Source organism: Gigantopelta aegis, chromosome 7, assembly GCF_016097555.1.
Source record: "Gigantopelta aegis isolate Gae_Host chromosome 7, Gae_host_genome, whole genome shotgun sequence".
Lineage (NCBI taxonomy): Eukaryota > Metazoa > Mollusca > Gastropoda > Neomphalida > Peltospiridae > Gigantopelta > Gigantopelta aegis.
In genome coordinates this window covers 42,467,218-42,611,396 of record NC_054705.1, presented here as the reverse complement: position 1 = coordinate 42,611,396, position 144,179 = coordinate 42,467,218, and the positions used below count along the sequence as shown (strand labels likewise).

At 37.7% G+C, this 144,179-nt stretch overlaps 4 protein-coding genes and 7 non-coding genes across 15 annotated transcripts in view; 10 read left to right on the top strand and 1 right to left on the bottom strand.

Annotated features, from left to right (window-relative positions):
- Nucleotides 1–21,806, top strand: part of LOC121376873 (NAD(P) transhydrogenase, mitochondrial-like) — a 29,632-nt gene extending 7,826 nt beyond the window's left edge. The window contains exons 6-17 of the mRNA XM_041504659.1: nt 116–183; nt 1,050–1,203; nt 1,724–1,795; nt 2,717–2,947; nt 5,062–5,241; nt 6,765–6,872; nt 7,284–7,529; nt 8,575–8,763; nt 9,836–9,987; nt 17,628–17,892; nt 19,465–19,676; nt 20,353–21,806. Of these exons, the coding sequence (XP_041360593.1) occupies nt 116–183; nt 1,050–1,203; nt 1,724–1,795; nt 2,717–2,947; nt 5,062–5,241; nt 6,765–6,872; nt 7,284–7,529; nt 8,575–8,763; nt 9,836–9,987; nt 17,628–17,892; nt 19,465–19,676; nt 20,353–20,502 (2,027 nt within the window). The 3' untranslated portion in view covers nt 20,503–21,806. The remainder of the gene's footprint in view (nt 1–115; nt 184–1,049; nt 1,204–1,723; nt 1,796–2,716; nt 2,948–5,061; nt 5,242–6,764; nt 6,873–7,283; nt 7,530–8,574; nt 8,764–9,835; nt 9,988–17,627; nt 17,893–19,464; nt 19,677–20,352) is intronic.
- Nucleotides 21,807–31,061: 9,255 nt separating this feature from the next.
- LOC121377524 (dolichyl-diphosphooligosaccharide--protein glycosyltransferase subunit 2-like) lies at nt 31,062–60,049 on the top strand. Its single transcript, XM_041505550.1, has 20 exons — nt 31,062–31,150; nt 33,327–33,520; nt 34,039–34,134; nt 34,440–34,548; nt 35,292–35,355; nt 36,599–36,710; nt 39,279–39,368; nt 42,281–42,388; nt 42,607–42,675; nt 43,332–43,459; nt 43,847–43,964; nt 47,225–47,316; nt 47,808–47,922; nt 49,417–49,506; nt 49,930–50,034; nt 55,089–55,172; nt 55,712–55,807; nt 57,222–57,297; nt 58,640–58,769; nt 59,789–60,049. The coding sequence occupies exons 1-20, from the start codon at nt 31,126–31,128 to the stop codon at nt 59,799–59,801; spliced, it is 1,914 nt and encodes a 637-aa protein (XP_041361484.1). The 5' UTR covers nt 31,062–31,125; the 3' UTR covers nt 59,802–60,049.
- LOC121378159 lies at nt 37,388–37,620 on the top strand. The gene has a single exon (XR_005958675.1). It is a non-coding gene; the product is annotated as a small nucleolar RNA SNORA73 family (small nucleolar RNA).
- Nucleotides 38,899–39,131, top strand: LOC121378157. The gene has a single exon (XR_005958673.1). It is a non-coding gene; the product is annotated as a small nucleolar RNA SNORA73 family (small nucleolar RNA).
- On the top strand, nt 45,950–46,183 carry LOC121378155. Its single transcript, XR_005958671.1, has one exon. It is a non-coding gene; the product is annotated as a small nucleolar RNA SNORA73 family (small nucleolar RNA).
- On the top strand, nt 49,029–49,262 carry LOC121378160. Its single transcript, XR_005958676.1, has one exon. It is a non-coding gene; the product is annotated as a small nucleolar RNA SNORA73 family (small nucleolar RNA).
- Nucleotides 50,757–50,989, top strand: LOC121378156. The gene has a single exon (XR_005958672.1). It is a non-coding gene; the product is annotated as a small nucleolar RNA SNORA73 family (small nucleolar RNA).
- On the top strand, nt 52,806–53,038 carry LOC121378158. Its single transcript, XR_005958674.1, has one exon. It is a non-coding gene; the product is annotated as a small nucleolar RNA SNORA73 family (small nucleolar RNA).
- On the top strand, nt 54,493–54,725 carry LOC121378161. The gene has a single exon (XR_005958677.1). It is a non-coding gene; the product is annotated as a small nucleolar RNA SNORA73 family (small nucleolar RNA).
- An 8,214-nt stretch (nt 60,050–68,263) lies between the features above and the next one.
- LOC121377515 (tumor protein D54-like) lies at nt 68,264–121,885 on the bottom strand. 5 transcript variants are annotated; one of them, XM_041505532.1, is made up of 9 exons: nt 112,185–113,005; nt 110,232–110,579; nt 103,004–103,119; nt 99,913–100,061; nt 98,322–98,342; nt 89,174–89,275; nt 86,254–86,314; nt 84,712–84,738; nt 68,264–68,904 (listed from the first exon to the last, which is right to left on the bottom strand). In XM_041505532.1, the coding sequence occupies exons 2-9, from the start codon at nt 110,467–110,469 to the stop codon at nt 68,770–68,772; spliced, it is 849 nt and encodes a 282-aa protein (XP_041361466.1). In that variant the 5' UTR covers nt 110,470–110,579; nt 112,185–113,005; the 3' UTR covers nt 68,264–68,769. The 5 variants fall into 5 exon arrangements, with proteins under 5 accessions (XP_041361466.1, XP_041361464.1, XP_041361468.1 ...); XM_041505530.1 differs by lacking the exon at nt 98,322–98,342 and adding an exon at nt 94,805–94,864 and having other exon boundaries at nt 112,185–113,004; XM_041505534.1 differs by lacking the exons at nt 98,322–98,342; nt 110,232–110,579; nt 112,185–113,005 and adding exons at nt 94,805–94,864; nt 121,731–121,885.
- A 40-nt stretch (nt 121,886–121,925) lies between these two features.
- Nucleotides 121,926–136,034, top strand: LOC121376894 (splicing factor 3B subunit 6-like). The gene is made up of 4 exons (XM_041504677.1): nt 121,926–122,011; nt 132,336–132,454; nt 133,217–133,355; nt 134,494–136,034. The coding sequence occupies exons 1-4, from the start codon at nt 121,988–121,990 to the stop codon at nt 134,581–134,583; spliced, it is 372 nt and encodes a 123-aa protein (XP_041360611.1). The 5' UTR covers nt 121,926–121,987; the 3' UTR covers nt 134,584–136,034.
- The last annotated feature ends 8,145 nt before the right edge of the window (nt 136,035–144,179 follow it).

The following is a 144,179-nucleotide window of genomic DNA, read 5'->3' as shown; positions in this document are numbered from 1 at the left end:
AAAACATTTCCTTCCTTCCTTCCAATAGCCACTTTGCACTAATAGTGTCTTTAAACAAAGCACACATGAATTTTCTTTCGATGCCTGATATTACATTTTTATTTTCCCTCTGCAGGTGAGAAGGAACACTACAATGTGAACCTGGAAGATGAAGTGGTGCGCGGTTCCATTATTTTGGATCAGGTACAGTATATTATAGTACCTCTGCCCAGGACAATTTGTTTCAGGTGTAGTAAATAGAGATTATTTTACTAGTATCAGGATTTTTGTAATAAAAAGGACTGTCTCAAAATGTTTGAGCCACAACTAGAAGGAGAGGACGAAATGACGTCATATTTCACATGCACAGTCTGAGCTAGGACGGGAAGCAATGTTATGTTATTAACTCAGTTTTGTTAACCATGTGGATAATTTAAAAAAAAAAAATTAAACAATATTTATTCAAATAAAGGAGTAGATCGGCAAACAGGCAATAAGCTTACATAAATATCTCTCAATGAGATGATGTATCGTACTGTATAAATTTCAGTGAATGAATGTGGATAATGAAGTGTCCAAATCAGCTGGAAATTGCATTTTACTGCCAATACAATAATTTATTCATGAATTAGACACCGATATGTTCGGCAGTTTTGTTTTAATCAAGCAGATGTTTTGCTGCATAATATGCCATTAGTATTGACAAAATAAAACCTGGATGAATTAAAACAAACATTAGCCAAGGGTACAAAGCAGTTATTACTGACCTGTAATTTTAATACCGATCAGTTTGGTCAAACAGGGATGGCAGGCAAGTGGAACAGTCTTATACTTATACTCATGTCCAAGGTTTAAGTACCAAATTTTAATTACAGTTAGGAATCTGCATATTTAATGAGTATTTTAAAATGATACTTAGCAAGCTTCACATTTTTAAAAGGAAATTCTGTAAATTGATCCCACATACTTTTTTCTTCATGTTAATATGAATAACTTCGTGGAAAAAGTTTCTGCTACTTTTTTACATCTCACTATTGTTAGTTTATTGATAATAATTGTTATTTATTTAGGGGAAGTTAATGTGGCCCCCTCCACCACCAAAACAAACTGCCCCCGTGGCTGCCCCTGCGGCTGTTGCAAAGGTAGCCCCGCCCCCTCCGAACTACTTCCGACTGCATCTGAATGATTCTCTGATGTACACGGCCGGTCTCAGCACCATGTTAGGTGAGTAAATACGGATCATTTTGCTCATCATATATGGCTATTTAGTACTGACATTCTAATGATAGATAACAACAGAAAATTGATGGTTTGGTTTCTACAGATGTGATGATAGATTATAAAACATTCATGATTAATCGTCACGGAAAATGTTAACTGCAACTGTTTATGTAGTCTAAATGATGGATTTGATGTAAATATGTTGGGGGTGTAAATAAAGAAGACAAATATTGAATAGATATTAAAGGTAAAATTAGTGATTTGTTGAGTCTTGATCCTCATAATTCCTTTTTAATTGTATAATCAAAAGTTCAATGGTTAGTAAATATTATTTAAGTTTGTTGGTGTTTATGGTCGATTGGTAAATATATTGCTGGTAAGTATTTGAAAATGTATTTATATGGTTCTTTAGGAAATATATATTCTATTGGTTAGTAAATATGTAACAATTTGTTCATGTATATTGGTTAGTGAAGACTAAATGATTTGATAGTAAATAAATTATTTGTAAAAATAATTTCAGGTCTTGGAATGGCGTCGCCAAATCCAGCGTTTACCACCATGGTAACCACATTCAGTTTGGCTGGTATTGTCGGTATGTTCGTTAATTCTCACTTGTAGAAATTTGGAGTAGGAGATCTCGGTGAAATTTGACTTAATAATGTCCGTTAAATATTGTGTGACATTCATGCATTGCAGTGTTATGTTGAGGGATCTCACCTAGTGGGTAGAGCACTCGCCTGAGGTATTTCGGTCATTGGACTCCAACCTCCATGGCGAGTCCATTTTGGGACTGGGGTGGGGGGTTTTCCCAACAGGGGCGGGACGTAGCCCAGTAGTAAAGCGTTCGCTTGATGCGCAGTCGGTCTGGGATCGATCCCCGTTGGTGGGCCTATTGCACTATTTCTCACTCCAGCCAATGCACCACAACTGGTACATCAGATTCAAAGGCTGTGGTGTGTGCTATACTGTCTATGGGATGGTGCATATAAAAGATCTCTTGCTGCTAATTGAAAAAGAGTAGCCCATGAAGTGGCAACAGTAGGTTTCCTCCCTCGATATCTGTGTGGTCCTAACCACATGTTCGACGCCATATAACCGTAAATAAAATGTGTTGAGTGCGTCGTTAAGTAAAACATTTCCTTTTATCCAGAAATCTGTTAACTAACCTGCTAATAAGACATAGATGCTTCAATACTGAGAATATTCTAAAACAAATGTTTTTCTACTTGTTATCATGCACAGAATTGTAGGATTTTTAAATACTTTTTTTTAGGATTCCACAGACTGATTATATACTATATGGAAGTAGTTTAAAATGAGATGTCATTAAGGCATCTAATGTATCCACCTTTTCTGTGCAATCTGTGCTTTAAAAAAAAAAAGTCATCGCCACATTAATTCTGGAACTTTGGTCTGACCAGAGACCAACTTTTTTTCTTCTTTTTTTTTTCTTTTGCCTAAGCAAATATTCTCATTCTTAATTACTATGTTCACTGGGTTTCCTCGTTTCCAGGATATCACACAGTGTGGGGCGTCAGTCCTGCCCTTCATTCTCCTCTGATGTCCGTCACCAACGCCATCTCCGGAATCACAGCCGTTGGAGGCCTGCTCCTGATGGGGGGTGGCCTGTACCCTAGCAACACCATCCAGACACTGGGAGCCGTGGCGGCGTTCATCTCGTCTATCAACATAGGCGGCGGTTTTCTCGTCACACAGAGAATGCTGGACATGTTCAAGAGACCAAGTAAGGCATTGTACGATGACCTAGAGGTCAAATGAGCGATTTCGTAGTTTAGCTATGCATGTGACATCAAAAGTCATTGCTGTAATTGGTCATCTGGCGAGGGCTGGATGTAGCCCAGTGGTACAGCGTTCGCTCGATGTGCGGTCGGTGTGGGATCGATCACCGTCGGTGGGGCCATTGGGCTATTTCTTGTTCCAGCCAGTGCACTACGACTGGTATATCAAACTGGTATGTACTACCCTGTCTGTGGAATGGTGCATATAAAAGATCCCTTGCTGCTAACCAAAAAGTGTAGCCCGTGAAGTGGCAACAGCAGGTTTCCTTTCTCAATACCTGTGTGGTCCTTAACCATATGTCTGACGCCATATGACCGTAAATAAAATGTATTGAGTGCGTCATTAAATAAAACATTTCTTTCTTTCTCTCTCACTAACAACTAACCCTCTTTCCTGAACAGACAGTCCAGATAGCTGACGTGTGTGCCCAGGACGGCATGCTTGAACGTTAATTGGATATAAGCACAAAAATAACTTGAAATGAAAGTATTGGTAAAATACAGTAAAGAACTCTTATAACGAACAGGAACGGACCATGGTAGTTAGTTCGATATAGCAGTAGTTCGTTGTACACATTTGCACAAGTTGGTTATTAATGTATAGAGCAGGGGTGGGGAAAAGCCCTTTTCTCCCGGCCTGGGACCGATTCTCGATCTCTGAGACCGAAATTATTTTTTAAAAACATGTGTTTGCCGGTCCCACTTTGTCATTCTTGTCGGTCCGAAGCACCTGTCCATTTCTGTTATTGGAACAAATTCTTATCCGTCTTGTGGACCAGCCTGCCCAGACATCGGTATCTCATGCATAATTTAAAATAATAAATAAATAGTGGTCAGTATAGCTTGTGCTTCAGATGTCTGTGATTTTAAAGTCTGCCTAAGTATATATCGTCAGTCACGGAAGTCTGACCTACAGTAGTGTCAATCCACAGCCACTAGGCTAGACATTAATTTTGTCAAAATTGCTGAGCCAGTCAAGAAATAAAACAGATGTTAACAATAACACCATTCTTGGTGACAGAGACATCAAGGTATTACACTCCAATTAAAACAAAGGACCCAGAGTTTGCAACTGGTTACAATCAACACCTGTCAGCACCTATGTACGGAGCTTGTCGGGTCGAGTGTCCCAGTCCGAAGCAAGAGACTTTTGTGCAATACAAACTGCTTGAAATAGCATAAAATATACCGGTACTGAAATAATCAATAAATGTATTTATTGTTGACTGTTCAATGTAGTCTATCCAATAATTATAAAGGATTTTAAAATTAACAAAAGGTTTCCACTTTTTTGTTAACAAGTGGGAGTGAGCAGAACAGCTACATGTACTGTTATCTCTAGAGCCAGTAGAGGTCAAATTTCATCCAATCAGTGATGACGTTATTACTCTCTTTGTCTAAACATGTGCTAGCTCAGGCTGTCAAACGCTTCAACGGTGCAATCTTTAATTAATTTTCAGGACACAGTACTACTGAATACTCGTACTTTTTATACATATATGGGATTTAAATTAATAACTTTTATTCCTTTTTTATATTATTTATTCCATTATGTAAAATATATACAATTTGTGGGGTTTTTTTTTTCACTGATGTGATAAAAAAAAGTTATTTTTTTATTCCTTTCTTTTTCCCCCCTGTAAACCCCCTATAAATGATGACGTCAAGCAGGACCGATTGACAATTTAATTTTCCCCCACCCCTGGTATAGAGAGAGAAAACAGGACTTTATGATCAGTTCGTTATAAGTGTACTTTACTGTACAAATGAATGAATGTCAATAGCAGTAACTCACTCTCACTCTCACTCATACTCTCATACTCTCATACTTTCTCTCTCTTTCTCTTTCTTTCTCTTTCTCTCTCCATCTCCCTCTCTCCCTCTCTCTCTCTCTCTCTCTCTCTCTCTCTCTCTCTCTCTCTCCCTCTCCCTCTCCCTCTCCCTCTCCCTCTCCCTCTCCCTCTCCCTCTCCCTCTCTCTCCCTCCTTCAACCAGTTGTCTAAACAAATCACAAAATGATCTGATGTATATCATTACACAAATATTTCTCTCTTTGTAGCTGACCCTCCGGAGTACAGCTATCTCTATGCTATTCCCGCTGCAACGCTGCTGGGTGGCTACGGGTACACCGCCTACACCGGCGCATACCCCGACATCCATCAGATGACCTACCTGGCTGCGGGTCTGTGCTGTGTCGGGGCTCTCACCGGATTGTCATCGCAGACCACCTCAAGAGTTGGTAATAATCATCATTAATAATTATGATAGTTTAAAATAATAAAAAAATCTCTTAGCACATAATCTGATTTTATGCTGCATTTGGGTGTATTCGAAAGGTGATATTTCAGTTATAAACCTGTAATTATTTACGATATTGTTATATTATCGTTTCAGATATTTATGAATTACATCATTTTCCCAATTGAAATGGTGCAGAAAAGTATTAAAATAGTCTCCCACCACTTTTGAACCGATCAATCATCTTTGATTGAACAATTAAAGGACTAGCTCTGGGTGATCAGAAAATTTCGCCAAATCAGCATTTTAAACTTTAACAATTGCAAAAAAACGGTTATTTTCTAATAAAATAACATTTATTATATGAAATTTATTCCCCAAATCAAAATAAAATTTGCCAATTGTTTTTAAAATTGACATTTGGCAAGTGCCACAGCTAGCCCTGTCTGAATTAAGGTGCATGTTTTATTTTTTATCATCAAAACGGTGTTCAGTCATTTTTTTTCTAAATTCAAAAAGTGAAAATCTCTCGGTTATTTTTTTTTCTTCCGAGTTTACAAATCGAAAATAAGATTACACCAGAACGCAGCATTACTGCCTTAATGCATTTACTTCCTGTTGCTCAAAGGATAGTAATTTACTCACAGGATAGTAGTCGCAGACCACTTCATTTTAATGTTTTTCATGAAATGATACATTGGTTGGATTATGTGTTTTATTCATGAGATGACACATTGGTTAGATAATATTATTCATGAAATGATACATTGTTTGGATTAGTTGAGTGTTTTCATGAAATGACACATTGTGTGAATTAGTTTTATTCATGAATTAATACATTGGTTGGAATATTACAAGGTTTTTCATTGTTTGGATTAGGTGGGTTGTTTATGAAATGATACTTTGTTGGAATATTACAGGTGTTTTTATTGTTTGGATTAGGTGGGGTTTTGATGAAATGATACATTGGGTGGAATATTACAGGTGTTTTGTTTGGATTAGGTGAGGTTTTTATGAAATGATACATTGGGTGGAATATTACAGGTGTTTTGTTTGGATTAGGTGAGGTTTTTATGAAATGATACATTGGGTGGAATATTACAGGTGTTTTGTTTGGATTAGGTGAGGGTTTTATGAAATGATACATTGGGTGGAATATTACAGGTGTTTTGTTTGGATTAGATGGGGGTTTTTATGAAATGATACATTGGGTGGAATATTACAGGTGTTTTGTTTGGATTAGATGGGGTTTTTATGAAATGATACATTGGGTGGAATATTACAGGTGTTGTGTTTGGATTAGGTGAGGTTTTTATGAAATGATACATTGGGTGGAATATTACAGGTGTTTTGTTTGGATTAGATGGGGGTTTTATGAAATGATACATTGGGTGGAATATTACAAGTGTTTTGTTTGGATTAGGTGAGGTTTTTTATGAAATGATACATTGGGTGGAATGTTACAGGTGTTTGGATTACGTGGGTTTTTTATGAAATGCTACATTGTTTGATTATTTGTTTCAGGTAACAAACTGGGTATGATTGGAGTCGCGTCTGGAATAGCCGCAACTCTGGGCATCTTGAAACCATCACAGGAAGTCTTCTTTCAAATGGCTGCTTGCATGGGGCTTGGTAAGGAGAAGAGTGTTCTTTAAAATCATCGTCCTAATTTTAGTAGCAAGTTGGTCAGTGTTTGTTTTACCTTTTTTGGCTCATATGCAACACCTAATGTGAGTCCATACATTAATGATTTCTGTACATCTGTCTGACAAAGTTAAAGTTGTTTTACAGACATCATTTATAGAAACAGACTGGTGTGTTTTTGTCTGTCTGTCTCTCTCTCTCTTTCTCTCTCTTTTTCTCTTTCACTCACTCACTCACTCACTCTCTCTCTCTCTCTCTCTCTCTCTCTCTCTCTCTCTCTCTCTCTCTCTCTCTCTCTCTCTCTCTCTCTCTCTCTCTCTCTCTCTCTCTCTCTCTTCTCTTTTCCCTCTCATGTTGAAATAATTAGATATTAAATAATAATCCCATCCTCTGTTACAGGTGGTGCTATCGGTACCGTTATGGCGAAACGGCTCGAGGTAACCGACCTCCCACAGATGGTCGCCTTGTTTCACAGCCTGGTGGGTGCGGCAGCAGTGATCACGTGTTTCGGAACATACCTGCTCGAACAGCCGCACTTCGACCTTGACCCCGCGGCCAATGTCATCAAGACCTTCCTCTTCCTCGGAACATTCATCGGTGGAGTCACGTTCACAGGCTCGCTTATAGCATTCGGAAAATTGCAAGGTAACATTTACTTCTTTTTTATTTTTCCCCCGGGTTGTTTTTTGGGGGTTTTCCCCCTGTTAGCAAAGTGTTTTAAAACTCACTTTTCCAAGTATCAAGGAACGTATTCTTGGGGGGGGGGTGGGCAGCGGGACATAGTCTAGTGGTAAAGCACTCGCCTGATGCGCTCGAAATTTTAATATTACCTATCTGTGATTTTTGTATTTTTTTACACAGTTCTTTACACTGTTTTTATTTAACTGTTGAATTTTATATTGATGTGGTTCACCATTGAATGTTTACATTTACCATAGTATGACACTCAATAGCTGATGTATTTTTCATGCTAGGATGTTGTTAAACATTCATTTATTCGTTCATTCATTCATTCACCTGATGCGCAGTCAGTCTTGGATCGTTTTTCTCATGGGCTATTTCTTATTCCAGCCAGTGCACCACGACTGGTATATCAAAGGCTGTTGTATGTGCTATCCTGTCTGTATAAAAGTTCCCTTGCTCCTAATGAAAAAATGTAGCGGGTTTCTGCTCTAAGACTGTCAAAATTATCAAATGTTTGAAATCCTGCAGGCAGTGTGTTCTAGTTAAACACAACAAACTGACTTTATAATTGAGAATTTTAAGGAATGATTGTATAATTGAGAATTTTAAGGAATAAATGTATAATTGACCATTTTAAGGAATGATTCTATAATTGACAATTTTAAGGCATTGTACGGTTGAGAATGTCAAGGAATAAATGTATAATAGACAATTTTAAGGAATGATTGTGTAATTGACAATTTTAAGGAATGATTCTGTAATTGAGAATTTTAAGGAATGATTCTGTAATAGACAATTTTAAGGAATGATTCTGTAATTGACCTTTTTACGGAACGATTCTGTAATTGACAATTTTAAGGCATTGTATGGTTGAGAATGTCAAGGAATAAATGTATAATTGGCAATTTTAAGGAATGATTCTGTAATTGACAACTATACGGCATGATTGTATGATTGAGAATTTTAAGGAATGATTGTACTAATTGTTTTTGTTTCCACTTTCCAGGACTTTTGAAATCGGAACCTCTTCTGCTTCCTGGCCGACACGCACTCAACTTAAGTATGTTTCTGGCAAACGTGGGCGCCATGGGATACTACATGTATTCACCCAACCCGACTGTCGGCCTGAGCATGCTGGGAATGACCACAGCCCTGTCAAGCATCATGGGTCTCACACTGACTTCAGCCATTGGAGGTACGGTACAGGACCCGGCAGTAACATAAACCACCCACCCATAGGTGGTTACTTAAAATAAACCATCCATCCATCCATATGTGGCACCATACCCAAATAAAAAATTGTTTTTTTGTTTTCTTTTTCCCCAGACTATTAGACAGTGCCAGGGTTTGGGAGCCCTGATACACCACCTTACAATTTATCTTAAAATTAATATACATACATGTGTAAACATACATGCATACAAAAATGCATACATATGCATGCACGCACTTATGTACGCACTCGCATTACATTTTATTCTGATGTATGCTGGTACAAATCAAAATGAAATGGTACTTCCTTTTATGCATGTCTTATGGTCCAAAACTTTTCCCAAATAATATATTGGTTTCATAAAATAACCCATCCTTCCCTCCATGTGGCACCATACCCATATAATATTTTCGGTATTTTACCCATTTTACCCTCTAGCAAAAACCCTAGTATTTAAGCCATTTAATTTCAGGAGCGGACATGCCAATGGGGTTCACGGTATTAAACGCATTTAATTTCACAGACTTTTGTTTTTTTAATTTCAGGAGCTGATATGCCAGTGGTAATCACGGTATTAAACCATTTAATTTCACGAACTGTTTATTAATTTCAGGAGCTGATATGCCAGTGGTAATCACAGTATTAAAACATTTAATTTCACTGACTTTTTTTATTTCATGAGCGGACATGGTATTAAACACATTTAATTTCACTGACTTTTTTTATTTCAGGAGCGGACATGGTATTAAACACATTTAATTTCAGGACTGTTTTTTAATTTCAGGAGCGGACATGGTATTAAACACATTTAATTTCACGGACTGTTTTTTAATTTCAGGAGCGGACATGGTATTAAACACATTTAATTTCAGGACTGTTTTTTAATTTCAGGAGCGGACATGGTATTAAACACATTTAATTTCACGGACTGTTTTTTAATTTCAGGAGCGGACATGGTATTAAACACATTTAATTTCACGGACTGTTTTTTTTATTTCAGGAGCGGACATGGTATTAAACACATTTAATATCACGGACTGTTTTTTAATTTCAGGAGCGGACATGCCAGTGGTAATCACGGTACTCAACAGCTACTCGGGCTGGGCCCTGTGCGCCGAGGGTTTTATGATGAACAACAGCTTAATGACCATCGTCGGAGCCATGATCGGATCGTCCGGGGCGATCCTCTCCTACATCATGTGCAAGGTATAGCATAACTTATTTTATTACCAGCTAGGGACATAGCCCAGTGGTACAGCACTTGCTTGACGAGCGGTCAGTTTGGGGTTGAACTCCGTCTGTGGGCCATTGGGCTATTTCTCGTTCCAGCCAGTGCACCACGACTGGAAATATCAAAGGCCGTGGTATGTGCAATCCTGTGTGTATAAAAGATCCCTTGCTACTAATGGAAAAATGTAGTGGGTTTCCTCTCTAAGACTATATGTCAGTGGTGTCATTAAACAAAACATACTTTAAAGGAAACATGTCATAATGACAATTAATTATAAATTGAATCACCTATTTTTATAAAAAATAAATTACTTAAAATATCTCCATAAAAGAACCCCAGATACATTTGACATCCAATAGCCGATGATTAATAGATCAATGTGCTCTAACCTGGCTTGTAAAACAACATAAATGACTTGAGAGTATAATCAACTTTTAAACTAAATATATTTCTATTTGCATCAATAGAACGAAATGGGGTTATAGTATTTTTCTCTCATAAAAAAAGTAGCATATTATTAGGCCTATTGGTAGGGTGCGTTAGAGTAAAAACGACCACTCACGATACCCAAGTGATAATTTTCTTTTCTTTGGTACTACGTAATTGGTCAGTTTTGTAATTTTAGATGGGGAAAGTCTACTTAATCAAGGGTTTTACAGCATTATTTACAGTAATGAAGCAGGGCGGCTGATAATGTCCATTAACATTGTACTATAGTCGCGACAGGTTACGCCACAATACCCTGTGATCTTAAAAAAAAACTGGCACGTATTTTGTACGTATGTCTAGACCGTGATAATCACTTACCTGGTCGATACCCTGCAATATACACCTGCCAATCAGGAATCACATGTGCAGGCCACGGAAAGAAAGGACCAATTAACTAAAACAAAACTCCGATTCTCAAGTCAGCCCGTGGATGAAACATAATAGTTATTTCGACACCGACAGTAGTGGTTTATTTTGTATGAACTTCGTGTTGCTTTGGGGCTTCGGGCGATGAGGAACGTTTTTGTGACGTATTCCGCCCGAAGATTAAAAAATTATTTAAAATTATTATTGTTTTCTACACGTTTTTTAAAAACATATTTAAATACATCGTACTGAGATGTATCCTCATGCCAAATCCCATGTTGGTATATGCCATATTTAATTACTTATTGACGTTTCCTTCTTCGGACGGTGAATACAGATTTTGTTATGTAGGCCTACAGTCCTAACATGAAAAATCTGTTTTTTTCCAAAAAAATAAATAAATAAAAAATTCTACATTTTTGTTTTAACATATATAAATACATCATGCTGAGGTGTATCTTTGTGCCAAATATGTACAATGTACACATCGGCATTCGCAACCGAGTACTGTTTTTGTCTCCGGGTAACGTTTATAGACATTACCTGTCCTCAAACAAGTGCACCTCCCCCCCACGCAAGTGGTCTGGTCCGAACATCCCAACAGCCAATGGGATGGCCTAAATTCTTCTACTGCATACTGCTCTCTAGTTCCGGTCACATGACTAACTTCCTTCTTTTTCTCTTCGCTAAAGGGTCTGGACGTCCTTTTGCTTGGCTCTGTTTGGAGTCAACTTTTATAAGACCTTTGGTTTTGTATTAGTGTTTGGGTGAAATGTTTTTCACCTTTGTTTTCATTAGCTTTCGTATGTTCTTTTCGCGTATTTCACTTGACTTCCAAGCGTTTAATTACATGAAATGTTGTTTATATTGCCGGTTGTCGTGTCGGACGCCATTTGCAAAATGGCGTCTGTGTTGACTGGCTTTGTGTTTGGGTGAAATGTTTTTCACCTTAATTTTCGTTAGCTTTCGTTAGCTTTCATATGTCTTTCGCGTATTTCGCTTGACTTGCCAAGTGTTAATTACATGAAATGTTGTTATATCGCCGGTTGTCGTGTCGGACGCCATTTGCAAAATGGCGTCTTTATTTACCGGCTTTGTATTTGTGTTATGGTTGGTTTTTCTTTCTTTTCACAGATTGAAAAATTACTATTATCATATCTGATAATGTTCAGGCGACTAGTTCGAGCGTGTTACGCTGGAAGAAGTTAGCCGGCGGCGACCCAGGTTGTCGTGTTCGTGTGGCCTCACTTCTAGATGCGACCTTTGTGCGGGCTTGTCTGATGTCGAGTTCGCGGCTTACCTGAAGGTGGTGTCAGCGAGGACCAAGAAGGTGGAATCTTCGAGGACCAAGAAGGTGGAATCTTCGCCTTCGATTGCTGACTCCGTGGCGGAAGAGTTACGTTCAATTCTACCGACCATGCTGGAAGAAACAATGGCGTCAATGGCGACCTTACCTAAATCGGCGAGTTCGGGGTCAGGTCCGGTTCCAGTCCCCTCTTCAGGGGGTGCGGCTTCTTCAGCTCCACCGTTACTTAAGACTTCGGATGACAGGCCTGCGGTCTCTACGCAGCCCTCTAAGAAGCCGGCTCATTCAGATAGACGCTCCACGGATTCCAAGGCTCACCGATCTTCGGCGGGGAAGTCCCCTTCGGCGCATCGGAGCCGGGACCGTAGCCGTTCCACATGACCTGTATGGCTCCCTACGGGTTCCATAGATCGTCAGCGCCAACCTTCAGTTGATGTGGCTTCCAAGGCCTCCGAGGGCTAGACGGGACCATCCACGGTCCGGTTTAACCAGCGGCTTCCATTACGGTACATCGATTGGCCTGTGCTCGAGTTCTACGAGACTTTGGTGATGAAGCGCCTGCGGCATCTGTCATTGAAGAGCCCGACTCTACGGACCATATGACTATGAGGGATTGCTTGGCGGCTGTCTACGACATGTTGCCGTCCTTGCCACATCCAACGACGATGTGGTCATCCGTTCCTTGGTATCCACACGGGACCGCCCACGGTCCCGGTTCTCCGGTATCTCCATCGGGCCATGACCAGAGCGACTGGCCTGTTCACGGGTGCTACGTGACTTTCTGATGATGTATCGGTTCATGCGGTGCTGGAAGATCTGGATGCGGCGGACCACTTGTCACTGAGGGATTGTCTGGCTGTCATATCTGATATGCTACCGCCGCTGGCCCATCCACCGGTTTCAGCCAAGAAGGGTCCGGGTTCGATGATCGCCACGGAGGTTCCACCGGCAGATATCGGCATTCGATCGTTGGCTGCCACAGGCCCCCGTCGGTTTACACGGCTACCAGTAACTGGCCCGTGCGTATCGTTGTTCCAGCAAGCAGACGGAGCCCTGTAACGAATTGGAAAATTGCGTCATCGGCTCACCGTTCGGTACCGTCGTCCCGTGATCGATCGAAGTGGTGCAGTGTCCAGGGTTCCACCGGCTCCTGCCGGTCCGTGTACATCGTACCGTCCACACCAGTCGGCAGCTGATTCGGCGTTCAGGGTTACACCGGCTCCTGACGGGACCGTCCACGGTCCGTGTTTCCGATGCAGCCAGTACATTGGATCGAAGTGCCTGTGCCAGGTTACTGACCGATTTTCCAGATGATGCGTCGGCACCTTCCGTTATAGAAGATCCGGACGCAGTGACCCACATGGCTGTGACTGTTTGTCTCGCTGCGGTGTATATGCTTTCGTCACTTCACAGTCCACTCGCACCATTCTAGAAGGTTTCCGTTTGAGGACTGATCCGATGTCGGTTTACTTGAGTAGACTTCGTTTGTGCCGTTCCCCATTCGTCACAACGAACGTATCCCGTCTTCAACCTATCCTTCAACGGTGTGACGCCGGCCTTGGATGACGCTGTTTCCGGCGGGACCAGACGTCTTCCTAGAACTTACAGATTGGCACGTCCTGTCGATGGCTTCAGTTCAGCGTACATGTTGTACATGGCGACCATAACTCCTCATGTGCAGGATGCCAGAGGATATGCCTTGTTCTAGCCGTCGACTTTGATGTTGGTCTACCTTATATCTTCCGTGACGTCGATGTGCACTACGATTGCACACTATCGTCAACCGACTTGCCTGAAGCGATCCATTCTTGACTTTCAGCACAAGCCGGTAATCTTGGCAGACCTGTGGTCTACATACGGCTCTTTGCCGTGAAGGGGTCGACGTTACAAGCGTTCCGGGTTGGTGACGAAGAAAGTCTACTGGTCCGGTCACTTGTGTTGAGATCCGTGCACCGATATTCTCTTGTTCGAGGAAGGTTCAGCGACATTCGGCAGATCGTTCTCTATATCCGGTGGCGATGCAAGACAGTCGCTACTTCCGCTGGTTCCGGAAGTTATCCAGTTGCCATCACGTGGTACGGGGTTTTACCGTCACCGTTTTCCTATGGTTCATTGCGGCTTATCAACTCACTGACGTTTACTGTTGTTACCGCCAGAGTTCGTGACCGATGCTGTCTAGATGGTCTCTGCTGCTGTTTCGCACCGGGTGGTGTGACGGCCGTGGATTTTAGCCGGTTGCTGTTTTGCGTTGCTTCACTTCCAGGTATATCGGGCATGTAGCGTAGCGAGTTGCTACGCTGTCTTGGCTCTTGCCTGTATCACGGGGTCGCTGTTTCCGATGTCTTGATTCCTGAATCACTCTATTACTGTTTCATGAAGTATCATTGCAAGAGTAATTTTGACGTCGGCGCAACATTTTATGCTTAGAGGTCGCGGTATCCAGTTTGTTTCTGAATCCATGCATTCAGTACAATAACGCAGATTTGCTGATCCGGTTACCAGTCGCCTTGCAGTCCAGTCCCTGTTGGTGGCTGTGGTTTCCAGATGAAGCCGATCTACACATCAACCTGTTGGAGATGTTGTCAGTTACGTCATCTTTCATTGGCGAGAGATGCTGTCAGGCGCCTCTCTCATGGTAGCCACAGACAGTACTACCGCGGTGGCTTATATCAACCGTCAGGGCGGAACCCACTCCAGCAGTCTGCTGCAGTTGACTTATCGTCTCTACAAGCTGGTTGACGAGATTCCGTTGCAACTTCGGGCTCGCCATATTCCAGGGGTTTCCAATGTACTAGTCGACACACTGTCTCGGCCGTCGTCTCCACAGCCGACGGAATGGATGCTCCATCCCGAAGCGTTTCGATGGGTGTGCGACAGACTTTGGACACCAAACATCGATCTCTCTTCGCCACACGATTCAACCATCAGCTGAGGGTTTACGTGTCTCCGGTGCTGGATCCCGAAGCTCTGGATCTCGACGCCTTGGCCATCAGCTGGGAACAGATGGACGCGTACGCTTTTCCTCCACGAATCCTCCTTCCAAGGGTGCTTCAGAGGTTTCAGCTGTACCATTGTCGCCTGTTACTCATTGCTCCAATGTGGCCATCCAGGATGTGGTATCCAGATCTAATACGTCTTGCCGATCCACATCCTTTACCGCTGCCAGACTGGGATCATCTGTTGCTGCATCCCACGTCAAGACTATACCATCCACGTCCGCAGTTGTTCCAACTGCACGCGTGGACTTTATCGCCAAGAGTTTGAGAAAGAAAGGTTTTTCTTCACAGTCTACGGCGGCCATTTTGAAAGCGCACAGATCATCTACTACTAACGTCAGATGGCTTTGCTTTCACCGAGGGTGTTTCCGGCAAAACCTCAAACCTCAGACGATCCAGATACTTCGTCTTGCTGGGTTTTTTGGCTGTATCTGCGGACCACTTTACGATTAAGGGGTCTACCATCGCTGGGTACGTTTCGGTCATCGCTACTGTTCGTGATGTCGCTACTGGAACGAAGTTATCGGGTATTCCTGAGATCCATAAGATGATCAAAGGGTTTCGCCTTGATGATCAAGTACACCGGTTTCGGCCACCAAGATGGGACCTGAATCTGGTGTTACGAGCGTTATCGACCGCACCTTATGAGCCGATCGAATCCTCTTCCCTGCAAGACTTGATGCGGAAGACGGTGTTTTTACTCGGTTTTGCCACGGCTGCCCGTGTCTCAGAACTCCATGCTCTTGATGTAGACTTGGTACGTTTTCACCAAGATCGGCGTGCAGTCAACTTGGGGTTACTCATGAACTTTGTTGCAAAGAATCAGTTACCAGACCAAGCGCCTCGTTCGTATGTTGTGCAGGCCCTCTCCTCTATCGTTGGTCCGGCGGACGTTGAGGACTTGGCGTTGTGCCCTGTCAGAGCCCTGCACCAGTACATCGAGAGGACCAGATCTTTTCGACAACATCGCAAAAGACTTTTCCTTTCCTGTAACCAGAGTCGGTTGAGGGACCTTACCAAGAACACGGTGGCCACCTGGATCCGGTCTTCTATCCTGACCGCCTATCAGAAGGAGGGTTTACCTGCTCCGTCTGCTTCTAATCCGCATGAACTCCGTGCCTTGGCTGCCACGATGTCCCTGCACTGCAACACACCCATTCAGCACATTATCACTGGTTGGTTCTGGGCTACGGACTCCATCTTCGCCAACTATTATCTGAGGGATGTCACCACAGAAGACGTTGAGGGGTTCCATCATCTGGGTCCGGTTGTTGCTGCACAGACTCTGTTGAATACAAGCCGTCCTCGTCGCCGTTGATGTCTGTCTGATTCTGGGCTGCATACCGAGATGTCCATCGAATAGACAGATGAGGATTGCTTAGACTTTTGTTCTTTTGCACAGTTCACGTACTGGTGCCGGAACTTTTGTCTCGATAACCTTTACCCTGCACTGCATGTGGTTATTGGTTGTCGTTATTGAACTAACAGATCTTTGGTGTACTAGACAGAAAACACTCGGGGGTCTTGTTTTGTTCAATGTTCTGACGGATGCACCTCATTAGGTTGTCGCTTGTTATTGAAAAACTATAACACTTCAATACGTGAGGGTTACCTAACACCTGCATCCCTGGTGGCTACGTCTTCCCACCCTGTCAGAACCAGCATGAGATGTGGCTTCCGCCTCCTGGTCCATGTGTTCTAGGAGCCGTACCTGCCACTGCTGACGGATGCCACCATTCTGGTTGTTGTTACTAACATCACCTGCATTGGTCTGTGACGGGCATCCCTAGGATGAGGGCTTACCAAGGTTGGCCTTATTCTTCCACTAGTCAGCCTCTTTCCGGTTGGGGAGTTATCACAAGCATCTACGGATCTCGGCACCCACCACCATCTGTTGAATGCTGCACTTGTTTGAGGACAGGTAATGTCTATAGAAATGGAGAAAACTTGAGTGTTTTCTCTTTTATAGATACATTACCTGTCCTCAAGATTCATCCCGCCCGGGCCTCCCCGCTTCCTGTTCTCCGTGCGATGCGCTCAGGGAAAAAGAAGGAAGTTAGTCATGTGACCGGAACTAGAGAGCAGTATGCAGTAGAAGAATTTAGGCCATCCCATTGGCTGTTGGGATGTTCGGACCAGACCACTTGCGTGGGGGGGAGGTGCACTTGTTTGAGGACAGGTAATGTATATATCATTTCATTTTAACTTGTGTTTTGTGCTTATATCCAGTTACAGTTCAAGCACATTTTCCTGGGTACACACCTCAGCTATTTGGGCCGTCTGTCCAGGACAGTGGGATAGTTGTTAGTGAGAGAGAAGTGTATGTAGTGGTCTGTCTACCCATTGAGTCGTTAAAACTCACTTTGGCTGCAGAGCTAGATTATGGTAGCCCACTCTCATGGCTAGTGATATTCAATGCCGGGCTAGTAAATAACTAATAATGCCCTCTCTCTTTCAGGCCATGAACCGATCTTTGCCCAACGTGATTCTCGGCGGTTATGGCACGACCTCAACTGGAACAGGTAAACCTATGGAGATCACCGGCACGCACACGGAGGTGACTGCTGATCAGACCGCGGAGATGATCAAAGACTCTAAGAACATCATCATCGTCCCAGGTTATGGCCTGTGTGTCGCCAAGGCTCAGTATCCTATTGCCGAGATGGTAGAGCTGCTGAAGAAAAACGGCCACAACGTCCGCTTTGGAATTCATCCCGTTGCAGGTAACTTGGTGCCCGTCTCTTGTGGAGAGACCCTCGCTGGTTTCATTGATTACAACAAGTTTCCTTTCTCTCCATCTTGATCACATTGGTTTTGTAATCTGTGGGGCTAGACGTAGCTTAATGTACCGTCGCTTTGAGATCGATCCCCGTCTGTGGGCCCATTTGGCTATTTCTCGTACTAGCCAGTGCACCACGACTGGTATATCAAAGGCTCTGGTATATGCTATTCTGTCTGTGGTATGGTGCCTATAAAAGATCCCCTGCTACTAATGGAAAAATGTAGCAGGTTTCATCTCTAAGACTATATGTCAAAATTACCAATATGTTTGGACATCCAATAGTCTATGATTAATAGATCAATGTGCTCTAGTGGTGTCGTTAAACAAAACATACAAACTTTTTTAACTTTCGTCTTTTGTGGCTGGTAATCTTGTTTGTCCCGTACAGGTCCAACCAGAGGGAACTATAGGTTTTGTCTCCATCCTTCTGTCTGTCCATCTGTCCCATCTATGTTTTTCCTGACATTTTTCTCACAATTTTATATATAGCTTTATCATATAATATCTTACATTTTCAGTGCAATCAAAGTATGTGATATTTTTAAGATCACATACTTCAAGAATTTGATAACGGCACTAGGTTTATTGACATTTAAGCAAACGTACTTGTTGACACTCCATAATTGACGTATGCATTCATCGAATAAAAATATTTCAATGGCAATTTGACACTGAAAGCTGTCCAGCGTTCAGAAAACTAAATGTTTTTAAGCCCTAGTTTGTTTTGATGTAAGGACATCCAAAATGAGTTTGACGTCATTCCCATTCAAAAATACACCATGCCACATATTCTTAAGTCATTTGAATATCTAGTAATGTCGGACTGGAATTAAAAGTTGCGAGTACAGTTTACAAAAAACATGTATTAAGCTTGAGATTATATGATAAAGAGATTATTACCCTTGTGTATTTCGGTATCGTCAATATCATATATTAGGAATAAAAATAATGTATTATGCTCGCCAGAGGCTCGCATAATACAATTTTTATTCCTAATATATGATATTGACAATACCGAAAAACACTCTGGTAATAACCTTTTTATCATCTACTGTTACAGATCAAGTTTGATTTTCATGGTGATTTTCCCATTTTTCACAGAGTTATGGCCCTTGAATTTAGAACATACGAAAATCTGTTTTCCCGATTATTTTTTCTTCAGAATGTGTAATTGTATTTATAGCTTTATCATGAGCAGTTACAGATCAAGTTTGACTTTATGACGATTTTCCCATTTTTCACAGAGTTATAGCCCTTGAACTTGAGATACGGAAAAGATTTGGGCCAAGTAAGGGACATGTATTGCTTTAGCAGTATTCTCAGAATGGTTGTTTTTGGTTAGGTCTACTTTTGAAAATAATATATATTCCAATGATGGATTTGCCAAAAGATATTTATTAATTTAGTCAGGTCATTTTCCTAAGCAAGATATTTATGTGGTTATCTCAGCTTCCCCTAATTTTGGACAAAATGTTCTGAATAATTGTGAAGAGAGTGTCGCATATAATTTCAGGTCGTATGCCGGGTCAGCTGAATGTGTTGCTGGCGGAGGCGGGCGTCCCATACGATATCGTCTTGGAGATGGATGAAATCAACGACGACTTCCCGTCGACGGAAATCGTGCTCGTGATTGGTGCCAATGACACAGTGAACTCGGCCGCGGAAGAAGACCCCAACTCCATCATCGCCGGCATGCCCGTCCTCAAAGTGTGGCAGTCACAACAGGTAAATCTTTGTGTTTACAATCCTCTCTCTCAAACTGATCATGACATGACCTTCCCCCACTAACTGACCCTCCCTCCTTGTCAGCTGGCATGCCCGTTTTTAGAGTGTTGCAGTCACAGCAGGTGGGTATGGTGACGACCCCCCCCCCCCCCCTCTCTCTCTCTCTCTCTCTCTCTCTTTTGACATTTTAATATAATTACAAATTTCCCACCATTATACAACTTACTCTATTCTGATTGGACGACGGCACTAAAAACCAAATGTTATCCTTCGATAAACCTCACACAAAAATTACAAATGAGACATCATTACATAAAACAGGTCATGGAAAGGAGATTAAAAACTGATTTATGTGTATTTATAACTAATAAGTTGTGTTGTTTGTAATTATAAAAATGTTAACAGGCACAAATTTAGTATAAAATAGCTTCACTATGCTATGCCATTTTATACAATTTGTGACTTGTACATCAATAAATTTAAAAAAAAATAACAAACAATTCTTATGTAATTTTTTTAATTGAATTTTATTTAAAGTTTAATATATATATATATATAATCAAGCAACGATCAGTGATACCAGATCAGTTTTTGGTAGGCGACACATTTAATTCTTCAGAATTCCCATTTTATGTATTTTTATCATCGTTGTTTGATCATTTCCTTTTCTTTTCAGGTCATTGTGATGAAGAGAACTCTCGGTGTTGGTTACGCTGCTGTCGACAATCCCATCTTCTTCAAACCCAACACCGCCATGTTGCTAGGCGATGCCAAGAAGACCTCCGACGCCCTGTTAAACAAACTTAAAGAAGTCTATGATCAATAACCATGGCAACCATTAGAACTTTTTTTCCAAATTGTAAAGAGACGAGATTGTGACTGAGGTGTACATTACTAGTAAATAATCTATTACTTCTGGTTGAATTGGACAGTAAATAATTTATTACTTCTGATTGGATAATATTTTTGGTAATTGCACTCATAGATTCCTTTGCTTCCAAGCAGTTTCTGATTGCATTATTTTTTAGAACTAACGTTTGACTAGATCAGGTTTTGACTGTAGAATCTCATTGGTTTATATTACTGTAAAAATACATGACATTTGTTTGGATAGTAGTTTTAGTAATTGCACCAATAGATTCTCTTGCTTCAAAGGCTCTGTCTGATTGGATAGTCTTTTGAGAAGAAATATTTGACTGGATCACGGCTTGACTGTAGAAACTCATTGGTTTATATTACTATTAAAACAAATGTATGACATTTGTTTGGAAAATAGTTTTAGCAATTGCTCCAATAGATTCTGTTGTTTCAAAAGCTCTTTCTGATTGGATGATCCTGTGAAAAGTAATGTTTGATTGGTCAGATTAGCTGAAGTACCTCCTTGAGCACATCTGTACAACAGATCTGCCCAGGATCCAATGACTGACAGCATCAGATGTTGGACCCATGGGCGCTGTGTGTGAATCTTAAATTAATATTCACACGTTGACCAGAGGGTTACCCCTTACTCCTGTATAACAGTATTTGGTTCAATCGAGCTTTAACTTTGGCAGTTGTATTTGATCAATTTATGACATACTTAAATTGCAGGGCTCGAAATTGCATACTGCTATTTCCATTCTGGTCCGAAGTTTCAGGCGAAATCAGTCTGTGTTCATGACATGTGCCTGTAAATAGATCTATGATGGATGCATACCAAAAATCACCCACTGTCCAACTACTGGATTCAATGACATATTCATTAAGCCAGGGCTCAGAATAAACGAAGGAACTGAAACCACTTTTGTGCTGCTGAATAAAAATTACTGCCATTGGTAAAGCTCCTAAACGATTGCAAAATATATACATCTGGTGTTCATTATCTGTCAGTATTTAACATTTGTACATTTGAAATATGTCTACATACAAAAAAAAATTAAAATTGCTGAACTAAAATTCAAGTGATAATGCCAGGCTTCTGAAAATTGCGAGATTGTAATTTCACACAGTAACCCTTATTTTGTTTTATTGTGCATTAAATTTAGGACATTATATTCAGAGCCATATTAGTGCATAGGCCAACTAGGCCCAGGCCCAGGGTGCACATTTTAGGGAGCTGCAAAATATAGGAAACAAATATTTAAAAAACTACTTTTTTCTTTCTTTTCTTTTTTGCATGTTGCTCTCAATTTCACTTTTACATTAAGTAGTAAAATTTACTCAATCTAATTAAAATTAGCTCCACTATTACATGTGGATCTAACACCAGCCAGTTGGAACTCATGTCCACCAATCAAATCCTTACTTGCAGAATCATGCCAGTGATTTAAAAATAATTTGAAAACATTCCGAATTATCCTGAGGGTATACGATATGTTTCATGTGAATTACGAATGCCTTATTTAGACCAGTAGAACTAATTTTAATTGGATTGCTAACACTGCGTAGTCCCCAATGTCCAGGTAACATTTCATCTGTAAATAATAATTTAAATATTGACCAATCACACTTCGCCTTTTATAACGTTATTTGGGAGCATACAAATTCTAAAAATATCGGGCGAGTCTTATTTTAGTGGCAGCAGTACAGCGAACCATACCAATACGTATAGGGTGGGTTATCAGTCTTCAGTTTTACATTACAAATTATTTATTTTATAAAATAAAACATGTTTTAAGGCATTCGTAATTCACATGAAACATATCGTATACCCTCAGGATAATTCGGAATGTTTTAAAATTATTTTTAAATCACTGGCAGGATTGTGCAAGTAAGGTTTTGATTGGTGGACATGAGCTCCAACTGGCTGGTGTTAGATCCACATGTAATAGTGGAGCTAATTTTAATTAGATTGAAAATCTACTCATTATGCAATAAAAAGTATTAGAATTGTTAAATTTCCATGCCCTGTTTGATTATATATTTTTGTGTGAGTGCAGAGTTGTTATGGTGTATATCTTGTTCATACATGTACGTGTACAACAACAACAAAAATAATAATGGTGCTTATAAACTGAACCTATAGTGGTAGCAGTGTACAATCAAACATTTTTGGTCATACAGTGGAATACATTGATTAGCAGGTAGATGTTTTAGGATCAATTTAAATGAGTCTGCTTAGGTCACATTTAAATTTGTATGTTGGTGGAGATTTTTAAAAGGAAACTACACACATTTTTCGACTGCTTTATTTGGAAAAGTAACTTTTTACGCCAACGTTTTCATGATTGATTTTTTTTTTATTATTAATAGCTCTAGTCATATTTAAGATATAGCAGTTTATCACAAACCTTTTGTTTACAATATAGTCAAATATATTTTATACGGTAAACATCCTTGGAAACATTTTACACACAAATATGGTTGTCTTTTTACTTGTAAACATGATTTTCATGAAGATAAGTCGCTAAACACCGCCACCTCAGCCTGCTAATGAACACCTGTTTGATACACTGTTCCAGTGTTTATTCCAATATAGATTAAACTTCCGTATATGGCTGATATAAACTATTTTAATGAAGGATTGTCTGTTATTTATTTTATGTTCGTCGAGAAATTAACAAACTCGCATTGCTTACGGCTGGACGAATGGGATGGAAATTTAATTAACACAATAACCACAAGCTTATTTATGGATAATTTTATGTCAGCAGTTTCGTTCAGCCAGAAACTGCATTAAGTGGACGCAACTTCCTAAATGTTATAAAAGAACTATTTTGACAGTTGATGATGAAATGTGTGTGACAGGGCAGGAACCAGTGAAATAGTGGGTGTTCTTGACGAAAACCTAGATACTGAACGCAACTGTGGAAAGGGTGGGGAGAGAGAAAAGCTACAGGGACGTTTTGTGCTGGTAACATAAACTTAAATAATGAACACGGCCCTGGTATAATCATGTTTCAAGTGATTAGCTCATAGAAAGTTTGTTTTGTTAGTTCGTAGAGTTTTGGACAGATAATAGCTGTGGGTTTGAATTATCTTACTTTAGTAACAAGTGATAGTTTTATCACATTGTGTTATTGCATTTTAAACAGTAGAAACCATAATGTCTGTTTATTTTTAAGGCATATTTAGTATGACATCTGAAACTTTCTATGGAGATTGTTGGAAGTTGTCAAGTTGTCAAGGGCCGAATTTACAAAGACTGTTTTTGGTTTTACATACGTGTATATTTACATTGTATAAACAACTAATTCGGATATTCAGTACTTATTGTGTCAAATTGGCTTAAAAGGCATACCCATGTTATTATTTAAGTCCAAAACTAACCCAAACACAAATGCCAGTATTTTGGCTGCAATTAAATGACTTTGCAGCCAGAATATTTATATGCCTAGAACATATCGCCAAATAAATTAACAAAGGGAATGTGCACTCCATGTATCCTTCAGGATAATTCATATTTTCACGAGAATCTATTTGTATTTTTATGTTGCCCCCCAAAAAAAACAAGTTATGTAAGTGATGTGTGTTATATATACCAGGGTTTCTGCCACAGGGTAAAACAGGTACAGCGCCATACCCAAATGTTTTGTAGATTTAATTTTTTTAAGTTAACCTTTTGACACGATTAAAAAAAAATTTTTTTTTAACTCTAACCATAAATGTACCGTACGCCATTTTCTTTCTGAGGAAAGCCCCCATACCCCCCCTATTGACTGGTTGCATTCAGCATACACATTGCAAATATTCATTTCCATAGGCTATGATATGCCATATACCAAAAAATTTATACTGACATTGAATCTGATAATTTAATATTTTTATATGACCAAAACAACACCAATAGCTACATGTATGTGGTGTTACACAGATAGGCTACTAACGTTGACCATTATAATATAACAAAATTTTATCTTGCTTAAAAAAATAAAAATAAAAAGTTATGGAAGTGATATGTTGTATAGGTACTGACGTTTCATTTGAGGTGTATCTGAAAGGGAGAAAATATAAAAGTGAAAACATCCCAATTTTGTTTGGGTTTTTTGTTGGTATTGAAATTTTAACAATATCGGGTAATTAGTTTTAGATTGCACAGTACAATTGCAGGGGTGGCACAGTGTAAAAAATAGTGGTACGGCTCATGGTTGCCAGACTCGCCTTTCAAATTACTTGTAAGACATTTTCACAGATACAACAAATATAACCCACATTCACACACACACACACACACACACACACAAAAGTGGTACGTCCATGGCTGTACCGGGCGTACCGTCTGTGCCGCCCCTGGCATGTACTGTACATTGTCTGATTTAGTCCCATACCGATCCAACCGGACAAGACTATAGGTTTCACAGTGTTCTAGCTAGGATTTTGATGGGGCAGGGCGCTAATTTAATTGTAGGGCATTTTTAACGCGAAAATCTTATTTTGGAGGCAAGTGCTGGATATGATCGAATTTTTTACATTCATAAATATCATGTAGGAATATCTATGCTGGTTTTAATTTACAAAAAAAATTTGGACGGAGGGGGACAATCAATTTCTAAACCCAAATTTATTATTCTTAAATTTGGATGTTTGATGAAACAGTACATTCATTGCCGTATGAAATATTATTGTACTAATGTACTAAATATAGACACTATTAAAAAAATATCGTTCTAGCCAGTGCAACATGACTGGAATGTGCCGTGGTATGTGCTATCCTGTCTGTGGGATGGTGTATATAAACGAATCACCTAAAAAATCATATTCTTTTTTTTTATTATATATAGTATTTATACCATTTAATATCATGCCCAAATGTAATTTAAAATAAATAAATGAAATAATTAAAAGAAATCAAGAAATGAAAAAAAGAGAATTATTAGAAATAAATAAAAAGAAATAAAAGAACAAACAAGTTAAAAAATTGACATAAGGATATATTTGTAACAAGTTGCTCACTGCATTTAAAAACGGCTATTATTGCATGTCAAGGTCTAGATAGATTTTATTAAATAGCTTTTGTAGACCTGCTTTTAACGAAACACAGTTATGCCTTCGTAGACCAAATAACCAGTGTTGCTAGTTTACTCTGTGCCATATTATAAAGATGCAATCAATGTGCCATGACTACTGACAACAGTTAAAACTATATGTATCTTGGTCTGGGTATTTGCAAAGGCAACAATTACTTTCAAAAATTTACTTATCAAAATAAATTTCACATTTGACGTTCTGTCGAAGTTTATCATGATGGTCTACTTTCAACTAGGTGTTTGCTAGGTGGTGTGTGGTTACGTGCGTGACGGTGTGAGGATTACTTCACATTCAAGCTTTGTAAGACTGCCTGTCCGCTCGTCTGCAGTCATATCGATTAACAATAGAAACGAACAAAACATCACGTTACTGCTGTCGGCTTTCACAACAGTGGCCAAATAATGTATTGTCAAACGTTTTTTAGTTGGGAATTCAGACTCGTAACAACAATATTTTGTATTTTTGTTTGACAATGAATCAGGGTCGGAGCAGAAACAAACACGGCAGGATAGCACAAAACGGGGGCAGGGCGCAGCACCCCTCTATTTATTGCTAGCTAGAACACTGGTTTCATCTCCGTCCTACATGATACATTTTTTTCACTGACATTTTGACCATTTACATTTAAACCACTGGCATTTTGACCATGTGTGGCGAGGCGTAGCCCAGTGGTTAAGCGCTCACTTGATACTCAGTCTGTTTTGGATCGATCTGCATTGGTGGGCCAATTGGGCTATTTCTCGTTCCAACCAGTGCCCCACGACTGGTAAGGTTGTGGTATGTGCTATCCTGTCTGGGGGATGGTGCATATAAAAGATTCCTTGCTACGGATGGAAAAATGTAGCAGATTTTTTTCTCTGACTGTCAAAATTACGATATAGGAAGGGTGTATGTAGGGAGTGACAGTCATGTAGACGGATCAGGAAGCATGTATGTGGGGAGTGACAGTCCTGTAGACCGATCAGGAAGGGTGTATGTGGGGAGTGACAGTCTCCTGTAGACAGACCAGGAAGGGTGTATGTAGGGAGTGACAGTCATGTAGACGGATCAGGAAGCATGTATGTGGGGAGTGACAGTCCTGTAGACGGACCAGGAAGGGTGTATGTAGGGAGTGACAGTCATGTAGACGGATCAGGAAGCGTGTATGTGGGGAGTGACAGTCCTGTAGACGGATCAGAAAGGGTGTATGTAGGGTGTGACAGTCATGTAGACGGATCAGGAAGTGTGTATGTGGGGAGTGACAGTCCTGTAGACGGATCAGAAAGGGTGTATGTAGGGAGTGACAGTCATGTAGACTGATCAAGAAGGGTGTATGTGGGGAGTGACAGTCATGTAGATGGATCAGGAAGGGTGTATGTGGGGAGTGACAGTCCTGTAGACAGATCAGGAAGCGTGTATGTGGGGAGTGACAGTCCTGTAGACAGACCAGAAAGGGTGTATGTAGGGAGTGACAGTCCTGTAGACAGATCAGGAAGCGTGTATGTGGGGAGTGACAGTCATGTAGACGAATCAGGAAGCGTGTATGTGGGGAGTGACAGTCATGTAGACAGACCAGAAAGCGTGTATGCGGGGTGTGACAGTCCTGTAGACTGATCAGGAAGGGTGTATGTGGGGAGTGACAGTCCTGTAGACAGACCAGGAAGCGTGTATGTGGGGAGTGACAGTCCTGTAGACAGACCAGGAAGGGTGTGTGTAGGGAGTGACAGTCATGTAGACAGACCAGAAAGCGTGTATGCGGGGTGTGACAGTCCTGTAGACTGATCAGGAAGGGTGTATGTGGGGAGTGACAGTCCTGTAGACAGACCAGGAAGCGTGTATGTGGGGAGTGACAGTCCTGTAGACAGACCAGGAAGCGTGTATGTGGGGAGTGACAGTCATGTAGACGGATCAGGAAGCGTGTATGTGGGGAGTGACAGTCATGTAGACGGATCAGGAAGCGTGTATGTGGGGAGTGACAGTCCTGTAGACAGATCAGGAGGGTGTATGGGAGAAATGGCAGTCCTGTAGACAGATCAGGAAGGCTGTATGTGGAGAGTGACAGTCCTTAAGGCAGATCAGGAAGGCTGTATGTGGGGAGTGACAGTCCTGTAGACAGACCAGGAAGGGTGTATGTGGGGAGTGACAGTCCTGTAGACAGACCAGGAAGGGTGTATGTGGTGAGTGACAGTCCTGTAGACAGATCAGGAAGGGTGTATGTGGGGAGTGACAGTCCTTAAGGCAGATCAGGAAGGGTGTATGTGGGGAGTGACAGTCCTTAAGGCAGATCAGGAAGGGTGTATGTGGGGAGTGACAGTCCTGTAGACAGACCAGGAAAGGTGTATGTGGTGAGTGACAGTCCTGTAGACAGATCAGGAAGGGTGTATGTGGCGGTGGTAGCAGTCCTGTAGACAGATCAGGAGGGTGTATGGGAGAAATGGCAGTCCTGTAGACAGATCAGGAAGGCTGTATGTGGGGAGTGACAGTCCTTAAGGCAGATCAGGAGGGGTGTATGTGGGGAGTGACAGTCCTTAAGGCAGATCAGGAAGGGTGTATGTGGGGAGTGACAGTCCTGTAGACAGACCAGGAAGGGTGTATGTGGTGAGTGACAGTCCTGTAGACAGATCAGGAAGGGTGTATGTGGGGAGTGACAGTCCTTAAGGCAGATCAGGAAGGGTGTATGTGGGGAGTGACAGTCCTTAAGGCAGATCAGGAAGGGTGTATGTGGGGAGTGACAGTCCTGTAGACAGACCAGGAAAGGTGTATGTGGTGAGTGACAGTCCTGTAGACAGATCAGGAAGGGTGTATGTGGCGGTGGTAGCAGTCCTGTAGACAGATCAGGAGGGTGTATGGGAGAAATGGCAGTCCTGTAGACAGATCAGGAAGGCTGTATGTGGGGAGTGACAGTCCTTAAGGCAGATCAGGAGGGGTGTATGTGGGGAGTGACAGTCCTTAAGGCAGATCAGGAAGGGTGTATGTGGGAAGTGACAGTCCTTAAGGTAGATCAGGAAGGCTGTATGTGGGGAGTGACAGTCCTGTAGACAGATCAGGAAGGGTGTATGTGGGGAGTGACAGTCCTGTAGACAGACCAGGAAGGGGGTGTGTGGTGAGTGACAGTCCTGTAGACAGATCAGGAAGGGTGTATGTGAGGAGTGACAGTCCTTAAGGCAGACCAGGAAGAGTGTATGTGGGGAGTGACAGTCCTTAAGGCAGATCAGGAAGGCTGTATGTGGGGAGTGACAGTCCTGTAGACAGATCAGGAAGGGTGTATGTGGGGAGTGACAGTCCTGTAGACAGATCAGGAAGGGTGTATGTGGGGAGTGACAGTCCTGTAGGCAGATCAGAAAGGCTGTATGTAGGGATATGTGGGGAGTGACAGTCATGTAGATGGACCAGGAAGGGTGTATGTGGGGAGTGACAGTCATGTAGACGGATCAGGAAGGGTGTATGTGGGGAGTGACAGTCGTGTAGACGGATCAGGAAGGGTGTGTGTAGGGAGTGACAGTCCTGTAGACAGACCAGGAAGGGTGTGTGTAGGGAGTGACAGTCATATAGACGGACCAGGAAGTGTGTATGCGGGGTGTGACAGTCCTGTAGACGGATCAGGAAGGGTGTATGTGGGGAGTGACAGTCCTGTAGATGGACCAGAAAGGGTGTATGTAGGGAGTGACAGTCATGTAGATGGATCAGGAAGGGTGTATGTGGGAGTTACAGTCCTGTATACTGATCATGAAGCGTGTATGTGGGGAGAGACAGTCATGTAGACGGAGCCGGAAGGGTGTATGTGGTGTGGGTGGGGGCAGTTATATAGACAGATCAGCAAAGTTGTATGTGGGGTGGCAGTCAGCACTGTAGACAGACAGTTGTACATTGATTACAACCAATATTGTGAGTAGAAATACATTTTGAAAAGGTTTCAGGGCAATTCATTTGCCCGAATATCTCCATTGTTTTTGTTTAAATTTGAGAATTTAACACCTTTCCCGACCCCCACCTTGGACGTTTATATGCTCACACCCTTTGAGAGCTAGGCTTTTTTGCCTTGTTGGAATTTTGTGAACCCCCTTTACAAAATTTGGAATCACCCCTGTACATCGTGCTTGAACTTTTTTTTGTTATTATTTAGAACAAAAATAGGTTCCCCTCATACAAGCCTGCCAAAAATAAGTTAAATTGATATTTGTAAAGACTATTCAGGGCTCGCGCTGTCGGTAGCCAAATTAGCCATTGGCTAATTTTTACAAAAAAATGCTAATAAAATTTGCAAGTGGCTAAAATTTTGGCTAAGCCATTTTCTGTCTTCTGATGTGAACAAACGGTTACATAATCTATCCGACATCTTAAACATAATAATACTACCAAATATTCAATTAGCGTAATAGCGATTTCGCGACCGGTAACGAGAAACGGTGTCATGCAGAATACAGCGTAGGCCTTATGTTTGCGTATTTTAATAATCACGGTTATTAATTTTAACGGCATGCATTCAGCATGTATGACAGCAATGTCTGGAAGATATGTAGCTTGTTATTTTTATTTTGTAAAATCTTTGAACCAAAGTAATAAAAGCAGACCGACAATGCGTGTCAATTTGAATACACATGCCAGTTCAGGGCCGAGAGACATGTAGGCCATCTCAAGGGCCGAGTTCAGCCAGACCGAGCGAAAACAAAACGTTCGCTAGACTGGTTTGTGCGCTTCACATTAAACCAAATGGACACGACGAACACCAATCAAATAGTTCGCGAACGTTATGAAGAACGTTCGTTGGCTGAACTGAGGACAGCTCTTGGTGGAATATACGTCACGCTTCAGAGTCAGCCGACACCCGCGTGTCAAGAGACATCCGGACATTAAACAATACGATTACGCAAAAGTAAATCTTGATGTAAATTTATTCCAGTTTGTACACAATTAGCTGAAAAAAGATACATTTTCATATTCATATATAAATACCCAATACAGTACTGCGTATAACAAATTTGGCTAAAGCATTTTCAATATGGCTAATAAAAATTCCATTTGGCTAATATTTTGGCTACAGGTATTTTTGATCCAGGGTGAACCCTGCTATTTTTTATTATTGTTTTGGGTTTCTTTTTAAAAGTGTAAGTTACCTCCACTATTTCGTATTTGTACGCTCGCGAACATATCTTTCATTTCATTTCAACTTCTTATATCCATTTACGGGTTCAAGCACGCCATCCTGGGATACACACCTCAGCTATCTGGGATGTCTGTTATGGACAGTGGGTTAGTTATTAGTGGTTAATGAGAGAGAAGAGGGTGTAGTGGCCTTACGTCTACCTACTGAGTCGTTAAAACTCGATCTGGGTGAGAGCCGGCACCGGGCTGCGAACCCTGTATCTACCATCCTTATGTTCGATGGCTTAACCACGACACCACCGAGGGCGGTCGCGAAAATATTGATGTGTCTCAAAACATTCGGGACATCTCGGCTAACTTCGGCTCACGATATGATTCGGTTTATGGATTTTAGCCCGGATGTAACTCGTTTGACGCGAAGATGGCTGCTGCGTGTAGTGGTAGAGGTTTGTATGTCATTGGCTCGTTTTCATTAACCACAAGTGGTCTGGAGATTTTAGTCGCACAAAACGTTTGTTGTAGTGGCTCAACCTCAAACTCAAGTTATTGGTTTAACTCGCCAGGTCACTTTTCTTTAATTTGTAAACTCTGCCTGGAAAACCGGCTCGATAGACTGGTTATATGCTGCAGAATGCAAATAGATAATGTGAAGCGTATGATCGACTGGATTCTGGTTCAGGGGTTGCTGGAGCGGCGTATGCTTGCCACGTGTTGGAGCATGATGTAGGTCGACCCATTTCGATATCTGTTGTCTGGTTTAATAGTTTCCTCATCCATTTTATTTGTGTTTAGACATCGTGCAATATTCATAATTTTGTTCTGTGCATGCTAAAATTTTCCCACTGTTAGGGCATACAGAATTTAAAAAAAAGAAAAAGAAAAACAGCAAAGTTTGAAACCCTTGCCACGTTTTCATTTTAATTTTAACTTGATACGGATTGCATAGGATTTTAATATTCATAATTGTGCAACACTCTTTTTGAGTCATTAAAAGTTTATAACTTTGGTGAACTTATTGCAATTTTTTTTTTAAACATTCAAATAATATAAGTGTTAAACTTTAAAAGTCAAAGAAGTGGGACAAAGGCATAAAGTTATTGCCTGATGACGGAGTGATGTGCAATCCCCCTCAGTGTACCCTTTGTCTTTGGGCTGTTTTTCATTCCAACCGGGATGCAGTGAACTCCTATGGAAAACGAACTCGTATGGGAAAAATAATGGTGAACTCGTATGGGGATGTATGGATATGCAGATATACTAACTTTGATATTTCTCTTAAAGCGACATGCCCTAGTTTTTAAAAATGCACGTTCGTCTAAGAAGTAATGATTAATCAGACAAACTCTAGTTATTTTAGACAGTATTTCCCTGTTTAAAACATCACTGACTTTAGCTTCTCTCTGTACTAACCATATCCAAATGTAGGGGTGCAACGATACGGTCGAAACCGTATTGCGATATATTGCAATATAAGAAACCGTATTGCGATATAGTTGATATTATTTATATTTAATATTTATGGGGGTTTTTTTTTAATAAAATAAGGAGGCGTGCATTTTTTAATGATCTTTATTAGTTTCAGGTGTCAGGTTAAATGTTTTAGGCCATATTTTTCTTCAAGAATATGAGCATGTCCACAACTTCAGGATTGAGTGCGGCCCTCTGTGCTGTGACAATGTCCCCAGCTGTACTGAACACGCGTTCTGATGGTACTGATGTGGCTGGAATACACAACCGTTTCCTGGCTAACTGAGAGAAGAGGAAACTGCCAGTGGTGTGACCCGACTACGCTTGACGTGATTGTTACATTTCCTGTTATCGCCAATTAATCAAATGATGGGTTTTTTGTTTTGTTTATTTGTTTGTGTGCCTATTTCAAGTCAAGTCAGATATAAAAAAAAAAGCGTGTAAAAATCGCGATACCCAAAACTGTACCACGGTTCGTATCGAGCTGATCAATTATCGTGATATACCAGTATACCGGTTTATCGTTGCAGCACTATCCAAATGTGTGTTGCAGGTTTGTAGAACAACTAAACTTAGTGTCCATTTTTAAGGGCTAAAACTAGGGTATGCACCTTCAAATGTGTATTTTGACACTTGTTTTGTATACATGCTTCTTATTTATGTCCCCATCAGTCAACTATTTGCGTGTCAACCGCAGTTTGTGCGTCAACGGCAGTCACCTATAATTAAAACACGCATGTCAGTAGACTTATTTTCTGCAACAGAAACTGTAAACAATGCATGTTTTGCATTTCTCACCAGCCCAAACTTAAAAAACACTAGCCATGGACGTTGGGCTAGCGGATTTGTCGAACTCTGCATAAAAACTACAAACAAGTTGCTATACAGTTATGGATATATCAGTTTCTTCACTGCATTTTCCCACATACGAGTTTGTCTTCCATACGAGTTCACTTGTGGATTTCCATACAACTTCACTGCATTTTCCCCCATACGAGTAAGGTTTCCATACGAGTTCACCGCAAGCCATTCCAACCAATGCTCCAGAACTTGTACAATCTCATTAAAAGGAATCTAGTGGTTTCACTAAAAAATTGTGATCGTTTTCTTTTACACGGCTTAAAAACTTTTTTATGATCTCTGTTGCTTTTACAGGTTTAACAGTTTTATTGCTGCTGGCGATATCCGTGGTGGGAAAAGCCCTAACTCCATCAACATTTCTCACTACCGTCGACCAGGCGCGTCTCAAGTCAGTATTCCAGGCAGCCCAGCCATACCAGGATGTAGCTAGCGCTCACTACTCCATTCTCGGCTTACAGCTACTGGGTGGCACTTTGCCTAATGCGCAGGTAAAAATCAAGAATGTACCTCACAACACTTAATAATGTGAAAGCCAAGCCATTGGATTTGGAGCAGCCCTCTACGTAAACTTTTCTGTCCAGGAAACAGATGGCACCTACTTCTTTTTTTTTAATAGATAGTATAAAATGTTTTAGTCGTCAAATGAAAATAATGGTCGCATGTGTGACTAAATTGGTTGTGATGAATAGGGCTGTGGAGGTATTTTTTTTAGGATTCCATTTCATTATTTTATAATTAGACTTCCATCTCAAAATCTGGGATTCATAGAAGTACGAACTCGTGCTGCGGAAAGAGTTCAACCCGTACCCCTCTATATCAAATGCTCAAAAGACTAACCCTATACATAAAACTACCCTAACCATTGAAAGTTGGGTACGGGTCGAACTTGTGCCATATTATATTAATATCAACCAAATGCAGTGTTCATATTAATCAATTTTATTTGTTATAACTTTGCACTTTAAACTTTGTCCTTTATCTCATATATTTTTTGCTTTTCTTGCAGGATACGTGTAAAATTATATCAGCAAAAGTCGACACAACCAGTCCATCATCATTATATCATGCTTCATTAGCAGCAAAAGTTTTAGGAAGCTGCAAGGTAATTTATTTTTACTCCCATTATTTTCAGTAACTGTCTTGTCAGACCTCAGTTTTTCATTGCAGGAAGTAAGAATTGGTGAAAAAATAAAATGTGCTTTTTAAAAATAAAAATTCTGTCTGCAATATCTTAAAGGTTAATAAAACTGTTGTGTATTTTGTAATATTGGAAAAAATACTGGTTTGTTAAAATAAATGTATATATTATACAATACGTAATGAATATTGTTGTGAATTAAAAAATATATGTGACTAGTACGTTGTTGTGACTGCTTGAAAATGTGTATAAACCACTTTACATTGCAGCTCAATGTGGGGAATGTGCAGGATTTGCTGTCGAGTTCAATAAAAGACGAGGCAGCTGTAGCTGACATATTTTATGCATATTTTGCCCTTAAGAATTTGGGCTTAAAAGGTTTGTATATCGATTCTGTTATTTTTAGATTTTGATGTTATTGTACAGTCCATATGGCTGGCTCTCCCCACCAATAGCTTATACTATTCAGTTGTGAAATGTTATACGAAGTAATTGAATAGTAATTTCAAATATTTTGCTTAATGGGGTATTTGGGTGGGATTTTAAAAATATATTTTAGGAGTTGGTTTTTTTCTTCTTCTTCCAGTAGCCCACCAGGCTTTTGTCATTGGCGAAACTGGTTGCTCGGTCGTGAAATCTTGTTGCCCCTGGTGTCCGGGCACAGGATTTTTCCAACCCTGATAAATATCTTTAGTTTGTAATTACGACTGCTCGTATTAATTAATATGTAACACCCAAGGTAAACTTTTTTTAAAAATGCATTAAGTTAAAAATAACTTTACATTCATGGTATTTCATTTTAAGTTATTTTCGTGCTTATATCCAATGAAGGTCCAAGCACGCTTTCCTAGGAACACATCTGGGCTGTCTGCCCAGAACAGAAGGTTAGTTGTTGGTGGTTAATGAGAGAAAAGATGGTGTAGTGGTCTTGCACCTACTTATTGAGTCGTTAAAACTTGCACTGGGTGGAAGCCGGTACCGGGCAGCAAACGCAGTACCTACCAGACTTAAGTCTGATGGCTTGGCCATGACACCAGCAAGTCCATAGTAATGTAATCTTCTAATTATAAACCCTGAATCAGTTTTGAGTGTGTTAAAATTAAACCAACTATGTTTTGCAGTTGACAAGTCGCAGGTTACGAAGTCATTACTTGAATCACTGAAAAAAGATGACTCGGCTCTCAGGTTAGTTTTAATTCCGTAGTGTGTTTAGTAGATGCCAGTTCTAAATTTTAAACAGGGCTTGATCTTAACGCGTTGAGATATATGGTACCATGGGTTGGGAGCATTACCGTTGGCACATTTATGCCGCTTGATAAAAAAATTACTGTCATTGGTGAAACTACTCAACAGCAGCAATATTTAACATTTGTACAATTGAAATATGTCTACTTTCAACTAAGTAACCTTTCAGTCATATTTATTTACTGTAAAAGTCACCTTTTAAAAACATGGGCAGGCTCAAAATATGCCATCGGTAGGCCAAATAAAAAATAATAATACTGTGGGTAAGTTTTGAGTCCAGTTTAAACATGACTGGCAAGTTTTATTTTAATTTGGAGGGGTTGGGAAATTATATTTTGTTAAAAATAATAGTGAGATTTTGCTTTTTTTTAGTTTAATAGATATTTGGGCGAAATTGTCTTTACACCGAGAGCTAGCTCTGTAATGCATAACATTCTTCACAACTGCATTAATTTGTATACATTTGGAGATGTTGAAGACTGTAGATTGCTTTTTAGGTGGTAATAAAATGTAATATTGTAATTTTAAACTAGTAACTTTGACAACAAATAATAATAATAAAAAAAAACACCCAATATTATCGCAGTTAAAGTTTGTCCGATCCCTGTATCGGGTAAATCTATATAGATATGCAATGATGGATGTTTACATTGATGACCATTCTGGCTTTGATAGGGGTGGGATGTAGCCCAGTGGTAAAGCACTCGCTCGATGTGCAGGCAGTCTGGGATCGATCCCCGTCTGTGGGCCCATTGGGCTATTTCTCGTTCCAGCCAGTGCACCACGACTGGTATATCATCAACGGCCGTGGTATGTAGCATCCCTCTGTGGGATGGTGCATATAAAAGATGCCTTGCTGCTAATCGAAAAGAGTAGCCCATAAAGTGGCGACAGCGGGTTTCCCTCTCAATATCTGTGTGGTCCTTAACCATATATCTGACGCCATATAACCGTCAATGAAAAGTGTTTAGTGTGTCGTTAAATAAAACATTTTTTTCTGGCTTTGGTAGCAATGGTAAAGAACAATTGAGAACATCACGTGGTACGTTGTCTTACGAGCAAGCTACAAAAATGTATTCAAATAATTTGCTCTGTAACTGAAACTGATTTAATTATATGTTTATACCAGTGTCTGGTGGTAAGGCAAGAATTGTTTAAATGTTTTGAATTAATTATATTTCAGCTATGGCTATGCATTTTTGGTTGCGTCCGACACTGGGGACACAGACAAGTTCTTTGACAGTATTGAAGACATCATTGCCCAGGCCGATGAAGTGGATGAGAAATATTTGCAGGTCTGTAAACATTAAAGTGTCTTTGATTTTAGTGTCTTTTTCGTTTGGCAAGTCTATTTTCCATCCCACGTCATGCAGTGTTGCTGTCAGAAAGAAATTTTGGGTATGGCACTATAGAATTGAATGCAACCACAGTCAACAAGGGGGTATGGGGTGCCTCCTCCAGAAAGAAAATTGGTTACATTTTGGGTTAGGGTTAAGAAAATCATACAGTAATTCATTCTGTCAAAAGGTTTTAAAAATTGGATATGGGGTCGTACCCGTTTTACCCTTTGGCAGACACTCTGCACAGGGATGCCTTTTTTCATGCTATGAAATTTACTACAAGCTATTTATTTCTGAGCCGATTATTTACAAAAATATTTGTGAGAAGATGGGACAGATTATAGTTTGCGTAATCCATTTTTTCAAGATTGTCATACAGTGGCGTCGGCAGGTTTCTTCTCAATATCTGTGTGGTCCTTAACCATGTGTTGACGCCATATAACCATAAATAAAATGTGTTGAATGCGTTGTTAAATAAAACATTCCCTTCATTCATTCTTTCTATTTCTGGATAGATTTTTCCCCCCACTACCTGCCTTACATATTTTTTGTTTTAACTTCATATTCTTTGGGATTGTTATTTCAAAATAGTTGATGAATCATTTAAATACAGATCATTGACTTAATTAGCCCCAATGTTGACATCCAGGAATCTTGGTTCTCCTTGTTTCTCTGGCTCTGTCTTTGTGGCGAACGGGAGCTGAACGCCCCACCCCAGGGCTTGAGGTTTATTCCCTTTCCACAACATTGGAGAGAAACCCGGTCCCCTGATTTTATCGGGTGTGGACCGGACCCTGCATATTCCATAACCTTCCCAGAGTCACACTGACAGTTACTGGGGAGATGAGCCATGCAGGGTACAATTTTAGTAATAATTAATGGTCGGTGTACAAAAGTACTATATTTTGAACTGAATAATACATGTCCAAGACTGAAGTAACTTTAAAATATATTTATAAGACCTGTTGCAAGTGAAATACAGGGGTGGGGGAATGTTTGAGGGTCCCCCTTCCTCAGTTTTAAAGTATATTTATAAAGAATGGTTTTATTTAGACTTTTTTTTGTTTATTGCATTTGTAATATTTGTTAGTAATTGATCTCCGGTGGAACACATTGGATTATTTGAGTTACCTCCCCTGTTTGCCATTTTCGTTTTGGGATGACAGTTGCTACTTTAGTTCTCTTTTATAAGTGTTTTTTTTATATGCCCATCTATGGATCATATTATGGTATGGCATTATTCGTCAGTTAACTTTTTCTTGTCCAGACCTTATCTTGCATATAGGACCTTCAAACCTCACATGTAGGAACAACTTAGGATGGTGGTGTCGCATAGTATTACTAGGTCAGTGTGACCTACTTTTCACAGTTTATTGCACATAACAGTAAATCCTTGTCCGGACCATATCTTGCATACAGGACCATTAAACCTCACATGTAGGAACAATTTGGGATGGTGGTGTTGCATACTATTACTAGGTCACTGTGACCTACATTTCACGGTCTACTGCACATAACAGTAAATCATTGTCTAGATCATATCTTGCATACATGATCATCAAACCACATGTAGGAACAACTTGGGATGGTGGTTGATCCCAAACAAACTTCATCCATCCCATTGCAAAAATTTCAAATAATTAGAATTGAATCATTCTCGTAACATATTCTTTAATATAGATATGGTTTTCCATCAAGCTCCTGATGGGCGTATCATGTGCCTCGCTGGTACTCTTCGGTTTTTTTAGGGGGGTGGGGGTTGTGGATAAATACCATTGTTCCTGGGTTTTTTTTATAAATTACACACCACCCACTTATCCAATTTTGTAGAAACTTGGATTATAAAACTGCAGATTAAAATTGCACCTTTTTTTTTGCCCCTATTTAGATACTTTTATTCAATATTGTATATGAATGGTCAGAAAATCTGTAACATATTTATTCTCCAACTTTGTATCTTTCACAAATAAATTTACTCACTGATAATCACCAATGTTGACGTCCAGAGATCTTGGTTCTCCTAGTTTCTCTATACATTCTTGATTTTTATTTATTTCTAATTTTAACTCTGTTCAGATTCAGTGGCATTCCAAAATAGTTTTCTAACAAGTCACTTAATTGTAGATTGTATGTTTAATTAGCCCCAATGTTGACATCCAGGGATCTTGGATCTCCTTGTTTCTCTGGCTCTGTCTTTGTGGCAAACGGGAGCTGAATGCCCCACCCCGGGGCTTGAGGTGTATTCCCTTTCCACAACATTGGAGAAAAACCCGGTCCCCTGATTTCATCGGGTGTGGACCGGACCCTGCATATTCCATAACCTTCCCAGAGTCACACTGACAATTACTGGGGAGATAAGCCATGCAGGGTACAATTCTAAAAATTGGGTGTTTGTTTTTAAGAAGCATGTAGTGTAATATTGTTGAGTATAATTTGGGACAGGCCTATTAGCTTTGTCTACAAACATAGATTTTTTGTTCCTACTACTTTTAGTTTTAACACACGTCAAATTGTTACTTTCAGTTTGAGGGTGGTCTATTTGCCACATCGTTGGTGGTTGATGGGGCGTACAAGTTGGCAGACAAAGCAAAAAAAGCCCCAACGATATCTCAGGTAAGTGCTTTGATCATTGACTTAGAAATGTAGCCGAGTTGTGGTTGGTTCACACATTTGCCTATAGAAATATAGCTGAGTGGTGGCTTGTTCACATGTTCGACTATAGAAATATAGCTGAGTGGTGGTTGGTTCACATGTTCGATTATAGAAATGTAGCTGAGTGGTGGCTTGTTCACATGATCGACTATAGAAATGTAGCCGAGTGGTGGCTTGTTCACATGATCGACTATAGAAATATAGCTGAGTGGTGGCTTGTTCACATGTTCGACTATAGAAATATAGCTGAGTGGTGGTTGGTTCACATGTTCGATTATAGAAATGTAGCTGAGTGGTGGCTTGTTCACATGATCGACTATAGAAATGTAGCCGAGTGGTGGCTTGTTCACATGATCGACTATAGAAATATAGCTGAGTGGTGGCTTGTTCACATGATCGACTATAGAAATATAGCTGAGTGGTGGCTTGTTCGACTATAGAAATGTAGCTGAGTGGTGGCTTGTTCACATGATCGACTATAGAAATGTAGCCGAGTGGTGGCTTGTTCACATTATCGACTATAGAAATATAGCTGAGTGGTGGCTTGTTCGACTATAGAAATGTAGCTGAGTGGTGGCTTGTTCACATGATCGACTATAGAAATATAGCTGAGTGGTGGCTTGTTCACATGATCGACTATAGAAATGTAGCCGAGTGGTGGCTTGTTCACATGATCGACTATAGAAATATAGCTGAGTGGTGGTTGGTTCACATGTTCGACTATAGAAATATAGCTGAGTGGTGGCTTGTTCGATTATAGAAATGTAGCTGAGTGGTGGCTTGTTCACATGATCGACTATAGAAATGTAGCCGAGTGGTGGCTTGTTCACATGATCGACTATAGAAATATAGCTGAGTGGTGGTTGGTTCACATGTTCGACTATAGAAATATAGCTGAGTGGTGGCTTGTTCGATTATAGAAATGTAGCTGAGTGGTGGCTTGTTCACATGATCGACTATAGAAATGTAGCCGAGTGGTGGCTTGTTCACATGATCAACTATAGAAATATAGCTGAGTGGTGGTTGGTTCACATGTTCAACTAAGATGTATGCCACTTGACTGGTACATGAGATGATATTGGTGTCTGCAGTTATGTCTTTTGAACATTTTATGTAAAACACTCGTTGCTGCTTTTCGGAAACCGTAGCCAGGCTACAAGTTTAGTAGGGTTCTATGAATCTAAGATTTTAGATCAGAAGCGTAAAATTTTGAGATGGAATACCACTATCTATATTAAATAATTTTTATTATTTCGCCGGAAACCTGACAATATACGTCCAAAACTTTGCATGGCTGCAATGGGTGATGAGCAAATATTCAGTTTGTTGATCTTAACTTCCTATATTGTTAAAATCAGGGATGTTTTTATTCATTTTTCTGCATTTAAGGAAAATAAAAAAAATTCTTTTAAACTGTCACGGGGATTCTATAATACCCGTAACCGAATAAAACACGATTGTCCAAATATCTCTCCTAACTGTATATCTATTAGATCTCTCTGTAACGGGCGGTATATACCCGCGTTCTCTCGTCTCTAGGTATGATCAGAGATACGATCTTATATAAAGTATATATAATATAGCATGTTTAGTTCACTAAAAAACACAACAAAACACAATACACTTTGGAATCTGTATTAACCTATGCTGACAAATGTACAGCCGCAGTAGTTAAGTAATAACAACAATAATAACAACCCAGAACTGATCACTTAATTAGTTAATCTCTAGGTGTCTAGTTTACACAATATGCGAATCACTTCACCGTGACACAACACCCACACGTGTGATAATTGAGAAACGCTTCTAGGGGAACTGAATTAATAAAGGAATTACAACACTATTCCTAACTGGTTAATTTTTAATTAACCCTAACTACTCATTCAGTAACCTTGTAACACAGAATTAATACTGGTACCTATCACAATAAAGACAATAACCTACAATTTACCTAGGTCTTCTAGGATGACCGGCTAAGCTTTATATTACCAAATACTCGTATAATGTTAGAACAAAAAGTCTACGATTTACTTGTCAGATGACCGAAGACACTGTCTAAAGAATATTGGTATAATACAGTATTAAAATATTTAAAAAGTCACATCAATCACATCAAGGTTATACAACAGAGCAGAAATAAAATATTTACCAAAGTCCAAACGGACAACGTTCCCGGGAAGCCTTCCTTGTTCTGTCCTTTTTGCTTCTCTCCTAACTCTAAAACACTAGCTATTTATTATAAATCGAAATATCGCATGGGGGTACAAGGCGGTACTCCCCCTATCCTCTGATATTCCACCTCTCACAGAGACGCATTTTTCTCTTTGATCGCCAGACTTACTGACGCCATCGTCGCCAAATCACGGTTGTAAAAACAGCACTCGCAGAGGTATTACGTAACTACTGGCCACATGGCTCCGCACCTGGGCTGGGTGTGTATTAGACGACCATCGCGCAGAAGTATTACGTAACAAGTTGCCCACCTAGCTAAGTGCATTTGGAACTGCACACGGCCTTCTAAAACAATTAATAACGCCACAGGCGAAAAGAGATTAAGAGCATGTACCGTCACATAAACCTAAACAGTTTTGCCAAAGCATGAATTTATTATTTGATTAGCTGTGATGCTTTTAAAATCTGGGTAATGATGTATATTTTTAACTGTTAAATAACAATCTCATATTAATAGATCTGTTAATGTCTCAGTAGGATAAACATTGTGACAAGTAAAAACACATTGAATATACAGGCACTGATATTGTGAATAAGAAAGTGTATGTTGTATGTAAATTTTAGTAGTATTAATTTATTACCTTTTTTTATATAGACAATTGCATACTTAAGCATGTGGTTGTTTTTTTGTTTGTTTTCAGGACAAGGTGATAAAGTTTGCGAACTATTTTCTGAGCCGAAAACACGTCCATCAACTCCGTAGTGCCTACTACTTCCTGTCTGTCATCAAGACACTAACTGATAACAAAGTAAGTCAAAACAGTAAATTAATCGTGTGTTTTTCCCCCGATTTGAAATGCAATATGACTCCTTGTGTCTTGGAATGTCACTGATATACCCTAACCATAGATAGTTCAGACTGCACATTTATATTTTTAAACAATAGCAGCTGTAAGTAAATTAAAATGTTAACTGTTTGCTTCTATCTTATGTAATCTCTAAATCTTTGCTTTTTTGTTTGTTTCAGTATCACATTCCAATAGCAGTAACTCTGGCAAGTCCTGTGGCTGTGAGCCAGGCTTCTCCACAGATAGAGGTGGGTACTTTGAATCAAACTCCAAGTGGAACATTATTTTATTTATTGCTTTAATCTTTGCCCTTGTGATCAGTAAGATCATACCAGTGTTAGAAATAAGCACTTGCCCATTTGTCCTGATAAGTGAAAATGTACCTCAATGGTTGTCCAGTGGACAAGTAAAACTGTTTAATGTCGTTTCATTTTGAGCGAACAAAATTGCGTTCCTCGTATAAAACATAACATTTATTTGGACATGTGAAAATATTGCTGGACAAGTGGATTTCTCGATGTACTTGTCTGGTGGACTAAGGAATAATTCTGCTTATTTCTATTACTGCACAACTGATATATATCGTAACAGAATTTAAAAAATTTGTTTTGTAAACTAACCTCACCTGTCATTTGTTGTATTTCCTGCTTTCCCCATGGACTGGTTTGAACTTTTCTCCTCTACTCTGAAGGGTCTGGCCATCCTTTTAGCTTGTTCATTGTTATAATGTTTGGCCATCTGGATAATTCTTTTGGTAGAAAATATTTTGTTGCTGAATATTGGAATCTACCCAAATAGGTGATGGGACTGGTTTTTATGTCACAATATTTAATTTTGTTATTTCTTAACTGCTGCCAATTTCATGAATGGTTCTTTTGATACCGTGTTCTCTCTCTGCCACTAGGTTCGTGTGACCAATCTGATGGGGGGTTCACTCGGAACTCTGACTGTCACTGCTGACAGTGCCCGTCACCTAGGAGACGAGGCCATCGTCCTCTCCAAGAAACCGTTCAAGGCTTCCAGTTCGGACAAGTGAGTCGTTAGGAAAAGAAAGGAATGTTTTTATAATTTAACAACACCTCCAAATAGTCAACAGAAGGCTGCATACCAGAATAATCAAACAAAGGACATCCAGTAGCTGATGATTAATAAATAAAATGTAGTCTAGTAGTCTTGTTAAACAAAACAAACTTTATTGACAACACACTTTTCTTTTATGATATATAATTTCATTGACTTGAAAATAGACTTGGTGATTCTTGGTTTTACCTGTGTTTGATGGGTTTTTTCTCTGTTTTGTTGTTGTTTTTGTTGTCTCTTTTTCTAGACTAGATTAATCGTGGATGTTATATCAAAATTGCTTTATTCAATCTATCAGTGTATTATAGGTGAGATATTTAATTCCATTTTAACTTGCAGGTCTCTGTACGAACTGGACTTCATGAAGGCAAAGCCAGCGCGAGGCTTCTACAAGCTGATCGTCAGTGTGAATCCACAGAAATCAGACTCCAGGCTCATCGGAACCACAGGGGCCGAGGTGAGAGATTACAGCTACAATTTGCATCATTACGTTTTCCATTTATTATACAGGTTCATTCCAGTGCACCACGACTGGTATATCAACGGTCATGGTATGTGCTTTTCTCTCTGTGACATGGTGCATATAAAAGATCCCTTGCTGTTAATGAAAAAATGTAGAGGGTTTTCTGTCATAATTACCAAATGTTTGACATCCCAGCTGATGATTAATAAATCAATGTGCTCTAGTGGTGTCGTTAAACAAAACATACTTTAAACTTTATTATACAGATTTTTGTAAATGGTTTTATTAGTTTTTAAAAAGTCCTACAATTCAGTTGATGTCAATGTGCACGAACCTTGTATTACTTGATTCCATACAATACTCACTTAAAGCGATGAATGCATATATTTTGTTTTGATGAAGTAATTGTTCTCTTTTATTTGTGAGAAACTGACCTATGATGACACATCATGCACCACTCCGAATCTCTCGATTTATGAGGATTTACCACTGAAATTTGTCTGAGGTCCTCTCATCTAAACAAAAACCCAAAGGGTTTAAATGGGTAAATAGCTGTCTTTGCCAGGAAAGTTTTAGGTAAAGAGGAAAACTGGTTATATCCTATGACATGCCAGGTGGGGTTGTAGAGCACCTGCCTGAGGTGTGCTGTGCTGTAGGACTAGATTACCCCTTTGTCTTAGGCCTCAAACACACCATGATTGGTATATCAAAGGTATTGAAATGTTCTATCTGTGCAAATGTGTGTGTAAAATTTTGTCAGCAAAATCACAACGCCGAAAGTTCGCTATTACCAATTAACATAATCCACCAGTTAACATGATTACCAAAACAATGTTTCCAATAGGCCTCGGTGATTACAGGGCATGAAACTGAATAATTATTTCCCATAAACCCTCAGGTGTTTTGGTAATTGGGCACCAATTAGCTTTAGTTTAAAATGTGCTGAGGTGTCGTTAAGCAAACATTCCCATCCTATTCATTCTACCACTTGATTCTGTCTTGATTTTTGATTATTTAAAAAAATATATTATGACTGTCCAGATAGTGACATTGTAAAATAGTTTTCTAACATTATAACATTTTCTTAATTATAGATTGTATGTTTAATTAGACCCAATGTTGACATCCAGGGATCTTGGATTCTCCTTGTTTCTCTGGCTCAAATGTATAACACGCTGCTGAGTGTTCGCCTGAGGTGCTTATTGTATGATTGAATCCCATTGTTAGACCCCTTGGATATTCTTCCGCCGTCTCACTCAGGGCCCTAACACCTATGATGACACTTCATGCACCACTCTGAATCTCTTGATTTATGAGGATTTACCACTGAAATTTGTCTGAGGTCCTCTAAACAAAAACCTAAATAAAAGTTTTAGGTGAGCGGGAAAATTGGTATAAAACTTTTCTTTGCAACTGCTTGTGATTGCTCACCTAGTACCATTCCGGTAGAGTGACATTGAGCTTGCCTTGATTTTGTTCATGGTGAATTTGGCACGTGGTATCTTATTTCATCCTATGACACATCAAGTGGGGCTGTAGATAGTACTAAACTAAACTACTTCCGGCTAGGTCAAAGTTCGAGGTGTACCAAACTTTTGATAGAGACGTTACAAGTCCTGGGATTGATGATACATGTGTGTTGATTGTAAAAAAGAAAAGAAGTTATATCTGGGCAAAAAATATATGCAATTTTATTTCATCTGGTACCACTGTGTCAAGTAGCCATGTGTATGAAACATGTATGGGGTACCTGTTAAAAAAAAAAGAAAAAAAAAGTACTCTTAATTTTAATAATAGGCACCAAATAGATGTAGTTTTAAATGTGCTCAGGTGTTGAGCAAACATCCCTTTTCTTTTCAATCTACCATGCTTATTATTATTATTATTAGATAATTTTTTTTTTTTAATATATTCAGATTCAGTGGCATTTCAGAATAGTTTTCCGACTTGTCACTTAATAGTAGATGCTTAGCTTAGCCCCAATGTTGACATCCAGAGATCTTGGATCTCCTTGTTTCTCTGGCTCTGTCTTTGTGGCAAATGGGAGCTGAATGCCCCCACTGTGGGGCTTGAGGTGTATTCCCTTTCCACAACATTGGAGAGAAACCCGGTCCCCTGATTTTATCGGGTGTGGACCGGATCCTGCATATTCCATAACCTTCCCAGAGTCACACTGACAGTTACTGGGGAGATAAGCCATGCAGGGTACAATTCTAAAAAATTAATGAAAACTCTCAAAAGTAGGTCTTTAATTTTCCTCGACAAATTATTGTTTTGTTTGACACAGCAACCGTCATCAGTTTTTATTATCTTGTTTTAAAGGTAGGGTATATGTGTGTGGGCGGGAGAGAGTTTGAAGTAATATCCATTAGCTTAATAGTAACAGGTAGAAAATGAAAATATTATCAATTGAGTACTTTTGTTTTACACCAGTGTTTTTTTTACCATTACCAATCTTCAAGGCTTGAAATTGACAAAAGATAGGAAGCATATGCCATTAAAAATGCCTCTAATCAGTTTCGCAAGTATATTTTGCTGTCCACCTTCTTTTTGACAGTATTCCAGATAGATCCAGAATTCCTAATTTTCACGAGTCATAATCAAAATCATAAGCTGTTGAAAAATGTCACACTATAACTAGTATGTTTAATAGGTTTTTTAATTTTCAGACTATTTTATAGAACTACTGTTCAATTTTGTAATATTTACTTTCCCCACTCGAAAAATCTAATTTCAAGCCTTGAAGCTTGTTGGAACAGTTTAACGAGGGGAATATAAATGTGAAGCATGACAACCCATGATGACATTTCATGCACCACTCTGATGAAATCTTCGATTTATGAGGATTTACCATCGAAATTTGTCTGAGGTTTCAGAAGTTCTGTGTCATACATTAATAATTATACAGTCACAACAGCACTATTTTATAATCAAAACAACGATCATGGTTGTATGTGGTTAACCATACTTAATGGATGCTGTTTAAATAATTGTTATAATGTAAAGAAAAATCACGACTAGTATATCAAAAGCCATGATATGTGCTGTCCTGTCTGTGAGAAAGTGCATATAAAAGATCCCTTACTGCTAATGGGAAAATTTAGTTGGTTTTGTCTGAAGACTTGTTAGAATGATCAAATGTTTGACGTATAATAGTGGACGATTAATTAATCGTTCTGCTCTAGTGCTTTCGTTTAAACAAAACAATTTTTTTTAAAGACGACAAAATTAAATTAATTTTCTTCCTTGCACAGGTGGACATTAAGGTGACAAGTCAGGTTTCTATTGAGAATGTTGAAATTGGTGTGTCTGATAAGGATCAGACTTCGGCCCCTCGCACAACAAAGTGAGTACACGCTCCTGTTAAATAATATTTACATATACATTGCCACTCCGAATCTAGAGTAGAGTAGGCAAAACTATTGGTAAAATGATTAACTGATGTTTATTTTTATATATATATATATATATATTTTAATTGGGACAATTAGAATGTGATTAGCTGGCATGAAATAAGTTAGGTCTTGTTATATAACCTGATTAATATCTTTATTGTCCATATGGATCTTGAAAGGAGATGCTATTGAATGAGCTATTCTAAGCCTTTGTTATGACATAAAAATGCATGAAAACAAAGCTCTATGACACTTCCTCTATTTTGTGACAGAAATGATGTTATTGAAACGATATCAAAACCACACTAAAGAATGTGCGAATGTTGACTATTAACTGCTGATCTGTCATTTTAATCAAGGATTGAAATGTTCTTACTGTCGGAACTGTTAACCCATGGTGTATATTGAATTACAACCAGTTATATTATTTTCCTACTTTTAGACTGGTGCACCCGAAGAAGGCCTCGAACCCGGTGGAGGCGGACTACCACCAGAAGATCATCATGAAGTTCCAGCTGAGAGACAAGACCACCTCAGAGCTCGTCACAGCTCACCAGGTTCGTTTAATAACTCAGTCAGGGCACAAGACCTACATCATTCGATAGTGGTCCCTGAGGTGCTTGGATTGTAGGCCTGTTCACCCCCTTTAGCGGACACTTTAGTAGATTCCCTGTCCCAAACAGTGCCAGTTGGGTGGTATATTACAGCTGAGGTAGAGCTGTAACTTGTGACTGGTGTATCACAGCTGTTGAGATGTTGCTCAGTCTGTTGAACGCTCACATGAACGTCTCTCTCCTCTATCCTCTATAACAGGCGGTGTGATCTAGCGCCCCCCCCCCCCCATGCCCTGCCCCCACTCAGTTGCTAGGCTGTCCCTCGCTGTCGCCCTTTCTTGGCTCTGACCAGTTCCCATGCCTGTATTCCTCTGCTGTCTCGCCCAGAGCCGTAAGACTGGCGTATCAAAGACCTATGATGACACATCATGCACCACTCCGAATCTCTCGACAATGAGGACTTTCCACTGAAATTTGTCTGAGGTCATGTAGGTCGATATGGATGATGAAGAGCCAGGGCTAGCTCTGGGTACACAGAAAATGTTGCCGAAATTATATATATATAGGAGGGCGGGTAGATTTAGTTTTGGTCTGTAGAGTGGTGGTCCGAGATGCTTAGGTCATGGTATCAAATCATCTTGGTAGACCCACAAATATTTTCCAGGCCAAACCTGTGCCATAGTGACTGGTATATACAAAGTTGTGGCATGTGCTGTTCTGTCTGTCCAAATATGCAGATAAAAAATCTTCTGAAGACTTCATGTCTTTGACATCCATGAGTCCCATGATGAATCAATATAATCTAGTGGTGTCAGTAAACAAACTTTTAACAGGTCATAGAATTCCTGGAAAGTCGATAAATTTGCAAATGTTTTTTTTCAGCATACATCAATTATTTTTTGGCATAAATATCTATATGAAAGAGCCCTAAAATTAATTTTATTGAGAGAACCCATTTCAGTCACCTACAAGTTGTAAATCAAACATCTTTGATGACACTTCAGGTTCGATAGCTTTATATTTTGTTTATATCTTGGATGGGATAGTGAAAACTTTAAGCATAAAACGTGTAGTTTTGAAAATTAATATATTTTAAAACCATTATTATTCCAATGTTGACATCCAGGGATCTTGGTTCTCCTTGTTTCTCTGGCTCTGTCTCTGTGGCGAACGGGAGCTGAACGCCCCCACCCCGGGGCTTGAGGTGTATTCCCTTTCCACAACATTGGAGAGAAACCCGGTCCCCTGATTTTATCGGGTGTGGACCGGACCCTGCATATTCCATAACCTTCCCAGAGTCACACTGACAGTTACTGGGGAGATAAGCCATGCAGGGTATATACATTATAAAGTATTGGAAGGTTTTGGATAGAATGTGTTTGTTAATGTTTTAGAGGTGAGAAGAATGGATTTGAGATTTTTCATGTCAAATTTGATTTAGATGCCTTGAATAAATGTTATAATTTTCTTTTATGTATTATTTTTTTCTCTCAACAGGCATTTGTGAGGCTGACAAATCTACAGACGAAACAGGAAATCATCTTTGTGACCGAGTCCGATGAAGCTCGTACATACAAATTTGACCTTGTGAGTGTTTCACTTTGTAGATATTGTTGTTTATATAATACTTAAATGTACATGTATGCTTCAGGTATAAGCCATTGTGTTGAAAACACAGCTGTAGTAAAACAAACAAAACCAAACCAAAATAAAACTGGGCTGATGTGTTGCTAAACAAACATAAATGTTCTAGGTTTATTGACCAGGTGAAATCTTTCTAAATTAGACCTTTCGTAAGGAAACAAGTGAACTCCATAATAAAAGCACAAAAATAATATAATATTAAGATTTAAACTTCTGAATTGCATTCAACTTCATCAGTTTACTTTTCATGCAAATGAAAACGGTCGAAGAATATTACAGCCAGAGACTTGATGAGGTTTTAATCCAAGTTGTCTAAACCAGGTAGTACATGTCCAGTATTGAATTGTTATTTCACTTGTGTTACAGGATGTAGGATCGAGTGCTAAGGATTTTGGACATCTTTCTGGCAAGTACAGCATGGAGCTGATCGTTGGAGACTCGGTCATCGAAAACCCTTTCTCCTGGCTTCTGGTAGGTACCAGGGTTTAAACTGTTATCTTGGTCATCGAAAACCCTTTCTCATGGCTTCTGGTAGGTACCAGGGTTTAAACTGTTATCTTGGTCATCGAAAACCCTTTCTCATGGCTTCTGGTAGGTACCAGGGTTTAAACTGTTATCTTGGTCATCGAAAACCCTTTCTCATGGCTTCTGGTAGGTACCAGGGTTTAAACTGTCATCGAAAATCCCATAAGAGAACCGATCCAACAAAAAATTACGCTCAGGTCTACTACTTACAGGAATTGAGATATGAATCTTGAATAAGTCGCAGCATTTATTTTGACATATTGGTTAAAATTAGTTGGGCGTAATTAGTTAGTATTCCACTTGTATCTGGAGTAAACAGATCCTCCCATTATTTTTAATGCATTGATCCATCGCCGGTACTGGTATGCTTCGAAATGCTCATACTACTACGAGTTGAGAACAGATTATTATTGGATAGGATAACGAAACACTTAACCCAGAAACTTTCTTTTAGATCTTGCTTCTCCTTTTCAAATCCTGGGAGGTTTGGCATTAGGCACCAAAGAGCTGTAGTTAAAAATATGCTCAGGTGTCGTTAAGCAAACATTCCTTTCCTATACATTCTTGATTTTTATTTATTTCTATTTTTAACTCTGTTCAGATTCAGTGGCATTCCAAAATAGTTTTCTAACAAGTCACTTAATTGTAGATTGTATGTTTAATTAGCCCCAATGTTGACATCCAGGGATCTTGGATCTCCTTGTTTCTCTGGCTCTGTCTTTGTGGCGAACGGGAGCTGAACGCCCCACCCTGGGGCTTGAGGTGTATTCCCTTTCCACAACATTGGAGAGAAACCCGGTCCCCTGATTTCATCGGGTGTGGACCGGATCCTGCATATTCCATAACCTTCCCAGAGTCACACTGACAGTTACTGGGGAGATAAGCCATGCAGGGTACAGATGTACACATTATAAAGTATTGGGATGTGGGGGTGGGAATGTATTTGTGATTGTCCATGTCTGTCAATTCATTCAGGGAATGTTTTTTGTGGAAATTTGGAAATAAGGATTATAATAGCTTGAAATATGCAAACTGATTAGCAACCACTAGTTAATGTTTACAGAAGCAGTTACTGTGTTTTTAATAACATGATAGTTAGCACTTACAATTTTGACATTGAAATTACTTTATTAGGCTTGTTCCAAAATGTATTATTTTATTTTTACTTTTTTTACAATGCCAGTTATAGATTGAAATTTTTTTTTTTATAACTGATTACTTAAAAGGTAATAGGCAGAACGTTATATTTTTTTCTAATACCATATATTGGTATAACAATAACATAATAATAATAAAAAATAATAAAAACATAAAAATTCAACAAGTGTTTTGCAGATCTAGAAGGGAAATACAAAATGTTATCTTCCATGCGATCAAGTTTGATCAGAGATTTTTGATGCGACGAGAATTTTCACGCGAATTTTTTGTTCTTTTACTGCTGAACCTCAATCTCACTGGCCAGTTCTTCATTTTCACCAACAAATGACAACTGGATTACATAAAACTAGACTGAATTTTATTATAAATGTTAATTTTACCTGATCATTTGTCGGGGTTTTGCACAGCTGTTTTAATTAGAATTTGTATATTGATTAGAGTATCACATCATTGATTTACCTTTGTTTGACACCCAGTAGCAGAGGTATTTTTGTGCTGGAGTATAATTAAAAATAATTAATTTCTCCTTACAGATCATTTCTGCTTCTATTTGTAATTGATATCACCCCCTCCCTCTCTGAGGTGTATACTTTTATCTTAAACCATTTTAAAATTGTGCAGGACAAATGGATAATAAGCTCCATCATAAAATAGTTTAGTACAAGACTTGAAGCTTTTGTACAGTTTGACCAGTGTGTATTAGGATCCCTGTCCCATCATAAGATTGTGCACGACCGACTGGTGCCTACAGTTTCATCGGTCTGTTTTGTTAGCAGATCTGATGCTCAAGTAGGCAACAGAAACTTGCTGTGGATTGTATCTTTGTTTATATCTATATTGATTAAACACACATTCCGCAGCTACAATCTTGGCGTTGGGTCTCACTAATTACGGGGGTGGTGGGGAGGGAAGTGTTCCATTAGCAGATCTGATGTTCGAGTAGGTAACAGAAACTTGCTGTGGATTGCATCTCAAGTGTTTATATCTATATTGATTAAACACACGTTCCGCAGCTACAATCACGTCTTTAGATCTCACTAACTTGGCGCAACAGGTTTTTGAGCACAGCAAGGTCTAATTAGTGCATAAAAGACGCCCATGCTGTTCACCTCAGTTGAAACATTGAAAATCTGTCCAATCAATTGTCAGTATTAGTAGCTGAAGAGTAGTAGATGTTAAGAAATGTATTTGAAGGTGGGGTTTTTTTTTCAAATTAAAACATAACAATTCAGTGGTTTTAAGGTGAATTTGTTGTTAGGTCAGCAAGTTTCTATTTATTGGGAGCATGCTTATTTTGGGTACAATGTTTTATCGTCTTGAATTTGATACAGTGCAGTGTAAAAGCTTTGAAAAGGTGTCTCTCTCTCCCGTCCCCGCCCCAAAATGGTTTGGTACTTTTTGCATCAGTTTAATTTAACTTCGCTGAAACCAGGATGGGGCGAAAGTTTGAACATGCACCAATGTTGTCAGAGAACCAATTATTGAATTAATTGATTTAGCATTGTTTATTTGTTTCTTTCACAAATAAGATGTTGATCTTTTTTACTGTTTGCTGATCACCAATGTTGGCATCCAGAGATCTTGGATCTCCTTGTTTCTCTGGCTCTGTCTTTGTGGCGAACGGGAGCTGAACGCCCCATCCTGGGGCTTGAGGTGTATTCCCTTTCCACAACATTGGAGAGAAACCCAGTCCCCTGATTTCATCGGGTGTGGACAGGATCCTGCATATTCCATAACCTTCCCAGAGTCACACTGACAGTTACTGGGGAGATAAGCCATGCAGGGTACAGATGTACACATTATAAAGTATTGGGATGTGGGGGTGGGAATGTATTTGTGATTGTCCATGTCTGTTAATTCATTCAGGGAATATGTTTTTTGTGGAAATTTGGAAATAAGGATTATAATAGCTTGAAATATGCAAACTGATTAGCAACCATTAGTTAATGTTTACAGAAGCAGTTACTGTGTTTTTAATAACATGATAGTTAGCACTTACAATTTTGACATTGAAATTACTTCATTAGGCTTGTTCCAAAATGTATTTTTTTTTTTTTTTTTACAATGCCAGTTATAGATTGAAATTTATTTTTTACCCTATAGAACTGATTACTTAAAAGGTAATAGGCTGAACGTTATTCTTTTTTTTGTAATACTATATATTGGTATAACAATAATAATAATAAAAAAATAATAAAAACATAAAAATTCAACAAGTGTTTTGCAGATCTAGAAGGGAAATACAAAATGTTATCTTCCATGCGATTAAGGTTTGATCAGAGATTTTTGATGCATCGAGAATTTTTTGTTCTTTTACTGCTGAACCTCAATTTCACTGGCCAGTTCTTCATTTTCACCAACAAATGACAACTGGATTACATAAAACTAGACTGAATTCTATTATAAATGTTAATTTTACCTGATCATTTGTCGGGGTTTTGCACAGCTGTTTTAATTAGAATTTGTATATTGATTAGAGTATCACATCATTGATTTACCTTTGTTTGACACGCAGTAGCAGAGGTATTTTTGTGCTGGAGTATAATTAAAAATAATTAATTTCTCCTTTCTACAGATCATTTCTGCTTCTATTTGTAATTGATATCACCCCTCCCTCTCTGAGGTGTATACTTTTATCTTAAACTTATTGTGCAGGACAAATGGATAATAAGCTCCATCATAAAATAGTTTAGTACAAGACTTGAAGCTTTTGTACAGTTTGACCAGTGTGTATTAGGATCCCAGTCCCATCATAAGATTGTGCACGACCGACTGGTGCCTACAGTTTCATCGGTCTGTTTTGTTAGCAGATCTGATGCTCAAGTAGGCAACAGAAACTTGCTGTGGATTGTATCTGTGTTTATATCTATATTGATTAAACACACATTCCGCAGCTACAATCACGTCTTTAGATCTCACTAACTTGGCGCAACAGGTTTTTGAGCACAGCAAGGTCTAATTAGTGCATAAAAGACGCCCATGCTGTTCACCTCACAGTTGAAACATTGAAAATCTGTCCAATCAATTGTCTATATTAGTAGCTGAAGAGTAGTAGATGTTAAGAAATGTATTTCAAGGTGGGGGTTTTTTCTTCAAATTAAAACATAACATTTCAGTGGTTTTAAGGTGAAGTTTGAACATGCACCAATGTTGTCAGGGAACCAATTATTGAATTAATTTATTTAGCATTGTTTATTTGTTTCTTTCACAAATAAGATGTTGATCTTTTTTACTGTTTGCTAATCACCAATGTTGGCATCCAGAGATCTTGGATCTCCTTGTTTCTCTGGCTCTGTCTTTGTGGCGAACGGGAGCTGAACGCCCCACCCTGGGGCTTGAGGTGTATTCCCTTTCCACAACATTGGAGAGAAACCCGGTCCCCTGATTTCATCGGGTGTGGACCGGACCCTGCATATTCCATAACCTTCCCAGAGTCACACTGACAGTTACTGGAGAGATAAGCCATGCAGGGTACATATTCAACAGCTGCAGTTTAAAAATGTAATCAGGTGGTTCTTTAAATACATATTTTCTTTTTATTAGTTTATGTACGTTTTATTGGAAATAAGTATAGTGTGGGGTGTTTGTTTTAGGATGGGATTTATTCAGGATATTTTGAATGATATGGTAGTGACCATTAGTGTGATTTACTTATTAGGATATTTGTAAGAAGAGACATATTTAAAAAAATATTTATACATCAAATTGGTGATTTTTTGTGCCACTTTTGGGAAGAGGGCTATGTTTGGTATTGCAGAATGCCTGGATAAATTGTTTTTAGTTGTAAAATCGGCAGATAGTTAATATTATTTATTATATATGTTGTTGGTTCCGTTTTATAGGCTGATGTCAAACTAATGTTTCCCGAAGGAGCTGCAAGTGAGAAAGAGGCTCATAACCAGTACGCAAAGAGACCAGAAATCAAGGTAAAACTTGGCAATAAAATACAAATTATTATTGGCTTTTATTGGTGGGGCAAAAGAGTGGAAATACAATATCGTAAAACAGAAATTATCTGGGTTGTGGGTGGTGGTGGTGGTTTTGTTTGGTTTTTTTTTTTTTTTTTTTTTTTTTTTTTTTTTTTTTTTTTGCAAAGTATAATGAAATTTTACAATGAAATGAAATTGTTTTCATGTTGCACATAACACCTGATCAGTAGGTAGATTGTTTATCGGAGGTCCTTGGGTTTCCCATTCCAATAATACCATGGTATGCAGTGTCATGTTTGTGGGAAAGTGCATATAGCAGGCTTCCTCTGAAAACTCAAAATTATTAAATATTTGATATCCAATAGACAATCCGATTACAATTATTCTTAATCACTGTTATGTTTAAAAAAATATTTATAGCTCTCTAGCAGAAGAGCTTTTAAAAATTGTTAAATACTTTTTTTTTTTATCTTTTTTTTTGTGGGTTAAAAAAAAAAAATCCTCTTGCATTTTCTAATGTTTGTTTGTGATTTCAGCATGTTTTCCGAGAGGAAGAAAAGCGTCCACCAAGCATCATTTCCATGACATTCACGGTTCTAGTCCTGTTGCCGATCCTTATTCTTGTCATCATCGTATGTTAATTATCTCCCTTGTAGTAAATCTTCACTGATAGATTTGAAATGTTACACATCCAATAATAGCTGATGTTAAATAAGTCTGTTTTCTAGTGGTATCATCCGACACCATATAACCGTAAATAAAATGTTGAGTGCGTAGTTAAATAAACCATTTCATTCTAGTTGTATCATTGAACACTACAAAATCTTTTTCGTATCCCAGCCGTGGCCCTCAAAACTGATAATAATATGTGTTGTCTTGGCTATAAAAAAGTACGTTAAAATTATCTTTGAGACTGCAGTCAGATTTATCAGGGTGGGGTTTATTTGGGGGGGGGGGGGGGGGGGGGGGTCATCTGCATCTGCTTCCACTTAAGTTATCAGTTATCTGTTGTGCCAAGTCGATTGCATTGCAGACGTGTGTGAATGTGTGGAATGGCAAGTGTTAAGCCTAGATCTGGGTGAGCAAAGCATTTCGCCAAATTATCTCAAAAGTGCAAAACCCAGTTATTTTCCAACAAAGCACCAATTAATACATGATTTTTTTTTCGCCAATTGTTCCTAAAATTAAATGGCGAATTTGGTGAGTGGCAGAGCTATCCCTAAGTGTAATACCAACTGATTTGAATATGATCGACAACAGACGTGTGCAAAAAACTAAAAAACATGACGCTTTAACACTAAACCAACCCCTGCCCTGACTTGAGTTAATTGACAGAAATGATGAAAGAAACAATATCAGAAGCACATTTTGTGCGCACACTGTTGTCTAGCAACATTATTCTGATCTGTCTGTTGTAACTAATGGAAACGCTTTAATACCAGGGGTGGGAATTCTCCTTAAATCGGCTGTTTTCCTCTCATGGAACATTGCATTTCCTCACATTTTAATCGTTCTTTCCTCCAAAATGAGTCAGATGGCACAGATTTTAACCTAGGTTTTCAAGAATTTCCAGGACCCCTCTAGATTTCCTCATTTTTACAGTTCACCAATTCCCACCCCTGCACATAGGGAATTGGTTAACAGCTGTTTAGGGCTAGAGTCTTGCAGGGAATTGGTTAACAGCTGTTTAGGGCTAGAGTCTTGCAGGGAATTGGTTAACAGCTGTTTAGGGCTAGAGTCTTGCTCAGTCAGTAGAGTGTTCCCCCGAGGTGCTTGGATCTGATCGTTTGTGTTCCTGTCCCACCCAGTGTTGAGTCGCTAAATGATATGTTTCTTCATTTGTTATTGGTAGCAGTAACCATTGTGGCTTTCCTGTTTAATTTTCTGAGCCGACTGATTGAAGTAGTAACTGTATATTAGACACCAAACGAAATCTGTTAATGGTGTCATAAATATTCATCTAATAATAACTGACATTACATTTTAAAAATTTAATTGCTGAGTTTGGTACGAGTATGTTTAATATTCCTTTGTTTTATGTTTCAGTGGGTGAAACTGGGTGCGAATATCTCCAACTTCCCTATGTCTCTCAGTGCTGTAGGTTTTCATGGTTGTCTGGCAGGTACGTACACGCTTTGATTAACCTTCAGACTACTGGATTAATTTTTAACAAAAACCACGTTGAGTGGGTGCAAGTTTATAATTTTTACTCACATATATTCACTTAAATGTTTCATAAATAAATGAAATAAAGTTTATATATGAATCGGTGAGTATTATTTTCATGTCTTTTTTTGTAATTTTTATCGGCTAATGGTGATTAAAATTAGGCAAAAAATCGTTTACTTACGGGCATTTGTGGCCAGCTGTCCAGTATTTATGTCCATTATTCCCGATAACGGTGGTTTTCTGACCAGAATTGTTTTTAAAACCCGAACTACGATTCATATTGCAATATTTGGTAATTTTCGTTGTTGGTAAAACGATCAAATTTATTATCAAATTAGCTGTTACAAATCAGCTATCGAAAAATTTCCATTTCCGGTGAGTGTCGTGTGCAAAACGGCGGGAAATATGAATTGGGGAATGCACTGTATACAGTGTACAGTATATCGACTGACGTGACGTCGGGCGAGATATCTCGCCTGCAGTAGTCAGAAGGTTAGGTAACACAATATGTGATAAAACCATAATCTCTAATCTCAGTGCTGTAGGTAAAGAGATGTTCTCACATCACTATTTTTGTAGTAACGACTTGTACTGATTTGAATCCTGTTTTGTGGGAAGACGTTGTTATAAAATTCTGTGATGTCATATAAATCTAATCAGTTGATTTGAATCCTGTTATGTGGGAAGACATTATTATAAAATTCTGTGATGTCATATAAATCTAATCAGTTTGATTTTGTGGGAAATTATAAGCGCATACATATTTCCAATGTACAAAACGTAACTGATGTTATTATGTAATAAAACAATTATTAGTGACAACTTTTTGAGGCCCCATGGAAAGTATATATAAAATATAGTGGAACATTTTGTTCAGTATCGCGTCACAAGTTTCAGAGATCACTACACAATTTTAAAACATTAAAACGGTAGTTGTTAATAATTTTTCAATTTGTTAATAAAGATTTTTAAAACAAAATGTTTCCTAAACAAACTCGATGTATGGTCAGTCTGGGATCGATCCCCATCGGTTGGCCCATTGAGCTATTTCTCGTTCCAGCGAGTGCACCATGACTGGCATATCAAAGGCTGTGATATGTACTACCCTGTCTCTGGGATGGTGCATAAAAAAATATCCTTGCTGCTAATCGAAAGAGTAGCCCATGAAGTGGCAACAGCGGGTTTCCCCTCTCAATATTTGTGTGGTCCTTAATCATGTCTGATGCCATATAACCGTAAATAAAATGTGTCGAGTGCATCGTTAAATAAACCATTTCCTTCCTTGGTTATTTCAGGTATCTTCCTGTTGTACTACTGCTACTGGACCAACCTGAACATGTTCCAGACTTTACGCTGGCTCAGCATTTTAGCCATTCCTACATTCCTCTTCGGCAACAGACTACTTAGTGCTTTAGCTTCGAAAAGGTAATTAAGACATATGTATGTTTTTGTTTGTTGTCAGTCAGTGCATCTATTATTAAGAGTTGTAACTATTAATTTATTATCAAGTGACAACAACATTTGGCTATATTTGTCTGTTGGTGGTGGGTTTTTTTTTTGTATCATGTGTGGTGAGATGTAGTTCATTGGTAGTGTTCTTTTTTTCTCCAACACCACCACCACCTCAAATATCTTTCTTGCTCGTCTCCCCTTCCCGCTGTCTGTGTGTGTGTCTCTCTCCTCTCCCCCCCCCCCCCCCCCTTGATCTCCATCAAATCTTTATAGTGTTATTGTAGAAGTTAATTATCGGCGTAACCATAGACACTTGATATTTGTACAAGTTGTTCTTCCATGCCGCCGTAAATAATATACACGTCTCGGTCAGTTTGATCAGTTTAGAAATGGCAGGTTGATTGGCCGAGTGTGGTACATGTCTAAGGTCAGTTTGATCAGTTTAGAAATGGCAGGTTGATTGGCCGAGTGTGGTAACATGTCTAAATTCACACTATAGGCCCTGCAATGTGAAGGTTGCCTTGTAACAAAAGCAAGGACTCGATGTCAATTGTTTCTGCTACAGATCAACTGATTGAGGGTTTTTTTCATTCCATCCAGTGCACTACTAGTCAAGGTCACGGTATGTGTTATCCTGTCTGGGAAAGTGCATATAAATGATCCCTTGCTGCATTAGAAACAATGTAGCAGGTTTCCTCCAATGACGAGGAGTCAGAATTACCAAATGTTTGACATCCAATAGCCAGCAGTTTGGGGAGGGGCAAGGAGATGTTTGCCATTGAAATTAATTTATTAGTGAAAAAAAAAAAAGAATCTAGTCTGGCTCTTTTTAAGATGACAACCCATTTTTTCGTTCTTCATTTGTTCAGTCAAACAGAGTATTGAAATGTGTGATGCTTGTCGAAATGTTCACTTATGTATTAGAAATTTTTTACATTTTACTCGGTGGTGTTAGTTTAATTTCTTAAACAATTTTTGTTCTTTCTTTTCAGAAAAACAACATAGTTCTACAGAAGACCTAGGTTTCAACAATCAGTTTTCTTTTCATTTTTTAAGAGACATTTTACATAAATTATGTAACAAATTATTTGAAGAAAAATTATCATGCGTTCTTACTGTTATATGTATTTTGTTCATTGTCATTAAAAAAAATAAAATGTTTGAATGTTTGTTTCTAATGTGTAATAAAACAAAAGCTTGGGTTTCCATTTTAAATTCACAATTACTGTGTAAATAAATAGATATTGAACTTGTACTAGTGTAATTTGATCTATATTCGGTCTCTATGATATACCAGTTGTGGGACGTGTTTGCAAAGGATTGATCCCATCACCTGAGATGAGCTTTCTGCTTGGCTAAATCCCACCTCCAAAGCACTGAAAAAGTGCATAACTATTTATGGTGAAGCTAAAAATTACCAAGACGAGAAAGCAAACGAGTTTATTTTCAAAATGCAATACATTCATTTCTGTCACTTTGAGAAAAACTATTTTGCTGAACATTTCAAAAGACTGATAGCATTTTGATGGAAACAATTATTGTATTGAGTAGTACTAGCAAAAGTAGCTTCACTGCTAATGATGGCATTTTAAAAATAAATTTTTCACAAAACAAAAATTGGTCTGTATATACAAGTGAATTTAGGTTCTTCCTTATAAAACTTAAGTGTCCAGACTCTCTAATGACGTCCAGACTCTAATGACGTCGCGCACGTACAATGTGTATGGTATTGTCATGACATTAGTGTCAAAAACGTTTTATAAGCATCAAGGCCTGTACATAAAATTGAAGTATTACAATTGAATCTGAACAAAGAAACCACAACACTGACTTCTTGCAACATTTATTACTCGTTCACCTGGTGAACAAAGTTTGCAACACAATAACATGTATGGAATGTTTAATCAAGGGTACCAAAACACCTGGATAGTTAAACATAATGCTATAGGAAATCCTGCTACCATATTTCAGGTCTAAATGTTGCCAAATATTAATATTGCTACCAATTTACTTGAGGGTCAGTTCTACATTGCCTAAAATTGTCACACCAAATATACAAGTAGGAGGTTATAGGGGAAAAAAGAAAGTATCACATGGCAATTGGCCTACTGAAAATGAAGGGCCGAATTTACGAAGACAAACGGGCTTTCTAAATTCGGCCTGAAGTGTTTTTGGTTTTGTTTCCTTCTAATTTATTGCTTACGGCCCAGTGGTCAAGCGTTCGCTTGATGATGCGCAGTCGGTGGGGCCCATTTGGCCATTTCTCGTTCCAGCCAGTGCACCACCACTAGTATGTGTTGTCCTGTCTGTGGGATGATGCATATAAAAGATCCCTTGCTGTTAATCGAAAAGAGTAGCTCTTAAAGTGGCGACAGTGGGTTTCCTCCCTCCAATATCTGTGTGATTTTTAACCATATGTCTGACGCTATATAACCGTAAATAAAATGTGTTGAGTGCATTGTTAAATAAAACATTTCCTTCCTTACAGGTTAAGAAGATGGGGCAGATGGTCAGTGACCACACTGTTGGATTGGGAATTAACCTATTACTGGTTCTTCCGGTTTCACATCTTTGAGAACCCATGGGCTACATGGCAGTAAATCATTTACATTACATGCTAGATTTTCATCACTCTATTTTTATTTTTTAAAATTCAAAATGGAGGCAGGGATTGAAATATTAATTTTGTTGTGCTGTTTAGTAGGCCAGCTGTCAAGTGACTACCTTTATAAATAGTTAAGAGAGAAAACAAAAATATTGGTAGCTTAGTGAAGCAATATGCTGATATTTGCTGCCAACTCCCTGACAGCCCTACACCACTTACATACACACATACATGTAGCAAAATACATTAGTTGAACCGTAAAATAAAAATATGTATTAACATTTCAAATTAAAAATAATCATAATACATTCTGTACATAATCATTTGGTCGTCCTCTGCACTCATACCGTAACCCTTTCACAGCTAAGTTTTATGATGTATTTTTCATTCTACTAGTGGTTGAACTCTTAAGTGGTACCATATATATATATATATATATATATATATATATAAAGAAAAAGAAAGTCGGAAGCCTCCTTTAAGTCTTATATCCCTCATTAATTCCAATTTTCGCCTTTTCAGGGTAGCTTAAAATGCCATAGCTCAATTTTACAGATGGATTATATTTGACCTGAAGCAATCGATTATTCGGTTTACAATAAAATAAATACCGGTTTCAGGCTTTGCTACATTTAACCTGAAGGTAATTTCACAAATCTAATCGATGACATTTTTTTGGATCTCTCTCTCGTCGGATCAAACTATGTTTTTTGTTTCCAGTTGCACACCACCACAGGCAAAAATACCACACAGGACAATGACTGAATTTAAAACCAAAGCATAAAACTTGACAGGCCTGATATCTTGAGATTGTGGCACAAGTTCTTATTCATTTTTTATTCACAAATTCAAAATTAAGATCAGGGGAGGGAAGTCTCGTCACAAAGTATGAATGAGTGGGTTTGTTTTTTGTCATAACATTCATGTTACCTCTCATAGAAACTTGTCGTACAGTCACAAAGCCAAGCATATCAACTTGGCGATCCCATTCATTAATAATATATACAATACATGTATATAAAAATAGTCTTTAAAAAACACAATCGGCATTGCAGTTGGCTTTTCTAAGCATACGTCCATAGCATTAACAAACAAATGTATGAAGAAAAAGCAAACAAAAAAAAAGAAAGATGTTGTTTGCTAAATAAATGTTTTGATTTAATTCCCTAAAAGTAAGTCCAGTAAGAAAAAAAATTATAATTCAGGGGAAGTGGAATTCCACTTCTTTCATTCAAAGCAAATTTACTTTTTATTTCATTTGTTGTTATGTTTATTATTTTTAATTTTACATGCAAAATATTACCCTATTTTTCAAACTACATTTAAACTACTGGTTGTGAAATCTTAACATTTTGGTGAACAGTGCTTTGAAAATACTTTGAAAAATGACACGAGACACAAAACATATTCCACTGCATAAAGTTTTTTTCACTGGGCCAGTAATAAACAATCGTTGTTTTTAGAGACCACCTTAAATTTCTCTTAAACCATCCACTATTATAGTACAAATAAGTACAGTTATTTAGCAACCACTTGTCTTATATAGCCATTTTGCTATTATCCCAAATAATATAAAACCATATTAAAATTAACCTGTTTTTAGCAGTCAATGAAACCACGGGCCGAATGTATGAAGATTTGTTATTTTCAAACATGGTTGTTTAAGCATTGTTACTGTAAATGTATGTAGTGTAGGGGAAAAAAAGAAGTAAAGTTTGTTTTGTTTAATGACACCACTAGAGCACATTGATTTATTAATCATAGGCTACTGGATGTCAAACAATTTGATAATTTTGAAATTTTAGTCTTAGAGAGAAAATCCGCTATATTTTTCCATTAGTAGCAAGGGATCTTTTATATGCACCATCCCACAGACAGGATAGCACATACCATGGCCTACTACAGTCTTTGATATACCAGTCGTGATGCACTGGCTAGAACAAGAAATAGCCCAATAGGTCCACCAATGGGGATCGATCACAGACCGACCACACATCGAGCAAACACTTTACCACTGAACTACATCCTGCCCCGTACTGTGAGAGAAAAACCGACTATGTAAATTCGATACCACATGTTTAACAAATACAAACTGCAACTCTAATAATGCCTCTTTAATTCATGCACAATTGAAGAAAATGATTACACAGATACACTTTATTGACTTAGATAATAAATTAATACAACTAACATAAACAAAAGCACAATTATCCACAATCTACACATTTAAAAACATTTCTACTACGAAAACCAAACATTCTATTGCCACAGAACAAATTTTTATTTTTTACAAATTGTAACCATTATTTATACCAAGCCATTATCATTACATTGTAACCATTGTTTATACCATACCAAGCTATTAACATTAAAGCTGTAGTTAAGCTAATACTTAGTTACTGTAACAAATTTCTCATATTTAGTAAACTTGCTCATACAAAGCTACAGCATGTATTAATAATGCAAAAAGCTAATATATGCATCGTGAGTCAACTTGAAAAAACTAAATGGTACACTGTCACCGAACTTAGCATTTTAATAGCGAGTTGATTGGTTAACGGTGATTTTATTTTGAAATCTTCTAAAGAAAACACTTTTTAAATATATTAAAAAATAGAACCAAAAGAGAAAACTTCTTTTTCTATCTTTTGTTGATGAATCAGATGGGTTACATATGGTAAAAAAAAAAAAAAAAAAAAAAAAAAATTCAAATGTTAATCCCAGCTAACATCTTTTATTTAGCACCAGGTCAATGTTTCAGATTAAGCAATGTTAATTTTTGTATGTATTAATTTTTTATTATAAATATTTGTACAGACTAATTTTTCTAACAACTTTGAGCAAATTGAACTTTATTCTGTTTGGTAGATGGGTGCCTGTGAAACACACAATTACAAAAGTAAAGACATCAACTTCTGATTTCCAGGTATATGTACATATTACAGGAAGACAAGCCGTTTTAAAAAGAACCATAAATAAAACATTACAAAAATGAACACCACAGTTTGAAACAGAAAATATGCTTTTAAATACTGTATAGCAGTGATACATTATATTGCAATGTTGTAATAAATCGGAACATGAACAGACATTCTACAATTAATGTACAAAAAAATTAACAATAAGAAATGTATTTCTTTATAATGAAGTTAAATACAGACATTTTTTCGAGTTCAAATAACTTCACTTATGAAGGGCTAGGCAATATATAAATGAAATTCTGTTGTAGTCTAATAATGTTTATAAAAATGTTTGTATAATATATTTTTTTAAAGTGGGTTAGTGACCCAGTAAATTAATTATAAATACTGATAATCTTTGTATCTCGTTACTGTTACTACTGGCTTACAGAATGGTAGTTATTTACCCTATTTTAGAGTTATCTACCTTATTTTGACAAATCTATATTCTGTTTACTTCAGTGCATATATAAATAATTTTTTATATACTATAAGTCTGTTGTCAAACTTGTAACATGCTGGACTCTACTTGAGCAGTAACCGTTACTTGTGTTAGAGAAATGTCAACCAGACTGTGTTAGAACTAAATTAATAAATCCTAATACAGTTAGAGCACATCCACACCTGGCAATCTCAGTGGGTTTAAACTCACAGACTCTAGCTTCCACCTGTTTATGCTAAGTTTGGTTAAAGGCATACTGTCACGGATTTAAGGACCGTATTTCTCTCAAAATGAATAAATAAAAATTACATTAATGTTTTGAAACCAAATCTAGCTATCGCATCACGTTAACTGAACCATGTTGGAGTGAACTCCATGTCAACCCTCTCAGCAATTTTAGTTTTGGAATTGTGGACCATTGCCATAATTCAATTATTTTTACAAAATATCATTAATAAATGGAGTATGGTGGTTATGAAGATGGTTGAATGAAGTACATTTAGGTACAAATCAAATAATGTTTGTTCAGGTAATACTTTGTTAGACCATTAAATAGGTCAGTGGTCTGTGACAATACGTCTTTAATCTACAAACCTGAAACACATCTCGATAAAGTTACAACAGAGTGAAAGAAGAGTGTGTGATGTTGAAACAGTGAAATACCTTTAAAAATAGATTAGAACTCGACTCCATAACTTCTCAGATGCACATGCATTTTTTAAAATATGAAATACTTTTTGTGATGTTAAAAACACCAGGATGACCAGAAACATTCCGGATGTACGTAAATGAATAATCTAAGCAATAAAAGTAATGTCTGATTTCAGTCGTCAAAAACGGCTCTAATAGAGAAAGATATGCCTTAATGTTTAAAAACCTATGGTCTGTCATGTTAATGAAAATTTCAAATTCCAAGACTTTGTACTAAAGGAGAAGAAGCAATTATAACAATTTCTCACAGAAAAAAATGGCAGTAAAAAAAAAAAGAAAAAGTAATAATAATACATATCACGAACAGTTATCAATGTAAGCAGTTTTCAGTGTAATAGTTTGTTAAAGTTAACACACACAACATACATATGTGACAGGGTCTACACCAAAATTGTACATGTATAGAATCTGATGTAAGCATAAATTTAAAATGACATCATGTCAAATTTCAAAGTTCCAGCCAGTGCTCCACAACTGGTGTAAAACAAAGGCTGTGGTACGTACTATCATGTCTGTGGGATGGTGCAATATAAACAATCCCTTGCTGCTAATCGGAAAGAGTAGCCCATGAATTGACGACAGCGGGTTTCCTCTCTCTATATCTGTGTGGTCCTTAACCATATATCCCACGCCATATAACCATAAATAAAATGTGTTGAGTGTATCGTTAAACTAAAATGTCCTTCCTTCAATGTTCTGACACCTATTTGTTGGAAACATGATCATCATGTGAAACAGCCGATACAGTGCATCATAAGTGAAGCATAGTTTTGTTACTTGTCATATATTTTATTTTAATGCTGAAAGTGATAGTTTAGGTATATTTTAATTGCCTGAAATATCATCATAAACCTAGCTCTTTACTCTCAGACTTTAATTAAAAAAACAGCAAAAAAAAACCCCAAGAGACAACTTAATCATTATTACATGGTCAAGATTCATGTTGTCAAGTATTCACAAATGTACATGTGAAACCCCGAAAATTAACCACGACAATCGGAAATGCTGTCTAGATTGCTGTGGTGTGTTTAATTTTCTAGAGCATTTTAATTTCCCGTGAAACTTTCATTTTTCTCTTCTCTTACACATTAATTGCAAACTGCCATGGAAATTGCCATGGAGACTATTTTTCATGGCACATTTTTTGCCGGGGCTATTTTCTTAATTTCCAGAAGTATCTTTGAGCTGCAAAATGTGAACATCATACTCGTATAAAAACGGGCTATCTAAAAAATACTAAAAATGTATGTTGTAATTTTTGTCTTCTTGTGTATGTTTTCTCGCAGACACTGTCACATATAATAAAGCAGAGTTCCTGCCAGAGGGTAAAACGGGAATCGTGCCATACCCAAACAACTTTGCAGATTTGTGGGGTTTTTTAAGTTAACCTTTTGAAAAAATTAATTACTCTTTTCATTACTGTATGATTTTCTTAACCCTAACCCTAAACTTAACCCATTTTCTTTCTGGGGGAGGCCCCCCCATAACCCCTGTTGACTGGTTGTATTCAATTCCATAGCGCCATACCCAAAAAATCTTTCTGGCAGAAACACTGTAAAGGTATTTAAAACGGGTCCGATTTCTTCAACATACATGTGGTAATTTGAGAAACAGAGAGACAAAGACATGACCCATATGACTTTATCACACCATAAAGTCCACAAAAGTTAATCATATCATGACGTCAATACAACTCTTCACAAATATGACTTTATGGTATAATAAAGTCCATATGAATTTTACATAATACCACGAAGTCCATGTGACTTTATCATACCATTAAATAAGACTTAATAAGAATAAGTAATATTGTCTGTACAACATGTTTGTATAATTCTACCATTCAATAAGTTTGTATACCACCTTTGTGCAACCCTAGCACACCATAGTCCATATGACATCATCACACCATAAAGTTGAAGATTTTAATATTATTATATATATATTCTAATTTTATCATACCATAAAATGAATATAATTTTACCATACTTTAAATTCCATATAAATGTTATTATACACTAAAACTATAACATTACGACCTTACAGAGTCCATTACGACTGATCATTGTGTTCATTAACTTTATCATTAATGAAACAGTCTATTGCAACTTATTATGTACAGTCCACACAGCTTTACCATCAATTTAACAGGCCATTACTTTATTATTAATGTAACAATTTATTGTAACTTATCATATAGTCCACATTATTTTATCGTTAATGTAACAGTCTATTACAAGTTATCTTATAGTCCATTAATGTAAAACAGTCTATTGCAACTTATCATATAGCCCACATAACTTTATTATCAGGAAACATTTTCTTCAGTATCATGACACAGGTTGTTGCAAAGATAGCTACACAATTACAAACATATTAAATAGTGGCTGCTTATCAATTTGTAATTAATCAACACTTGTTGGTAATCAAATAAGGATTGTTTGATATTTCTTTTACGTTCATCGGGGTATGAAAAAAATAAAATCATCCACAAACTGTGTGAATTGGTGAAGCCGTTCTCACAAAAATGTGTGGATGATTTTATTGGTTCATAACCAGATAAACATAAAAGAAATAAGAGACAATACTTATAGTTAAATTTGAAACATACTTACTAATAATAACATTAAAAGTTCATATTTTATTTTGAATTATTTCTTTTAGCTAAAACAATAATGCTCAATAAGACAAATTACCAATATAAAATGACATCATCAAGTATGATGTTCCCTGATGACGTAATTTTACATTCATCAAGAAATGAACAAACTCCCGTTTCTACATCTGGACCAATGGGATGACATTATATTGTAATGAATGTGATAGAAATTTAATTATATTAAAAAGAAAAAAAAACCTGTTCCTTGTACTTTTAGTTACTCCATCTGTTCTTCCGAGAGTGCTGTTACAAATATAACTTTATAAGGGATAATTCTGTGACCAAAACATTTCGCCGAATTATCTATTAAACTTCACAAAATTGCTCAAACCCACAGTTATCTATCTTCAAACAAAATACCAATCATTACATGAAATAATTTTGCCAAATTAAAATAATAATAAAATTTGCCAATTGCTGTGTTTTTGTTAAATTCGCAAATTGGCAAAGTTGGCGAACGGCAGAGGGTATCCCTACTTAACATATAATTATAAAAGAGAGAGTACATAACGTTTAAGATGCTGTACAAGATCTCAGTGTGACACTGGCGGTGTGTCCCAGCTGTGAGTCACGGAGTCGGCAGTGTTGCCGTGGTTTCAGAGAGGCACTTTGTCTTCAGGAAGTGGTGCCGTGGGGTCATGCGACAACGTCCCCATCTCCGTCTTTGAGCCGTCCTCCTCGGTCAGCGTCTCGTGGATATTCCCGGTCGACTGACTCCCAGACACCTTCGCCTGGTAACAATAAAAACACACAATTAACAATTACTCCCACACAATCTGATTAAAATTATCTCTACTGGTCTACCAGTAGATCTAACAGCATTGCATGGACTCCCATGTCCAGGTGACATTTCATCTATAAATAACAATTTAAATATCAACCAATTACACTTCACCTTCTATAGCGTTATTTGGGAACATACAAATTCTAAAAATATCAGGCGAGACTATTCTTGCAATAGGCGAACTTGTTGGTCTATTTCACCATTAAAAAATCGGGGAAAAGTGCAGTAATAAACTCTGTATTGTATACTAGTATAAACAGATTTTATGGCTATACCATTATGGATTTTTTTCCGTCTTAAAATGATTTTTATGAATGGAGCTAATTTTAATTAGATTGACTCCCAAAAACCTTCGCCTGGCAACAATAAATACACAAGATTAACAATCACTCCCAGAAACCTTTGCCTGGTAAACAATAAATACACAAGATTAACAATCACTCCCAGAAACCTTTCCCTTGTAAACAATAAATACACAAGATTAACAATCACTCCCAGAAACCTTTGCCGTGTAAACAATAAATACACAGGATTAACAATCACTCCCAGAAACCTTTGCCTGGTAAACAGTAAATACACAAGATTAACAATCACTCATAGCAACCACCTGGTAACAATAAATACACAAGATTAACAATCACTCCCAGAAACATTTGCCTGGTAAACAATAAATACACAAGATTAACAATCACTCATAGAAACCTTTGCCTGGTAAACAATAAATACACAAGATTAACAATCACTCATAGAAACCTTTGCCTGGTAAACAATAAATACACAGGATTAACAATCACTCATAGAAACCTTTGCCTGGTAACAGTAAATACACAAGATTAACAATCACTCGTAGAAACCTTTGCCTGGCAACAATAAATACACAAGATTAACCATCACTCATAGAAACCTTTGCCTGGTAAACAGTAAATACACAAGATTAACAATCACTCATAGCAACCACCTGGTAACAATAAATACACAAGATTAACAATCACTCCCAGAAACATTTGCCTGGTAAACAATAAATACACAAGATTAACAATCACTCATAGAAACCTTTGCCTGGTAAACAATAAATACACAAGATTAACAATCACTCATAGAAACCTTTGCCTGGTAAACAATAAATGCACAGGATTAACAATCACTTCCAGAAACCTTTGCCTGGTAAACAGTAAATACACAAGATTAACAATCACTCATAGAAACCTTCGCCTGGTAACAATAAATACACAAGATTAACAATCACTCATAGAAACCTTTGCCTGACAACAATAAATACACAAGATTAACAATCACTCATAGAAACCTTTTCCTGGTAAACAATAAATACACAAGATTAACAATCACTCATAGAAACCCTTGCCTGGTAAACAATAAATACACAAGATTAACAATCACTCATAGAAACCTTCGCCTGGTAAACAATAAATACACAAGATTAACAATCACTCATAGAAACCTTTGCCTGGTAAACAATAAATACACAAGATTAACAATCACTTATAGAAACCTTCACCTGGTAAACAATAAATACATAAAATTAACAATCACTCCCAGAAACCTTTGCCTGGTAAACAATAAATACACAAGATTAACAATCACTTATAGAAACCTTCGCCTGGTAAACAATAAATACATAAGATTAACAATCACTCCCAGAAACCTTTGCCTGGTAAACAATAAATACACAAGATTAACCATCACTCATAGAAACCTTCACCTGGTAAACAATGAATACACAAGATTAACAATCACTCATAGAAACCTTTGCCTGGTAAACAATAAATACATAAGATTAACAATCACTCCCAGAAACCTTTGCCTGGTAAACAATAAATACACAAGATTAACCATCACTCATAGAAACATTTGCCTGGTAAACAATAAATACACAAGATTAACAATCTCTCATAGAAACCTTTGCCTGGTAAACAATAAATACACAGGATTAACAATCACTCCCAGAAACCTGTGCCTGGTAAACAATAAATACACAAGATTAACCATCACTCATAGAAACCTTTGCCTGGTAAACAATAAATACACAAGATTAACAATCACTCCAAGAAACCTTTGCCTGGCAACAAAAAAAACACAAGATTAACAACCACTCATAGAAACCTTCGCCTGGTAACAATAAATACACAAGATTAACCATCACTCATAGAAACCTTCGCCTGGTAACAATAAAAACACAAGATTAACAATCACTCATAGAAACCTTAGCCTGGTAACAATAAATACACAAGATTAACAATCACTCATAGAAACCTTTGCCTGGTAAACAATAAATACACAAGATTAACCATCACTCATAGAAACGTTTGCCTGGTAAACAATAAATACACAAGATTAACAATCACTCCAAGAAACCTTTGCCTGGCAACAATAAAAACACAAGATTAACAACCACTCATAGAAACCTTCGCCTGGTAACAATAAATACACAAGATTAACCATCACTCATAGAAACCTTCGCTTGGTAACAATAAAAACACAAGATTAACAATCACTCATAGAAACCTTAGCCTGGTAACAATAAATACACAAGATTAACAATCACTCGTAGAAACCTTCGCCTAGTAAACAATAAATACACAAGATTAACAATCACTCATAGAAACCTTCACCTGGTAACAATAGATACACAAGATTGACAATCACTCATAGAAACCTTTGCCTGGTAAACAATAAATACACAAGATTAACAATCACTCATAGAAACCTTTGCCTGGTAAACAGTAAATACACAAGGGTTTGCCGCAACTGTAAAAAGTTTTCTACTAATAGAACCTCTTTTTATACAAACATTTCATAATGAATACATCTGTTTATTCAGAGGCAATGTGTTTCAGGTTGTCCTAATATTTACATTTCATTCATTTCAGTTATACATGTAGTTATTTTCATGCTGATATCCAATTGAGTTTCAAAGCAAAAATGAATGAATTAATGAATGTTTAATGACATCCAAGTACTAAAATACACACTGGCTATTAAGTGTCAGAAAAGGTAAGTATATGGAAATATTATTTACATTCAGAATAAAATTTATATAATTACTATAGATCCTGAAATTAATGCGTCCCTAAATTAATGCAAGTGACGGTGGGCAGACTAAAATGCGACATGAAATTAATGCGAGTGGCCTCCATATGAAATATTACTTTCCTAACAATGCACATCTGTGTACTTTTCGGTTAAATCCAAGTACAGGTGTCTTCAATGAGATCAACTCACTAACATGCCAATGTAAATACCAATTAACCTGTTCTTCATATGCCGTTGTGTAATGGCCTGAGAGGTAATACACAGAGGATATTTCATGTTTTTTTGCGAAGCGTGATGGCGATATTGAACAAAATGTTTCGCTGATTAAGTGGAGTGAGACCTTGAGATTGTGGCGATGTACAGTGTGTAGATCAGACGTACGTGTAGCTGGGGGAAACCCAAGGGTTCACTAAACACATCGATCGTCTGACCACTTGCTGTAATCTGCGGATACATGACCGCTTAGCCAAATCCTAGGTCCAATAAATAACGGTGTGGTGATATTTAGAGAAAGACATAATTCTGTGTTATGAAAAAAAGAGAAAAGAAGGGGGGGGGGGGGGGGGGGGGGAGGTATTAATGTATTACTGTTTTTCTACTTATGTAAAACACATTATTATATAACATTTAGTGAAATATCGTAAAATATCAGTGAAATAAAAGTGTTATCAGTCAGTCAGTGACGATAACACATTTTAGAGTGACATTTTCACTATTTCACTGTAAAATGTGTTATCGTCACTGTAGAAAGTGTTACCTTCACTGTAAGAAAGTCGTAACTATTTTACTGCTGGCATTTTAATAAAAAAGAAAATTTCATGTTTTTTGTCAAAATTTTAATATGGTTTATATCTCATCGAGTGAAGTTTGCAATCATATCACACTCGTCGCGTAAGCGTGACTCATGACATATGATAGCAAACTTCACTCGATGAGATATAAATCATATTTGACAAAAAACATGAAATTTTCTATTTATTATATAACTTTTGGCAATTTTCCTTTTTTATTAAAATGTCAGCAGCAAAATAGTTCCAGCTTTCTTGCAGTGAAGGTAACACTTTCTACAGTGATGATAACACATTTTACAATGAAATAGTGAAAATTTCACTCTAAAATGTGTTATCGTCACAGAGTGACTAATAACACTTTTATTTCACTGATATTTTAAGATATTTCACTAAATATTATACAATAAAGTTCTATTCTGTTGTGTCCCTAGTGTCCCTAGTGAGATCAACTCAAAGAATATTTTTGCAGCAATCATTTACCTAAGGTGTACAGTTACCTAAATCTGGCTAAACATTAGCATACATATACTATTAAAACTGTATCTTCCTAAGATACGCTGAGAAAGTTGCAGCAAACTTGAACAATAAAAACAAAGAAAAGGTCGACCTCAGGATTAGTGTGCTAAAACTTTATCATGTGCGATGAATCGTGACAGCTTTTGCATGACGATTGGCCAATTAGTCTGTCTTGCCTACGATGAATTGTGACAGCTTTTGCATGACGATTGGACAATTAGTCTGTCTTGCCTACGATGAATTGTGAGGGCTTTTGCAGGACGATTGGCCAATTAGTCTGTCTTGCCTACGATGAATTGTGAGGGCTTTTGCACGACGATTGGCCAATTAGTCTGTCTTGCCTACGATGAATTGTGACAGCTTTTGCACGACGATTGGCCAATTAGTCTGTCTTGCCTACGATGAATTGTGAGGGCTTTTGCATGACGATTGGCCAATTAGTCTGTCTTGCCTACAATGAATCGTGACAGCTTTTGCACGACGATTGGCCAATTAGTCTGTCTTGCCTACGATGAATTGTGCTCCAGTTGTTTTATAAATGTATTAGAATGTTAATCTTTGTTTGTTTTAATAGCGTGTAACACAAAGCTTGCTGGACTATTGCTGGACAAAGCACAGAAATAAATGTGTCATATTATTACACAATCTGGCATTTTTCGCATTAATATTATGATCATATTAATTTCAGGATCTACAGTATGTAAAACTACAGTGTAAAGAGCTGTGGGGAAAAGTATAACACAATACAAATATCAAGGTAAGTATATTTTGAAACATTTGTTGTGTATTACGTCAGTGTCTCTACACCGCATGTATTCCTGGTTGTCTTAATTTTTGTAGTAGCTCAAAATTAATGTTAATTTCTTAATACGTATTTATTCATATGTAACAAATGATTGAGAATGAATTAATAAATGAATGAAGAAGGAAGAAATGTTTTATTTAATGATGCACTCAACACATTTTATTTACGGTTATATGGCATTGGACATATGGTTAAGCACCACACAGATACTGAGAGAGGAAACCCACTATTGCCACTTCATGGGCTACTCTTTTCGATTATCAGCAAGTGATCTTTTATATGCAATTTCCCACAGACAGGAAAGCACATGCCATGGCCTTTGTCCAGTTGTGGTGCACTAGTTGGAACGAGAACAAATCCAAATCAGCTGAATGGATCCACCAAGGTTGTTCAGTCCTGCGACGTAAGCACCTCAAGCGAACACTCAATAAACTGAGCTAAATCCCGTCGGTGGGCCCATTGGCCTATCTCCCCCCCCCCCCCCCCCCCCCAGTTATTTAATGTCAGGGATTGTTTGTTTGAGCTGGGGTGTTGTTAACCATTCATTCATTTATTAGGGGTGGGATACAGCTCAGTGGTACAGCGTTCACCTGATGCGCGATCGATCTAGGATTGATTCCCGTCGGTGGGCCCATTGGGCTATTTCTTGTTACAGCCAGTGGTATAGCGTTCACCTGATGCACGATCGATCTAGGATTGATTCCCGTCGGTGGGCCCATTGGGCTATCTCTTGTTACAGCCAGTGGTATAGCGTTCACCTGATGCGCGATCGATCTAGGATTGATTCCCGTCGGTGGGCCCATTGGGCTACTTCTTGTTACAGCCAGTGGTGTAGCGTTCACCTGATGCGCGATCGATCTAGGATTGATTCCCGTCGGTGGGCCCATTGGGCTATCTCTTGTTACAGCCAGTGGTATAGCGTTCACCTGATGCACGATCGATCTAGGATTGATTCCCGTCAGTGGGCCCATTGGGCTACTTCATGTTACAGCCAGTGGTGTAGCGTTCACCTGATGCGCGATCGATCTAGGATTGATTCCCGTCGGTGGGCCCATTGGGCTATCTCTTGTTACAGCCAGTGGTATAGCGTTCACCTGATGCGCGATCGATCTAGGATTGATTCCCGTCGGTGGGCCCACTAGGCTACTTCTTGTTACAGCCAGTGGTGTAGCGTTCACCTGATGCGCGATCGATCTAGGATTGATTCCCGTCGGTGGGCCCATTGGGCTATTTCTTGTTACAGCCAGTGGTGTAGCGTTCACCTGATGCACGATCGATCTAGGATTGATTCCCGTCGGTGGGCCCACTGGGCTACTTCTTGTTACAGCCAGTGGTGTAGCGTTCACCTGATGCGCGATCGATCTAGGATTGATTCCCGTCGGTGGGCCCATTGGGCTATCTCTTGTTACAGCCAGTGGTATAGCGTTCACCTGATGCACGATCGATCTAGGATTGATTCCCGTCGGTGGGCCCATTGGGCTACTTCATGTTACAGCCAGTGGTGTAGCGTTCACCTGATGCGCGATCGATCTAGGATTGATTCCCGTCGGTGGGCCCACTAGGCTACTTCTTGTTACAGCCAGTGGTGTAGCGTTCACCTGATGCGCGATCGATCTAGGATTGATTCCCGTCGGTGGGCCCATTGGGCTATTTCTTGTTACAGCCAGTGGTATAGCATTCACCTGATGCACGATCGATCTAGGATTGATTCCCGTCGGTGGGCCCACTAGGCTATCTCTTGTTACAGCCAGTGGTATAGCGTTCACCTGATGCGCGATCGATCTAGGATTGATTCCCGTCGGTGGGCCCATTGGGCTATCTCTTGTTACAGCCAGTGGTATAGCGTTCACCTGATGCGCGATCGATCTAGGATTGATTCCCATCGGTGGGCCCATTGGGCTACTTCTTGTTACAGCCAGTGGTGTAGCGTTCACCTGATGCGCGATCGATCTAGGATTGATTCCCGTCGGTGGGCCCATTGGCCTATCTCTTGTTACAGCCAGTGGTGTAGCGTTCACCTGATGCGCGATCGATCTAGGATTGATTCCCGTCGGTGGGCCCATTGGGCTATCTCTTGTTACAGCCAGTGGTGTAGCGTTCACCTGATGCGCGATCGATCTAGGATTGATTCCCGTCGGTGGGCCCATTGGGCTATCTCTTGTTACAGCCAGTGGTGTAGCGTTCACCTGATGCGCGATCGATCTAGGATTGATTCCCGTCGGTGGGCCCACTGGGCTACTTCTTGTTACAGCCAGTGGTGTAGCGTTCACCTGATGCGCGATCGATCTAGGATTGATTCCCGTCGGTGGGCCCATTGGGCTATTTCTTGTTACAGCCAGTGGTATAGCGTTCACCTGATGCGCGATCGATCTAGGATTGATTCCCGTCGGTGGGCCCACTGGGCTATCTCTTGTTACAGCCAGTGGTATAGCGTTCACCTGATGCGCGATCGATCTAGGATTGATTCCCGTCGGTGGGCCCATTGGGCTATCTCTTGTTACAGCCAGTGGTATAGCGTTCACCTGATGCGCGATCGATCTAGGATTGATTCCCGTCGGTGGGCCCATTGGGCTATCTCTTGTTACAGCCAGTGGTATAGCGTTCACCTGATGCGCGATCGATCTAGGATTGATTCCCGTCGGTGGGCCCATTGGGCTATCTCTTGTTACAGCCAGTGGTGTAGCGTTCACCTGATGCGCGATCGATCTAGGATTGATTCCCGTCGGTGGGCCCACTAGGCTATCTCTTGTTACAGCCAGTGGTATAGCGTTCACCTGATGCGCGATCGATCTAGGATTGATTCCCGTCGGTGGGCCCATTGGGCTATCTCTTGTTACAGCCAGTGGTGTAGCGTTCACCTGATGCGCGATCGATCTAGGATTGATTCCCGTCGGTGGGCCCATTGGGCTACTTCTTGTTACAGCCAGTGGTGTAGCGTTCACCTGATGCGCGATCGATCTAGGATTGATTCCCGTCGGTGGGCCCATTGGGCTACTTCTTGTTACAGCCAGTGGTGTAGCGTTCACCTGATGCGCGATCGATCTAGGATTGATTCCCGTCGGTGGGCCCACTGGGCTATTTCTTGTTACAGCCAGTGGTGTAGCGTTCACCTGATGCGCGATCGATCTAGGATTGATTCCCGTCGGTGGGCCCACTGGGCTACTTCTTGTTACAGCCAGTGGTGTAGCGTTCACCTGATGCGCGATCGATCTAGGATTGATTCCCGTCGGTGGGCCCATTGGGCTATCTCTTGTTACAGCCAGTGGTGTAGCGTTCACCTGATGCGCGATCGATCTAGGATTGATTCCCGTCGGTGGGCCCATTGGGCTACTTCTTGTTACAGCCAGTGGTGTAGCGTTCACCTGATGCGCGATCGATCTAGGATTGATTCCCGTCGGTGGGCCCACTGGGCTATTTCTTGTTACAGCCAGTGGTGTAGCGTTCACCTGATGCGCGATCGATCTAGGATTGATTCCCGTCGGTGGGCCCATTGGGCTATCTCTTGTTACAGCCAGTGGTGTAGCGTTCACCTGATGCGCGATCGATCTAGGATTGATTCCCGTCGGTGGGCCCATTGGGCTATCTCTTGTTACAGCCAGTGGTATAGCGTTCACCTGATGCGCGATCGATCTAGGATTGATTCCCGTCGGTGGGCCCATTGGGCTATCTCTTGTTACAGCCAGTGGTATAGCGTTCACCTGATGCGCGATCGATCTAGGATTGATTCCCGTCGGTGGGCCCATTGGGCTATCTCTTGTTACAGCCAGTGGTATAGCGTTCACCTGATGCACGATCGATCTAGGATTGATTCCCGTCGGTGGGCCCATTGGGCTATTTCTTGTTACAGCCAGTGGTGTAGTGTTCACCTGATGCACGATCGATCTAGGATTGATTCCCGTCGGTGGGCCCACTGGGCTATTTCTTGTTACAGCCAGTGCTCCACAACTGGTGTAACAAAAATATAGCGGATTTCCTCTGATAACTATGAGTCATAATTACCAAATGTTTGACATTCAATAGCCGATAATTAATTAATCAATGTCTGTCTGGGATCGATCCGCATCGGTGGGCCCACTGGGCTATTTCTCTCTCCATCCAGTGCACCATGACTGGTACATCAAAGGTCATGGTATGTGCTATCCTGTCTATGGGATAGTGCATATAGCAGATCCCTTGCTATACTAATGAAAATCTGTAGCGGGTTTCCTCTCTAAGACTATATGTCAAAATTATCAAATGTTTGACATCCAATAGCCGATGATTAATTAATCAATGTGCTCCAGTGGTGTAGTTAAAAAAAAAAAAAACTTTAAAAAAACAAACAAATTGGGATTGCTTTAGTCAGGATCCTGTTTGAACAGGTTCCCAGGTTCGAAGGTTCCACTGTATATTATAAAGATACAAGAAACAAAATCACATGTTGCACAGTGTTTGGCAATTCAGTGCTAATATAAAGTATAAAAATCACTGTAAGTTTAGAATTTGCAACAAAACAATAACACAAACAAATACAACAAACATTCCACAGAATAAAATGTCTCGCCTAGTACCATAAATGTATTCAGTGTCACTGTTTTGTTTTGTTTAACGACACCACTAGAGCACAATGTATTCAGTGTCACTCATAGTTGCATCAATATATTATGTTCTACATTCATTTCAATACAATGACATGTTAAAAAAAAAAAAAAAAAAAAAATTAAAAAGAAATTAAACTTTAAAACAAAATTAAAAATTGTAAAAAAATTCAATTAAAATTTTAACGTAATATTTTTATAAATTTTTTTTTTACATGCATTGTGAAGAACATCCATAGGTGCAACTATACGCCAAGTTTTATTGATGTATTGACTTATTTAGCGAGAGATGGAGGAAAATCCAAAACTTTGATATTGAGCCAAATGCAAAAGTTGATTCTGTCTCCTCCCTTGGAAAAGTGATACCCATATCCCATATTACAAATTCACTAGCCATGGGATCAGTGATTTTACAAATTCACTAGCCATGGGATCAGTGATTTTACAAATTCACTAGCCATGGGATCAGTGATTTTACAAATTCACTAGCCATGGGATCAGTGATTTTACAAATTTACTAGCCACCATTAAAAATTCACTAATCTAACTTTACTTAAAACAATTTTACTGATAGTAATAATCAGATATGTTACCTAAAGAGGGAGATATCAATTAAAAACACTAAGATTGGGAGGGGGGAGGGGGGGGGGGGGGGGGGGGGGGGGCAGGGGCAGGTTAGGCCAGAATATTCATATTTACAAAATAAACTTAAATACAGCATTGGACAACACTTTTTTCGCTAGCCATCGGGCATGGCAATAGTAGTTATTTACTAGCCCAACAATGAATATCACTAGCCATGGGAGTGGGACTATCGTAATCTAGAAGCCCTGTATATCCGACCTTTTTACTTCATAAAGGCAAGACAAAGATAAATAAATAAACAAATGTAAAAAAAATTAAACAAAACTAGTAAAGGGGGGGGGGGGGAGGGTGTTTTTTTCACTTACTAAATACATAATCATATCAATCTGAGAAGTAAAAAAAAACAAAATAATAAAAAAAATGAATCAAAATAAGGCTGAACAAAATAAATTTCTGGTCTCTGGTTAGCACGTGTGTCAATTTTGACCCTCGCGCATCAACATTTAAAAAAACAATTCTGCAGTATGACGTCGATTTTTGCTGGGCTATTATTGCTATATGTGTATGACGTAAAACTGCATTTGGAGCCAAAATGCCATCGCGCATGAACTAGGACGTGCATTCCGATTTCAATTTAAATATGCCCCTTATATCGGTATCAAATATATCAACCTATTCTATGCTGCACAATCCATGCTTTAAAATTATTTTTTTTAAATCAAAAAAGCCGCATCACCGAATCAATTCTGGAATTTTGATCTGACCAGAGACCGACTTTTTTTTCCCTCCAGTAAAAAACTATTTTATAAATACCAAAGTTAAATATGAAGCTGAATACAGCACACAAACAAACAATGAAATCATCTAGACAAAGGAAAGGAAATGTTTTATTTAACGACGCACTCAACACATTTTATTTATGGTTATATGGCGTCAGACATATGGTTATGGACCACACAGATATTGAGGGAGGAAAAACCCACTGTCGCCACTTCATGGGCTACTCTTTTCTATTAGCAGCAAGGGATCTTTTATATGCACCATCCCATAGACAGGATAGCACATACCACGGCCTTTGATGTACCAGCTGTGGTGCACTGGCTGAAGCGAGAAGGCAGTAAGAGACTGCCGAAACGTTGTATGTAATTTGTGACAAACGTGATACATTCACAGAACACAGTCGTGGTGAACTGGCTGGAGTGAGCAATAGCGCAATGGGCCCACTGATGGGGATCGATCCCAAACCGACTGCGCATCAAGCGAGTGCTGTACCACTGGGCTATGCCTCGTCCCGTCTAGACAAAGATGACCAACTAGGTGGTATTTTTTGTCTGGTTTGTCGATTGTCTGTGTGGATGGGATGACCAGAGAAGTGAGTAAAAGTAACTGGACGAATCCAAACTTTGAAAGTACTAGTACTATATAGAGGATATTTCCTGAATGTCTTGTGATATCATAATTTATCAGAATGAGTTGATAAAAGTATGAAATCCGAGGCTTGCCGAGGATTTTTATAGTTTTATCAATGAGTGCTGATAAATTATGATATCACAAGACACGAGGGGGTATTCTTTTTATCATCCATTATCGTTCTTTGCGACAATGTCAGTAATGTGGGTTGAATGTCACTTTATTTGGCAGCGGTAGATTCATTAACTAGTAGAACAACAGTTGCGTGACATCACTAATGACACTGAATAGTACTGAAACAGTGATGTAACAAAAAAAGCCATATCTCCTAGGAGAATATCGCAGGAGATATCGCAAATTATAGTACCTGTGATATCTCCTACAAATGCCTTTAATGGATGATAACTGATTTATTACCAATGAGCTAAAATATCTGGGGTAATAATATTTTTCAATAATATTAATGTGAATGTTTTCTGAATACCCTGGTACAGTACACAAACCACCAACAAAATCAACTAGACAACATATCATCCAGCTAAGCAGGTTTCAAGTCTGTTTCACCGACTGTGACCAGAATAAAGTTCAAGTTTGTTTTGTTTAACAACACCACTAGAGCACATTGATTTATTAGTCATCGGCTATTGGATATCAAACTTTTCATAATTTTGACATATAGTCATAAAAGAGAAAACCGGTTTCATTTTTCCATTAGTAGCAAGGGATCTTTTATATGCACCATCGTACACAGAACAGCACATACCACAACTTTTGATACACCAGTCGTGGTGTACTGGCTGGAACGAGAAATAGCCCAATGGGCCCACCAACAGGGATCAAGGCTAGACCAACCGTGCATGAAGCAAGTGCTTTACTACTGGGCTACATCCCGCCTTGACCAGAATTAAAGAGTAAAATTGTTTGGGTGTAGGAGTTTGCTGGGTAACAATCAGTGTGCTGGTACGTTCATCTGGGCGTAAATACGGACTTCAAAAAAAAAAACTATAGGTAACATGGTTGACTTTGATGGGGCCCAACAAATTTTCATATTTCCTAAGCACAAGAGCCATAACTCTGATATAAAAGTCAAACCTGATCTGTAACTCTTTGTGATAAAGCCATACACAAAATTTCAGTTAAGTATCTTGAGGCACTGATTAAAAAAAAAAAAGTCTAAAAAAACCTATATGTGGGACAGACAGACAGACGGACAGACGGATGGAGACAAAACCTATAGTGCCCTCCAGTTGGAGTGGTAGGAGACTAAAACATTAAACTTTTGCAACTTGCATTTATGACAAGCAGGTTTAGAGACATAAATAATACAAACAATAACAACAACAATAACAACAACAACACAATATTTAAAGTACTAGTATTAGAATCAGATTAAAGCACTGTTAAAAAGAAGTGAAAATCGAGATTCATGAAAGTGTGAACACTAGTGTAACCAATCAAAGCATTTATAAAAAAAAAAAAAACACACATATATATATATATATATATATATATATATATATATATACATATATATATATACATATATATATACATATATATATATACATATATATATATACATATATATATATACATATATATATATACATACACATATATATATATATACTCTTCAAAAAAAGAAACGCAAAAGGGTACAAATGGGTTATAACTCTGATTTTATGTTTCCTACCGGTTCATGCTTTGTGAATATAAGGTCATTGCATGTCCCAAACACATTCCCACGGTTACATTCGATAAAACGCAGCTACTGTACAATAAAGTTCCAAAATGTGAATATTCGCAAAAACGCAGCCACGTGCAAACCATGTCACCACTGCACGTGCGTTGTCTGCACGTGCAACATGAACACCGACAGTATAAAAGTGCAGGGTGTTCGCTTGCCTGGCCTCTGTATCTGGCCGACAGTTGACAATCCAGGACATGCCACGTCTCAGTGAACCGCAGAGAAACAATGCCATCGGCCGACTAGACGCAGGCGAATCCAGAACGGCCGTTGCCAGGGCATTCCATGTGTCCCCAAGCACCATCTCCAGACTGTGGGACCGTTACCAGCAACATGGATCAACACGTGACCTCCCTAGATCCGGTCGACCACGGGTCACTACCCCCGGGCAGGACCGCTACATCCGGGTACGCCACCTTCGGGAACAATTGACTACTGCCACCTCCACAGCCGCAGCAATACCAGGTTTGCGCAGGATATCCGACCAGACCGTACGGAACCGCCTACGTGAGGTAGGAATTCGTGCCAGACGTCCAGTTCGAGGTGTCATCTTAACACCACAACACCGTCGACTCCGACTGCAGTGGTGCCAGATTCATCGACAATGGCCTCAACTGCGATGGAGACAGGTGTGGTTCAGTGACGAGTCCCGATTTCTGCTCCGACGTCATGATGGAAGATGTCGCGTGTATAGGCGTCGTGGTGAACGTTATGCAGCAAACTGCGTGCAGGAAGTGGACAGATTCGGCGGGGGTAGTGTCATGGTGTAGGCAGCCATGCCACACACTGGCAGAACTGACCTGGTCCACGTGCAGGGCAACCTGAATGCACAGGGCTACATTGACCAGATCCTCCGGCCACACATCGTTCCAGTTATGGCCAACGCCAACGCAGTGTTCCAACATGACAACGCCAGGCCTCACACAGCACGTCTCACAACGGCTTTCCTACAGAACAACAACATTAATGTCCTTCCTTGGCCATCGACATCACCGGATTTGAACCCAATTGAGCATCTATGGGACGAGTTGGACCGACGCCTCCGACAGCGACAACCACAGCCCCAGACCCTGCCCGAGCTGGCAGCAGCCTTGCAGGCCGAGTGGGCCACCATCCCCCGGGACGTCATCCGTACTCTGGTTGCTTCAATGGGCAGGCGGTGCCAGGCAGTTGTCAACACACGCGGAGGCCACACCCGGTATTGACTCCAGATGACCTTGACCTTGGTGGTGTGTCCTATCACTTACTCACAATGGACTAGAGTGAATTGTAAACAATCCTGCAACATTTGGTAATTATCGGACTCACCATTCAATAATTAAATCAATTCTCCAAATGTTACGACAATGTGGTTTTGCGTTTCTTCTTTTGAAGAGTATATATACATGTATATATATATATATACTGTTTAGAATTTGTAATTAACTGTAATAATGACTTAGGCAATTATCCTATTAGTGTGACGATACGACATTCAGTGCAATTAATGTTGTGAAATTAGGGTGTACTTTTTCATGCTACTACAATTGTAGGAAAGAAAGTATCAGATAAAAACCAACAACGGAAAATGAGAAATCCAGCACATATATATATACTGTTTGTATTACACGTACCAAAAAAAATAGTCTTTATTTCTGTCCACTAAGCTGTTGTGAATTGTTTTTAACCGGCCTCTGAAAATTGCGAGAACATTAGTTTCGCTCGCACATCACTCGCATAAGTACAGTTTTACATAACCCACTTCTCATTCACGCACTGAATTTATGACATCATTTACATAGTCATGACAGGTTACGTAAAAAAGAGCTTTTGTTTTGTTTAATGACACCACTAGAGAACATTTATTTATTAATCATCGGCTATTGGATGTCAAACATTTGATAATTTCGACACATAGTCTTAGCGAGGAAACCCGCTACATTTTTCCATTCATAGCAAGGGATCGTTTATATGCACCTTTGATATACCAGTCGTGGTGCACTGGATGGAGCGAGACATAGCTCAATGGGCCCACCAACGGGGATCGATCCCTGACCGACCGAAAAACCAAATGAGTCATCTTAATTTGTTTTTGCGTTACCCATATATAGTTTAATTCTCAGAGGCCTAGTTTAATGCTATTTTCATTCACAGCAAAACGTTGGGGTTTTTTGTGTGGGTTTTTTTTTTTTTTTTAATTTCTTTTTTAAATTTCCATCAATATCTGTTAGTTATTTTCTGTTACTTTCTTTCCATGTGTCTAACACGACGACAAAGAGCACTACACACTCACCTTCAGACTCTCTATAGACCGAGACGACTACAAAACAAAGTCTTCATTTGGTTTCTCTCATTTTACTTCTACTACAGTGCAACCCCTCTAAACCGGACACCCTCTGAACCAAGTAAAATGTCCAGTTTATAAGAGGTTAAGTTCTGTAAGCTTTAGAGAGGTTAAGTTCTGTACTGATTATTAAAGAGGGACTGTGAAAAACATCCGGTTTTGAGGGAATTTTGGTTTAGAGAGGGTCCGGTTTTGATGGAATTCCAGTTTACAGAGGGTCCAGTTTTGAGAGGTTTCACTGTGTTTCATTTTGTTTTTTAATCTTTCTGTCATGTAACTAAACAATTACCACAGCTGTTTACACTTCTTCATTTGGTATCTTTCATACCTGTGAATACATTTTACGACATGTCTGCGTCCATTCTAAAAATTATGTACATGAAAAAACCCGGTCTAATAATGCTGTGGACTTTTTGTTTTTGTATTTGTTTAACCCAGAATTACTTTTTTTTCCCTTTTTTTCAATCCAAATCTGGTAAACAACACTAGAAAACAACGTTTAATTAAATGACATTTCACAATGCTGTTAAGTTAGCCACATGCCACCAAATAAGGAAAAAAGCCCATTGTAAATTCCACATGTACATGTATAAAGCTAAGCTTGGTTGTAGCATGCAGTATAATTTTTTTTGTTTTTCTAAACATTCAGTATTTGTAAATATGTTAAGTCTAAAACAGCATGCAGCATAAACAAACTCAGTAGAGCTGTATATTAACTGTATTCCATGTAGCATATTAACTGTATTCCATGTTGCATATTAACTGTATTCCTTGTGACATATTAACTGTATTCCATGTAGCATATTAACTGTATTCCATGTAGCATATTCACTGTATTCCAAGTAGAATATTAACTGTATTCCATGTAGCATATTAACAGTATTCCATGAAGCATATTCACTGTATTCCAACTAGCATATTAACTACATTCCATATAACATATCAACTACATGTATATTCCACATTCAGAAAATCAATCTGCCGTTGTCCAACAGATTAAATCGACTCATACGTGGAATTGATCTACGGTGGTGTGGAGGACCAACTTGTATGAATAACAAGTGTCCATGGTAACACCGATAAAATATAACAAGTGTCCATGGTAACACTGATAAATTATAACAAGTGTCCATGGTAACACTGGTAAAATATAACAAGTGTTCATGGTAATGCTGATAAAATATAACAAGTGTCCATGGTAACACCAATAAAATATAACAAGTGCCCATGGTAACACTGATAAAATTAACAAGTGTCCATGGTAACACTGATAAAATGTGACAAGTGTCCATGGTAACACCGATAAAATTAACAAGTGTCCATGGTAACACCGATAAATATAACAAGTATCCATGGTAATGCTGATAAAAAAAATAAAAAAGTGTTGATGGTAACGCTGATAAAATATAATAAGCCTCCAGACCGAAAACATAACGTCATGGTAACTGGTATATATTGCTAGTTTTATCAGTAAGATGTTTAACTGTTTACCTTGACACTTGAATATGTGTTCTCCACCTTCTCCTCAAGAGACTTGAAGGTCTGGGAATTTCTGAAAGTAAAAGGACAAGTTTATTAAATGTATTGATTACCTTACATAAACTTATTTAATGTTACTGACAGCTAATATATATCAATAAATAAATAAATAAATAATACACTTTTGAGAAATTCAATTTTAAAATTTCAATTAAAATTTTAATGTAATGAATGTTTTTCCTCCAACATATAGTGTGTGATGAACATCCATAGGTACAACCACAAAGCAAGTGTAATTTAGTTTTTAAAAATGGAGTTAAATGCACAACTTTAATGTTAAGCTAAACGAAAAAATATTTTAATGAAATGTTTTTAATTAATAGGGTAGTTGTTTCCCCATGTGTATTGTTATGAATGTCAATAATTTAATTATGTTAAACGGCTTCTTTTCCCAAGGAATCTTTTATCTGCACTTCCCACAGGCAGGATAGCACAAACCATGGACTTTGTTGAACCAGTTATGGATCACTGGTTGGTGCAAATGGTTTACACTTACCCATTGAGCCTTGCGGAGCACTCACTCAGGGTTTGGAGTCGTTATTTGGATTAAAAATCCCATGCTTCGACTGGGATCTGAACCCCGTACCTACCAGCCTGTAGACCGATGGCCTAACCACAACGCCACCGAGATTGGTTTACATGTTGTTTTCACTTCCTATTTATTGCATGAGTTTATTTTGCACAAGAATTTATTTGTGCAAAATAAACTCGTGCAATAAATAGGAAGTGAAAACAACGTATGTGAAGTTCTGTATTTTTTTTACATATCTTCTTTTATGTTTTACAATTTTAATTTTTTTAATTTCACAACACTTTGTTAAATCTATGATCAAAACTTTCATGAATTTACTTAACATTAAGAATCATACTCTGCAGCAGCCTTGTGAAATGTTTCAAATACGATGTGACGTAATTTGTAAATCATATATGACATCAGTAAATAAAAGGCGCTTACTGCAGTAAAAATAAAAAGGGAATTCACCGTTTAACAGTTCCGATCCAGATCGCACATACATGTATGTGTGATATTTGACCTAATTTGTAAATCATATATGACATCAGTAAATAAAAGGCGCTTACTGCAGTAAAAAGGAAAAGGGAATTACCCATTTAACAGTTCCGATCCAGATCGCACATACATGTATGTGTGATGACCTAATTTGTACAATTTATCACAGGGTAAATCAAAAGGTGCTAACTGCAGTAAAAAGGAAAAGGGAATTACCCACTACAGTAAGACCCAGATGCACATAGGCATGTAAATAACAGGGTTTCAAAATGTCTTTATCACTGAGTAAGATTGCATAGGCACATAAAAACTGTGTACCGGGACAATTAGTCTATCAAGTAAATCTTTTACACTATGACATCACACAAGCTATATTACATCTTTAGTTGTAAGACGCTACATTCTATCACATCAATATAGAGATTTAAAACTCCAAAAGATTTTATATTTAAAATTCCAGGTTTTCTTACATTTACAGAATGCTTGTGCTGCTGTATTAGTGAGGTGTGGGTTTAAAACTATGTTTAAGTATTGTCTGTTATTTCTTTTACGTTCATCAGGGTATGAACTAAAAAAATCATCCGCAAACTGTGTGAATTGGCGAAGTTTGCGGATGATATTTTTTATTCACACCATGAGGAACGTAAAAGAAATAACAGACAACACTTATAATTAAATTTGAATCATACATGCTAATAATAACAATAAAACTTTTTATCATATAATATCTTACATTTTCAGTGCTATCAAAGTATGTGATATTTTTCAGATCACATACTTTAAAAATTTGATAACTTTGCAAATTAGATGTAAATTAGTCGAGGTCTCGGCACTAGGTTTATTGACATTTAAGCAAACGTACTTGGGTGACACTCCATGATTGATGTATGCATTCATAGTCATCAAATAAAAACATTTCAATGGCAATTTGACACTGAAAGCTGTCCAGCATTCAGAAAAAAATAAATGTTAGGCATAACTTTATTTTGATGTAAGGACATCCAAAATGACGTCATTCAAGTTTGACGTCATTTCCATTCAAAAATACACCATGCCACATATTCTTACGTCATTTGAATATCTAGTAATGGCGGACTGGAATTAAAGTTGCGTGTACAGTTTACAAAAACACGTTGTATTAAGCTTGAGCTTATATGATAAAGAGATTATTAACCTCATGTATTTCGGTATCGTCAGAGGCTCGCATAATACAATTTTTATTCCTAATATATGATACTGACAATACCGAAAAACACTGGTTTATAGACTTTATTTTGAATTATGTTTTAACTATAATAAATAATGCTTAATGTGTTACAGTTTTAAATAAATATAACAAACAATAATAACAAGTACTCTAAGAGCACTGCTAAAGAAAGACCCCCCCCCCCCCCCCCCCCCCCACTCGGCCCAACAAATTTTCTCATCTAAGAATGGGAAAATCCACATGAAAATCCAATCTGATCTGAAAGTGCACATTATAAAGCTATACACAAACATTTACCTCATTGGGACAGAGCTACAGACAGAGACAAAACCAATAGTCTTCTCCAGCTGGACTGGTAGGGGACTAACACGTCATTTAAATATTACGTAACGCTATTTTGGTCAAACTTAGATACCCTCCCTCCCCACTGTAACGCTAGATCATACACCCCGCAAAACATTACAATATTAAATCAAATCTGATCTGATAAAAAAAAGTGTGTTACATAACGCCCATCCCCGGTAACACTACATAAAGTTTGGACATACACCAACCCAACCCTCGAGCTTTACGTGACATCCGAATTGCCCCTAATAAATAACCTATAACATGCTATTGTATCCTCTGGCATTACTATAAAGCGGTACGATTCCTACCTGAGATCTCCCAGCTTCTTAGACATGGATGAGCCGAATGTCGACAATGCCGCGGATGTTTTCTCTCCGGCCGTTTTCACAACGGCGCTCGTCTTCTGATACCTGGAACAAAAACACACACTCAATCTTACTGACACTCCATTTCAGGGTCCCGTTCCTCAAAGCGATCTTAGCACTAAGTTCACCTTAAGTTCATTAGGTAGATATGCATTTAAGGTGATCTTAGTGCTAAGATCGCTTCGTGGAACAGGGCCCTGGACGTTTTAGTGGGACGAAGCTCATTGGTAAAAGTTTGTTTTGTTTAACAACACCACTGGAGCACATTGATTAATTAATCACCGGCTATTGGATGACATTTGGCAATTCTGACTCGTAGTCATCAGAGGAAACCTGCTACATTGTTCCTAATGCAGCAAGGGATCTTTTATATGCACTTCCCCACAGACAGACAGGAAAGCACATACCATGGCCTTTATTCAGTTGCGGTGCACTGGTTGGAACGGGAAAAAAACCCCAGTCAGCTGAATGGATCTACCGAGATGGTTCGATCCTACAATGCAAGCACCTCAAGCGAACACTCGACCAACTGAGTTAAATCCCGACCCTCAACTCGGTGGTAATGCGTTCGCCTGATTTGCTGTCGGTCTAGGATCGATCCCCGTCGGTGGACACACTGGGCTATTTCTCGTTCTAGCCAGTGCACCACAACTGATATATCAACGGTCATGGTATGTGCTATCCTGTCTGTGGGATGGTGCATAAAAAAAGATTCCTTGCTACTAATGGAACAATTGTAGCAGGTATCGTCTCTAAGACTGTGTCAAAATGACCATATGTGTGACATCCAATGGCTGATGATGGGTGGATCAATGTGCTCTGGTGGTGTCGTTAAACAAAACAAACAAGCAAATCACTAGAGCACACTGACGTATTAATTAATTCAGCTAAGTAGGCACACTGACGTATTAATTAATTCAGCTAAGTAGGCACACTGACGTATTAATTAATTCAGCTAAGTACGCACACTGACGTATTAATTAATTCAGCTAAGTACGCACACTGACGTATTAATTAATTCAGCTAAGTACGCACACTGACGTATTAATTAATTCAGCTAAGTACGCACACTGACGTATTAATTAATTCAGCTAAGTAGGCACACTGACGTATTAATTAAATCAGCTAAGTACGCACACTGACGTATTAATTAATTCAGCTAAGTACGCACACTGACGTATTAATTAATTCAGCTAAGTACGCACACTGACGTATTAATTAATTCAGCTAAGTACTTTCTTCAATCTCATAACTGCACATTTTGTTAACCTAAAGGAAAATCTAGGCTTGCTTGGATATATACGAAAACTTCAGTAGAACCAGAAAACCAATCTTAATCTACAATACGAGTAAATAATACATGCTTCTTTCTCTCTTTTTTTAGTTTCTGTTTAACTTTCCTCTATTTTTTTCCCCATTCATTTCATCTGTCCATTCTCTCTCCCCCGTCCCCCTCAGATCAAAACCATTATTGTATTCATATTTATGTATTGTTTTTAAACAAATTCAAATGTATGCAACTAGAAGTTGTTTCAGTGGTGTATAAAAACATTGTAAAACCATCAACATTTTAAACATCGCAATTTAAAATGATCTATTTAGTTATCTATTTAAAAATAATGGATTTTTTTTTTTTTTTATATAATTATTTAATGTATTAATGTAACTGATTAATAAATTTTAACTAGAAGTTGTTTCAGTAGTGTATAAAAAACATTGTAAAACCATCAACATTTTAAACATCACAATTTAAAATGATTTATTTAGTAATCTATTTAACAATAATGGAAAAAAGTATATTTTAATATAATTATTTAATGTATTAATGTAACTGATTAATAAATTTTAATTTAATATATTCTCTATATTGAAATTAACTTTCATAATATGCGATGTATGAATGTACATATATGTATGTGTATGTGTATGAATATATACATGTATTTTTGTACGGCAATGATTCAAGGCTCCCCAACCTTGACACTGTCAACTGAAAAAAAAAATTAATTCAGCTAATTGGATATCAACCACTTTGTAATTCTAACAGTTTTAGAGATGAAACCTGCTACTTTTTACATTAGCAGCAAGGAAACTGTTATACGCACCATCCCACTAACAGGACAGCACATACCACAGCCGTTAATATACTAGTTGTGATGCACTGGATGGAATGAGAAATGGCCAAATGTGCCCACCGCGCATCAGACAAGCACTTTACTAGTGGGCTATGACCCGACCATTGTTTTCTTTTGGTATTCCTATACGTGTTGTGTAATACTCTATCTGATAAACTTTCTATTTCTCCTTGTGCTGGGATCTAGTTCGTGACCTGAGATGCATAAATAAGCTGTAGAATACCAAAATTTATCTACAGAGACTGGTGTCAGTGGTTAAGCCATCAGTCTACAGGCTGGTAGGTACAGGGTTCGCAGCTTGGTACCGGCTCCAACCCAGAGCGAGTTCTTAAGGGCTCTTCTCTCTCTCACTAACCACTAACCAACTAACAACTTACCCACTGTCCAGAACAGACAGCCATATAGCTGAGGTGTGTGCCCAGGACAGTGTGCTTGAACCGTAATTGGATATAAACACGAAAATAAGTTGAAATGAAACAGAAGACAGTGTCATTTATAGTCACAGCTGGCCTTAACATGTTGTCAAGTGAATGAAATGAAGAAAAAGATACATAGATGGAGTTTGTTTTGTTTATCGACACCACTGGAGCACATTGATTAATTAATCATCAGCTAATGGATATCAAACATTTGGTAATTCTGACTCATAGTCATCAGAGGAAACACGCTACATTTTTCCTAATGCAGCAAGGGATCTTTTATATGCACTTTCCCACAGACAGGAAAGCACATACCACGGCCTTTGTTCAGTTGTGGTGCACTGGTTGGAACGAGAAAAAACCCAATCAGCTGAATGGATCCACCGAGGTGGTTCGATCCTGCGACACAAGCACCTCAAGTGAGCACTCAACCGACTGAGTTAAATCCCGCCCCAGTTCACCTGAGATGCATAGATAAGCTGTGTACGGTATGAAAAGTAATCTACAGAGTGATCATTCAGTCACAGCTGGCCTTAATGTGTTGTCAGGCTAACGAAAAGAAGAAAGGATGTGGCATGTGCTGTCATGTCTGTTGGAAAGTGTATACAAAAAATCCCTTGCTGCTAACAGAAAAAAAATGGTCTTGGTAGTGCAGTGGTTAAGCAATCTGACTTACGGCTGATAGATGCTGGGTTCGCAGCCTGGTACCGGTTTCCACCCAGAGTGAGTTTAATGACTTCTTTCTCACTAACCACTAACACACTGTCCTGGACAGACAGCCCAGATAGCTGAGGTATGTGCCCAGGACAGCATGCTTGAACGTTAATTGGAAAAAAGGCACGGAAATAAGTATAACATGAATTTTTTTTAAAAGTGGGTTTCTTCTCTAAGACTGTCACAATCATCAATAATTATCAATAATATGACAAATCAAGTTATTTTGTTCTTATCTAGAGAATAACAGGTTAATGGCTTCTTCCTGTTTTTATCTCGCACATACAGTCAACTCCACTTATTTGCATATCGGTTTATAGCATAATTTGGTTAATAGACTATTTTCACCAAACACGGAACCATATGCCCTTTTAACACTACAAAACATCCAGTTAATTGCACGGACTACAGACTATATATTGGTTATTTGCACATAAAAATAACTAAGATATTTTGTGTGTGTGTGTGTGTGTGTGTGCTAAATTAATATCGAGCTGCATCAACGGTATGTAAATAAGTGGGTTTGACTGTACCAGACTTACACACATTAAACTGGTTTAGCTAAAACACGTGTGGTTGCAAATGTCAAGCGTTCACATGACATTGTGTAACAGCTATACTGGTGTAAGGTGGATGTGTAGTTGTCTACACTTGCGCAAGACATCAAAACAACAACTGATCGTTAGGCCATTGTTAACAAACTTATTGATTATTCTGACTGCGACAACATTTTTACTTCCACCGTATACTAGTTTAACTAAAACAGTTTGCGTTCACACGTACATGTAAACTGTTTTAGTTATTTCTGTCTAACTAAACCACATACCGAAGGGTTTTAGCTATACCAATATAGTGAAAAGATCGCGTTTATACTTACATTTTAAATTGATTTAGTTACACATATACCAGTTTAGTTAAATTAGTTTAAAGTACATGTACAAGACTACATAGTGTGAACGCCGCTACATGTAGGGTGAAAAGATTGCATTCACCAGTACATTTTAATTTTAAACTGGTTTAGTAATATCAGTTTAGTTAAACTAGTTTAAAACTATGAGATTACATAGTGTGAACGCCGCTACATGTAGGATGAAAAGATTGCATTCACCATTACATTTTAATTTTAAACTGGTTTAGTAATGCCAGTTTAGTTAAACTAGTTTAAAAGTATGAGACTACCCCTAAACATACAAAATTTACGACTTCATTTTTGTAATATATGATATATGTCACATCAAAAACTAAAAATTTAAACTCATAATTTTAAAATAAAAATGTAATTGTTGTTAAACCCGCGCTTGCGGTGGGTCCTACCGACAATAATATGGGCGGAGCTTCAAGCCAGAGATAATGATCACGTGATCTAAGTCTAGCGACAAGGTCACAGTCTATGAGTTATAATTAAACAAATACACGTGGCCTCAGAGAAAGAAAGCTGTACTCACGCAACGTTAGACACCTGTAAAGGCATTATTATTAAATGTATTTTGCAAATAACACGTTTGCTACCTTGCAAGTGAGGGGCAAAAATACTATTATTCCACGTGCGCCTTGTTACTCATGGTTGTCATGTGACATAAACAAGCTACGTCACATGTCCATATACGACTATTCAATTCTACGCTTCGGAGTTATAAGTTCCAGTTTACCTCTAATTACAATAGCTTTGTATAGAAATTAAAAGCATTCTTTATTTCTCTTACATTTATCTACAAGCGGATCAAATTTGGAGTTATAATATGTTCTAATTGTTCCATAAATATTAAAAATGTACCCCCAATAAAGCTGTCTTCAAACTGTCAAACTTTCAAACATTTTGGATTTAAGCTCCGCCCACTCCTATTTATATCAACGGCGCCGGTTTAAACTTTATGTACTCATATTTTAGGCACAATTAAAAAAATAAATAAAAATACCACCAACCATCTATTGCATATAGATGATAAAATAAATAAATATATATATAATTATACATACAGTGAAACACCCTCGGCACCAAATAAAACGTCCAATTTTAAGAGATATCTGGTTTAGAGGTGTTCTCTTTTGTACAGATATTTAAAAAGGGGCCGCGAAATATATATAATATATATTTAAATTACTACTACTAAAAAAAAAATATTAAATATAAAAAAATATTAAAAAAAACACCTTTTCAATAAAAAATAAGTGGTTTTATATTGTGATATAAAAGTTAATAAATAAATAAATAAATAAATAAAGCAAGCCAATTTTAAGGATGACCTAAACAACTTGCGTAAATTTCAGGCAGCGATATTTAAAAAAATTAAAAACCTGAAACTTACACTGTCGAATGTGTAATCTTGTCATTAATCTGATGTATTTTTTCATTGGTTTTCTGGTATCTGAAAAACATTTCTTTTTAATGCATACCGTAATCAATCAAAAAAGTTTACAAACCTGTGCACACACACAAAAAAAATAAAAATTCATCAATATTTATAATGGCAATAAAATTTTAAATCAAAATCAAAATGGTATGCAAAATTATCAAAAATAATACACACATACACACACATTAAAAGAAAATAATAATAATAAAAAAAATTAAAAATCACATTTAAGTTTAAAAGTTCATTAATATTTATAATCACAACAAAATTTCAAATCTGACTCAAAACGGTATACAAAAATACCAAAAATAATACACACACACTTAAACAATTAAAAAAAAATATATATAAAAAAAATCACATTTAAGAGTAAAATTTCATCAATATTTATAATCACAACAAAATTTCAAATCGGACTCAAAATGGTGTACTAAATTATCAAAAATAATACACACACACTTAAACAAAAAACAAAACAAAAATCATATTTAAGTTTAAAATTTCATCAATATTTATAATCACAACAAAATTTTAAATCTGACACAAAATGGTGTACTAAATTATCAAAAATAATACACACACACACACATAAAGAAACAAACAAAAATCACATTTTTATCTCAAGTTTGAAATTTCATCAGCATTTATAATGATAACACTATTTCAAATCTGACCCAAAATGGTGTATTAAATTATAAAATTTGCATAAAATCTTTTGTGTGTACATTTTTTCTCTTCACATTTTGTCGATGTTTATCAGACGATCCTTAAAATTGGTTTCTTGTAACCCTGACAGGCATTTTCCCGGCAGTCGCCCAGTTGACTAATCAAATGTATTATTTTCTAAATAATATTAGGTTTTTTGTTTTTTTTAATTATACTAAAAAAAAAAAAAAAAGTGGATGAAAAAAATAATAATGCCATAAAAGGAAAGGGGGAGTTAGGGGGAAGTCTATCACATACCAAAGAAATTTATTTATTTAATATTATTACAAGTATTTTGTTTACCAGTACTTCGGCTTCAACACTGATAATGTTTTATGTCAGTCTTCACCATAAAAGGTGATGATCACTCCTGCTCCCCTCAACACAGGAGAGAAAGAAAGAAAGGAATGAAGGAAATGGTTTATTTAACGACGCACTCAACACATTTTAATTACGGTTATATGGCGTCGGACATATGGTTAAGGTCCACACGTATATTGAGGGAGAAAACCTGCTGTCGCCACTTCAAGGGCTATTCTTTTCGATTAGCAGCAAGGGATCTTTTACATGCAACATCCCTTAGACAGGATAGCACATACCATGGCCCTTGATGTACCAGTCACAGTGCACTGGCTGGACCACACAGGAGAGAGACAAATTGATGACTGTGCAATAAATATTTAGTTCCAGTATGAGTTACAATTCAGCATATTTACTAAAAATTACTCAAATTTACTAAAAATTACTCAAATAGCTCCATTTCTTTGTGATGAATCGTTCCAAATTACCTCATGAAAACTGCACAATTTTTTAAAATGTTTACTTAATCCTACGGGACAGTCAAAATTCAATAGCACCACAAGTGTCCCCCCCCCCCACCCCCCATCAGCTGGTGGTGCTCTCTTGCATTTTTCAGCATGGGTAGACCTTCCTCCCTCCTCCCTCCTCCCACCCTCCCCACCCTCCCCACTAACCCTTTCCTGTCCAGGACTGAAGAGCCGGCATGGGTCGACACCTGCACCCATGACAGGTGTGCGCTACAACAGCTTGCTCTAAAGTTTGTTTTGTTTAACAACACCACTAGAGCACATTGATTAATTAATCATTGGCTATTGGATGTCAACCATATGGTTAATCTGACTCGTAGTCATCAGAGGAAACCTGCTGCATTTTTCCTAATGCAGCAAGGGATCTTTTATATGCACTTTCTCAAAGACAGGAAAGCACATACCACAGCCTTTGTCCAGTTGTGGTGCACTGTTTGGAATGAGAAAAAAAAACAATCAGTTGAATGGATCCACTGAGGTGGTTCGATCCAGTGATGCAAGCACCTCAAGCGAGCACTCATCTGACTGAGCTAAATGCCGCCCCCATCTTGCTCTGAATGTGCCTTATGATCTATGTCCTCACCTAATAGATTTTATGTCACATTTCATGTGATCGCTCACCAACTACCATTTCAGGAAAATGATCTTCACTTCACCTTGGTTTTGCTCATGGCGAGGACACTATGGTACTGTTATTATGGGGGGGGGGGGGGGGGTGCGGTGGGAGGGCAGTCTTTGTATGTTAACATTACTTTATTTAACACCCAACGGCTGATTATTTTCTGTGTACTGGACTGTTGTTGAACATCCATTCATTGGGTTTGGGTTTTTTCAAAATGTTTCAATTTTTAGTTATTAATTTAAAAAGTGAAAGTAAAATAAAAAATTAAAAATTAAAAATTAAAAAAAAGAAAGAAGAAAATTACTAACTAGTAATAAAATAAATGTCAACCATAGATTATGTTGAGTAATATCTTTCACTATTTGCACTACCAGTAATGTGATATATTCTGTAACTACACAAGCATATATATTAAATATGTCCACTTTTGAGGGAATTGTTTTGGGGGGGTATGGCGCGCCATACCCATTTTACCGTCTGGCAGAAACCCTGGCATTATAGAATTAAAATAACCTAATTATCATTAGCTACAAGTAAATAACAGATGAGACGATCAAACAAACATTTGTCTTTTACCAGCAATTTTCTGGTGCTTTTAGAAGGTGATTTTTTGTTTAGGCCTGCTATGTCTTAAAAATTAACGTTACTGCTGCTCGCTTTTCGCAGGCTGCTATTTTGAGCCCTGTGTCCAAGTTTGTAACATGAGACTTTACCATGCATGAGCACTACTGTAATAACATTTAACATGATGTCATTTAATTAAAGTGATCTTTTACTAGAGAAAGATCATACCACAATACTGTCTAGAGCTGGGCAGTATACCGTATATACCGTTCGGTATCGGTATCATTGTCAATACCAATTTACCGTACTGAGCAAATTTCAAAATACTGAAATTTTGGTATTGAAAAAAGTTATCCGCCATTTAGTAAAGCACTATCAATATATCTGACGAACGCAAAATAGCTGAGAAGAAGCGAGACATGAGAGCCTTGTCTATGGAATTTAATTTTATTTAGATGAAATTAGCGGGCGAGACTTAATTCGGACATGCATTTAAAGCGAAGAATACCGAAAATACTGCTCGGTGTCAGTATCGGTATTGTATCAATACCGTATACCGATATTATACTGTACCGATACCGAGGTAAATCACTCCAAACATACCAATACCGAACGTGAAATTTCAATACTGCCCAGCTCTAATAGTGTCTCATATCTCTTTGCCCATATCAGTAATAATAATAAAGCATGATCCAAGAAACCCGAATAATAAAATATTTAATGACAAGTTTAAATAATTTATTTCACTTACACGTTAGTCGTCCACTTGTACCTGTGAATTATCAAAAAAAGAAGTTTTTTGCTTTCTTTTTCCCCAAAAGAGTTCCTTTTTCTTTTTTGTATTAGTTTTTTTTTCCTTTTTCAATATTATGCAATTGAGGTACTGTCATATGGGTAAAGATATATGGATTTTGTGCAATGGGAAAACCAGTGATACAAACAACAATGAAGTGCAATATAATGAAACAAAGAATTAAGTAGTTGTTTAAACAGAAATTGATTTTAAATGACTAAGGAAACAACAGCAAGACAAACAGGAAAAGAAATGCATGATTGTGTAACAAAACTGTGACACATAAAGCTGTTTGTTGTCTCGACATTAGTTGGTTTGGCACATTGTCAAGGGAGGTGGGGAGTGGGAGGGGAAGGGAGAGAGAGAGAGAGAGAGAGAGAGAGAGAGAGAGAGAGAGAGAGAGAGAGAGAGAGAGAGAGAGAGAGAGAGAGAGAGAGAGCGGGAGGGAGGGAGAGAGACAGAGACAGAGACACACACAGAGAGAGAGAGAGAGAGAGAGAGAGAGAGAGCATTGTAAGGATGAAAGAAAAGAAACCATGTATACTAGTTACAAACAATATTAGTTGTACTGTTAGTGGTAACACGAATAATTATGGTTTGGACACAGATTTACATTTACATGCAAAAATAGGTCTACAATGTTTTGTGACATAAGTTCCTGAGAATTTTTTGCACGTAGAAGTAGAAACATGTGTTCCGAATATCAAAACAGAATTTTTAAAATACAACAAACATTCCAAGCGGAATCAGGCCATCACAAATTGCAGAAGCAACGGAATTGTTCATTCAGCGTTTTTGGTGCATAAATGCTTACTGTGCATATACAATTTACTGAATGATCGGTTTGTCTTCTCTACAGCAGGGAACATTTCGTTCGATACTGCGCAAGTTTCAGAGACTGCTAAACAATTTTAAAACATTTAAACAGTAGCTGGTAATTAATTTTCAACCGAACCAGGAATATCGCTAGTTAAGATTTTGAAAACAAAATGTTCCCTGTACAGCAATGTATCTTTTTATTTTGTTTTTCAATAAATTCAAAAAAGGTTACAGAAACCAAAAGAGGTTATCAAAATTTATTTTAAATTTTTTGGCGTAATCTCTTTTCAGGCGGAATGATAAATGAACGAACGATACTCCAGCACAAAAAATACAGCAAGGTTTTGGCCAGAGGGTAAAACGGGTATGGCGCCATACACAAATATTTTAACAGATTTTAGTTTTTTTAGTTGACCTTTTGACAAAATTAATGACTCTAATCATTACTGTATGATTTGCTTAACCCTAACCCTAAACTTAACCCATATTCTTTAAGGGGGAAGACCCCTGACCTGACCCCAGTTGACAGGGGCTATGGGGGGAGGGGGTCTTCCCCCCATACCCCGTTGACTGTGGTTGCATTCAGCACACACATTGTAAATATTTATTTCCATAGTGCCATACCCAAATATTTCTTTCTGGCAGAAACTCTGTACAGGTTATGCAAATTCTGACTTTGTGGAGGCCTGTAGATGTGTGTATAAGTGCGTTAAAGTGAGAATGAACGTACGAGTCTGATGACTTGAGTTGTTGGATGCCGGTCTGCAGGTCAGACTTGAGCTCCTGGAAGGGCGTGATGCCGAGTTTCCGCTTCAGCTCCGTCGCCGTGCGAACCTTCGCCCCAAGAACCTGACGCAGGGTGCTGATTTCCTGTTCCACCTGAGATGTGGAGGGAAGGGGGAAAAGATAGTTAAAATAAATGTTAACACAATTATATGTCATTTCATGTCCTTTGGAAGAGAAGGGAAGGGATGAGACAAAAAGGAATGAGACGAAAGGAATACAGTGGTAGAATTGGAAAGGGTAAGAGTAAGGGAATGGAAAAAAAAAAGGAAGGGAACGGAAATGAACATAATGGAAGGGGGAAAAAAGGAGAGAAGGGAATATAATGGAAGGGAAGAGGGTGGAGGGAAGGAAAGAAAAAGAAAGGAGTGGAAAGGAAAGGATAGAAAGGGGAGTGGAGAAAAGGGAAGGGGAGGAGAGTGAACGGAAGTGATTGGAACAGAAAGAGAGAAGAGATAATGGAAGGTAAGGGAAGGGAAAGGTAGGGAAGGGAATAGGAAGGGAACAGGAAGGGAAAGGGAAGGGGAAAGGAAGGGGAGAAAAAGGAAGGAGAGGGAAGGGAAGAGGAAGAGCCGAAATGGACAGGGAGGGGAGATAAGGGGAAGGGAAGGAGAGGCGAGAGAAAGGAAGGGAAGAGAAGTGGGGAAGAAAGGGAAGATAATAGGAGGCAAGAGATGAGAAGGAAAGGGAAGATAATGGGAGGGAAGAGAAGACAAGGAAAGTGAAAAGAAAGAAAAGTAATGAAAACAAAAGAGCAACTTTTAGGAAAAGGAAATAAATGAGTATTTGTACTTAATGAGTTTGTCATTTTGGATTTCTCCACATACATGCACAGACAATTCTTCCAACCACAGATAAAAGCAGTACAGTATGACATTGTACATGTATATGATGTGCTTTAGTACACAATGTTCTTTACAATATTCAACTAGCAAAAACTTTTAAACAGACTGTTCTTTCCATGAAAGGTGAATCGACATGGCAGTGAAAAACTTAACTTCCCGAAACCAAAATGTAAGCTATTTAGCTAAACATGTTTAGTGAATCAAAGCCATGCTTGATTTAAAAATCCAATTTTTACTTGAACCATGTGCATTCAGCTTTACAGATCTAGCTGACAACAAAGATGCAGTATGTATTAAATATGTTTTCTTCTTTAGAATAATCATGTCTGTTTTCCTGCTCATAAAAATTTGGTAGATAGTCCGTCCCATCATTCATGATTCTATAAAAAAAATTCCTGTAAATAATTTCAGTTTGGTTCGACATAAGAAGAAAAGTAAAAGTCTTTTAGAAATAACAAAAAAAAAAACATTATTTTTTTTGTGAAATTTACAAAACAATCTGCTCAGAAATAAATAACTTGTAGTAAATTCCATAGCATGAAAAAAAAGGTATTCCCTGTGGGACGGACTATGAATTCAAATCTTTGATGAAGCATAAGAACCAACTTTTTCTTCTTTTTTAAAAAACTTTTTATAAGAATATTTTATTATTCACAATCATCAATTCATTACAAAATGGATTCAGTATGTTATGCAATTTTATATAATTTCCTTCTATTATACATGGATGAAGGAAGGGAAATGTTTTATTTAACGACGCATCAGACATATGGTTAAGGGCCACACCCCTCCACTTCAACATCTAGTTTTCACACACACAAAAAAAGACAGACTATTCTGATATATATAATTCAACCATTAGCAGTTCTTCCCTCCACTTCAACATCTAGTTTTCACACACACAAAAAAAGACAGACTATTCTGATATATATAATTCAACAGTTAGCAGTTCTTCCCTCCACTTCAACATCTAGTTTTCACACACACAAAAAAAGACAGACTATTCTGATATATATAATTCAACAGTTAGCAGTTCTTCCCTCCACTTCAACATCTAGTTTTCACACACACAAAAAAAGACAGACTATTCTGATATATATAATTCAACAGTTAGCAGTTCTTCCCTCCACTTCAACATCTAGTTTTCACACACACAAAAAAAGACAGACTATTCTGATATATATAATTCAACCATTAGCAGTTCTTCCCTCCACTTCAACATCTAGTTTTCACACACACAAAAAAAGACAGACTATTCTGATATATATAATTCAACCATTAGCAGTTCTTTCCTCCACTTCAACATCTACTATTCTGATATATATAATTCAACCGTTAGCAGTTCTTCCCTCCACTTCAACATCTAGTTTTCACACACACAAAAAAAGACAGACTATTCTGATATATATAATTCAACAGTTAGCAGTTCTTCCCTCCACTTCAACATCTAGTTTTCACACACTAAAAAAGACAGACTATTCTGATATATATAATTCAACCATTAGCAGTTCTTCCCTCCACTTCAACATCTAGTTTTCACACACACAAAAAAAGACAGACAATTCTGATATATATAATTCTGATATATATAATTCAACAGTTAGCAGTTCTTCCCTCCACTTCAACATCTAGTTTTCACACACACAAAAAAAGACAGACAATTCTGATATATATAATTCAACAGTTAGCAGTTCTTCCCTCCACTTCAACATCTAGTTTTCACACACACAAAAAAAGACAGACTATTCTGATATATATAATTCAACCATTAGCAGTTCTTCCCTCCACTTCAACATCTGGTTTTCACACACACAAAAAAAGACAGATTCAACCATTCTGATATATTCTGATATAATAATTCAACCATTAGCAGTTCTTCCCTCCACTTCAACATCTAGTTTTTCACACACAAAAAAAGACAGACTATTCTGATATATATCATTCAACCATTAGCAGTTCTTCCCTCCACTTCAACATCTGGTTTTCACACACTAAAAAAGACAGACTATTCTGATATATATAATTCAACCATTAGCAGTTCTTTCCTCCACTTCAACATCTAATTTTCACACACTAAAAAAGACAGACAATTCTGATATATATAATTCAACCATTAGCAGTTCTTTCCTCCACTTCAACATCTAGTTTTCACACACTAAAAAAGACAGACTATTCTGATATATATAATTCAACCTTTAGCAGTTCTTCCCTCCACTTCAACATCTGGTTTTCATACTCCAGCGCCTCCTCCGGGGTCATGTTCGGCGGTCCAGTCGGTTGCTGTGGCAGTGACGCCATGGCTTCATCCTCTGAAAGTACAAAATTAAATAAGAATTGTTTGCGTTTTTTTGTGAATATATCTATCAGTGTTTCCCCCAGGACTGTTGTGCGTGCAGAGAGTTTGCAAAATTGTTTGACCGGGTTTCAGGGGTATGCACCAGGGGTGAGTAAAAATAAAATTGTCAATCGGTCCTACTCAATGTCATCATACCGGAGTGGGGAGGGGAGGGGAAAAAGAAAGGAATAAAAACAGAACATTTAAAACACGATATTTTCCAATTTTTTAAATTTTATTTTTAAATCAGTGACGTTTGTACAGTTTTATCTTGAATCTTGAACGTGAAACAATAAACATGAAACTTTTTTCTTTTTTTAATCATATAAATCAGTGGGGGAAAAAATTGTATATATTTTACGTCATGAAATAAATATTAAAAAAAGAATAAAAGTTATGAATTTTAATTCTCATATATGTATAAAAAGCAGGCCCATACGCAGAAATTTATATGAGGGAGTGCGTAATCGACGGCCCAAAGTGCCAAAGTTGCTAGGGGGCAATTTACAAAACAATCTGCTCAGAAATAAATAACTTGTAGTAAATTCCATAGCATGAAAAAAAAGGTATTCCCTGTGGGACGGACTATGAATTCAAATCTTTGATGAAGCATAAGAACCAACTTTTTCTTCTTTTTAAAAAAACTTTTTATAAGAATATTTTATTATTAACAATCATCAATTCATTACAAAATGGATTCAGTATGTTATGCAATTTTATACAATTTCCTTCTATTATACATGGATGAAGGAAGGGAAATGTTTTATTTAACGACGCATCAGACATATGGTTAAGGGCCACACAGATATTGAGAGAGGAAACCCGCTGTCGCCACTTCATGGGCTACTCTTTTCGATTAGCAGCAAGGGATCTTTTATATGCACCATCCCACAGACAGGATAGTACATACCATGGCCTTTGTTACACCAGTTGTGGATCGAGATCGAGAATCGGTCCCAGACCAGGAAAAAAGGGCTTTTCCCCACCCCTGGTATGCACCTCTGTAATTCTTTTTTGAAATTTCAGTAGCTTTTAGATGCATTCTGGAGTACATATGGGTGTCATGTACACTTATAGAAGGATATATTTTAAGATATATTTTAATAATGTTTAATATAATATAATGTATAATAATAACATAGATTCTAAGTATAACAGTCACAAATTGTATAAAATCACGTAACATAGCGACACGATTTATATTAAATTTGTGACTCTTATACATCGATAAATTCACAAAAAATGACAAACAATTTTTACAACTGCATATAAATCATTTTCTAACGTCGTTTCCATGACCTTTTTGATGTAATGAAGTAATTTTCTGAGCTTTATTGAAGTACAACATTCAGGTGGTTTTTTTAGTGATGTCTTCCAATAAAATTACAATAAATCGTTTATTTCTTGGTTTGTAATCAGATTGGTTAAGGACGTGTTCACTTGAACACGGATTTAGCAACAAGTTACGCTTCACTGAATATGGTGAGGTATTGCTTGAAGGTTAACTTTATAATAAAATTAACTAAAAGCTGTTGGCCCTAAAGTTTAAATTGATTTTGCTGTGAACTTTGTAAATAGGAAACAAAATGTATTCCTACTTTTGCTGTCATTTAAGTGCTGCATATTGTCTCATAAAATATTAACAATATATATTCCAAACTTTATTTCACAACAAAGGGTTTTTTTGTTTAGCAACAACACTAGAGCACATTGATTTATCAATCATCGGCTATTGGATGTCAAATTATTTGACAAGGATGACATCATTATTCATTATGTGATGTCATTCATGATCATTTTCAGTATGTCATGTGGTGACTACAGTTGGGGAAAATCTTCACGAATTATATCCCTATTTTAGGTTTGTTTTTCCTTTTAGCTAAAAGCAATTTTAATGCTCGATTTTCAATATTTTTTTATAAAATTGAAAAAGAAATGAAAACATAATTAAGGTCATCACCAGTCTGGTTTTAGCTTAACTTTATTATAACGTTAAGTTAACCTATAAAGTTGATAACTATTTTCTTGTGAGCCATATAGTGTCTCAAACCAACACCCCTATTAAACTGGACATACCTGGCTTCCCCCCCCAGCCCCCCACCCACCCCAGTAGACCCATTCTCTGACCGGGTTTTCCTCCTCCTATCCAGTGCACCCATGACTGGTAAATCAAAGGACGTGGTATGTGCTGTTCTGTCTGTGACAAAGTTGAAGTTTATTTTGTTTAATGACAATACTGGAGCACACTGATTCATCGTTCATCGGCTATTGGATGTCAAACATTTGGTAATTCTGACTCATAGTCATCAGAGGAAACCAGCTACATTTTTCCTAATACAGCAAGGGATCTTTTATATCCACTTTCCCACAGACAGGAAATCACATACCATGGCCTTTGACCACTTGTGGTGCACTAGTTGGAATGAGAGAAAGAATCAATCATTTGAATGGATCCACTGAGGTGATTCGAACCTGCGACGCAAGCACCCCAGGCGACCACTCAACCGACTGAGCTAAATCCTGCCCAGTCTGTGGGAAAGCACACATAAAATGTACTTTGCCAATGAAAACAAAATAAAGCAGGTTTCCTCTTGTACTATATGTCTGACAGAATTATCAAATGTTTCACATCCAGTACGTGATGATTAATAAATGAAATGTGCTCTAGCAATGTTCTTAAAACACATTTTAACTTTTTAAACATTTACTAATTATTTTAATTTTTTATCTCTCTGTGGAGAGTTTTTAAAACTCAGGGCTTCTACATTATGGTAGCCTCACTCCCATGACTAGTGATATTCAGTGTTGGGCTAGTAAATAACTAATACAGCCATGCCTAATGGCTAGTGAAAAAAATGTCTCAAATGTTGTAGTTATAAGTCTATTTTGCAAATAATGAATATCCTGCCCTCACCCTCAATGTTATTAAGATTTATCTCCATCTTAAGGTGGCATGTGATATCCAATTATTAGTATTTTATTATTTAGTAAAATTGTATTAACCTTAAAGTAAAAGTAGGGCTAGTGAATTTTTAAGTGTGGCTAGTAAATGTTTTAAAATGACTGATCCCATGGCTAGTGGATTTTATAACAATTCTAGAAAGAAAGAAAGAAATGTTTTATTTAACAACGCACTCAACACATTTTATTTATGGTTATATGGTGTCAGACATATGGTAAAGGACCACACAGATAGAGAGAGGAAACCTGTTGTCCCCACTTCATGGGATACTCTTTTCAATTAGTAGCAAGGGTTCTTTTAAAAAATAAAAATTCTAGAAACTGTGAGTCCCTGCAGACATATTCTGACCCGATTCTTATACACAGCAGCCAGACATGAGACCTGTCTGCGACATGCCGGAGATTCAGGAGGAATGTCATTCTGTTACAACTTGTCATGTGAGGTGTTGAAAATCAATGCTCTCCTGCGAGTTCTGACAACACACCGTGGATATATTGACTACATACTTGCACGATGATGTATCATGCATCTGTTTTCCCCCTCCCCTCCCCACACCTACCCAACCAAATGGTGCTTTCTATTGTCAACACTAACCAACTAAAAAAAACCAATGAAGTATCATGCATCTTTCCTCCTACCACACACCCACCCCAAACCACATGGTGTCTATTTTCTATTTTCAACACTAACTAAAAGAAATTAAAAAGTTTTTACAAGTGTTTGAGCTAACCCACGGCCATTTTAAATCGACAATCATTGCAAGAAATAAACACAAAATTAAAAACCAAAAATTATCCCTTCAACTGAAAACAATTTAATTTTTATCCTGCTGGAAAACCTTGCCATCGTTAAAGGCCCTGGTGGATGGTAAAGGCCCTGGCCGACGGTAAAAACCCTGGCCGACTGTAAAGGCCCTGGGCTACAGTAAAGGCCCTGGCCGACGATAAAACCATGGCTGACAGTAAAGGCCCTGGTCGATGGTAAAGGCCCTGGCTGACAGTAAAGGCCCAGGCCGACGGTAAAACACTGGCTGACAGTAAAGGCCCTGGTGGACGGTAAAACCCTGTCTGACAGTAAAGGCCCAGGCCGACAGTAAAACCCTGGCTGACAGTAAAGGCCCAGTCCAACGGTAAAACCCTGGCTGACAGTAAAGGCCCTGGTGGATGGTAAAACCCTGTCTGACAGTAAAGGCCCAGGCCGACAGTAAAACCCTGGCTGACAGTAAAGGCCCAGTCCAACGGTAAAACCCTGGCTGACAGTAAAGGCCCTGGCTGACAGTAAAACCCTGGCTGACAGTCAGTAAAGGCCCAGGCCGACGGTAAAACCCTGGCTGACAGTAAAACCCTGGCTGACAGTAAAGGCCCTGGCCGACGGTAAAACCCTGGCTGACAGTAAAGGCCCAGGCCGATGGTAAAGGCCCTGGGCGACGGTAAAGACCCTGGCCGACGGTAAAGGCCCAGGCCGACGGTAAAGGCCCAGGCCGACAGTAAAGGCCCTGGCCAATGTTAAAGGCCCTGGTTGACAGTAAAGGTCCTGGTCAACGGTAAAGGCCCTGGTTGACAGTAAAGGCCCTGGTTGACAGTAAAGGCCCTAGCCATCAGTAAAGGCCCTAGCCATCATTAAAGGCACTGGTCAATGGTAAAGGCACTGGTTGATGGTAAAGGCCCTGGTCGACCGTAAAGGTCCTGGTCGACGGTAAAGGCCTTGGTTGACGGTAAAGGCCCTGGTTGAGAGTAAACACCCTAGCTATCATTAAAGGCACTGGTCAACGGTAAAGGCACTGGTTGATGGTAAAGGCCCTGGCAATCGTTTAAGGCCCTAGCCAACAGTAAAGGCCCTGGCCAACAGTAACGGTCCTGGCCAACAGTAAAGGCCCTGGCCATCAGTAAAGGCCCTGGCCAACAGTAAAAGCCTTGGCCAACAGTAAAGGTCCTGGCCAACGGTAAAGACCTTGGCCAACAGTAAAGGCCCTGGCCATCAGTAAAGGCCCTGGCAATCGTTTAAGGCCCTAGCCAACAGTAAAGGCCCTGGCCAACAGTAAAGGTCCTGGCCAACAGTAAAGGTCCTGGCCAACAGTAAAGGCCCTGGCAATCGTTTAAGGCCCTAGCCAACAGTAAAGGCCCTGGCCAACAGTAACGGTCCTGGCCAACAGTGAAGGCCCTGGCCATCAGTAAAGGCCCTGGCCAACAGTAAAAGCCTTGGCCAACAGTAAAGACCTTGGCCAACAGTAAAGGCCCTGGCCAACGGTAAAAGCCTTGGCCAACAGTAAAGGTCCTGGCCAACGGTAAAGACCCTGGCCAACAGCAATTCATCCTGAATGTACAGCAATTACAGGTCAGGTCAGGTCATAGGGTTTTACGTGCACATTCAGAACAAGCTGTTGTAGCGCACGCCTGTCGTGGGCACATGAGCCGGCCAAGTCCGGCTCCTCCGTCTATGACAGGAAAGGTGGGGGAAGGGGAGAGGAGGGACCGCTTGCACTGGGAGGTGCAAGGGAGCACCAGCAGCCCGATCGAATCAGTAGCAGGCAGATGGGGGTGGTGGTGGTGCTATGGAATTTTTAGTGGAGCCGTTAATGCCAAAGAGAAAAGTGGTGCGCAATTTTGATTGAGGAAGTTTGGCGCAAGTTTGAACGGTCAGTCGAAAGGTTAATGGCTGAGCTAGTATAGGTTTTGATATTAGTGAATCGAGAGTAGTTCGTTAATTATAGACCTTTATGTCGCTGGGTGTCTCCCTAGGTTGCCCATAGGGCCCTTGTAAGGACCTGACCGCTTCTGGTTGTGGCATGACAACCACAGCAATTACCATTAAGCTGTCATTAAATAGGACTCTGTGGTCATCCTAGGTTACTCAGAAATTATGATTACGCAGATGTCAATTTGAATAGTCCACTGTAATACTACATTAAAACAAAAATGCTTACATATAAAAAATATACTTGATATTGCACTTTTAAAATGCTTAATATTAAAAATATATTGCACCTTTAAAATACTTTTAAAATATTAAAAATATACTTGATACTGCACTTTTAAAATGCTTAATATTAAAAATACATTGCTCTTTTAAAATGCTTAAATATTACAAATATACTGCACTTTTAAAATGATTAAATATTAAAAATATATTGCACTCTTAAAATGATTAAATATTAAAAATGCACATTAGACTGCAACTTTTAAATTCTTAAATATTAAAAATATATTTGTGAGATTTCATGGGGCCTGTTTAGCTGCTGGCAGTTTTAGTGTTACATGAGTTTTGACTGGCTGAATGAGAAGTCTGTACAGGTAATAACAATGGTTTTTAATGGATCCTCTACAAACTATATATTATATTGACTAAAAGTGGAACACCTTTCCATTTCGACTGACCATTCAAAAATTCGCCAAATTTCCTTCATTCAAATTGCTCACCCTTTTCAAAATGGCTTAATCCTACAGAACATTCCAAATTCCACAACACCAAAACCACCCCTGCCTGCTACTGACACCAGTCGGACTACTGGTGCTCTCTTGCACCTGCCAGTGCACTCTCCTACCCACCCCACCCTTTCCTGCCCTGGACAGAGTAGCCGGCCAAGTCCAGCACTTGTGCCTATGACAGACGTTCACTACAACAGCTTGCTCTGAATGTGCACATTAAACCCTATGACCTGACATGACCAGCAAAACACACTAAGCATTTTATTGAGCATAGAATAATACATATTATACAAAAGGATCTACTGAAGGGGAAGGGTTAATGTTGGCATATGTTTTAAACCAAAACGTATTTGTCAATATTAATATTTCTTGTAAAATCAACATTCAATATATAAGCAGGCTGGCTTTTGTCCGAAGTATATGAAAATGCACAAATCAACATTTATTCATAAATTAGCATTACTATCAAACAGCTATATAGGGTTGCAAATGAATAACTACACATTTCCCCATAGCTTACAACTTATTTTGAAGGTAGAATGATAGAAAGACATGGTGAAAAGGTCTCAGGTTAGCACATTTTTCCTGAATATCTGTATCATTTTTGCCCAAATTTGAGGTTTTGCTTTGGCACTAGGAGGGCAGTTGCCCCCCTCCCCCCATCTCGTACGCTTATGAGCAGGTTAACCGATGTCTCACCATAACCATTTTCACGTGCAAACATTTTGCAATCTTCTTCTTCTTCTCCTTCGTCACATTCCACTGACGTGGTGTGCACCAGCTGTAAATACGAGTGATAGTTCTCGGCGTCGCTCATCACAAGTTTATAATTATCAACATCATCATCATCATCATCATCACCATCATCAACACCAATACGCTGGTCATCCATCAACACAGAGTTATCTCCCATAGTCTTAGTCTCCACAACATTCATGTCCACAGAATAACTCCTATGTCCAACAAAGTTTGCATTCGAAGAAAAATAACGTCTTTAGTCCATTATACGTTTTTGGTTGTTTTGGTTGTTTTGGTTTTATAAATCAGCTAGATTAAAAAAAATACAACACGGTCAACTCAAATATGTGTGAATATAAACAGGTTTAGACACATATACTCCAAGTTTCATACACATATATATATATACACACACACACACGCCCACATAAAATACATGTATATATATATATATATATATATATATATATATATATATATATATATATATATATACACACACACACGCCCACATATAATACCTGTGTGTATATATATATATATATATATACACACACACCCACATATAATACCTGTACTGTAACCTAAGACCTACTTGCAACTAATATTGGCTGCCTACTTCAATGTATTTACATAATGTTCATAAAGGAATGTAGAATAAGTGATCATTTGAGGATATCAACATCCATCATTAATGATTGAGGTACATAATTAGTATCAGCTTTACGACAGGTTGTGGTCACATGTATAGAGAGATATATATATATCTACAGAGATTATTTACAACATCTGTCATCAATGTAATGATAAGCTGAAGTAATGGCCAACATTATCTAACACTGTATGCACCTGACAGGCCACCGACTAATAAATAATCAGATTTAATACATTTAATTTTAAAACATTTTTGTAAAAGTAAAGTAAAGTTTGTTTTATTTAACGACGCCGCTAGAGCACATTGATTTTTTATCTTATCATCGGCTATTGGACGTCAAACATATGGTCATTCTGACACTGTTTTTATAGGAAACCCGCTGTCGCCACATAGGCTACTCTTTTTACGACAGGCAGCAAGGGATCTTTTATTTGCGCTTCCCACAGGCAGGATAGCACAAACCATGGCCTTTGTTGAACCAGTTATGGATCACTGGTCGGTGCAAGTGGTTTACACCTACCCATTGAGCCTTGCGGAGCACTCACTCTGGGTTTGGAGTCGGTATCTCGATTAAAAATCCCATGCCTCGACTGGGATCCGAACCCAGTACCTACCAGCCTGTAGACCGATGGCCTGCCACGACGCCACCGAGGCCGGTTAACATTTTTGTAAGCACTGATTTGTTTATCAGCAGGTAATAGAAAGTTATTTTTAAATTAAAAAAATAATAAAGTTTTAAAATAAAAAGTAATTTGATTATACTTTTACTTATACATGTATGTACAAATCAAAATATTTAATTTCAACTCATGTTTGCTTCTAATAATTATCCTATTATGAATTGTCTCAATAACAATAAAAAACAAAAACTAAAAAAAGTTATATTTGTCTCTTATGACATCATCTGTTAAACGTAACTAAAAATGTTGAAAATAAAATTTAATTTGAAATTTTTATTCACAATTTTAAGGAAGGAAGGAAGGAAATGTTTTATTTAATGATGCACTCAACACATTTTATTTACTGTGCTGACAATTTTAAGTGCTTTTATCAAGTTAGAAAAAAATATACATACAATTTTTTTAATTTATTAGGATATCCAGGAATTCCCACTGAATATGACTATTATCTGTAGGATGTATTTAATTGCTATTAGTGTTCAGTAGATAATAGTATCTTGGACGGGACAACAGATGTCAAACGTCAGACAGGTCAACAGCTGTTAAAAATCAATCATTGATAATCCAATCGAGACTTACAAAAGGAAAAAAAGTCTTAAATAAACACAGCTCAAGAATAGTTTGGCAGCTTCTAGTGAAATCCTAAGAATAATTTCGCTGTTTAAATCCACACAATGTCAGCTACATGAAACCCTCAAGCACAGACCAAAAAAATGAAGTCACTTTAAAACTATGTTTGAATAAATAAACATAAGTTGAAAGAATAGTTTGGCAGAGCTCTTCTAGTAGTTAAAATCCAAAGAATAATTTCACTTTCTGAATCCACAAAGCTACAAGTACGTGTAACCAATCAAGCATGGACGAAGATGAAGTCACTTCACAAGAAAGTCATAAGCCTTAAATTTACATTTCAGGATTCATCGACACACAAAAAAAGAACGAAAAAAAGTAATTTCAGCTGAAATTAACCTCCTAACAACTAAACCATCCAGAAAGAACAAAAAAACCCAACAACTCCCAAGCAACCAAACAGCTGGTTAACTGTCGGAACTACATTAGAAGACAACCTGGACAATACGTATCCCAACGCAAACATCCAGATGTCTACTTTTCACGCAACAATGAACACACTTGAATATTTATCTTACGGCTGTGTCGTTTCGGTGCACAGTCATATCGTCAGCTATTTTCACGGGGCTGTCCAGATATGCACCTATTAATAAAAATGAATCACTCACAGCCTACCTGCAGCTAATTATTTAAGCAAGGTCGGAGGTCAAACACCGTGTGTCTGCACCTATTCGCACTCATGTGACCAACATCAGGTATTGATTCATTACAGCACACTTGTCTGTTGTGTCTTGTGAGCAAACAGACCCGTGTGTACAGACAGCATGGCTTAACACAAGTCTCTCCTCCTTTCCCCCTCTCTCTCTCTCCCCCCTCTCTCTCTCTCCCCCCTCTCTCACTCTATCTCTCTCTGTCTATCTCTCTCAATCTCCCAGTCTATTTCTCTGCTCTTTCTCTTTCTGCTCTCTCTCATTCTTTCAGTCTCTCAGTATATATATATCTCTCTCAGTATATATATATCTCTCTCTCTCTCTCTCTCCTTTTGTTTCTTTTTCTATCTCAATCTGTCTATCTCAACTTCCATGTCTCACTCTCTCTATTTTCAGCCATTTTTTCTATCTTTTTTTTTTCAGTCTTGCTCGATTTCTGAGCCTTCCTCCTTTTTTCCCCCTCTTTCTTTCTTTTGCAGTCTTCCTCTTTCTTTATTCTTTATTCCCCCCCGTCCGTCTGTCTCTCTCTCTCTACAATCTCACTCTCACTTACTGTATAACTTTCTTGGTGTGTTCTTTGCAGGGCTCCCACAGCAATTTTTTTTTTAATTAACACGATGCCAATTGTGACTCTGCCTACGACAAAAAAAATTAAAGTGACTTTTACAGCAAATAAACACAACTGAAAATTAATTTCCTGTATGTAGACATTATTCAAATGTACAAATGTTATATACTGACAGATAATGTACACAGGTGTATACATTTTGCTATCGAGGAGCTTTACTGATGCTATGATGGAACAAAAATTTGGTGATGCTCCCAACCTATGTTGTTAAGTTCGAGCCCTGCTTTGGTCTCTCTTAAAGTGCTAAGTTATTTGCAAAATCTCTCCTTTACCGTACCCCATTCTCTCTCTCTCTCTCTCTCTCTCTCTCTCTCTCTCTCTCTCTCTCTCTCTCTCCCCCTCCCTCCCTCCCTCCCTCCCTCTCTCTATGACATCTCCCTTTCTCCTTTTTTTTTCCATCTCTACACACCATTATCTCTGCCCTATCCCCAATCTTTTTTAAGAACTGAAACACTGATCTTTCTCCAAAGAAACCAGTTACATTGTTTTAAAAACAAACCAGCGTGTACTGACATCATGGCTCAAAAACAAGTCTTAATCTCTTACACACATTTCAACACTATGTAATTTCATAGAAAACTAAAACAATACTGCTGTTGTTAAATATTTCCAGTACACTGATGGTAAGGAAATCATATGTGGTATTTTCCTTGAAGTTTGGCATGGCATGGCATGGTAGTCTGAACACTTTTGGTGAAATTTTCGTCATTTTGAGGGCATTTTATTTTCATTAAACACAATGTAATTAATGTGCTTGTTTTAATAAACGAATGGTAAAATATATATCAGGTATATGTAGTTAATTAATAATACATTTTCTTAGTGTTTTATAAAGGCAATTTTAGAATTAACGATTGAAAATAGCTTGTTTAATCTCAGGTTAGGACGACGCTGATTAAGGCAAGATGATGCTGGACTATTCAGGCATGGTGCTGCACCATGTTAAAACAAACTATGAAAACACTACATAATATAAATTATAATGAAGGTTTTCTATTCCTAGGCTGTCTAGGATTTGTAAAACTGGCGGAAACTGTAGACAACAAATGAATTCCAATCACGGAGACTGACTACTATAATTACAGAGTGCTATCTCTGCATCTTCATATCCCCAGGAAACAACCACTAGACATGACGAATGTTATATAATCTATATTCACTGATGTTCGGTAAGCCAACAGTGGCTTGTACTTGTAGTTTAACCGTAGGAATGATGATGCCAGCAAATTCTGTCCAGTGTTACATCTTCCTAAATCACTAATGGCAAGATCTGCCAAGTGGTGGGAGACCTTTATTTGTCTGGTCCAACCATCCACCTGTCTGTCCAACTGTCCAACTGTCCAACATACAGTTTTCCACACTTTTTTTCTTCTTTCTTTTTGGCAGTGCCTCAAGCTACTGAGCTGAAATTTTGTGTCATACATTTAATTTTTATCATGTATAGTTACAAATCAAGTTTGACTTTCATGTATAGTTACAAATCAAGTTTGACAGTTATGGCTCTTGAAGTCAGGAGATGACAAAGATTATTGGGCCTGTAAGGGGACACTTTTGTATTGCTTAAGCAGTTCTCTCAGAATGCTTGTTTTTCAATCCCAATTTAAGCCCATGTCTCATCACTATCACAACAAATTAAAATCAGTGAAACCCTGCAGATATTTTTAATAATTTTACCAGTGGTGAGGGCTAGGGGAGATCACTCTCTCTCTCTGTTGAAACAAGAAAAGTTTGACACCACTGGAGCACCTTGATTAATTAATCATTGACTAATAGATGTCAAACATTTGGTAATTCTTACACAAAGGCATCAGAGGAAACCTAGATTAATTAATCATTGACTAATGGATGTCAAACATTTGGTAATTCTTACACAAAGGCATCAGAGGAAACCTAGATTAATTAATCATTGACTAATGGATGTCAAACATTTGGTAATTCTTACACAAAGGCATCAGAGGAAACCTAGATTAATTAATCATTGACTAATGGATGTCAAACATTTGGTAATTCTTACACAAAGGCATCAGAGGAAACCTAGATTAATTAATCATTGACTAATGGATGTCAAACATTTGGTAATTCTGACACAAAGGCATCAGAGGAAACCTAGATTAATTAATCATTGACTAATAGATGTCAAACATTTGGTAATTCTTACACAAAGGCATCAGAGGAAACCTAGATTAATTAATCATTGACTAATAGATGTCAAACATTTGGTAATTCTGACACAAAGGCATCAGAGGAAACCTAGATTAATTAATCATTGACTAATAGATGTCAAACATTTGGTAATTCTTACACAAAGGCATCAGAGGAAACCTAGATTAATTAATCATTGACTAATAGATGTCAAACATTTGGTAATTCTGACACAAAGGCATCAGAGGAAACCTAGATTAATTAATCATTGACTAATAGATGTCAAACATTTGGTAATTCTGACACAAAGGCATCAGAGGAAACCTAGATTAATTAATCATTGACTAATAGATGTCAAACATTTGGTAATTCTGACACAAAGGCATCAGAGGAAACCTAGATTAATTAATCATTGACTAATAGATGTCAAACATTTGGTAATTCTGACACAAAGGCATCAGAGGAAACCTAGATTAATTAATCATTGACTAATAGATGTCAAACATTTGGTAATTCTGACACAAAGGCATCAGAGGAAACCTAGATTAATTAATCATTGACTAATAGATGTCAAACATTTGGTAATTCTGACACAAAGGCATCAGAGGAAACCTAGATTAATTAATCATTGACTAATAGATGTCAAACATTTGGTAATTCTGACACAAAGGCATCAGAGGAAACCTAGATTAATTAATCATTGACTAATAGATGTCAAACATTTGGTAATTCTGACACAAAGGCATCAGAGGAAACCTAGATTAATTAATCATTGACTAATAGATGTCAAACATTTGGTAATTCTGACACAAAGGCATCAGAGGAAACCTAGATTTTTCCTAATGTAGCGAGGTATCTTTTACATCTACCACACCACAGCCTTTGATATACCAGTCGTGGTGCACTGGCTGGAACGAGAAATAGCGGAATGGAAACAAAACCAAAAAGAGATTAACACAGTCCCCAGTTTGCTGGCCCTGTTAAGATATTTTCCAGTGTCTGAAATTGACTGAACTTCCTGCTGGACAGCTCCACAACTGGTGTAACAAAGGCTGTGGTATGTACTATCCTGACTGTGGGATGGTGCATATAAAAGATCCCATGAGCTGTTAATCGAAAAGAGTAGCCCATGAAGTGGCGACAGCGGGTTTCTTCTCTTAATATCTGTGTGGTCCTTAACTATATGTCCAACGCCACATAACCGTAAATAAAATGTGTTGAGTGCATCGTTAAATAAAACATTTCCTTCCTTCCTGCTGGACAGTATAAATTCGCATAAACTCTGCATGAATACTGCTGCTGCACTTTCATTTAAAAATCCATTTATCCTATCAATTGTTTATAAGTTAGTTCATCCTATCAAATAAAACATTAAATGCCTATCCATAAATCCACCTGAAACGGCAATGTCTCTGATCAGATATTCCAGAACCATCATTCTAGCTTCATATACAACAAATAAATGTAACATATGTTACTATAATTGGTTCAAATACATAACAATTGACTGATGTTCCCTATCCTTTTAAACTTGGAATACTGGCTAGAACAAGAAATAGCTTAATGGGCCCACTGACGGGGATCGATCCAAGACGGCAAGCACTTTATTACTGGGCTGCGTCGACCCACCCCTCTAATATGTAGCAGTTCAAGGACAAGTTGGTGCCAGGATGAGTCGAGTCAGAGGCCAGTTACAAGCCATACATGTGGGTGGTTAACACTATTTTTTGTACTAGACTCCTACTTTTTTTTCTTCTTTTTTTAAAGCATTGAAATTGGAGATTTTTTTTTTTGGATTCACAGCCTAAAAAAAACATACATATAAAATTAAGATTTTAAGTCAAATATAAATATGCTTTTCCATGAAAAGAGAGTTTATTGTGGACCTCTGAGAATGGCAGGTACTGTATGTCTACACAAAACAATAGATGTAACCTATTTCATTCTGTGTGACATGTACATAATGGCCTAAATCTGACACCTGAATGAAAAATGGGTCATGCTTAATTACACTTGCTTGACCCTCAGTCAAACAAAACAACTATTAACCCAATTTTTAAAGGCCTGTAAAATAGAATAATAATAATATACCGCTAATAATATATAATGTACATGCAGCTCACAATAACAGAGAACATCTGTACACTGTCATCATTTGGCCAGGATGTAGCCCAGTGGCACAGCGTTCGCTTGATGCGTGGTCGTTCCGGGATCGATCCCAGTCGGTGGGCCTATTGGGCTATTTCTAGTTCCAGCCAGTGCACCACGAATGGTTTTTCAAAGGCTGTGGTATGTACTACTCTGTCTGTGGGATGGTACATATAAAAGATCCCTTGCTGCTAATCGAAAAGAGTAGCCCATGAAGTGGTGACAGCGGGTTTCCTCCCTTAATATATGTGTGGTCCGTAACCATATATCTGACACCATATAACCGTAAATAAAATGTGTTGAGTGTGTTAATTGTTAAATAAAACATTTCCTTCCTTATTGTCACGATTTGCTATATAAATTTTCGAGACCACTACACAATTATAAAACATTAATTAGTAGTTGCTACTCAATTTTCACCTGATCACCAACTGTCGCTAATCAAAATGTTTTAAACATGGTTAACATTTTAACACTAAGTGCAATTCAAATAAAATCAAAGCTTGTTTCAAATGCTTAAAGACACCACTAGAGTATATTGATTTGTTATTGGTAATTTCGACATACAGATTTAGAAAGAAAACATGCTAAATTTTTCCATTAGAAGCAAGGGATATTTTATTATGCACCATCCCACAGACAAGATAGCACATACAGTGGCCTTTTATATAGCAGCTATGGTGCATTGGGTAGAATGAGAACTTTCTTAATGAATGCAGAACATAGAGTTTACAGAATTATGAATACAATAAAATGTACCAAAAAGTCTATATCATTTTGCTTTTGACTTTGACACAGTATATATAGAGGTTATTACCAGAGTGTTTTTCGGTATCGTCAATATCATATATTAGGAATAAAAATTGTATTATGCGAGCCTCTGGCGAGCATAATACATTATTTTTATTCCTAATATATATTGACAATACCGAAATACACGAGGGTAATAATCTCTTTATCATATAAGCTCAAGCTTAATACGTGTTTTTGTAAACTGTACACACAACTTTAATTCCAGTCCGCCATTACTACATAATTCAAATGACGTAAGAATACATGGCGCAGTGTGTTTTTGAATGGAAATGACGTCAAACTCGAATGACGTCATTTTGGATGTCCTTACATCAAAATAAAGTTATGCCTAACGTTTTTTGTTTTTTGAACGCTGGACAGCTTTCAGTGTCAAATTGCCATTGAAATGTTTTTATTTGATGACTATGAATGCATACGTCAATCATGGAGTGTCACCCAAGTACGTTTGCTTAAATGTAAGTAAACCTAGTGCCAAGACCTTGACTAATTTCATCTAATTTGCAAAGTTATCAAATTCTTAAAGTATGTGATCTGAAAAATATTACATACTTTGTGTGCACTGAAAATGTAAGATATTACATGATACATACTATTACTACATAAACCCAATAAGAAATGTCACAGAATAGTTACTACTTACTATTCTAAAAGTACACATAAATGCTTGCAACAATTAGCCAATTGTTAATTTTTATTCTAAGTGGCTGCAACATTTAGTTTTTGGCTTATAAAATATTCCTTAAATTGACCACATTTTAATAATTTTCAATGAAATACTCAACATACATACACATATCTGAAAATTGGCTAAACCAATATTTGTTCCAGTGTGAGCACTGAACAATACAAACAGATCTTGCCACTTAACGGGAACTACCACTGGCTCATCATCATTTCCCTGAGATTAGTCATTTTTAGCTGCCCTTAGCATGTGAATGTTTAAAAAAAAAAAATGCAAGTACAAAATAATTAAATATCATAAATGGTTCCCCATAATCTAAGTTCATGGGAAGTAATTAATCACTTTCCCTCAATTTTCTTTTTGGTTTAAATAAATATATTTTAACAACAAATAATGTTTGAGGAAATCATGATTTAAAACATTTAGTGAGGACTAATCCTTAAAATAATGTCACTTAGTGGACCTGTCACATTTTTATCAAACTTTTCCCCTTTCTTCTGGGAAGACAGAAGTAACCCCAGAAGTCTCCCCAAACTTGTTAAAGCCTAGATTAGTGCCTGACAACAAACCATGCACATGTTTAAATAAAATATGGTCTGAAACATCTGAATGATGTTCATACACTTGAGGCTAGCTCTGGGTAAACAAAATATGTTGCCAAATTATCTCTTAAACTTGCAGAAACTTGAGATCTTTTCCAACAAAAATAACAATCATTACAGGAAATTAAGACATACTTTGCCAAATCCAGACCTCACTGTTTATGATGATCAGTCACTCCCCCGAGACTAGTTCAAGAAGAATAATTTTTTTGCTCTCCTTAGCATGTTAATCTGTTAGGTATCAACATAGTAATATCTAAAAAGGCTATTCATAATCTAAGTTAGGGCATAAAATTAATCTTAATAATCAATACCCTCATTGTTTTTTTAACAGCAAAGTCTGCAAATTAAAATAAATTTTGCTATGTTTTAATAGGTTTTTTTCCGCCATTAGTGAATTTGGAAATGAGACAGAGAGCTGGTAACCAGTCAATTCGTACCATAGTCATGTCGTACCATAGTCATTTCGTACCCAATTTCACCATTTCGTACCCTAGTTATTTGGTCATTTCGTACCATGTCCACAGTTTTAAGCACAATCCAGAATTTTTTTCCAGGGTAAATCCTACAGACTATCTAGTTGTATTATTTAAAATAACACAAGTAATAACATTCAGAAGTGAAATAAAATTTACAATGAATATATTAACTACATGATAGCAAATATGTTCCAAATGGAATTTTTAAAATAGACAAAAATAGTGTCCATGTGATGTCCAGGAATACAAATGAATGAATGAATGCCTAATGACACACCGGCACAAAAATACACATTGATTAGCTATTGGGTGTCAAACAAAGGTCTCTACATGAATATAATTATTTACATCAGAAATAAAAATGATATAATTATGTAAAACCAGTGTAAAGAGCTGTTGGGAACCAGGAATACGAGCATGTCAAAGTGCTTACTTTACGGACCAAGGAGTACCGGCCCGCTATGCCTTACGGCCCTGGGCAAATCCCTGTGTACCTGTAGTACTCAAAACACTCATTTTTCCAAATACTTTTTTTTTTTTTAAATATGAGAATTTGTGTGATGAAAGTGATTTTCAATGTCCACATGTCTTGTCCATAGTTTGTTTGTTTTTGGTCTCTTTTTTTTGGGGGGGGGGGGGTATTTAATGATGCACTCAACACACTTTATTTATGGTTATATATATATGATTATGGCATCAGACATATAGCTAAGAACCACGTGCAGATGTTGAGAGAGGAAACCTGCTGTCACCACTTCATGGACTACTCTTTCCGATTAGTAGCAAGGGATCTTTTATATGCACCATCCCACAGACAGGATAGTACATAGCACTTTGTTACACCAGTTGTGGAGCACTGGCTGGAACGAGTAATAATCCAATGGGCCCACCAACAGGGATGGATCCTAGATTGATCATGTATCAAGTGAGCGCTGTACCATTGGGCTATGCCGATCTCCTTCAAGCAATCAAGCAATCATTTTGACTCACAAATAAGGCAAGTCACAGAGTTATTGTTGGTTTGGCTGAAGACATTTTTAAAAAAAAATTGAGAGGGTAACTTTCTTTTTTCTGGGGGATTTGGAGGTTTTATTTTTTATTTTGTGTGTTGGGGGGGGGGGGGTGTGCTAAAAACATGACTGACATGGTCAAACCAAATAATTTGCATCAAATAAATTTCTAATGATGGTAAAGATGGACAATCTGATCATGCTGATGGGGGTGAACTGACCAAAACGGGGAGGTGGGGGCTAGTCTGGAAGATGACCAACATGATAACCAGAAAAATCCAAAAAATTCCTTTGTCAGGCAATAAATATGAACAAATGACTAATTAGAAACAATTACTAACCATTCTGCTTCGGTGTATCAAGAAGATTTTCTTCGGTGGTTGGAGTCGTAGCCATTTCAGTGTATTTTTTAGAATTATTATGATTTCCTTCGAACTTTCACGTCAACAGGATTTGTCACTGCGTAATACGTCACCAAAAAATGTGTTAGTCTTGATAACTTTGATTACAAACCTCTTGCAAAAAAAAAAAAAATCCCAAACAGTCTGAGTTTGACCGAGACTAACCAAGAACGTTTCTTTTTATTTCAACTTTCAAGATGGCGATGAGCAAGAGAGGAAACGTAAGTTGGGCATTTTATGAACACAATGTTTGTAATATACTATAATAAAACTAGACTAGATGGATGCTAACGTCGTCAGTTTCAGATATACTCAGAAATCTAGGCTCTGGAAAGAATGTTAAACTAATTTATTTTGTTTTATCATTGGGCCGATTGGCCAATTTTCAGATCATGTAATTTCAAAAATAAAGATTCATGGTGATGGTAGGGACCGCGGACACTTTTTAAATATGACAAGAATGATATTGATTGTTTGCTATACTGAAGAAATACCTTTAAAAGAATTTTTTAAAAATAAACAAATAAAAAATCAATTAGCCGTGATCCCCAAAATAAAATATTTGTAATCAGGGTAGGTAACTTCGTTTTGCAAAAAAAATTAAAACCCCAAAAAGTTTGGCACACGCAAAATTGTAGGAATGTATTCATTATTTTCAAATAAAACACCTTCAGTACCATTAATATAATCAGTATAATCGACTAATTGGTCATTATAATAGGAGAAGCCATGTGTTTAGGGAAGTGACGTCACGTATCAGCATGCGCGCGCATCTGGTAGGCAGAAGTCTATCATAATGGCCATTAGTAACAAAGCGAACTAGCGTAGCGTGAATAGCAAAGAATGGCCAACACGTGCTTAAATTACCGCTTGTAGCACGGGAACGCTATTCTACATAGCTCCTGTATGGAGGAGATACATGTACTCTTTCCACCCATAAAATTTGACGATTGACCGAGTTCAAAACTATAGCAAACTTCCTTTTTTTTTCTTTTTCTTTTCACCTGAATAAATATTTTTAGTCCATGTATTTTTAAAGCGTCTGGTCCATATTTCAAGTAAAGCATTACAAACGAGCGCGCGCACACACAAATAAAACTAATAAAATAAAACGAGTAGCCTATATTTTTTTATTTAAAACTGTTTAAAAGAAATAATTGGCCTACACTTTGTTAAAGGAAATTATTTCTTTAAACAATTTTAAATAACCCATATATATATATGTATATATACATATACATATATATGTACATATATATGTACATATATATGTACATATAGATACATATATATGTACATATAGATACACATACATATATATATATATATATATGAACATTTGTTACAAATGAACAACCAGTAGACAGTATATAGACAGTAGTTATATATATATATATAACACATCAGACTTGTCTACTGGTTCATTTGTAAGGCTTTTCATGAACAATAAATTTAAGCAAGTATCTTATTAGAAAACTTTACAAAAACTTTTAAAACTATTAATTTTATCAAGTCCTTTTTTATTCCTTAAACTTGTTGATATCGGATACATATTAACACATTGTATTAAAATGGAGGAACCTAAATTTAGTTTCCATACATGTTCCATGACCACACATACATTTCTCCCTCTAGCTACAGCGTCCCTTTTTAAATATTAGTACAGAACTTAGCCTTTTAAAACCGGATACATCTCAAATTTAATTTTACTTGGTCCCTCACCTGTGTGCTTTACATCTTCAGAACATTTTGTAGCATTATTTTTTATATATATATATACATAAAAAATTGCCATTAAATATTTTAATCGCCTAATCCCATGCAGGCCAGGACATAGTTTAATACGCAGTCGATCTAGGATTGATTCCTGTTGGTGGTCCTATAGGGCTTATTTCTCATTCCAGCCAGTGCTCTACAACTGTGTAACAAAGGCTACACTATTTATTATCCTGTCTGTGGGCTGATGCATATAAAAGATCCCTTATTGTTAATCGGAAAGAGTAATCCATTGTGTGACAGCACAGCAGGTTTCCTCCCTAATATTATCTGTGTGATCCCTAAAACATGTCGGACTCTATATATCCGTAATTAAAATGACTTGATTGCATTGTTAAATAAAAAGATTCCTTCCTTTCAAATCTAAAACAGTGTCAGTTACCTTTGACAAGAGGCACAGTTTCAAAGGCTATCACTTTCAACCTGATTAATAAACCAGTTAAAACAACAAATTACTGTAAATGGTAACAATACAATGTTTAAATGTAAGACACACATTACACACAAGCAAATATCATTTGATCATTGGTTTATATGATAATAGAAAAAGAAAATAATAATATTGTGTTGTCTATTGTTTCTCGATATAATTTTATGATTTGTAAAGTCTGTTTTTTATTAGAAAATAGAGATTCCTGGTAAAAAAAAAGATTAAATCCAAGTGTTATCAATGTCATCATCACATACTGGATAGCCCCAATAATATTGCACATGGTAGTTTGGAAAGTCAGTGAAAAAGGTTCTGGTATCCTTATGCACAGAAACATGAGATACTGTAGAAAAGAATCGCTGAATCCAATACCAGTGTTCTCCTTAGCATCCCTTAATTCACCCTAAAACTTAAACGCCCTTAATTCATCGTGAAAGGCCCATTTTTCATCCAAGAGTTGCCGGTTCTCTTTTTGTCCACAAACAGGGATCACTGATACCTAGAAAAAAATAAGAAAGTTGGTAAATTTCTATGATATATAAGTATGAAAGTTTTATATTGTGAATATTGAATATTATGGAAATATTTGAATACACATAAATGTATTTGTGAAGACATATTGACATCTGTCACTGATGACAATAATACTTGTAAATACAATCAGCTCCCCTTTTCTTTCTTTATTTGCTGCAAACAAATTCAGATAACTTATATAATAAATGCATGTAACAATTTATGTTTTTAATAAAATATGGTGGCTATCACCAACTTGTGGATCAATATCCAGTTTTATTATTAGTATTTACTTATTTTTAATCCCAAACAAAATGATTTAATAACATTTGATATCCCACCCTGAAATGTTTATACCTTTTATTTTATTATTAAAAAATCAACTTACACATTACAAATACACCTGTGGATCACTTCTTCAATACAAAAGTAAAACATTATAATTAACATATAATATAATTAATAAATGGAATATTTCAGAACCATTTTCATATGAAACAATATATATATGCTTGATTGTACACACACACACACACACACTCCCTGTTATTTAATTAAAAATATAAATACTCCAGCCACCTACATATTTTATGGCATAATACAATATAAAATATATTCAGCTTTTGTTTTTTTGTTTTACCCACTATAATGGATCTGTCAATACAAACAAAAAGTTACATAAAACGTTGTTTGTCGATTGACTGGTAGGCCTACTGTTCACAGGGCATCTTTGTTTCCATGTCAGTTTGGTGGGGGCTTTTATTTTTATTATTATTTTTTTGTTATCTTTTCAATTTTCATTTCAATAAAATACTGACGTGTATTAGTATTACGAATGAATAACATACAACAAACCTTGTATAAAATGACGATCTCCGTTGTGGGATGGGCAAAGTTGATTGTTGTCAGCTTTAACTGTTCAACGTTTCGCTTCCACTGTATTTGATGAAACTAATTTCATAATCCTTACTACAGTGACTTGTGCATCTAACAACAACGTATGAAATTACCATGACAAAATACCATTCATCAAAACTAGTCTACACTGATTTAATTGACGGAAAAACATTCGATTGTTCATTACTACTAATGCCAGTATTGTCAACTGGTTTCTTGCCTACCAGCGCTCGCGCGGTACCACGTGATCAAAACATGTGACGTCACCGTGGCTTCTCCTATACCCATCCACCCCCAAAAAGGGTTCAGCATAAGAAAACGGCCATTTTTGTTGCATAAGCATATATCATAAAACATGTGGAATGTAATAAAACTCATTTGTGCATTACAAATGAACATTACCATTATCGTCATGTGCTACATGTAACTCCTCATTCATTACCCGCTTCAGTCGGCCATGGAAAAAGTGATATACAGGTCAATGGTTAATATGTAAGAGGACAAAATGTGTACCATTAATGTATCTCTGTCAAAATGTCAACTTGTGTGTGTGTGTGTGTGTGTTATATGAGAGATAGAGAGAACAGAGAAGTGAGACAGTGAAAGAGGAAAAGAGACAGAGCAAGAGAGATAATAGATGTATGTATGTGTTAGGTTTTGGCAAATTGAGTTTCTTCATAAATACAAAATTTGGAATAATTAGAGAATGCTTCATTGTTGTTTGTATGGCTTATTAGCCAGCCTGTCTTTGATTTAAAAAAAAAAAGTTAGTGGCATTAAAAAACAAAATTACATCACCCATGCTATGTTATTGAAACAATTATATACACAGTTAAGTACAATGTCAAAGTTGGCATTTTTACCTGGGTACCACTTTAATTGATTACAGCCAGTGCTCCACAACTGGTGTAACAAAGGCTGTGGTGTGTACTATCCTGTTGGTGGGATGGTGCATATAAAAGATCCCTTGATACTAATCGAAAAAGAATAGCCCATGAAGTGGCGACAGCGGGTTTCCTCTCACAATATATGTGTGGTTCTTAACCATATGTCTGACGCCGTATAACCGTAAATAAAATGTGATGAGTGCGTCGTTAAATAAAACTTTTCCTTCCTTCCTTCCACTTTAATAGTTGATATTTTGACTTGACATTTTTTCCAGTGACATTTTGACCTACATCCGTTAATTATAAAGATGTGGTTATAGGGATTATTTTTATGTGATTCCCTAACAACAGATGTGTCAGGGCCACAATAAATGTATTCATAATAACAAATAATTGAAAATGTAAACAAATATCCGCCATCTTGGATTGTAGTAAACAGACAAACAGGAAGATGTTGTTTTTGGGCGATCACAGTTATACAATAAATCAAAACATCTAAATTTTGTCATGTACTGCAAGAGTAATAAATTAAATATAATTACCTCACAAAAATAAATACTTGCAATAACAACAACAACACTATTTTTCAATAATTAAATGCGATATTGCTACTTTTTCACTTTGCCACTGAATAAAACGTAAAGTGGCACGTAACACGAGTTCTGTATTTGTTATAAAGTTTTATCAATGTATTTTATACCTGTTACAAGTACTGGTATTCTTCAAATATTAAACAATAAATGTTTTATAGACGTTAACTAACATGTGCTTTTCAAACCTTGCATTCGGCAATGGTGTAACGGATGTGAGTGGCGCTACCAGTCTTCCGGTGCGGTCTCTAGTGATGGTCATCATGATTATGATTTCTTCATTAGCTTGTCTTACTACGAAATAATCATAATCACTTCGTACCATAGTCATTTCGTACCATCCTGCCTGGTCATTTCGTAACCTATTGTCCGAACTAAATTGTTAACAACTACGAAAATTTACTCTCCTACCTTTAATTGCCATTAGATATCCTCCAAAATTTGTCCATACACAAATCTGGAAAAAACCATTACAATGACACAGATTCCATATACCAGATGATAACCATGTCACCTATATCGACTTCGCTGAGAGCGCATAGGGAAAAAAGCATGTAATTTTGTATCAGCTGCCATTTTGACTTTTTATGGAATATTCTTCAAGATGGGTGAAAGGATAGGACTTAATCTAACAACGTCATAACATGTTATGATATAAAAACAAACGTGATGACGTCATATTATTATAATTTTTTATTATTATTACTATTATTATTATTTTAATGATACCACTAGAGATCATTGATTTCATAGTAATTGTGTCACATACTTTGGAGGCTTTCACCCCTCTTGAAGAGTATTCCATAAACAAGCAACATGGCAGACGGCAGAAAACTGCATGTATTTTTCCCTATGCAATCTCAGCAAAGACAATATCGGTGACATCGTTGCAGTCTCGTGTGTGGAATCTGTATATTTGTAGTGGTTTTTTTGCAATTTGTGTCTGGACAAACTTTGGAGGAAATCTAACGGCAATTAAAGGTAGGAGAGTAATTTTTTGTAGTTGTTAACAATTTGGTTCGGACAATAGTCATTTCGTACCATTGTGAAAAGTCATTTCGTACCCTGGTCATTTTGTTAGCATGAACCAATGATTTTTTTTCAAAATTCAAATAGGAAACTCAATGTTTGCATACATAATAGTATGGGTTTTAGAAGATGAATGCTTTTTGTTTTAATGAAAAAGAGTGAAAAATTAATTTTTAACTAATTTTTGTATACGGCCGGTTGACAGACCTTTACAATTTTTTTTTGCATTTTCTGTCCAAAAACCTGTATAATGAATGTAGCACGGCAATCATCCAAATAACTGGTGATTATTTAGTTTTTTACATGTAATATGACCTCTAATCTGATTGAAAATGGAAACAAATAATATAAAGCAGAATTAAAATGGTTTTAAGTATCGTTTTACAACGATATATGCAAGCAAACTAAGTACAGGTATACAGAACAGTGCATATCCCGATAAGCCGTCTCATCTGGATCTACTCTGGTTGCTCCATGTTCATGTTAGTGCATTATGATTATAGAATGCATGTGAAAAATGAACTGGTATGTGCATGTATAGTTGTGGGCACGTAACTCTGCAAACACTCCTGTACTGTGTCTGCTATGGATATTATGGGAGTTTTGGCACAGTAACGTGTCCACAACTAGGGTCAGTAATGAGAATAATCATGTTCATCATATTCACCCACCAATGTCAGAAAATTATTTTCTGTTTTTTTTGTTTTCATGAAATACTTTTGCTGGTGACGTGGTGTCTTTTGTGGGACCTCTGAAGCCAGTAACAAATAGATAGACCAATCAAAATTTATTAAAAAATATTTCCCTCAGAGACAGAGATCTCACAAAATACACCATCAGGAATCACCAAACAAAATAATGAACTGACTTGGTAGGACTATGATTAGGAATAATCTTTGTAAAGTTTGTTAGACGTGTCCGGGTGCCGATGGAGTAGAGACGGAGTGGATGTATCTTTGGGCTAGTGGTTTCCCCCCTCCTCTCGCTATCGCTCGATCGTGGGTTTTTTTTTTGGTTTTTCTTTCTTTCTTTTTTCTTTTTCTCTCGGCTGAATTTCGTTTAGTAAATTTGATTGTGACGTTTGTCATCGAATAATATCAACAACGCATTCAGTATATAATAATAATCCACTTGAGCTAGGTCTTCAAACTGCAGTAACATGCTATCTCTACATCGTCACAGTTACAGCATGCATTGTTTACCTTTCCCTTTCAAGTTTCTGGCACAGGAAATAAAGTCTAATGACATGCGTGTTTTGATTGGTTAGACACGTCACATGGTAGTTAATCTCGCACATATGTTTTAGGCTAAGAACTTGGAAATCACCAATCGCGACATGTTAATCTCAATCAAGTAAACCCCAGCCATGCTTTGAATTTCAGTGTTTGTTTTATTTACCTATTGTTTTTTAATTTAACACTTCGCTGACATGTGGTTATCGGCAATCAGGAAAACAATTTACTTTAATGGTATCCGCATATATGCAATGACTCGGCTTGGCCTATTACATGTAGCGGTTTGGATAATACGCCACAGCTGCCGATACAAGATAATACCTTTTTTGTTCATCAATTAACAACGGATTAGATGTCGCCGTTATATTCTTTTGATATCGGTCTGACACTGGATAATGCCCTGTATTTGAGCAATTGGCATCACCGTTTCTGGCGACATAAATAGAAGGCCCTAAATATATAACCAACTACCAAATACACCGAACCATCTATTACCGTGTGTCACACTGTCGTACCCTCATTTAAATTTAATTATTTTGATAGTGTCTTTAGATATCAGCCAAGAGTTTGCTCAATTATGTTTCCTGGGGGGGGGGGGGGGGGGGGGGGGGTGCAAAAGCGAAAACGGGACAATGACGATGGATCACACTTGACAAAAGACCAAACGTACGACACGACAAAAAGCTTAAAGTTACAACATGATTTAAGTGTTTGTTTTATTTTACTGTTATACTCGTAAATGTGTAATGTTAAAAATCCAATTATAATTGATCAGGAATTTGGGCTAGTGCTTTATCTTGGTGGGCTAGTGGTTTTCACAAACCCACTAGCCCTGTGGCTAGTGACTTTTCAAAATATTTGTCCAAACAAACAATTTTTACACATAAAAAGTGTACGGAATTAGCCTCCCATCATTTTATGACACTTTTACAGCTGCGACAAATTCCGTACACACACCCAGAAACCAAAATTATGCTCACATAGGTAAATAGCCTACCTGTCAATATGTAGGGGTGGGGTTTTTTTCAGAATTTTTTATTTTGTTTGGTTAAATTGTTTCTCTCCATGTAGTAAATATACCACGTTTAAAACCAATTGTAGTCTTGTTGATTAAACTATACCAAGGTGTGGATCCAGGGGTTCGAGGGGATCTGGACTCGAGACAAAATATTGTGGGGTTTTTTCTCTTGTGTATTTTGAAGGGCCCAACAACACAGTCCTCGGTTGCTCCCAGGCTGCAATATTCAGTTTCCTTCGAGCACCACAACTATAGAAAGCATATATAAATTTAGGAACCCTCTGCTAATTAAATAATCTCAAATTACAGACAAATCATAGCCCGTCCTAGTGAAAAAACACCAAAAATAAACTAAACGAATTAGTCTGCAGACAATGTTTATTTTTGTATTCCTTTATGAAGGCAAACCATGACCCATCTATACCCTGCAATTGCGTAACCAGCAGAAAACTCCCAACCCCACACATATATTTCATACCCACAATACCCAACTCCCAACCCCACACATACATTTCATACCCACAATACCCAACTCCCAACCCCACACATACATTTCATACCCACAATACCCAACTCCCAACCCCACACATACATTTCATACCCACAATACCCAAAAAGAACCACTGTGACCCCAGACAGACCGAAAACCATGTCATTAGGCCCTTATTAAAGTATGTTTTTTCATGTATATAGCAAATCTCTCTCTCTCTCTCTCTCTCTCTCTCTCTCTCTCTCTCTCTCTCTCTCTCTTCTCCCCCCCCCCCCCCCCCCCGACACACACACACACCACCACCCCCTCCTGCAAAAAAATCCTGGAACCGAGCCTGAAACCATACATTTGTCATCAAATGCAATCCAAATATATATCGACCTGGTGAGATTTTATTCATAGCTACCCACCTGTACGAACTTACCCAATATGGTGTACGGAATTACCCGCCTCCAATATCAAACGGTAAACAGTTCGTAAACAATTTTGAAACTGAGCATGCTCAAAATGTTCAACATATTACACTTCACAAAAGGGAGATCACTCAATATTAGTATTGTTCAGGCATATCATCTGTCTGCAGGGTGCTGTACAGAACTTCCATCCAAACCTGTACAGAATTACCCGACTCGTCTCTATGTATAGCAAGCAAATATAGGCCTAATACTTGCATATACCTGTATAGGAAAATATGCTTACCAAGGGAAGCAGTGTATTTACTTGAACAAGCCATCATTAACCCAATTGACCAAAGTGTGCTTTTAATATTTATGTTTTAATAATTATGATAATAATAATAAATTCATTTGAACCATTTTCCAGCTACCAGTTGACTATGGTACGAAATGGCCGGATACTTATTACTAGTATTATTTTGATTCATTTGCAGGTGGTGTTTGCAGAATAGGACTAACATTGAGTCGACTATTGATTACTCATACTACAACCTGACATTTTGTCCAGACAAATCTTGAAAAATCAATTACAATGCCACACATTTTTTGCAATTTTTTTTTTAAGTTAACCTTTTGACAAAATTAATTAATCTTGTCATTACTGTATGATTTTCTTTAGCCTAAACTTAACCTATTTTCTTTCTGGGGGAGGCCCCCCATGGTTGCATTCATTTCCATAGCACCATACCCAAAAATTATTTCTGGCAGAAACTATGTCATCTATATCGACTTTGTTGAGACCACATAGGGAGAAAAGCATGTAATTTGTGCCTGCTGCCATTTTGCCTTTATATGTATACTCTCCAAGAGGGGTGAAAGAATATGACATAATCTAACAACATCATACCTTGTTACGATATAAGGCAATCATGATGATGTCATATTAATTACGTCACATATTTCGGAGCCTTAAAAAAGTAAAATGGCAGACGGTGTAAAGTTGCATGCTTTTTGTCCTAGGAGTTCTTAGCAAAGTCGAGATAGGGTGTCATGTTTATCATCTAGTATGTGGAATTTGTATCATTGTTATGGTTTACAATATACATGTAACTCGGAACCTTTCCAAGTAAAAGTGGAACATGAAACATTGTACCGATAAATATTCATTTTACCTTAAACATTTTTTTATCAAAATTCTCTTCCTTTCTTCAAGTAATTTCTACTTTTCCAATTATGGATCTAAATTAATTATCTGCTTAATGTAAATTTATTTTATTACTTTCAGGTTCGGCTTCCGCCGGAAGTCAACAGAATTTTGTACATTAAAAATCTTCCGTACAAAATTACAGGAGAAGAGATGTACGATATATTTGGAAAATATGGTGCTATCCGACAAATACGAGTGTAAGTTGCATTTAATTAACTGGGGCAGGACATAGTGGGTTGCAGGATTAATTGCTCCCAGTTTCCCCACATCCCAATCAGCTCCTCACAATTGATACATCAAAGGCCATGATATGTACAGTCCTATCTATGAAACATTCGTATAAAAGATCTCTATCCATTGGGGGATTTTTTGTGACAGAGGAAGCAAGTCCATTCTGCCTGTCTTCCTTCTATTCCAGGGAACATTTTGTTTTTAAAATCTTGATTATCTAGTCCATGAAAAATTTAATAGCAACTACTGTTTAATGTGCTAAAATTGTCTAGCAATATCTGAAACTTGCATAGGTAATCACCCTGCAATGTCCGCTATATCCCTCTTTCCTCCTCTCCCATAATTCCTTCCATCTGTTATCACATACCATATAGCCACAGTCTGTCTGTTTTTCCTCTCTCTTTCTCCCCTCCCATAATTCCATTCCATCCCTCATTCTCTGTCAATCTCAAGTCATCACGTACCAAATAGCCGTAGTCTGCCGTCTTTACCTCTATTCCCCCTACTTTCTCTCTCTCTCTCTCTCTCTCTCTCTCTCTCTCTCTCTCTCTCTCTCTCTCTCTCTCTCTCTCTCTCTCTCTCTCTCTCTCTCTCTGTGTGTGTCTCTCTCTCTGTGTGTGTGTCTCTCTGTGTGCGTGACAAAATAACCATATGTTAGTACGAAATAGAAATAGCCGTAGTTTAAAATGCATCAACTTGTAATAACTGTGGAATCTTATTTGTTTCAGTGGCAACACACCAGACACCAAGGGCACTGCGTTTGTAGTGTATGAAGACATCTTCGATGCCAAGAATGCCTGTGATCACCTGTCTGGTTTCAACGTCTGTAATCGCTATCTCGTCGTCCTCTACTACCAGCCAAACAAGGTGGGATATTACATCACGTTTGTATTCTCCGATTTCAGGCATCGAAATCAGCAATATTTGGTGCAGAATTTTTTTACATTTTATATAATGACACCTCTAAAGCACATTGGCTATTGAATGTCAAACATTTGGTAATTTTGACATATATTCTAAGAAAGGAAACCCGCTACATTTTGCCATTAGTAGAAGTTCTTACAACCAACAGTCGATCATCACATATGGCCAATTGAAGCACAGCAGCAATTCATTTAAGGCTCTCCACAGCCTTGTATGCGGGAACAATTAATCACTCCCCCAACAAAAATTGTGGTGAGGTTTGATGTAATTTTTATTTCCCAATTTCGGGCATTGAAATGAGCAAAGTACAGGCAGGGCAACCTATAAGTTATGACAGTTTTATTGAGTTTATAATTCTCAGCATCATCTTGATTTGAAAAACACACAACTGACCAGTATTTAGGTGGTGGTTGTGGTTTTGTACAATAGGATTTTGTTGAGTACGAAGCACCATTTTCAACTTTCTTGATATGCGGTAACCTCCCTGTTAACTGGATGTCCATTGTCAACTTTATTTAGTATTTAAATGTGTGGTCTCCTGCACCATCTCAAAGCATTGTTTTCTAATAAACGAGAGAAAAACAACTAAACATAAAAACATTCCGGACAAATTTCCTGCAACTCCTTGTAGAGGGGCAAGACGTAGACTAGTGTTAAAGTGTTCGCTTGATGCGCGGTCGGTCTGGGATAGATCCCCGTCAGTGGACCCTTTGGGCTATTTTTCGTTCCAGCCAGTGCACCACAACTGGTGTCACAAAGGACGTGGTATGTACTATACTGTCAGTGGGGTGGTGCATATAAGAGATCCGTTGCTGCTAATCGAAAAGAGTAGCCCATGTAGTGGCGACAGTGGGTTTCCTCTCTCAATATCTGTGTGGTCCTTAACCATATGTCGGACACCATATAACCGTAAATAAAATGTGTTGAGTGCGTCGTTAAATAAACCATTTCCTTCCTTGTGTTAGCTTGTTAGTCTCTAATTTCTCTACTCAGTCCATCATATTTAGGGGAAAGATATCTCTGTAATATTAAACAAATATTTTACAAGCTTATTTATAAAATGTCTTTTGTTTATTTGCAGACATTCAAAAAGATGGACACTGATAAAAAGAAACAAGATTTGCAGGATTTGAAAGCAAAATATGGACTGAGCACCCCCGAGAAAAAGTGAAACATTCCGCTAAGGAATGTGTGAATATCTATTTGAATCTACACAAATATACGGATGTGCATCTGGCAGTGAGACTGAAATCGGCAATGAGACTGAAATCGGCAATGAGACTGAAATTGTTTGACATCTTAGTAAAACATCTATGTTGATTGTGGCAATTAACATTAGGTATGATCACATGGGAAGATTTTTCAGTCTCGACAATGGATCACTTCGTAAATTTTATTAGTCGTGAGATACCACAAATTCTAAAATATGTATCACAAATCTAATGACAGTTGACAAATCTAAAGAGATACCACAAATTCTAAAATATGTGTCACAAATCTAATGACAATTGACAAATCTAAAGAGATTTCACAAATTCTGAATGTTTCACATGTTTTGCAACATTTCACAAATCTTAAGAGATTTTTTCTCCATCTGAAAGATATTTCACAAAGCTTGAGAGAGTCATATCACAAGTTTTAAAGGCGCCATTTCTCAAGTTTAGCATTTGCTTCCATTTTGAAATCTAAGAAGCAGAGATTTCTGCCCACTTCACGCAATGAATTTTAAGCCTTGATGAATTTCACAAGTCTTTAGACAATTTCACAAGTCTTTAGACAATTTCATAGATATTAAGAGATTTCACAAATCCTAAAATATGTTTCACGAATCTCAAGAGAATATTTCACAACTCTTGTGAGATGTTTTACATGCCAAGTCATTTCACAAGTCTTTTAAGACTGCACTGATTAAAATTATTTGACAATGCAACATCATTTCTTATATTAAAGAGTTAATACCTGTTTGTAAGAAACAGAAAAGGTATCTACGATGTCAGGGCTCACCCTGTCGTTTGCCAGTTGTGAAAAAAATTCTAATTTGTTTGCTGAAACAATTATAAAAAGTTAACGGTAAAAACCCAGATTCCCATCCACAATACATTGTCATATAAAGACATGAATTTGAATAACATTTAGCATATACTTCTAAATCTAGGGAACCAGGGTTACTTTAATTTAATATTACCCAGAAGGCAGTTTGAAATTAGTTACAGTCTATGAACAGAATTTAATTTTTTATATCACGATGTAGTTCACATATTTTAATACATTTTTAATGATAACAACAATGGGCAGTTTAATTTACCATCTGAATTGGTTGAAGTAATGTTATTTTTAACAACAGTACTAACTAAATGTATTAAACTTAACATTTGATTTCTTTTATTTGTAAAAAGAGAAAAGAAAAAACAACCATAAAATTAAAGGCTGTTCAGTTGGGGTTTCTTGTAATGATGGTTCACATGAAGTGCTATACAGAAAACAAGAAGAGATTTAATTATACATGCACTAATGTGTATCCTTCTGTGACCTATTTTAATTTAAAAAGATTTTCACTGATGTGTTGAATACTACATCATTCATTGTAAAATATGCATTTTCACATAAAAATATTTCACAGTCGGCATGTGTTATTTTTTCTTGTATCCATTGTGTGTGATAATTGTCGTGTTTTGACCAATCTATATTAAATCTTTCTCTATGAAAGGGCGGGACGTAGCGCAGTTGGTTTAGGATCGATCCCCATCGGTAGCCCCATTGGGCTATTTCTCGTTCCAGCCAGTGCTTCACAACTGATGTAACAAAGGCCATGGTATGTACTATCCTATGAAGTGGCGACAGCGAGTTTCCTTTCTTACAATCTGTGATCCATAACCATGTCTGATGCCATATAACCGTAAATCAAATGTGTTGAAGTCTGTCAGTAAATAAAACATTTCCTTCCTTCTCTGTGAAAGGAAAGGAATTTTTGTTTGAACACCTCAGCAAAGATTCAAACAAATGGCTCGCTTACCATTAACATGATTTCGAATGTGTGTTTCAGGGGTGGGAATTGTCCTCGGATCAGCTGTTTTCCTCTCATGGAACATTGTGTCTCCTCGCATTTTAATCATCCTTTCCTCCAAAATGTGTCAGATGGCACAGATTTTAACCTAGGATTTCACAAATTTCCAGGACCCCTCTTAGGATTTCCTCTGTTTTACAGTTCACCAATTCCCACCCCTGGTGTTTATTGATACAGTGCATGTACATAGTACCGTTTCCCAGGTTTCATCATGTTCATTGCCAAATTAGCCAATTGCTGATTTTTATATAAAGTGACAACACAATTCAGTCTTCACATTTTCCTTAAAAAAATAACCACTTTTTTTATTTGTTTTTTTTTCAAAGAAATATTCTAAGTCTCAAATTTTGTTCCTGGTTGAGCCTTATAATGGATTCCACGTGCCGTGACATAACTTGATATATTACTACCAGCGTGAAAGTACACTTCAACAATATCAAATTTTGTATACTCCCGTGAAAAAGGCCGATATAAAATCATACATTTCCATGCAAATAAATCCTACACATAATCACGTTATTAAAAAGCAGGCCTACATCAGTATGGTTATTTGTAAACTGATGGTGTGTTCTGTATTGTGATTGGTTAATCACATACTTTTTCCAGGATCAAATGAAAGTAACACCCAGAAAGCTAATGACGTCATTACAAAGTGACGTCATTAGCAGTTGGAAAAGGCAAAGTTCACGATTCAAGGGTCTACAGTTAGATTTTAGCTAGATATTTTTTTCAGGAAATACCAAATATATAGTTAGTTCTGTAGAAAAATTAAGTTTACAATGGATATAACCATATGGAGTTTTTAGATTTGAGGGTTTTATTGTCTATTTGATGCCCACAAATGTATCTTCTTCTTTTTAACCTCAGGCTAACGCCTTCGGTCAAAAACGACATTTGTGGGATCAAATAGACAATAACACCTGCAAATCTAAAAACTCAATATGGTTATCTCCTTCGGTCCAAAACGTCATTTGTGGGATCAAATAGACAATAACACCTGTAAATCTAAAAACTCCATATGGTTATCTCCTTTCGGTCAAAAACGACATTTGTGGGATCAAATAGACAATAACACCTGCAAATCTAAAAACTCGATATGGTTATCTCCTTCGGTCAAAAACGACATTTGCGGGATCAAATAGACAATAACACCTGCAAATCTAAAAACTCGATATGGTTATCTCCTTCGGTCAAAAACGACATTTGCGGGATCAAATAGACAATAACACCTGTAAATCTAAAAACTCCATATGGTTATCTCCTAATTCAACACGTGGAATAGACAGGAAGCCTGCTGTTGCTATATGTATAGTGGAGGACAACGTTGCCTTACTGGTGACCGTGTCACTTTTACCTCTATTGCAGCTTCGCCTTACTTGGTTGTGCGGACGGGACATAACCCAGTGGTAAAGCCCTCGCTTGATGTGTGGTCCATCTGGGATCGATCCCCATTGATGGGCCCATTGGGCTATTTCTCACTGTTTGCTCTCTAAGACTATATGTCAAACTTATGAAATGTTTGACATCCAATAGCCGATGATTAATAAATCAATGTGCTCTAGTGGTGTCGTTGAACAAAACAAACATTAAACTTTAGGCCTACTTCATTGTGTGGCAACGGACTATCGGCTACATCATCTTGTAAAACTTGGCAGTATAGTAAGCACAATTCCATAATAACTACATTTAAAAAATATATATATACACACACACACATATACAGGGACGTAGCCCAGTGGTAACGCGTTCGCTTGATGTGCGGTCGATCCAGGATCGATCCCCTTCTGTGGACCCATTGGGCTATTTTTCGTTCTAGCCAGTGCTCCACAACTGGTGTAACAAAGGACGTGGTATGTACTATCCTGTGTGGGATGGTGCATATAAAAGATCCCTTGCTGCCAATCAAAAAGAGTAGCCATGAAGTGGCAACAGCGGGTTTCCTCTCTCGATATCTGTGTGGTCCTTAACCATGTCCGACGCCATATAACCGTAAATAAAATGTGTCGAGTGTGTCGTTAAATAAAACATTTCCTTCCTTCTGTCTCAACTGGATTCACTTGGGGCTGACATAGACAGCGTTATAGTTTGTAAGGAAAAAAAGACACTGTATGGGAGAATACACTTAATAATCTGATAGATCAAGTTGCAGCTGGTCATAGCAAGTATAATTCATTGTCTATAAACATTCAAATAGGCACAATTATTTTATTTAATTTTGGCTTCTTCTTCTGCGTTCAGTTTCTTTATGCAACTTTTAATTCAAATTGTGAGTTTCACCGCCTCCATGAACTCCACCGTCAGCAGCAGGTCATCTCTTTTGCCCCAAAGATTTTCTCCAAATGTTCTGGGTTGTGGCATCCAAATTACTGGGGAATTACCATCAATGGCACCATTATTCCAACAGGTAAAATTGAGTGCCGGTGTAGATCAAGCTAATTACTTCAAAAACTTTTATTCTGTTCTTGAAATTGCATCTGGAATCCAGAGTAGTCAGCATCCGGTTTATTAGACAGAGTTTCATTTCTGGTAGTTGGACAAGATTTTGAAATCATGCCGGTTTACATAGAAATCCAGCTTAGACAGATGTCGGTTTGGACAGAGGATAAAACGGGTATGGCGCCATACCCAAATGTTTTGCAGATTATTATTTTTTAAGTGGACCCGACGACAAAATTAATTACTGTTATCATTACTGTATTATTTTCTTAACCCTAACCGTAACCCATTTTCTTTCTGGGGGAGGCCCCCCATACCCCCTGTTGACTATGGTTGCATTCAATTCCATTTAACAAAATACAAAGAGGCAAATCCATATTATTTTAAAACATTTTATTTCATATATTTTATTAACACAAGCACAGAAATAGATATTTTTGGATCATTCACAGTAAGCGATCACTGCAGTAACAATGGAAAAACTCGTAATGATTACCTTCGAGTTAAAAGAAACTCATAAGCATGAAGGTACAGTATGCCATGAAAATTACTGTGTACAATATTTACATAAGTAGTAAGCTATATATTACAGCAGTTATACAATGCAAAAGTAAAGGAATGTTTGTAAATACAGACACCTCGGCATACTTTTAAACTAGGATCATTTAGCATCTTAGGTATGGTTACCATAGGACTTGGGCTGAAAGGAAAAAATGTTTGGTTAACGACATTTTAAACTACGGCTATTTGGTGTCTAACATATGACCATTTTGACACATGGTTTGGAAAGGAAGGGAAAGTCTTTATTTAATTACACCTCAGCACATTTTAAACTATGGCTACTGGTGTCTACCATATGGTTATTTCAACACTTAGTCAAGAGTGAGAGAAGAAAGGAAAGGAATGTTTGTTTAATGACACCTCAGTACACCTCAGTACATCTAATATATAGTTATTTGAACACTGTTTTCAGATGGAAACAGGCAGGTCTAGCTCTGGCACTCGCCGAATTCGCCAATTGTGAATTTAAAAAACAATTGGGGAATTTTATTTTGATTTGACAAAATAATTTTATGAAATAATCGATATTTTTTTAGGAAATAACTGGGTTTCTGCAATATTTTAAGTTTAGGAGATAATTTGGCAACATTTTCAGCTGACCCAGCACTAGGCCTGAGAGGAAAGGAAAGGAATGTTTGTTTAACTAACAAATGGTTATTTTGACACTTTATCAACAGAAAGAGAGAGGAAAGCTGTTGTCCCCACATAGACTACTCTTGATAAAGCAGTAAGATCTTTTATATGCACTTTCCTAAAGACAGAACAGTACATACCACAGCCTTTGATATATCGGTAATTTGTGTGGCTATAAGATACAGAACTATGCTATCACACAGACTACTAAGGAATTGCAATAAGACATTTTGTGTGCATTTCCCATACAGGACATTACATACCAGAGCCTTTGATGCACCAGTCATGGATTGCCCTTTATACACAGGTTGCAAACCATGGTATCTTATGAAACAGGCCATTCTACAACTGCATAATGTTCTGAAGGATGTGTTACATAACGCTGGGAAGGAAGTGGGTGTTTGTCAAAGAGTTATGAAACATTTTAAACACAGTCTCTTTTTTTAAATTCATGAAGTGAAATGATGCCAATTATGGTCATTTTGTTCCTTAACAGATGCTTTTTGCTTAGTATTTATTAACAAAGAAAAATGAAACAAAAATGCAAACAGAAAATCCAATAATGTTATCAGTTTCTGGGCTAGCTCTGGGTAAACAAAACCATTCGCCAAATTATCTTTAAATATGCAAAATCCACTGTTATTTTTCAACAAAATATCAATTAGTACATGGAATTTTTTCGCCAAATCAAAATAAATTTTGCCAATTGTTCCAGAAATTTGCCAATTGTTCCCGAAATTCGCAATTGGTGAATTTGGCGAGTGGCAGAGCTAGCCTTGCAGTTTACACAATCACGAGAGTGGTACTCCAATGGGTCCCTGCACATGTAGGAGTTGCTGACAACCAAAAGGCCGACCAATTTGCCACAGCAAGCAGCTGCGTCCAGCCACCCAAATCTTTCATATCGCACAATGAAGACGAGAACCTTCTAAAACGAAAATTCAGATATGATTGGAAGACGAAGAATGGTAAATACAGCTCAGGGCCCCATCCCAACTACCTTATGCACTTATGGTTATCTTACCTTTGTTTAACACCCAACAGCCGAAGCGTTATTTTGTGATGGTGTGTCGTTAAACATTCATTCATTCATTAACTAAAGGTGATCTTAGCGCCAAGATCGCATCATGGAACGGATCCTGATCAGGACAGCATTAACCATCTAGACAGGAAAGAACTTTCAACAAGGAATGACCACGATCATGACAGCATTAACCATCTAGACAGGAAAGAACTTAAAAAAAGGAATGACCATGACAGTGACAGCATTAACCATGTAGAACCGGCCTCAGTGGTGTCGTGGTTAAGTCATTGGACATAAGGCTGGTAGGTACAGGGTTCGCAGCCAGGTACTGGCTCACACCCATGTGTAAGACAACTACACACTCTTTTCTCTTGCTAACAACTAACCCACTGTCCTGGACAGATAGCTGAGGTATGTGCCCAGGATAGCATGCTTGAACCTTAATTGGATATAAGCACGAAAATAAGTTGAAATGAAATGAAACCGTGTAGACAGTGAAGAACTTGGACAAAGAATGGCAGATACTGCCCTTACTGCAACTGCATTAGCCATCTAAGACAGTAAAGAACTTGGACAAAGAATGGCAGATACTGCCCTTACTGCAACTGCATTAGCCATCTAAGACAGTAAAGAACTTGGACAAACAATGGCAGATCTGCCCTTACTGCAACTGCATTAGCCATCTAAGACAGTAAAGAACTTGGACAAACAATGGCAGATACTGCCCTTACTGCAACTGCATTAGCCATCTAAGACAGTAAAGAACTTGGACAAACAATGGCAGATACTGCCATTACTGCAACTGCATTAGCCATCTTAGACAGTAAAGAACTTGGACAAAGAATGGCGGATACAGCCGTGACCGCAACATCATTAGCCATCTAAGACTGTAAAGAACTTGAACAAAGAATGGCAGATACAGCTTGACCACAACCTGCATTAGCCATCTTAACAGGAAAGGACTTTAATCTTTCATCTGTTGCACTGAACGCTGTGGTCTAAAGCAGCAACTAACAAGGACAGGACTTGCAGAGATGGCCCAGTGTGAATGAAGTGCTGAAGAATAAGCACAGGAGCACATTCTACAAATCTGTCTGCACCAAGACGAAATTTGACACGGAGTATATGGAGAGCAGACATGCCCCATAACACCAAAACTCTGGGAACCCATCAACAACCTTCAAAAAACAACATACTTTACTGCCATATCCGGATTACTGACTCAGTGACTCGGAGAGCTATACCGAAAGGAGCTTCTGCTCCTGTTAGGGTCACCCAAGCTGGATTGGTCAAAGGGTAGAGTCTAGACTAATATTTATCATTGTGGGTCACCCAAGCTGTATTGGTCAAAGGGTAGAGACTAGACTAATGTGGATCATTGTGGGTCACCCAAGCTGTATTGGTCAAAGGGTAGAGACTAGACTAATATGGATCACTGTGGGTCACTCAAGCTGGATTGGAAAAAGGGTAGAGACAAGACTAGAGGCTAGAGGCTAGACTAATATGGATCACTGTGGGTCACCCAAGTTGGATTGGACAAAGGGCAGAGACAAGACTAATGTGGATCACTCTGTGGGTCATCCAAGCTGGATTGGTCAAAGGGTAGAGGCTAGACTAATATGGATCACTGTGGGTCATCCAAGCTGGATTGGTCAAAGGGTAGAGGCTAGACTAATATGGATCACTGTGGGTCATCCAAGCTGGATTGGTCAAAGGGTAGAGACAAGACTAACATGGATCACTGCCGAAGACAAATGAACTGGATCAAACTATCTACTTGATAACAGAATCTTGAGGCACATTCTCTAAACCAAGGCTTTAGCAATCTAAAGTTGAGGCAATAAACATTGAGCCCACGGTAATCATGCTCAAATTAAGAACATGTACAAACATGCTGACCTTAAAATATTTCACCTGAAAAAATGTTAAATTGAATTTTGATTAAAATAACTTAAAATGCATTTCTGAATATTGACAATTCTACGGTAGCTGTTTATGACAGAACTGAACTAAAGCGACCTTCCACCACTCGGAATAGACAGAGGTCCCATTGAGGCCAATTAGGGAGATCAAAAGCCCTGTGTGAACTGACAGGATGACAGTATTCTGAGGCACATTCTGTCAAATAAAAAGGGACCACCAATGACAGCCAACGACAACGACCACCAATAGGCTAGATTCCAGTACGAGATACTCTCGGCAAACTAAGTTCAAATTAACATGGAACCTTTTTTCATCTTCAAACCCCAAAATTCCTTCAAGACATTGCACATTACTTTCCTTTCTGGCGTAATCCTACGGAATATTCGAAATTCAATAGCACCAAAATTGCCCCCACCCCCCCACTACCGATTCCAGTCGGGCTCCACTCCCCTCTTTCACCCACCTCAACCCTTTTCCTGTCCTGGAGGGAGGAGCCAGTCACGGCCGACACCTGCACCCAGGACAGGTGTGCACTACAACAGCTTGTTCTGAATGTGCACATAAAACCCTATGACCTGACATGACATTCAGCAGACAGAGATGATGCTGAACCACTGGAGACTTGCCAGTGCCTCGAATGGGTCCAAAATAAGCTACTGGTGAGCCCCATGCTGTGGGGCCAGGCAACAGGCAGAAGAAAGGAAGATATATTTTATTTAATGACGTACCACCAAACTCATTCTAATTATGGTCATACAGCGTCGGACATATGGATAAGAACCACACAGATAATTAGAGGGGAAACCTGTTATGGGCTACTCTTTTCAATGTGATCTTTGTATATGCCATCCCAGACAGGATAGTACATACCACAGCCTTACAGCACTGGCTGTAACAAGAAATATTCCAATGGGTTCACCGACAGGGATGATGTGCAAGCCACTATATACATTGTACTATTCATTGGAATGTGGAAAGAATCTCCAAGAAGAAGATCCACTACACAACAAGAAGGGCAGATAATTTTCTACAACATTGTCCAGGACTACACAGAAGCAGTCTGGCCCTGAATGAGAAACAATTCGGCCTCAAGAACAACCTGTGGCACACAGCAAGATTTGTTCAA

Bases quoted from the DNA above. Each gene is read 5' to 3' on its own strand.
- LOC121377524 (XM_041505550.1), top strand. From the start codon at position 31,126: ATGGCTGCTGCGTGTAGTGGTAGAG. The intron at 47,923-49,416 runs GTTCGTTTAATA...TTCTCTCAACAG, and splicing joins AGCTCGTCACAGCTCACCAG to GCATTTGTGAGGCTGACAAA. The intron at 55,808-57,221 runs GTATGTTAATTA...TTTATGTTTCAG, and splicing joins TCCTTATTCTTGTCATCATC to TGGGTGAAACTGGGTGCGAA.
- LOC121377515 (XM_041505530.1), bottom strand. From the start codon at position 110,469: ATGAATGTTGTGGAGACTAAGACTATGGGAGATAACTCTGTGTTGATG. The intron at 103,120-110,231 runs GTGAGACATCGG...TTGTACTTTCAG, and splicing joins TGCACGTGAAAATGGTTATG to AGGATGAAGCCATGGCGTCA. The intron at 100,062-103,003 runs GTTGAATTATAT...TCCACATCTCAG, and splicing joins GGAGGGAAGAACTGCTAAAG to GTGGAACAGGAAATCAGCAC.
- LOC121376894 (XM_041504677.1), top strand. From the start codon at position 121,988: ATGGCGATGAGCAAGAGAGGAAAC. The intron at 132,455-133,216 runs GTAAGTTGCATT...TATTTGTTTCAG, and splicing joins GCTATCCGACAAATACGAGT to TGGCAACACACCAGACACCA. The intron at 133,356-134,493 runs GTGGGATATTAC...GTTTATTTGCAG, and splicing joins TCTACTACCAGCCAAACAAG to ACATTCAAAAAGATGGACAC.